Source organism: Lygodium microphyllum, chromosome 13 (assembly GCF_053477565.2).
Source record: "Lygodium microphyllum isolate KBCC chromosome 13, Lygodium_microphyllum_v1.1.10, whole genome shotgun sequence".
In the NCBI taxonomy this organism is placed as follows: Eukaryota; Viridiplantae; Streptophyta; class Polypodiopsida; order Schizaeales; family Lygodiaceae; genus Lygodium; species Lygodium microphyllum.
This window is the reverse complement of record NC_141147.1, coordinates 141,370,148-141,514,326: the sequence shown is the minus strand read 5'-3', so window position 1 is coordinate 141,514,326 and position 144,179 is coordinate 141,370,148. Positions and strand designations below refer to the sequence as shown.

Below are 144,179 nucleotides of genomic sequence, written 5' to 3'. Positions count from 1 at the left end.
AATGGAGTTGTATCCTCCCTGAACTTGGGGCAGGCCAACAACAAATTCCATACTAATGAATTCCCATTTCATTTGGGGAATGTCAAGTGGTTGCAATTTCCCTGGCATTTTGACATGTTCAGCCTTAATGCGTTCACAAGACAAACATTCCGTGACATATTTGAGAATGTCATCTTTGAGCCTATCCCAATAATAGCTCTTCTTGACCGCATTAAGGGTCTTGGCATAGCCAGGATGTCTTGAGAAATGGGAGTCATGGGCTTCCCAAAGTATCTTCTACTTGAGTGACTGGCTTGCTGGTATACATAATCTTGTCCTATAGTAGACAAGTCCACTATTGATAGAGAATTCTTGATACTTTGTTTGTAGCTTCGGGTCTTGATCCTTGATGGGGATCTCCCTTAGCAATTTCTGATTGGTTGGGCCATGGCATGCCTCTTCTCTAGCTAGCTCAAGAATTGGGTTGTTTGGCATGGATACCTTTGTGGCTAGAGATCTTGCTATTGATGGATCTTGCAAAATCGGAGAATTTAGAAATGCCTTGCGACTGAGTGCATCGGCAACTACATTCTCCTTTCTAGACCAGTATTTGATTTCAAAATCATATTCTTCCAGCACTTCAATCCATCGACGTTGCCTCATATTGAGTTCATTCTGGGTGAAAATCCATTTAAGACTCTTGTGGTCCGTCACTAGGGTAAATTTGTTACCCAGCAAGTAGTGTCTCCAAAGTTTGAGAGCATGGATGACAGCCAACAATTCAAGATCGTGGGTGGCATAGTTCCTTTCATGGCTCTTCAGTTTCCTTGAAGAGTATGCTACGGGATGACCTTCTTGCATGAGCACACATCCTAAGGCAAGTGCGCTAGCATCAGTTATCACTTCAAACTTCTTACTAAGATCCGGAAGTTTCAGGATGGGTGTTGATACCAAGCTTTGCTTTAGTTTTTCAAAGCTGGATTGTTCAGCAGGTAACCATACAATTCATACTTGCTTCTTTAGTAGATCAGTCAGAGGTGCTACAATCAAAGCATAGTTTTTGATAAAGACCCTATACCATCCTGTCAATCCAAGAAAACTACGTATTTCTTTGACAGAATTTGGTGTTGGCCACTCCAAAACGTCTCTGACCTTGGTCGGATCTACTGAAATTCCTTCCGCTGATACAATGAATCCCAGATATTCAATCTGTCACTTGAAAAATGCACACTTCTTCTTCTTGGCATAAAGCTTGTGTGCCCTCATTGTCTCAAGGACAATGCGAAGCTGGGGTTCATGATCTTCTTCCTGCTTGGAGTAGACTAGGGTATCGTCAAAGAAGACGAGTACGAAGTCATCAAGATAGGGCCTAAAGATATCGTGCATTAGCCTGTTGAAGGTAGCAGGAGCATTTGTCAGCCCGAATGACATGACTAGGAATTCAAAGTGTCCATACCTTGTGCTGAATGCCGTCTTCGGGATATCTTCTTCCTTGATTCTTATCTAATAATATCCAGACCTGAGATCTATCTTAGAGAAGATCTTCGCACCTTGAAGACAGTCAAGAAGTTCATCTATTCTTGGAATGGGGTATTTGTTTTTAATGGTCGATTGATTCAACCCTCTGTAGTCAATGCATAGCCGAAGCGTTCCATCTTTCTTCTTCTAGAGCTGCCCATGGTGAACTGCTAGGACGAATGTAGCCTTGGTCTAACAGTTGCTTGAGTTGCTCCTTCAGCTCAATCACTTCCAGGATGGACATCCTATATGGTCTCTTTGTGATTGATGCAACTCCTGGCACTAGCTTGATTTCGTGATCGACTTCCCTTTGAGGAGGAAGCTCTATGAGCTCTTCATAAAATACATCTGCGTACTCCTTTAACCATGAAGGTTCCTCCCTAGACTCCTGATTCTGATCTAGCTTATTTAGTTTAATCAGATAGATAGGTAGCCCCTTTCTAACTCCTTTTATTATCCATGTTGCTTTGGCCAGTTTAATTTTTGGCTTACCAGCCTCTCCTTGAGTTGTAACTAGCTCCCCTTCAGAATTTTGAAAGGAGACTTGGCCCTTTCCACAATGAATGTGGGCGTCATTGGGTATTAGCCAATCCATTCCGAGCAAACATTCATGGACACCTAGGTTCATTATCCTGAATTTGACCGAAGTCGACTTTCCACCCAGTAGGAATTTCACCTTAGCAGTTTGCCTGGTACAAGAAACCTCACGACCATTTGCTAATTCCACAAGTAAGGTAGGTGCATCTTTTGTGGCTATTCCTAATCTTTTTACACATGCTGGTGAAATGAAGGAATGTGTACTACCACAATCAATCAAGGTTTTGAAGCTTTTACCTTGATAATCCGATGGAGTCTGAATCACCGAGAATTGGTGATTCGGGCCTTTCTTGTGAAGAGCAACGTGAACTATTGCCCTCTCAATGTCAGCTTCCATGCTTGGATCTTCTTCATCACCCAGCTCCTTATTGGCAACACTGGAGGTTTTCCCTTTGGCCCTGACGGTGGCTACTTGGCCATGGGCAGCTCCTTGGAATGGCCCTTAACGTTGCCCTCTACTAAGCTTGGGATATTGCCTTTTAAAGTGGACAGGCTTGTTGCAATGGAAGCAATGGAGATTGGGCCATTACCTTGGGTAGAAACGAAGTTGTTAGTAGCATTCGCCCTAGCTTTCTTCCTTTGTCCGTGGTTTTGGCCCTACGCTCTCTTAGTCTAAGATCTAAACATTCCCTTGTTCTGATCCTTGTAAGACCAAGTCCTGTTATTCCTTGGCTTGGATTGCACCTCCTGTATTATCAGAGCAGCTCGAATGAGCGCATCTTGAAGGTCCGTTGGGCGCATTGATTCCAAGCGGGTGTTTATGGGTGGGTTTAATCCGGCACAAAACTTTGACACCTGTTGCGTCATATCCATTTGTGGCACGTACTTTAAGAGAGAGACAAACTTTGAATAGTATGCATCCAGGGATAGTCCAAGTTGCTTTAATTCATAGAATTCGTTCATCTTCTGCGTGTGGTAGGCAAGTGGCAGATATCTCCCTCGCACAGCTCTTTTAAGCTTCTCCCAAGTAACTGACCCTTCCAAGATCCCTTGGTCTCTGCATCATTGCTTCCACCAAAGTCTTGCTTCACTCGTAAGCTTCAGTTTGGCGAGCATCACTTGGTTAGCGGATGCAGTACCTGCTGCTTCGAAATAATCCTCCATGGATTCGATCCAGACTTCGGCGTCAGTTTGGACGATCCTTTCCTTACCATCGAATTCAGGTGGCTTGATTTGTTTGACAAGAAACTTCTTCTCTTGAATTACAGCTGTACTTGGTGTAGAGGTCGAACTAGAAATCTACACTTGAGGTTGTGCCTGGGCATTAAGATTCTTTACGTTAAAAACTTGACGTTACTCACATTACATTACATGCCCAGTTCAGCTTTTAGCCAAGTGACCTAATCACTTAACTCCTTTACCAACACTTACAGCCATGACAGATAGTGATAAAAAGTCTATTTCATTCATATGGGCATAGCCCTTTCGAGTACATTTATTTTGGGAAGATAGAACAAGCTAATTGGCACATTAGTTTGAGGAAAATAAGATTGTGTTACATTCAGCTACTACAGAAACTGAGTAATAATATGGAGTGGGGTCATGGATTCTCATGAATCGATAGGTCATAGGAAGCTTGGGGTATCCCTTCCTTTGATACCCATTCTTCTCATAACGTCCCAACACCTTGATTCTGTCGACAGGGATTATTCGAGTCACTTACTCGTACACATACTTGTTCTGCTTGACCTTTCGACTGCCGACATGTAGGGTTGCGTTTGCGTGAGCCTTGACAAAGATGAACAGCTTCACGATCTTTAAGTCCTCCATCCACTTGATTCTCTTCAAGTTGGTCCGAAGGTACGCAAGTCGGTGGGCAGCTATATAATAAATTACTAATTCTCATGTCCATCTCCATTCCACGTACAGGGGTGAAGGATTGTAGATGCGGTCTAGGATATTCATCATACCTAGCCTCCATCGATAATCCGAAGCACGCATTGCAGTCATAAATATAACCTGGAACACCAAGAATTTGTTCCATGCTTCGCGATTCTGCATGCTAACATCCATAAGTAAGTAACGAAATGTTCTTAACGGCAACATTGCTCTACTTCCCCTCATTAAGTTCCCTTGTAAATATTAGATTTTGTTGGTTCGCTCTGATACCAACTGTAACGTGTCCCCCTGTCCACTTGTAGCACACGTCTTAGCAACCCATCCGGAAGAGAGTCTAGAAAGCGCCGCTCGACACTCCCAAGGAATGTCACGGGGTTTGCGATTTGGGTCTTTCCGAGTCTGCCGAAACGAAAGCATTCCGGTCATTCCCACTTAGAACCGACCTGAATCAGGGTTTCCCTAATGGTCAAGTTCATGGGAGCTAACTAGCATCGAGCCCCAGATGAACTACTTTGTGTAGAAACGAGAGGGTCGAAGTGGATTTATACTGCACTTGTTTCAAGGAGAATGGAAAACAAGAGGGATGCGAAGCTCAACCTCTCTACCTGTAAGGCATAGTCACATTCCGTTCCCCTAAAACAGCATAAATCGGGACTCTAGCTCTCTAGATTCTAAGTCATTGTTACCTCCCTGTCAATTCCTTTGAGAAAAGTTCCCGGCCAACCGAGGCCACCCTTCTGTAGGACATACCCAAGGTCACATCCACCGCACTTTCCTCGGGTTGCTTTAGTTATCTAATTACCTACCACATTTAGTTTGACAAGCAAAAACAGCTTCTTTAATTAACCAATTAATCACTGGTTCCTTCACGTAACTTAGGCACTAACATAGAAAAACAATATCAAGCAAGTTCCTTTTCAAAATTTGATCTTTATTTATCACTCTTTGGAATACATCATATAATCCGCCCGAAGGCTATTCCAGCAATCCTCAGGGATCGCTATTCCAAGTTCCGCCCGTTGACTAGTATGCAGGCCTCGAGATCCCATCTTGAGTCACGTCGGTCTCTTGTGCAGGATCTAGAGGCAAGGGATTTATGGCCAGAGCCTCCCCTTGCACCCAAGTGTCCTCGTGCTCCAAGTAGCACCCACGGAGAGACCTCTCGTAGTGGTTCGGTCCAAGTACCCGGCGCGGCTAACAACCCCCTTGGATAGGGTCAGGCAGACTATCAGAGGTAACTGATACTACCTCTCCCTCCAGGCTTTCAACCTAAAGCATTAGTTATTTTTCCGGCATTAGTTCCTTGATCAAAGAAGTACAAACAATGCTTCTAAGTGTACAAACACAAGCACTCCAGTGGTCGTTTATATGGCCAAATACTAAGGTGTGATTCCTTCTCCCCAAAAGCTTCCAACATTCGATCCTGGATCAATTTCGACATGGCAAGATCCCAAGGGTTTCGTAAGCTGAGTTGCTTGTTTGCCCTCTTTTCTTGGGTTAGGGTTTATACCCTATTAACCCAAATTGTCACTACTTTAGGTTTCCATACATTATGGTCAATAAATCCTAGACAACCCCATTGTCCTCACTTGATTGGTCAATTGCTTGCTAGGCAATTCATAATTACCCTAACTTGGCAAATCAGCCCCAAGGAAGGGTGATGTAGCAGGATGACTACTCATCCTCTAGAAAATTAGACTTGTACTTAGAACTCGCCAACCTTGTTCTAAGGAGTGGCAATACTATTTTGTGATTTAGACACAAAACCATGCGATGTTGCAACTTGTTGCACGAGATAGGTGTCAGCACCTAACTTGTGGGATTATTTTCCTCATCACACGGTATTCCTTGGTCAAGAATACCTTTGATCAAGATAAGGGCTCGGGAGTCCTCTTGACCCAACCCAACCCTAACCCTACTAGGCCGATAACGTCTTGGACCTAGGGTTCCTAATTTCCTTGCGGAAGTCTAGCATTTGGTCATCCAATCACTAGGGTGAGAACCCTAGATCACTCTTGCACGGCCGATCTAACAACCCTAACATTTTTGAGAATGTGGGTAGGATCTTTGGGATTGAAAATATTAGGTTGGCATCCTAAGTGCGATACTAGGCAGAATTTTTAACGTAACTTAACCCTACCTAGCACTTTGAGGTGATCGTCATATGCAATCTAATCGTACCTTTATGATTTTCATGTAAGCTACTCAACTATATGCGGATTACTTGGTTGATCCAACCAGCCCGCGAGTAAAGATGATCTTCACTTTAAAGATGCAAATACTTTCTTCTAAATTAGCAAGTACTTTCCCCTAAAAGATATAAGTAACTGCAAGATGTATGCGATGAATCATTCCATGCAAATATGCGATTTCAAGACCATAGACCTTTTCCTTCTATGCAGCTATAAGATCTACAATGATCTTTCTTTGCCTTGCCCTATACGGTATTAGTTGACATTCAGAACTACTTCTTATAAGTCCCACGTATATGCATCAAATTCAAGGCTTTAGTCTTTTAATGAAAATGCATCCTTTCCCAATTTCAAACTTTGATAAAAGAGCTTCTATGCATGGATGCATCATACTTGAGATGCCAATGAATACATGGTTGATTTAATCCTTCTTCTACCGCTTATCGCAACCTAAATTGTAACTAACGTTGCATGCGAATTGCATAATATCAAGTTCAAAAATCTTTTCCTTTAGGAGATGCACAATTATACATCATACGTTTAGAATTTGCAGCTACCCTTGGCCATGGAAGTGCAAGCAATTGCAAATACACGACATGCAACTAACTTGTAGATTGAATGAGTAAATAAATTTCCCAATGTATTTAAACTTGCCTACGAGAACTAAACACATGCTTTATGCATCCTTTTCATGCGGGACTATTATCGGAACCTGGGCATTAAGAATCGGGGTGTTGTCCACTCACGTACTCGGGGTGGAAGCTCCCGTGTGTGCTCCTCTCGCCTTTTGCTTAGGAGCCATTGGCACAGTGGACTTGGACTCCGCGAACTTTCCTTGCCCTTTTTCCAATTTCCAAAACTGCCTACTAGGCCGAGATTTCTCCCCTGCGCAGGAATTGGCCTTACAAGACACGGTTTTTAAAAACCAGGGAAGGCACGGGTGAACAAGGCTTATGGAAGCCTTAATGGAAGCTTCCAATAGAAGCTTCCAAGCTTCTGAAGTACAGGGAAATGATGTGGAGGTGGGGAGATGATTGGGAGGATGATGACGATGCTGAAGATGATGATGATGATGATGGTAATGATGATGAAGATGATGGTGATGATGAACGGCAGGGGCGAAAAGTTGATTTATGTTGCACAAATTATGAAAATGATTCTACTTATGAAGATAATTGTTATTATTAATAAGGTATTACATACTAGTTCATGGAAGAAAGACTTCGAAAACCCCCCCAAGACTAGCTTATTAAAACTATGCTTGTAGTATATAACAACAAAAAGAACTAGCCTAGTGGATAGTCACTTGGCAGTTAAGTGCACTTGGGTGACGACATTGCTGGGATGGGTGACCTCCTAGGAAGATTTTCCTACAAGCTAGTGGGAGCTTCTCGCGCGCAACCAACAGCGCAAACGAAGCCTTTATAGCCCGTTGCCAAGTATGCCAAGGTCTATGCCTTGGTCGCCACCTTAGTCGCTCCCTTGGAGTGACACCTGCCATGTGTAGATTCATCAATTTTTATCTTTGCACTACAAAAATGGAGCCCCTTCATGACATCATCAATGACGTCATAAAAAAATGCTTTTAAAAAACGTTCTCTCTTGTCATCAATGACATCATCAAAAAATGCCAAAAAAGCAAGCGTTCACTCTTCTATCCCCCCCTCCTCCCCCCTCCCCTCCCCCCTCGCCCCCCTTGCAAAACTATAAATTGTGGGCTTGGGGATGACAAGGGGAGAGCGACAAGAGCAATCATGATGGGACGAGACACTGATCGAGAAGGAGGAGACTTTGCTCCTCGAGACAAAGAGGCATCAACCCAAGGAAGAGGATATGCTGAAGGTCTCTCATCCTCTTCTACTTTGATCTGAGAAGAGAAGACATTGAAGAACTCTATCCTATTCTATCATACCTCTACTCTCATCTCTATTCTATCATGGCCCCAAAGAAAAAGAATTCAGAAACGAAAATCACAAATAATCCTACTAACGTGGAAGCAACACTTGGAGTTGCAAGCACGGGAGTCACAAATGGAGTCACGGGCGCGGACAATGCTGCTTTACTAACCGTGATACCAGAGGTTTAAAAAAAAATAGTTCTATTCAAGTTCAATAGAAATAAGATAAGTCTCTTGTGAAATGCTGACTTAAGGTCAAGAAACTTGGTTACAAGAATTGGGAAGTTAGAGACTCAAATTCTAGATACCCCTAGTTAAATTCCAAGGGGAAGGGTTCATTAGTTGAAACTCAAGTGTCGATTGCTACCAGATTAAGCCTCACTTGAACTTGAAAGTTGCATGATTGATTGAAGTCATAACTGCTTGAAGACATCAATCTTGTTTGTGAATTTTCTAGATTAGATCTTGATTGAATTAAATATTGGAACATATAAAATTCGAGGAGCCCTATGCCTCCCCTAAGGATAGGTGCTGAATCCCCATACCAAGAGGGGATGTTTTTACCGCCACGGAAGCATGGACCGGCTCCGATGGCAAGAGGTCTCCCAGCAGGGATCGTATTAAGTAGGAGGTGGATAGGGTGCCAGGGGGGCTCTGGCTAGTAAATCCCTTTTTGCACCTAGGAACTACTTGGTCCCCTATATGACCCAAGTTTTACTTGGGACACCTATAAACGCTAGCTATAGGTGGATTTGATCTTGGTGACATGTAAATGTGCCAGATGAGGCAGCATGTGAAATTGTAATTTTTTTCTTATATGGGTAGGAGAACACACATTATAGAATATAATCAATGATTTGTTTTATTCTGATTGTATGTCCATGAGTAAATTGCATAAACAAACAACTCTGCATAAAAGGATATTAATTAATTATTCTATTTTTATATGTTTCACGTAATGTGGTAGGTAATTAGATAACTAAGAACTTCCATAGAGGGAAGCAGGTGGATGGATTCCCGACGAATTCAGTCCTATGGCAGGGTGGTCTCGGTTAGTAGAGAGGTTTCCCCAAAAACAAACGTTAGGAAGAAACGTGAGCTGTTTCCCTCTATGGAAGTTCTTAGTTATCTAATTACCTACCACATTACGTGAAACATATAAAAATAGAATAATTAATTAATATCCTTTTATGCAGAGTTGTTTGTTTATGCAATTTACTCATGGACATACAATCAGAATAAAACAAATCATTGATTATATTCTATAATGTGTGTTCTCCTACCCATATAAGAAAAAAATTACAATTTCACATGCTGCCTCATCTGGCACATTTACATGTCACCAAGATCAAATCCACCTATAGCTAGCGTTTATAGGTGTCCCAAGTAAAACTTGGGTCATATAGGGGACCAAGTAGTTCCTAGGTGCAAAAAGGGATTTACTAGCCAGAGCCCCCCTGGCACCCTATCCACCTCCTACTTAATACGATCCCTGCTGGGAGACCTCTTGCCATCGGAGCCGGTCCATGCTTCCGTGGCGGTAAAAACATCCCCTCTTGGTATGGGGATTCAGCACCTATCCTTAGGGGAGGCATAGGGCTCCTCGAATTTTATATGTTCCAATATTTAATTCAATCAAGATCTAATCTAGAAAATTCACAAACAAGATTGATGTCTTCAAGCAGTTATGACTTCAATCAATCATGCAACTTTCAAGTTCAAGTGAGGCTTAATCTGGTAGCAATCGACACTTGAGTTTCAACTAATGAACCCTTCCCCTTGGAATTTAACTAGGGGTATCTAGAATTTGAGTCTCTAACTTCCCAATTCTTGTAACCAAGTTTCTTGACCTTAAGTCAGCATTTCACAAGAGACTTATCTTATTTCTATTGAACTTGAATAGAACTATTTTTTTTTAAACCTCTGGTATCACGGTTAGTAAAGCAGCATTGTCCGCGCCCGTGACTCCATTTGTGACTCCCGTGCTTGCAACTCCAAGTGTTGCTTCCACGTTAGTAGGATTATTTGTGATTTTCGTTTCTGAATTCTTTTTCTTTGGGGCCATGATAGAATAGAGATGAGAGTAGAGGTATGATAGAATAGGATAGAGTTCTTCAATGTCTTCTCTTCTCAGATCAAAGTAGAAGAGGATGAGAGACCTTCAGCATATCCTCTTCCTTGGGTTGATGCCTCTTTGTCTCGAGGAGCAAAGTCTCCTCCTTCTCGATCAGTGTCTCGTCCCATCATGATTGCTCTTGTCGCTCTCCCCTTGTCATCCCCAAGCCCACAATTTATAGTTTTGCAAGGGGGGCGAGGGGGGAGGGGAGGGGGGAGGAGGGGGGGATAGAAGAGTGAACGCTTGCTTTTTTGGCATTTTTTGATGATGTCATTGATGACAAGAGAGAACGTTTTTTAAAAGCATTTTTTTATGACGTCATTGATGATGTCATGAAGGGGCTCCATTTTTGTAGTGCAAAGATAAAAATTGATGAATCTACACATGGCAGGTGTCACTCCAAGGGAGCGACTAAGGTGGCGACCAAGGCATAGACCTTGGCATACTTGGCAACGGGCTATAAAGGCTTCGTTTGCGCTGTTGGTTGCGCGCGAGAAGCTCCCACTAGCTTGTAGGAAAATCTTCCTAGGAGGTCACCCATCCCAGCAATGTCGTCACCCAAGTGCACTTAACTGCCAAGTGACTATCCACTAGGCTAGTTCTTTTTGTTGTTATATACTACAAGCATAGTTTTAATAAGCTAGTCTTGGGGGGGTTTTCGAAGTCTTTCTTCCATGAACTAGTATGTAATACCTTATTAATAATAACAATTATCTTCATAAGTAGAATCATTTTCATAATTTGTGCAACATAAATCAACTTTTCTTTGGAATGTATATGTATATATAAAATAAACTAAGTAATGGGGACATTACACATTTCTTTTGACCCTAGTGGGACATATTTACCTCTTGCTACCACTACTCTTTATTCGATTTCTATGGATGCTTGGGCAAATTCAAAAAGCCCTAATACACTTTGTATGAAGGGAATCATTCATGGAAAGGATGTGTTTATCCTGAGAGACAGTGGCAATACACACAATTTTATGAATTAGTTAGTTGTGGATAGGTTACACTGTTTTCCCACTAATTTATAACAAACCATAAGAGTACAAGTAGCTAATGGAGAAGAGTAAATCAACACTCAAATGTGTCCACACGTTCCTAGGTAGTTAGTTAAAAACTACGAAGTACAGGTGAACCTAATTGCTTTGAAAATGGGACCCATTAATATTGTACTTGGTTGTGATTGTTAATGACTTTAGGGAAGATTACTATGGATTTCTCATAGTTGTACATGGAATTTTCCATTGTGGGTAACCTATCCATCTACAATAAGGAATCCCAAGTAAATTTCATTTTCAGCTTATCACCATTAAACAACTCAAGATGGATATACAAGGACTCACAAATTTTTGTATTGCACTTGAATAAAGAGGTAGAAGATCAATCCAAGAATTCAACTGAGCATTTCACTTTAAAAGCTCTACTTGAGGAGTACAATGACTTATTTGATGTACCTAATTTATTACTTCCTAAGAGAGCAGTGAATCACCCTATTGATTAGAGCCTCATTCAAAGCCGATCAACAAGCCACCCTACACAAGTTGTCAAAATGCAAGCGTGAAGAAGTAGCCAAGCAAATCAAGGAGCTTTTAAAGATGGGATTTATTGAGCTTAGTTCTTCACCTTATGTATCTCTAGTCTTGTTGGTGAAGAAGAAAGATGGATCTTTCAGGATGTGTATTGACTACAGGGATCTCAACGAGCTCAAAGTAAAGAACAAGTATCTAATACCTATAGTTGATGATTTGCTTGATGAGCTTAAGGGGGCTAGATTATTTACCAAGATTGATTCAAGGTTTAGATATCATTAGATTCATATGTGAGAGGGTGATGAAGTGAAGACTGCCTTTAGGACTAATTGTGGGCTATACCATTTCCTAGTATGCCATTTGGGCTTACTAATGCTCTAGCTACCTCCCAGAGTCTAATGAATAAGATTTTGTAGCATTTCCTCTTTTAATTTGTCCTAGTCTTCTTTGATGACATATAGATTTATAGCAAGACTCTATATAGCCATTTACCCCATGTATGAGGAGGGTTTTTGATGTGTTAAGACATCACAAACTCTTTGCTAAGGAGAAGAAATGCTCTTTAATGTAGATTAAAGTGGAGTACTTGGGTCATATTGTTGGCTAACACTTACCACCACTACTTTCCTTTGAGGATTTCTTGGTCTATCATCATTCTATTGTAGATTCATTAAGCATTATGTGGTTCTTTTGGATGATGAGCTTAGCCATGTACTTTAGAAATTATGGCAAGATCTTATGGAGGAAAACTGCCATTATCACCTTAAAAATGGCCTCATTTGGCTTAATGGAAAGATTCTTATTCCCTCTACAGACCTATGATAAAATTAGCAAGAGTTTTCACTGGAAAGGATTATGGAAAGATGTTAAGGATTATGTTATGAAATGTATCCCTTGTCAGCAGAATAAGGATAGTACCTATAGGCCAAGTGGTTTGTTACATCCATTGCCTATTCTAGAAGGTAAGTGGACACATATGACCATGGACTTCATTATTGATCTACCTATTACCAAAAAGGGTTGGAATAGCATTTTTGTGGTAGAGGATAAACTCACTAAGGCATCCTATTTCACTTCTATTAAGACTTAGTTGTCTACTTCACAAGTGGCTCGTCAATTCATGAAGTAGATCTTTAGATTACATGGATTATTGCATGCGATTGTACATGATAGGGATACCAAGTTCATGAGTAAATATTGGCAAGCAGTGTTCAACTCCATGGGAACTAAATTGGCTCCTTTTACAATCTATCATTTGCAAACTAATGGTCAAACAAAAAGGGTTAATAAGTTGTTGGAGACTTACCTTCACCATTTCTGTGATGATGTAGAGCATGCGTGGGATTCATGGTCACATTTGGCTGAGTTTAGCTATAATAACTCCACTCATGCTAGCATTAAAGTTTTACCCTTTGAGGCTATGTATGGCTACAAGATACCCTTATCCACAATTATTTTCAGTGAGGCAACTAACCCTCATGGAAAGGAGAAATCGATGAATCTTTGAAAAGATCAAGATTAGATGAAGGTGTATGTTAATGAGATGACCTTTGAAGTTTCAGGAAGGAGAGTTAGTTATCAAAAAAGTACCCAAGTCTCGATATTCTACTCTAAAGATGGCTCTAGCAGCAAACTTGCTCATAGGTTCTATGGGCCCTACAAGAACTTGAAGCATATTGGAGCCTTGGCATATCGGTTCGAACTTCCCTCTTCCACTAAGATTCATAATGTCTTCCATGTTAGTCCGCTCAAAACCTTTTATGGTACTCAAATGGAAATAAATGATGAGCTTCCTCCTATGGATGAAGGACTTATTCAATACATTCCTGAGGAGGTCATAGGTTAGCATGAAAAGAAGCTTTGTTCCTGCTCCATCATTGAGTATTTGATTAAGTGGAAGGCTTTACTACTTGAGGAAACTTTTTGGAGGCCATATTCCATCTTGGACGAGTTTCCCTACTTATAGGATGCATTGGCAGAGACCATAGTCACAGAGGAGTCAATTGCACTCTAAATAGGGTTCTAGACAGTAGTTTGTTTTAGAACAGATTTTACTCTGCCTAACTTTTAGATTTTAGACATCTACATAGGATCAAAGTACTCTTTAGTAGCTACTTTTGGATATGTGGTATGCTCTATTTGGATACTTCTATTAGAATTTATGGCAGTTTGCTTCTACAAGTCTTGTTTTATACAACACACTGTCTACTCTTTAGAGAGGTTATTTCTTGAAGATTTGAAGGCTCCAATTCTTTTTTAAGACATCATGATTATGTATATGAAAGATACTTTCCTGAATGTCTTCATTTCAACAACTAACTCTTCCCTATTTGATTTTCATCACATCTTTTGTATAGTTGAAATCACAGTAGTACTTTGTTTCATCCATCCTTCTTTGCCATTCTAACTTTGTTTTTACGAGCAAAAACCTTTGGGCAGGGATGGATTGTAAGAGGCTCGGAATATATGTGTTAGTGAGAGAGAGTTATTAATAATACCTTGTCATATTGACATAGATATAAAAGGTGTGAGACATGTAATTTTTGCATCTTTGATCATAATACAATTGTTGTCTCTCATCTCACCTATTCATACTCGGCTTTCATGCCTTCTTTCACTTCTTTTCTATCTTTCTAGTCTTTCTCTCTCCTTGTCACTCTTTCTCTCTTCTTTTCTCTCTCTTTTGCTTTTCCTTCTCTCACCTCTCAGTTCTCTCCTTGACAATTATGAATTATCAAATATATAAAATGTGACTCAAAAAACCTTAAGGCAAGAAAATTCAAAAACATGTACTCAGGTGTACCTTAAATAGAATGAAAGAGAATATATGGGACCTAAGTTCTCATTCTAATGAAAGTTAGCAAATTTTAGGAAATACTCAATGCCTTCGTGGATTAGGAAAAACTTTCATTTATCAATAAGAGCTCCAACTTTTTAGATAATTAAAGTAAATTATCTAAAGTTTAAACAACAAATAAATATCTATGATTAAAAAATAAGTGCCTAGTCAAGCTTGTATGATTTGAAGTAGGTTAAATGCTATTATTAAGATTACTATCATGGCTAGATGACTTTTTGTGCTTGAGTAGCCCATCTTTTTTGTACTTGATTAGCATTCAATAGATCATCCAACTCTAAGCAATGTAAGTTATTGGTGGGGATTTGGTTCATTAGTTTGTTTTGTTTGGTCATTTAAGTCATTAGTGGTGTTTTTAAACTTATTCATTATACACCTCATGTTGATTTAGATTTCAATAGCATAGAACATATCATGGAGATATGAAGGGAGGCTGGTTGCTTTGTTGCATATGCACAAATGGGGCTAGTAGGTTTTTTATTATAGCTTACATTTACATTTTTTATGGTTTGTATTATGGAAGTTTTCCTTGGGTAATTTGTTTGCTATATTAGAGTGGTCATTCCTTTTTTAATAATTGTTACTACTTTTATAGGCTATGTATTTTCTTGAGGTTAAATGAGTTTTTGGGGAGCTATTGTAATTACTAGCTTAGCAAGTGCCATATTTGTGATAGGAGATATTATAGTTACTTAGCTATGGGATGGGTTTTCTGTAGATAATGCTACTTTGAATTTTTTTTAAGTTATTATCACCTATTACCTTTTATAATTGCAAATGCTAGTATTATTTATTTGGTTGCATGTATGAATACAGATCTAACAATCTATTGGGTCTAAAGAATTACTCCCGTGCATGAATTGATTATTTTCAAATGTCTTTAATACTAATTAAACTGGAAGAGTTGTTCACTTCATTCAATGGGGAGGGATGTGTTCATAGCATATTCAACTAAACAAGTGCTTTTTTCACCTACTACTAAACCCATGCTTTCTCCCATAAATTGAAAGTCCATAACATTGAGTGCAATGGGTGTTCTATTCAAATATCCCATACTTGTTTGGATAGCACCAATGTTAAACCTTTTTTTTCATGCAAACTTGTGATATGGTCCTTGTGGGAATCCTCATCAAACAAAGCCAAAACATCTTTTGTAGTCATGTTCTCATCCATTGGAATCCAAGTTTCACTATCAAACAATCAAGGATTTGGTGCTTTTTGTACTTGTCATGGATAAATGATGGCCACATTGTTCACAAATACCCCTATTTTGTTTCAAAATTTTAACATGGAGCATATTCCCATAGTTTTCACACTAGGTCCATATTGCTTTCTTTATACCAATATTCATGCTTCCATCTCTTTCCCTCTCACTTAAAATATAACCTTTGGTAGCTTTTTCAAAGAAGCTCTAGTTAATCTTCCAATTTCTTTTTTATCTCCTTATCATTTTTTATAACCCAATGATTTGGGGAAAAAAAATATTTGATTGAATTCAATCTTATGAATGAAGTGAAGAAAAAGTTGAGGATTTGTTCATGATAGAAAAGTCCAAATCATTGTTTTCTTGAAACGAATACCAAATCAATGTTAGGTCCAATTCAAAAAGTGAAATCATGAATTGATGATTCTTCTCAAGCCATCATATGTTAAAAAGTTGTGAGTATCCATCCAACTATCGAAAAGGAAAGTTTTGAAAATAAGAAACAATGGAGATGATTATTTCTTTTTATTATAGACCAATTGCTCTCAAAAGATTAGTATTGTTTCTTCATAGGAATCAAAGGGAGGGATTTGAACCCTGATATTAATGGATTGAAATGATCATGCAATTTATTCTGCTAAGTAAGAAATCCTAGTGAAAACTCACGGCACATAAAGAATATTAGGAAATAGATTGTTTCCCGATACTCTTTATCCTTTTCTTGGGACTGATCTAACAAAAGTAAGGTTTGTGGATGTTTATATGATGTATCAATTGTTTCAAGTTTAAATTTGATTTCTTTCCACATTTCACAAGTAATTCCCAATTCAAAACTCCATTTTGTAGCTTCGTGAATAATTTCATTACCTTCACGAATAAAATCACATCCTTCATTGTGTAAGCAAAATAATGCATGGATCTCCTTTCTTGTACTTTGTAGATACTTTGGGGAAACCTTGTGGCTTTTTTGACTCTTGATTTTTGACTCATTATCCATTATGACATATTTAAGGCGTTTGCATCTGAGATGGATTAAGAAATTTTCCTTAGCCTTGCAAGACTTGGTGGACAGTGGAATTTCAGGATTTTCGTCACCAGTTCCATTCATCTCTGAGTCAGTATTTTCCATTGACAAATCCTCAAAGGCATTGCCCTTTTCATTATCAACATCCCATTCATTGGTAATCTAGTACCTCTAAGTGCTCCAACCATTTCAACTCTAATCTAAGTTTGACAACGCCTGCATTAATAAGCAAACCTTTTGTCTATGAGTGCTTGGGAATTGTCGAGATTTGATCTATCATTAGGTGTTGAAATTAATAATCAGCAAAGTCAATCCCAGTGTTGTCTTTGCTTTCATCATCCATGGGTTTTTTCTCCTCGCGCTCACTTTCTTCCTCGATATCTACACCTTACTCTTACAATAGGGAGATGAAGAGGTCATTATGATGGTCAAATAGGACTAAATAGAGGATCATTCATTGCCAATCAGAACTACTGAGCAACTCCTCGAAGATTGAGAGGTTGGTTTCATTTTTGCCATGGAAACATGATTACCATTAGCTCAATAACTTGCAAAAATCAAACATATTCATAGGGATAGGATAGCCCTTGGTAGAGATTTGTGGCACTAAGTAAGGTGCTATCATAAAGAGAGGAACCAAGACACAATCTAATTGAGGACTAATTATTTAAACAATGGGTTCTCATGCTCCTCATTGGCTTAAGAATTCATAAGCTTCTTGATATTGTGGTTCCTTTGTGAATAGCAATTTTAGAGTGGCGAGTATACACATCCAATCTTGTTCATCCTCAATGCATGGGATGTACCTAGTGATAGGCTGTTGGTAGTTAGCATGGAATGTACCTAGTGACAGGTTATTGGGCTAGGAGGGTAGTTAGTATGTCCCTGTAGGATACTAAAAGTTGCATCAAGATCGATTGGAGAGCTTCTCCAAGTCTCCATGTTGACTCATATAGCATTTTTTCCATTCTCTGTGAAGACTAGACTAGTGTTCTCGTCCTCAACAAGTTGTGCATTGCACATCCAAGGACTTCCAAGCAACATATCATAATATACCCTTTTCATCACGTCAAAGTTAACCAAAAATTATATCTTGACTATTTTTATTGGCTAATATTTCAACATACCTTGTAGGTGGACTTTTAATCCATCAATAATAGTCCAATTATAATAAATGGGTTTATTAGGTGGGTTTTCCCATGCATAAAGCATTTTTTTCATTAACTATGCTAACTCCAGTTTGCTGCCATATAGATGATTCTTGTTCTGATAGAGTCTTCAAGATCTTTCATCGAGAGGTTGGCATGGGACTTCGCCCCAAAAGGTGTTGGCCCACCCTCAAGGCTCCCAAATTAGGTGTGATTGAGAGGCTGGGTTGTGGATAACATATTGATAGTGTAGGATCAGCTCCATCCATCCAATTCTTGAATGCATGCTATATTGCAGGGATTCCTTTCATTAGAACTCCAAGTGGAATTGAGATGCTTGTGGATACAAGGGTCCAAATGATGCTAGGTTCTATCTCTTAAAATTGAAATTTTAATGCCCTGCATTGTTTAGAATCGTAAGCCCTTACTTGTGCACATGTTGGCGTAGGTAGAGTAGTTCAATGGTAGAGTCACGAAGGTTCAAAGGTTGAGTAGGTAGAGCAATTCAATGGTAGAGTCACCAAGGTTCAAAGGTTGTGCAGGCAATGGTAGAGTAACCAATGTTCGGAAGTTTAGGTAAAGACACATGTAAAGCATGAGAGAGGCTAGGGAGACTGATGGTCTCCAAATTTGTCTTGACCACAGTAATTCTTTCTACATTTCTTTAACGCATTCCTTAACCTTATCTATTGTGGTCGATTGCTATATAGGATTGGCATATCCCCTACTTTTGTTGTAGCTACCTTCTTAGTTTGGGTGTTGTTGTTGTGCTCTCTCCACTTGAGACACGAATTATGCCCGGTGGAGTAGTTAAGCCTTCACTTTTCAACTTGAGATCAATACACTTTCATCTTTTCTTAGCATTCTTCTTGCCTATTATTGACCCATAAAGAGATGATACTAAGCGTTAGTCAAAAAATCGAGGCTTGTGCTGTACTTGAAGCTACTAATTTCAAAAATCCATAGTAATATACACAAATCAATAACACGGTTATTTGTGTTCCTAATGTATAAAGTGGAGTTACATTATCATTGGACCTACAAAAGATTGAGGTGAACTCATGTGAGATTTCCATATTGTCACAAACTTTTCTCCTAACCCTAACATCTTAACAATGCTTACAAAACACTTGCAAGTGAAGAATGATAATCCTAAACTTCATCCCATTCCACTTGCCACTAAAGGAGAAGAAAATGAAGTAGAACATGAGGAAGGTGATGTTATTAATAGGGGAGAATGGTCGTAACACTTACCATGGCCTCTACCACCCATGTGCAACTCTCTAACATGTGCTTTTGGTACTAGACAAAAAGGATTTTCATGAGCTAAGCCTTAGGTACATAAGTAGAGAGAGTGTTATGAGGTAGGAGGTCATGAGACAAGGAGCCCCTTTGCACCATGTGCAAGCCTAAAGGAAGTAGCTTAAATGCTCATGGAAAAATGCCATCTATATTATAGGATACCTCTTATTAATTTGTCAATGTTGTGAGACAACATAGGTTATGACTGCAATGACATGGTACTATGTGAAATTGTGGAAGATTTTGGTAAAGTTGAGGAGGAATATAAGAATCTAGGAGGTGAGGAGAGCATCCTACTTCACACAAGATTTGGGTCCCCAACCTCCATGTCCTCATCTAGACTATTTTATATGGAATGGGCTCAACTAGAACTTTGACATAGATCCCTTTTCCTTAGAGCTAAAGTGATTGAATGATGAGCGAGGTGGCTCCCATAACTTTCTCTCATGAGTTAGCAAGTTATCCCTTAAAAGGGAAAGGGCACCATAATGCAAGATGAATCCACACCAAAGCTTCAATAACATATTGTAGCTCATAATGTTGAGATTACAAGTTGCACGAGATGTAATTGAGAAAGTGAGTATAGAGTAGCTACAAGCATGATAGCAAATGGGCATTTGAAATCCTTTGTCAAATTTGAAATCTTTCGTAAATTTTAAGCGTGTCCTTGAATTTGAACATCTCCATTGAATTCAATAATCAATCAAGTTTGAAAGGTTAAATTTGATACATTTATGTTTTTGGAAAGTTCAAATCCCTTGAGATCTTTTGAAAACTTGTAGAAATGTGGTATATTGATAATGAAGCTAAGATGAGTCTTAAGTGATGAGTTTTAATGAAAGCTCTAGTTTTCAAGTTGAGGCTCAATTCAAAGATTGACCATAGCAAGAGTTGCTTTTCTTCAAGTTGTGCTAGTATGTTAATGTGTTCTATGTAAATTTCAAAAGCACATTTCCATTTAGAGGTTTCCCTTTGATATTATTCCAAAAAAGCTTGAACTCTCTCAAGATTATTGCAACCTTGACATTTTCAATATACCATCTAGGCATTTCAAAATCTCAATTCTTCTCTCATCATGTTTGTCCTTAAAGATGTTTTACCCAAATAGCTCGTCTTGTACATAACTATAAGGTGCACCACTACCCTGTAGATGTGATGTAACACTTCAAAATAGGCTCAACATCAACACTTCCTAGCCCTCTTAATACATGGCCCACTTGTCTTGTTTTGAATTGGACCCAAGAACTTTACACTCTCAACACTCTAAACTTTTTAAGTTTATACAATTGGATTGTGGAAGTTCACGAGTTGTCATGGTTAAATTCAAGTCAATCTTCTAAGTCTCATTTCATTAATGTTCTCTAAAATTTCTCCATTTTTTGGTTACTAGCTTTGTCATAAACAAAATCACTCTATTACATGTATGCCTAAGTGCTTTCTAGAAAAGTGAAATTAGACATGAGAAAGAAAGAAGCCTCTATTTCACAAAGTGTTGAGAAATAACTTGCTAGGAGTGTAGGAGGATTTGGCAAAGGAAAAGAGAAGGCCATATAAGAACTCCCAATGGTTGGTCCAAGAGATTTTCAAATGTTCATAACCACTCTTTAGACCATGCATGCTAAGATCAATGAATTGGAAAAGGGTAAGCTAATGAAGGATGATACAATTGCTTCTTGTAAAGCAAAGCAATAATTTGCCAAGTCTACCACTCTTTCCGAGGAACATATAAGAAGAATGTCAAAAAATCTTATAGTTTTAGTAAATTAGAGCACTTGTGTGAGGAGTTGAAGCAAGACAAGGAACATGCAATTCAAGACAAGCTAGAGATGAAGAGGAAGTACAAGGAGGAGAGCACTACCGGATCAAGAATACTTGAGACAATCCATTGTTCTACAAGATTTGGTTGAAGAAAACAATAAATAGATGAATGAGATGAGGAAAAAGCTACAAGAAGTTGAAGTTATACAAACATAGGATGACTCTGCTTATGCCTAGATTGCAGATCTTGTAGTGTGGTTAGAGAAAGAAAGAGCTAGGGCAGCAGCTCTCACAAGAGAGTTATCAAAAACCTATTAAACTTAAGCACAAATGAAGATAGCCTTCATGGGGTTACAAGACATGATCAAAATGAATCTAACTAATGTAGTTAATGAGATGGAGGAAAGAGTTAATGGAGCTTATAAGAAAATGTTGCAACAAACAATCACTGACTTGACACGTTTTCTTCATAATAAGGAAATCCCATTCAAGCTTCATGTGGTGACCTATAAACATGCATTTTCACTACAACAAGAGCTCTACCAACATGTTGTATGCATGCTAGCATATATTCCAAGGGCACAAAGGATGTAGAGGAACTTAAAGCTCAATCGGGCCTTTCTACAAGTACCTTGGCTAAATTTGACCATGGTAGGGAACTCACATCGTTGCTCTCTTACCCAACCAGAGTCCAAATGATTTATCACTTGTGTGGCATTACCTATAGTGACCTAAGTGACATGCAGCCTCATCACTACTAAAGCATATATTGCAGTGGAGTCTCATAGCACCTATTTTGATTGCACGGACCCTTTAGATTTTGACGAGTCTCAGGAGGAAGTTGAGGCAGAGTCACATAAGCTACCACGAGTAACAACTAATGTGGCACTTGATGCCCATGAGTGCTATGAGAGAATGTTGCAAGTCCTTCAAGTTTCTACCAGAAAGTGCTAGAGTATCCAATTGACTTGCAAGAATAAAAGCACAAAGTGAAAATCTAGATGAGTCCATTAAGAAGTACCATGAGTATCATAAGAAGGAAGAGACTATGATCTTTTACTTCAATGTCTATCAAGAAACCAAATTTAGCAATCCATTGCCACTCAACATAGTACAAAAGCTTATCAAAGTGGGAAAGAAAATAGTCAGGAAATGGTTGAGAGACAAGATAGATTAGCTTTTAAGGTTACTTGCAAGATTCCCAAGATGAAGAACCGAATAGAGAATCTCAGTAAAACAAATCATAGGAGGTGTGGAAGCTCTAGCTAGAACGGAGATATCCTATCCTTGAAGCACATGAACTTGCATATTTTTCCTTTTGCTACTCAAACTAGAGGGATATGTGCTTTATTACCCATATCCAAGAAGGCATGGAAGCAACTATGATGTCGAGTAGCATATATAGCTTTCCCAAAGTTCCTAATGTCAATAGTTCATAGGAAAACAAAAATTCTCTTCTAGTTATGGGATTTGCAACCATCCTTCAACACTTTTCTTAAATGGCTCACAAACTGTGTAGATCCTACATTTATAATTACTTGTAATTGTCTCCACCTAATAATTAAGCTCTTATCAACAACCACCAACTCCCTATGAAGATGCCCTAGCGCCTATGTTCTTTGATATCAACACAAGGATTGATCATATTGCTATGGAAAGCCTTTCATCTACAAGCTCTACAGTTTCCATCCTTTTGTGTAGCCTTGCTAAAGGATATGGTGGATAGTGGATTTTCACAATGCACACATCAATTCTATCTGGAGTCACCCATTCAATTCCAAAAATTACTCAAGCCCTATCTTCTCAGTAAAGGGTATATTTCATGCACCTTACAGCCACTATTTGGGAGTGAATCACTTGTATTATTCAAGATTTTACCCCCAAAAAGAGAGAGAGAGAGAGCCAAAGCTCCATGCTTAGTTAGGTATACTCACATTTCACAGCACCACCCAGGGACCCTCAAGTTAGGTGGAAGCTAAATACATCGAATGGCTTCCATCAAGTGGCTTTGTCTTTAACCCCCTAGCCCTTCCCTCACACTATGATCTTAGGGTGCATCAAAGGCAAAACATTCAAGGCTTTCTTGCACAACTTATCACCTTGACCTTTGCACCACACAATAGCTCTTCACCAACTAGGTCCTCAAGTATGGAACAACACTTCAAAATTTATTCAAGTTTGCAACCCATCTCCCCATTTCACTTACATAGGTAAACATCATTGCACAAGTCAACTAGACACACCCCTTAGGAAGAGCACAAGTTATCTTGTAGGATTTTTGCGAAAGGCCATCTAAAGACCCATCAACATTGGTGGCCTCTGCATCCTCATCACTCAATGATCCCTTCTTTGGCAATGTCATCAAGGATCCTTCATGCAGCTATCATCTTCCCATCATTGAGGGCCACATCTTTTTGGACACCATCTATTGCATCAGCATCAACATAATCTTCTTTAGTAACCATTCTCCATTAGCACAATAGGGTACATCACTCTCATTAACTATAGTTCTTCACCAACAATATTCATTTCTCTCCATCAAGACTATTTCTCTATCAATTGTTCCTAGCATTCCAAGTCTACCTTTGCACTCATGGACTCACACTCATCTAGAGGGAATATAATGTTATCGGTATTTTGAGAAGGCCAAAAGCAAAGAAGATTGAAAGTGATAATGGCACAGGTGCTTTAATTATTTTGGTGAATCTTTTGTTTAAATTGGAGCTTTTTTGTATTCTTAGTAGATTGAAAGTGATCGAAGTACAAGTGCTAGATTTATTTTTTGTGGATACTTTATTTTGAAGCTTTGTGTGTTATTGGGCACTTGTATTATTCATTATAGTTCATGGACATCACACTATCATGGCTATATTATTTTGTGAGAGCCAAACTTGCTCCTATAAATATTATATTATCTCCCATAGTTGTATTTGTCATACTTGCAACTATTATATAGGTTACACATGGATTTTTAATTAATATAGCCTAGGCTAGGTCTAATTAGATTAAGGTCAAAGCATGCTTTAAGGAATGATTGGCCTAGATCCCATTAAGTGAGTAGGATGCCCAAAAGAGATTGCAAACCTTAAACGAGTGCAAACCCTAAAATGAAATTAGATGCCATCCTAGAGAGGGGACCTAACCATAACCTTGATTTTAGTCTATAAAAGGGTGGGAAGTCTCAGTTGTATTTATCCTTTAATGCATCCATGCAACAAAAGCTCTATCAATGTAACTATTGAGCATCCATTTACTTCTTATATTCTATCATCTTGTCTCCCTTGTTGAGAGTGAGGGGGAGAGAGAGTAAGATGTGTGTTTGAGTGATGGACTAAGAGATAGTAAAGCTCTACATCTTCTTCTTCTTCCCATCCATGGTAATGGGGTTGAGTTTGAGGTTGCTTGTGAGATTGTGAGATTGTGAGAGAGTGAGAGATCTAGTGAGATGAAGCTCTTCTCCATCTTCTTTCTCTCCTTCTTTTTCTCCATTTTCTTCTCTCACTCTTGGCATACTTGGTGGTAGATGCGAAGGAGAAATGGCACCATATCATGTTTCTTGGGTCATGGAAGCATCTTAGAGCCGTTAAGCTTTTGGACTACAATGAAAGAAGGGAAGTTGGTGACTTCACTGCACCTCAAAGTTAGTCTTGTATTCTTACTTTCTTGGATTGGAGAGAAAGATGCATGGTTAGTTAGAGTGGAGAGTTGAGAAGACAAGGTGAGAGATTGTTTCCAAAGGAAGTTTCAGCTTCTGAAACAATAGAAGTCTATCCAATGTCTTTACTATTGTGCATTTAGCCCAATAGCAATGCCTTTAATAGAAAGTGATAGCTAATGAAATAATAATACAAACATTTATAGGGGAAAGAATCTTTATTTCTAGAATCACTTTCATTCCCAACTTTGTGTTTTCTATTAACCATAAAATAGATGCAGATTCTTATTCGACTAACATTTTCTATGATGATTAACAAGTCAAAGGTTGAGATTATCCTATTGTGGGCTCTTATTTAAAAGAGTGGTATCTACTCATTGCCAATTATAAGTTGTTTATTTTACAAGACTAAATTCTCCATGCAATGTGGTATCCACTTGATTGAACCTAATCTAAAGTAGTGCCACTGTGATAACATACCCATAGCCTAGGCCTAGTACAAGTTGTAAGACATAGGTACTTCATAATATTATAAGGATATCTATATAAACATCATGCATCCAATGTTTAATGAGATCAAACATGTTTTTTATACTCAATGTTTCTATAGCCACTTGATTGAACCTAATCTAAAGTAGTGTCACTCTAACAACATACCCATAGCCTAGACCTAGTACAAGTTGTAAGACTTAGGTACTTTGTAATCTTATATTCAGTCTAAATAGCACATATAGTGCTATACAAATGTCAAATCAAGTTTGTTTTTCTCATCACCATGTTATATAAACTATATATGTGTGCATACATTTACATTGCAATTACCTTTGGTTGCAAGTGCAAGAAAGAGGGAAGGAAAAGACGAACACATCATTCCCCATGTCAATACAAGAACAAACTACAAAAAGGGAGTGAGCCTAGAGTAGAAGCACAAAGGGAAGCAAGAGCTATGGCGGAAGGAGCGAGAGAGAGAGAGAGAGAGAGAGAGAGAGAGAGAGAGAGAGAGAGAGAGAGAGAGAGAGAGAGAGAGAGAGAGAGAGGAGAGAGAGAGAGAGAGAGAGAGAGAGAGGATGTGGGAACTCCAACAGTCACAATGTGTGATTGGTCTTCCCTTTATTCAAATGTCAGTGAAAGAATAAAGAATGAAGTGACAATGATGGGCACGTGCCTCCTATAGAATGCAGGTGTGCGGGTACTAGTAGTGTAGTAATACATGGATGGCTAGGCATAAGTGCTTTTACCCTCCACCACTTAAAAGCGAATGTGTCCCTAGTGAGGAGAGAACAAGAAAAAAAGTGACCAACTACAAATGTAGATAAGTACAACAAGATGAGAAAATATATCATCTCATCCATCGACTTCCTAAGGAAGGCAAAACGTTCCACTAAGAGACTTTTTGTAGAAAAATCTACAGGATTTTGGTCAATTAAGATATTCACAAGGTCAATAAACTTGTCCTCAATGACCTCTCTTATGAAGTGATAATGCATCTTAGTGTGTTTTGTCTTCACATGGAAGATCGGATTCTTGGCTAACTGGATAACACTCATAGCATCTGAATGTAGTGTAGGGACCACATCAGTAATACCAAGGTTTGCTACCAAATAGCCTAAGCAAAGAGCCTCCTTGCAAGCCTTGGTGGTTGTAACATACTCAACCTCAATGTGGTACAAAGAGTTGAATATTTATGTACCCTAGATATCCAAGAAATAGCACCTCCAGTAAAGATGAAGACATAGCTAGAGGCGAACTTCCTACTATCTACGTGTCCTACATAATCAAAGTCCATGTAACCCATGACTCTTGTATCCTGGCCACCATAACATATGCACATAGCTCTTTTTCTCTTCAAGTACCTCATGATACCCTTGATCTGCCAAGTGTATCCATATAACGCACCACCACAACTCCCACTGCAAATGCTATGTCAAGAGGAGTGGCTATCATAGCATACATTTAGCTCTCCACCATAGTGGGGATGCATAAGGGATCTTGACCATATTAGCCTTTTTCTCATCAAACTAAGGACAATTGGCATTCACATGAGAAGGTAGAGGATAGCAAATACACCATCCTGCATATGCAACTACTCAAAGACTTTCTAGATATACTCCTTTTGCGTGGTGACAGATAAAGGATCCCCTTAGAGCGATTGCACATGATGCACATCCCAAGATAATGTGAGGCCTATCCCATGTCTCTCATCTCAAATCTCTTCTTGAGCTAAGTTTTCAAGGCATCCAACTCATCATGAACACTCCCAACAATAAGCATATCATCCACATAGAGTATCAAAATCACAAGGCTACCATCACAAGCCTTTTTTGTGTATAAACATGAATCTATAGCACTATGGCCTAATCCCAATGAATACATAAAAGCATCAAACTTGTGGTACCATTCCCTAGGTGCCTGCTTAAGGCCATAAAGACTCTTTGTCAACTTGCACACTAGGAGTTTCCTGCCTTTTTATTCAAAGCCGTTAGGCTACTGCATAGAGATCTCATAATCTAAGTCCCCATGTAAAATAGTTGTCTTTACATCCATCTGATAAAGGTCCACAGATCTAGTTGAGCAACCAATGCTAGTATCAAGCATAGGGTCATCATTTTTACTATAAGAGAAAAGACTTCATTGAAGTCAATACCATATTCCTACTTGAAATCCTTAGCTACCAATCTAGCCTTATAAGTGGGCTTGGATGTCTAGGAATACTTTTCAGCTTGTATACCTACTTGCATGGCAATGCCTTCTTGCCACTAGGCAAAGGAACCAAATCCCATGTATGGTTAGTAGTCTCTAAGGAGTCAACCTCTGATTGCATAGCCCTGTCCCATGAGTGACTATCATCTCTATGCAAAGCCTCATCATAAGAGAGATGCTCACCTATATCTATCAGCATAACATAATCCATGGAGGGTGTAAAGTGCTTAGGCTAACTAGCCCTAGTAAAGCATCTCAAAATAGGCTAATTCTACACAATAATTGGGGCCTATGGAGCATCGACTGGTGCAAGCCATCTAGTCGGTTATATAGGAGCAAAAGGCTCCTCCTGGAAGATCACCCTCATACCTTAACCACCTACTCAGGTTGCTTATGCATCTTTTCCTCATGGAAAATGACATCGTGGCTCTGGATAACCTTGCCAGCTTGTAGATCCCATAGGTGATAGCCCATCTCACCCCTACATCCCTATAAACTAAGAAAGATATATTTCACGCACTTAGGATCCAACTTATTGTGCTTTTCCTTGGGAATATGGCAAAAGGCCTTACAACTAAAAATGCACAAATGAACATATGATGAAGGTTTTCCAATCCATATCTCCTCTACAATGTGGTAATCAATAGCAATGCAAGGGGACCAATTAATCAAGTGTACGGTAGTAGTAACTACCTCAACCCAAAAGTGTTGTGGTAAGATTTCTTGGCTAAGCATACTATGGATATCTCTCCTAAATAATCATATTCATGCATTTGGCAATACCATTCAAGGGAGGGGTGTAAGGGGCAATCAACAGATGCTTAATACCCCGCTCGTCACAAAACTATTCAAAAGCTTTCGAGACATACTCACCCCCATCACTAGATCTTAGGCATTTCAACCTAACCCAGACTAGTTCTCAACAAAAGCAATCCAATGTCTAAAGGTAGACAAGACATCAAATTTTTGTTGAATAGGATAAGCCCAGATGATGTTGCCCAAACGTTATATGAGTAATCATCAATGAATGTGACAAAGTACTTCACACCACCTAGTGACTAATAGGGCATGGGACCACATACATCCAAATGAACAAGAGCCAAAGGCTCATCCATGTGCTTCATGCCAGACTTTTTATGTATACTATATGTCTGTCTACCATATAAATGATGATCACAAGACTCAAAACACTTATAGTCTAGAAGCAGAAGATATGGCTAGTAAGTATTTTCATTCCTTTCAAAGATATGTGCCCAAGGTGACGATGCCAAAGAAATATATGTGGAACTGCAACCACATCCAAAACATGGTCAATTAACCCAGATATAAGCAAAGGATAGAGGGTACTAAACTTAGCACCACGTGGAATTATAAGATTCCCACGAGTAATATTACATGAGGAATCACCAAAAGAGACAACATAACTTGAATCATCCAAGGTACCAGTAGAGATAAGGCTTTTCATGAGAGCTAGTACATTATGTACATCATGAAGAATGAGCATGCTATTTGAACGAAAATGCAACTAACTAAACAACCACCAATACCAACTATCTCCAATGTCAGGTCATTATCCAAATGGACAAGTCCAATCATACTACGATAGGAGTGAAACCACTCTCTATGAGGGGTCATATGAAAGAAAGCCCCTAAATCTATCAACCAATAGTGATTATATCCTAACAAAACATCAATCAGCTGTAAACATCCAAAGAAGAAGCTGCCAAGATAGGATCATCGGATACATCAGGTTGCACCACATTAACCTCCTCAGATCTTGACATAGGACTTGCTAGGCACAATGTTGTAATCATCATTATTGTCCTACATTTTAGCCTTTTTTCGTTTTCTATGTGCTTGTCTTCGCACATTTTATGGCACTATGGCTAAATATGACCTATTTTTTCGTAACAATGATAGATAAGATTGAACTTATGGCCATGAGACTTATTGGGAGCCATGTGTCCTAGACTAAGACATATTAGAATCTCTACCATGACCATTTTCATCTTGTCAATCTCTCACAGTCAATGCATTTGACATACAAGAAGTATCCACATTCTTTTTATTTACCTCTTTTGTCAAGAGAGCACTCTCAACATCTTGCAATTTCAACCTATCATTAGCATTGAAGGGGAGCTACAAGCTCTACCCCGAGACCTACGGACCTCTTATTGCTTCAAGCGTTTCAAGCCGAGCGGCCATGGCTACCTCTCACATAGCCGACGCGCCATGCCTACCTTACGAGTGTAGTGAGCTTACCTTGATGCTCGATCGAGTACCCTCCTCTCTCTTGCACACTAGTAGCTCCACGATCCTTGTGGCAAGCTCAAGCAACCTCAATCCCTCTCCCATGAGCTCCATCCTCCATAGCCACGCGCGAGACAAGGGAAGAGAAGAGAAGAGAAGAGAAGAAGATGGAGAGAGGAGATGGAGAGCTTCTTCTCCACGATCCCTCACTCTCACACACTCACTCCCTCACCCTCTCACACTCCCTCACTCCCTTTCTCAAGCACAAGCAAGAATGCAAGAAACAAGAGAAGAAGAAGAAGAAGCTTTAGCCACACACAAGAATGAGCTTCTCATTCACTTTTGAACTTTATATACATGCCCTCCCTTCTTTGGGCAGCCATCCCCTTTTTTACATGGCCGGCCATTGGCCTAAGCCCATTTCTCATTCCCCACCATTCTAATTTATCATATTCCCAACTAATGCATACAATTTGCACAGGAGTGAGCCTGGCACTCTTTTACAAGGATTCGGGAGCGCTTCCACATTTAATGGTGCGCTTTTTACTCTTTTGCTTTCTCAGGGCGACACTGAGACTTTCTGGGGGTCGTGCTCGAACATTTAAATTTTTCAGGGTCTGGGTATCGGTCAAGGCACATTTTCCTTCTTTTATGCTGCGCCTTTTTTGCTATTTCCTTTTTTCCATTTTCCTGCTCCTCTGCTCCATTTTCCCGCTCCTCTATGTTGAGGTAAACACGGTAAACATTACCCCCTCCTAGCCAAGTACCAGTCCCATGGTACTGCGGTGGGAAGTAGTGGGATAGTTGGGTCTACTGCTAAGCGGAACTGGTGGGTACATGACACTGATTCAAAGGTGAGGGTGTGAATGAGAGGTGATGGAGTTTAATGACAATGACCAGGAGAGAGTCCGGTGTGCTTTAGGCTTCATGAAGATGCTCGGTATTTATCACACAGTTGTGGCTTCCGTTCTGCGACGGCTGATAGGGGTTCCAGTTGGCTGGTGAAAAATATGTAGCCGGTCATCCCTTGAGCATCAGAAACGCTTGATCAATAACCAATCCCTTAGGAGGATGGTGTTGGAGGGATTTATCTTGGAGAAGCCCCCCCGAACTCTGCCTTGACAAAGATATGCTTTGTCTTCACATTGAAGATCTGTGTCTTTGATTTGAAGATCTTTGTCTTTTATTTGAAGATCTTTGTCTGTGATTTCAAAATCTTCAGTGCTGCGTTGAAGATCTTCAACCTTGCATTGAAAATCTTCAGGGTTGTGGAATCAATAAGCGATCCGTAGATCTTGAGGCATTAGGCATGCATCTCCTGAAACAGCAACAATGGTGTCATGTTCGACACATGGAAAAAGTTTTGGTCATTAAAGGATGCCGTGGATGATCTTCTTTAGCTAAGTAGCTAGTTCTTGAAACATGAACATAACCTGCAAGAAAAGTTATGCACTCCCTAAGGGGTGTGTCTGCCTCACCGTATAGTGCATGGTGCCCGTGGCAGTGGAACTAAGAGATGGGTCTAACCTTGGGCAAGCCCTTGGTAATGTCCCACACTTGAGGACCCAGTTCATGTGTCGTTGGAGGTGTGGTGCAAATCTTAGGGTGACAGGTCTGAAAGTCCTGCCCTTGATGTGCCCTAAGTGTGAAGTGGGGAAGGGGCTAGGGAGAACCCTAGATGCAGTGATTGTGGTGCACACAAGGGGAAGGGAAGTTGCAAGCTCATCATGTGAAGTCTTCTCTCTCTTATCTTTGCTTGGTAGTAGATTCATCCCTTGGCTTTGCTATTCTTTGTTGTTGTCTCTTCTTTTCAGTTCACCTTTTTCTTTTGTTGCCTTGTAACTTTTTTTTTATAAAGAGGTTATGCATAGATGCATGTGATACAAGGGCATGATGGGAGTTTAATCCTCATCATCCGAATGGCGGGTAGGGGATAGTGGAGGGTGAGGGGCTTTGTTAAGGAATCTGCAGCTCAACATGTAGCCCTTGAGATTGAGGCGGGTCTTGAGAGTGGTGGTGGAAAGGAAAGGGTGGTTGCACTGTGTGAATTTACTATCACTCATATCCTCAAGCAGTGCAATACAGAAGGATGGCAAAAGAGTAGCGCGCATCATGAGGCGAGTCATGGTGCTGCTATCTATGGCATTGGGGTCGAAGTAAAGGGGTGGAAGGTGGCGTTCTTGAGGTGCAGGCTCTTGGTAGATTAGGACCCTAATTAGTCTAAGATAATTACAGGTTGTTATGAAGGCGGGGTCAGGACAGGATGTGAACTCACTAAGGAATCTATCTATGGAACTGTACAAATTAGGGAGGGTAAATACAAGGGCATCTTTATAGGAGAAGCTATTGGCGTTATAGATGATAGGGAAGTCAAACCTACCACGGATGGATGGATTAAAATCCACGCCTACCCTTCGAGGATATGGCATGAATGTGGGGTCGTTTCTCTCAGAAGGAAGGGTGTTACAAAACATCATCCAAGCGTCAAGGTTGACATCAAAAATGTGTCTTCTCCAGGTGGGTTGGCAATTGTAGCCCTCCACCAATCTAGGCACCTAGAAGACTTTATCATGCCAAAATTCGCGGTCCTCGGTTCCCCAAGCAGTTGGATTGGCCTCTCGCTCCACTAGCCACTTGTCCTTGAGCCTTGCACCCATAGCGATTCCATCGTTTACAACTTCAATGGGCATTACTCTATTTAGTTTGGTGGGAAGCTCGAAGCTCAAGTCGAAGGGGTTGCGGGCACATTCTTGCTGTTCCCAGATAATTAGCTTTGCATGGAATCCAACGGGAAGGTTCTCAGGGCGCGGTGGGAGAGGAGCAAGTTGCCTTGGGACAGGTCGAATGTTCAACTTTTTCCTTGCCTTCTCCACCATTTCTCTTCTGCGCTTAGCCAGGGTTTCTTTCTTTTCAACGAATGTGTCAGTGGGTTGCACTTCATCTTGTCATGGAGGAGAGGGTGGTGGGACGTAGTCCTCCTCCTGAGGTCCCAGATCAAACTCTGGTCCACCTCCTTCTGCTTGCACTTCTTCTTGCACTTTCTCTTCTATGAAACCAAGTTCGTCAATTTCTTACACCGTCAGGCCTACCTGTGTAAGGTATTTTATTTGCTCCTCAGGCTCTGCGGGTGGGCCTCCTAGTTGCAATGGTATGTGCAGGCCTGCTATTAGGGCTCTACGTACAATGGCTAGCTTCTTCTACATAGCTGATCATTGGCTTTGTTTTCTTCTGTTTTGGTGGAGTGAAGCAGCGTGTTGAGGAAAGTGTGCTGCTGGGCCATCATAGAGAGCTAGGCAGCCTCTGCCTGATTTTCAGCCAACACTCTATCTCCTTTTGCTTTGGCCAATCGGCGTGCCAGGTCTCGTACCCTTCTTTCATTGTGGTCAGCCCATTCCTTCGCTCTCTTCTCCATATCTTCCAGGCTCTCCCCCTGATGGAGGGTCATAGCCATGAGTCGTTGCTCTTGGTCTTCGAGCTCGCGGTGTAGGCGAGACTGCTCCTGGTCTCCATTGGCAATCTGTGCACTGAGCTGATCCAGCTTCACCTGCATTCTTTGCACCTGCACTTCTCTTAGCTTTTCTAGCTCTGTAGTCTCCTGTTTGATCTTCTCAAGCTGGTTTTGTGCCTCCTGGTTGACTGCAATGAGCTGGTCATTCTTGCGCCACAAGTGAGCAGTGGTCTCCCTCTCTCCATTGAGGCGATCCATTAGGATTTTTCTTCTTCCCTCCCAGGCAACATCATGTTTCTTTAGGGTTTTTGCTTCTTCTGCATCTCTATTGCTTGCTTCCTCCTTTAGCACAGCAATCTCCTTTTGGTACTCTGCTATGTGTTTAGTTTTCTCCAGCTGGAGAGTGGCTCTTGATTCTCGCTCTGTTGCCAACTCTTCCATGGCAGTTCTCTTTCCTTCGTTGGCCTTTTCTAGCTACGAGAGCAGCTCTTTAACGTACTCATCGTACTGGCCTGCTGGAGGTGGGGGATGAGACATGGTGGCGGCGGTGGTAGTAGCTTCTATTTTCTGTCTTTTAAGCTCTGGGCTTGGCTCCACATCAACCGCCGTGGCTGCCCTCTTCACTCCTGACACTGGGGTGGCTACGCCAGCTTCTCTTGCTAACTCCCTTTCCACCAGGAACTGCAGCCATGTGACCATATTGCTCTCATCGACCTTTGGCGAAGGGGATGGTTATTACAGAAGCAGCAGGGCTAGTTGGCACAAAACTGGTAGGGACAGGCGTGATGGCCTCCTTGCCCTTGCTCTCTGCGGACCGGTGGCGAGATGGGATCTGGAACATTCAGGCTCGTGTCTAGGTTCTCATCCTCCTGGGGCGGGGTTTGCTTTCTTTGTTGTTGATGTTGTTCCACACATAGGCGAGTTGCAAGTTCTATATCTTCTTGTTTCTTCTTCCTCAAGGCTTCTTTCTTCTCCTCAGCCCTTCTTTTCTTCTCCTCTTCTGCCTCCTCTTCCATGCTCTGTGCATCCTCTTTTTCTTTCCTTTTCCTCTCTATTTCTTGGGCTCTTGACACTCTTTGCGCTTTTTGCAGTTCTTCTTTCTCTTTCTTCCTCCTTTCTTCTTCCCTTTGCTATTGGAAGCGCTTAGTGCACTGCTATCTTTGTTGCTACTCTGGCGCTGTTCTTCTTGCTTTTCTTCTTCATCACTACTCTCATCAGTTTCTGTTTCCTCGTCAGAGCCAGAGGATTCTTCGTTGTGTGGTGAGGGTGGCGGTCTCTCCTGCTCCTCCTATGCTGCTCCTGCCTCCTTTACTGCTTCTTCAATTAGGGTGATTAGTACACCTCCATATCCAATGAATGATGCTTTGGAGACGGCCTTCTTCCTGTCTTTTGCTGCTGGGGATTCACCTCCAGCAGGTTGGCTTCCCAGATCAAGTGCTACAGCAACCTTCTCAATTGTGTGTCTTACATAATCATTCCAGTCGATCTCTTCTGGTGCATTGGCCGCGAGGCTTTCAAGCACAGGCACATTTATTCTACCCATATAGGCAATGTATCGATGGCTGGAGAAGAGGGTGTGCATAACTTTAGCACGCATGCAGATTTTGTCATCAGGGATGTCCTGGATATTGACTCCGTCGTTGGACCGCACCTGGCCTCTGTCCATTTTTAGCATGGCAAAGACATCCCTTTTTGGTCTCGGCCCTTGATTCCAGGCCCAGTGCCTTTTCTACTAGTTCCTTGCTTAAGGGTACCCTGACTTGCCTGGCAGCATCCCCCCTTCCCACCGTCACCGTGGCACTCTTAGAGGCAGAGTCGAAAGTTCATAAGAACTCAACACACCTTGCATGATCCACATTTTGCTCCCCCTTCTCCACATACTTGGTCATATTGCACTTTTCTATGACTTGCTTAACTACTTCCTCCATTTCCACGACCCTGAATAGGTTGTGGACAGTTCGGAAATTCAGCCATCTGTAAGCTTGAATTTTCAGATCCAGCATATATTTTTACTTTTCTTCTTCCGTGAAGGGAAGCTTATGAGTGCGATCTTGATGAGCCATCTTGGGTTCCTGCCCAGCAAAAATACTTTTCATTAATCACAAGTGGAAAAGGAAAACATGGCTAAATGAAACTAAGCATGAAAAATACGCAAAACAAGAATGCAAAGAACTTGAAAATTTTTGCTAACTAATTTTTATTTTTTTAATTTTATTTTTATCACTGAGTTCAACCTTTCAACAATTATTTATGCCTTCTTAGCCTTATTCCTCCCCCTCGAAAAGATGAAAATCCTTCCTAGGATTGAACAAAGTGGTGAGGATATCAAAGGTGATTGTGATGGGGTGTTCCGGCCAACAGCCACTCATAAAATGCAGAGTTGTACTCAAGTTGAGTGTGACGATCGAGTTCACAGGGTTGTACAGAAACTTGGGATATATAGGTCAAGACATCGTGAAAAATATCTTCAGTATTAAGGCGGCTTGCAATGTGCAGTTCTTCTTCCGTAAGGAATTGGTCAATGTAAGGATGGGCTAGGACCTGGTCATCTAAGTGTTGGTTTTGAGTAATGGCCGAAACTCTAAATGAAAGAGGTGCCACATAAGTAGGATCGTACTCAATGGTCTTGATTGCCCTCCTTTGTTCAGCATTTGTCATGATACGACAACCTTTCTTTTCCCATTGGGTCCGCAAAGTGAACCACTGCTGTAAGAACGAGGAAGTTGAGCTTGCAAGTTGCGTGAGCTCATGTAATTCTTGTTCAGGAGCAGAACGAGGAGGCTTACAGTATGACGTGATTAGTCGCTTGAGAACAACTTGCTCCTTTGAGATTTCTTCATTTGCTATTAGTTTAGCAGCAATCTTGGGAAATTTGACGGTCATAAACTCATATTCCTCCCAAGTGCATGGTAATGCACGAACATCGGAAGCAAGTGGTTCATCAAGAAGATCTAGGTCCAACCGCTCATAACTCCTAGCAAATGTGGTGAATGTGTGGTCTAACACCTTAATGCAGGTCACAAGGTCATCTCCCAAAGTTTCAGCAAGGTCTTTAGCCAAGGAAAGGAAAGATCGTACCGCATAGGAAGGCCTAAGACCTGCTAGTGGTGATGGTGCAATTGAGTTGGACAGCAGTGACTCCATTGTTGGTGTCACGGGTGTGGCTTTGCACTCCAAAGCACTTTGAAGTGCTGTAGGAAGCTCTGGTGGCATGGAAGTTGTGCTGGGTTCTGAGTGCACAGTCACGGAAGTATTCAACTCTTTTGAGTGAGGTAAGCTTGAGGCTTTTAGTGATTGCTTTGGTTGATAAATTAGCTGGGACTTATTAGTCATAGCCGGCAATGGTTTGCTAACTATGGCCCGGGTGCTATGTTTGCAAGCCTCTCTCACTGCAGTGACGTTGCTTGGAGATGAGCCTTTAGACTTGCCATTCTTAGGCACCCAAATCCAGGGGTTGTCTTCATAGTAGCCTTGCGCTCGCAAGAGATCTTTGGGGATCCATCGTGGTGTGGTTGTGTGCCTACGTTGATAGCGTCCAAATTGCCTCTTAGGCCGTGATTGACTGATTGTTTTGGCGTTTAGAAGCATGTTTGGGTGGTCTACCAGGAGGTGGTCTTTGCCCCTTTGGCACCCATATAAGCTTAGACTCCTTGGCCTTGTGAGCACTCTTGGTGGGTTTGGGTCTAGGGTCTAGAGCTTGGCGTGAGACCTTAGTGTCCTTCTGTGTAGACTTGAGCGTAAGTGCGGTCGTACTGATTTCTACCGGTGGCTTCACAATGTTGAAAGGGTCAGAACAGCCCTTGCTTTCCTCTTCAATCTCCTTGTCGTCAGTAAACTAAAGCCCAATTGTATAACAAATTCAGATTGTGGACTTTGGTCCATTTCCATTCTGGCTTAGTCAACAGATCACGTAGAGGCTTTAGGTTGGCAGCCAAGTTTCCCTTCAGTGTGTCTGTCAGATACTCTACGATTTCCTAAAGCTCTAGCTTATTGCTGGGGATATGGAACGAGACAGGTTTCCTTGGGTTGAGTGAGCTTCCTGCCATCATGCAAAGTGGCACAGTTGGCTCCTCTATTGGCATGGTTGCGGCTCTAGCAGCCTGCCGATATAGTTCTTCCTCATCTGAGAATGGTAGGTCAATGGTTGCCAAGACGTGCATCCAATCCTGCTCATCCTCAGGGCAGGGAATATATTTAGTGAGTGATCCATAGGGTTTGGTCGTTTGAGTATCGCCTTTTAGCATGGCTGAGATGGCATTTAGGTCAACGGGGGTTGTTTTCCAAGTGTCCATCTCTACCCTTACTGTTTTAGTTCTGCTCCCTAGGAAGTTCAAACCATTCCCCCAATCTTCAATGACTCGAGCGTTTCTCGTCCAAGGTCGGCCTAGCAGTATGTCGTAGTCCACTCCCTTCATGACAATGAAGTTCACGAAAAACTGCACACCTGCAATCTTTACTGGCCAGTTCTTTAAGACTCTGAATGACCTTACCTTCATTCCATTTGCTAATGTGACATTGAACCTGGCAGTCTCTACAGGAGGGTTTCCCCATGCCTCTAAAACTGCATGGCTCAGTACGCTAACACCGGTGCATGTGTCTACAATTCCTTTCCGCGTCATATCTCCTAAGGCTAGAATAGGTAGGACTACATGCATTTCAGTGCCTTCCCAGAAAGCATTGATGTGCAATGACTTAGGAGTTGAGTGTAGAGTTAGACTTGGGATTTGCGTAACTGCATCGTGATCTTGCTGATCAGCACCCGTAAGTCCTGTGTGTCCCTCCACCAAATCTTTTAACTCCTACCATAAAAAAGGATTCTGCCTAAGCAAGTCTTCTATGCTTAGAGTTACTGTGGTGGACAGCAAGGTTGCAAGGAGATTGCTGGTCTCTTGTCTTCCCCTAAGGCAGCACTCCTGGGCCATGCATTCTGTCTGCCCTGGTAAGTCCCCCTTTGGCCTTGCTGCTGAGTTGCCCCGTGTGGCAAGGATACACTTTTAGTTTGTGGTTTTGTGGGTGAGACTGGTGTGCTCACGCTGGAAAAATCGTCCATTGGATCTTCTAGTATGGGTTCAGCATCCTTGAGGTGCTCTGGGTATCCTTGACCCACTCCTTGACTTTGGCTATAGCTTCGAGTTGCCGTTTGGGATGGGGATATTCCCCTACCTTGGCACTCCCTAGCTCAGCTGTCTTCGAGGCTGAGGTCTCCGCCTCTACATCCGTGACTTTCTTTCCTGTCACTAACGTCGTGGCTTCCTCGGTTTTAAGGGTTATCTTCGCGTCTGTTCTCTTTTTCCTTCTCCTTCGGCTTTTCTTTCCTATTGAGGCTGCGTCAAGGTTACTTGGTCCAAGCAAGGAGATACCTGCCTGCCTTGTTTGAGCTCGCATCATAACCTGTAGTGGGATAGGTGTGTCCTCACTATCAAAGGTTTCCACTCCAAACAGCCCCAGAGGTACTGACGGTACGTTGGCAGAGCTAGCTGATGGTTTCCACCTAGGACAATCAGGAAACAGGTGAGTGATCCCACATTCTGTGCATCGGAGATCTGCTTTGTCCTTGTTAGCCTGTTCCTTCTCTTGGCAACGTGATGAAATGTGGCCTAGATGACCGTAGGTCCAGCATGTGATCGGATCTTGGCTTGGCCCTCCAAAGCCTCTGCCTCTTCCTCTACCTAATGCCATCACCGGCACCGACCGATAGTCCATCAGGACTGGGTTGCCCTCCTCGTCATAGGATATGTACGGGTTGACATATGTCTCCTCTTCACTAGGCTCTTCCACATAGTGAACTGGAGCATCGCTCAGTGGGTGGGTTACAAAAGGCCCTAGTGGTCTTGGTATACCTGTTGGGTTCATCTCTAACCTAGGTACAACAGGTCTTGAGTCATTTGGTGCAGGGAGTGCCAATTGGACTCCCCTCCCAAAGAAATTGGGTGGTCTATTACCTAAGTACGGAGGATTGTACTGTTGTGCGTATGGGAATCTCCTCAGCATCCTGCAATGCAATGCATCATGCCCGAATCTACCACAATTTGAGCATGGCCTAGATCTAGGATCTTGGCATTCAGCTAGGAGGTGATTGCCGCCACAGTATATACACTATACATGCGATCGCGTAGGTTTCCTTATCAGTTCCTGCAACCGTGCAATCTCCATTCTCATCTCCGCCATCTCCTGGTCTTGGTCCATACTCTTTCCCTTTTCTTGCACACTAGTGGTTGCTTTTTCTCTCGAAATAGTTGATCTCTCTGGATCCCTCTGATTTGCACTTTCTCGGCTGGTAGTCCTCATGCTTCGTTCCCTAAGCTAATCATCTACACGTATTGCCTCTTCAAAAACTCTAGCTAGCACATCTCATTGCAAGGTAGAGTTACTGGCCAAAGCCTTGTAGAGCTCCTCACTCCGAATTCCGTTCATGAATACTGTAGACACTGCCCTCTCAGTAGGTCGTTCATTGGCAGGGATCCTTTTGAAGAGGCTACGCACATGAGTGACGTAGTCCCTAACGTCTTCCTTCTCCCTTTGGCTGATATTCATCAACCGGACGATGAGGTTGTCAGAATACCCTACCTCCGAGAATCTCTTGATGAAGAGGCCCTTGAGGCGAGCAAAGTTTGTATGTTCTGCGTCATCAAGGCTAGAATACCAAACTCTCCCCTTATCGCCTAAGCACAGGCCAAAAGCTTGAGAGCGTTGCGCAAGGTCAGTAAGACCGTTTGCTTCGCATACTTGCTCGAACTGCTCCATGAAGCTATATGGGTCATTGCTAGGCTCATACTTCGCTAGCTGTTTTGCTACGATAGGGATTCTAGCCTGCCCTTTAGCCCCTTACGTAACTCCCAATCCCGAGAGTAGTGCGGTTTCTAGGGCTGTAGTACTCTGCTCAATGGACGTATTGTCCATGAGTTGCTTGGCTACAAGTTTGCTCAATGTCATGTCAGCCTCTACTACCCGCTCCCTCTCTTCATTCGGTCCAGATTTGGCTGCCCCAGCTAGGTCTAGCACCCTTCTAGCCTCATACATATCTACGTCTTGCTGTAGCTTTCTAGCCCTTTGCTCGTAGTTGTAGGCAATTATGCCTTCTAGCGCTCTCCTGATTGTTCTTCTCTCTTCTTCCAGGCTTGCTACCACTTCTTCTACAGGTCTGCCCTGGATCATGGTCCTAGTAAGTAAATCGTAGTCATGGACTAGTTCCTGTACTGAGACTGGGAATTCTCCTAGGTCTAGCCGGTCCTCGGTCGCCTCTTGATCCTGACATTGTTTCTGCCTCCAATTCCACAAGGTGTCGATCAGTTCGAGTAGTTCTGGCAGCGCCCGATCCTCTATGTTGTCGTCTTCTAGATCCTCACGTCCACTTAACGTCCTCCTGGGTCCTAACCCTGTTTGTCTGCTAAGTCTTGGGGTTCACTCCTATTGGTGGGTTCCTTGAATGATTATGTTCGAGTATATTCCTTGTTATTACAACCAATCCTCAAATTATGTACATTCAGTGTGGTGTCTGTGCATTCGGTGCAAAATCAAGCCTTCTGCTCTTTTAGTGCACAACCAATGTGGCCTATTGTGTGTGCGGGATTACGGCACTCAAGTGCGATGCCAATGCTACCTTCAGCTCTTGGCCACTGAGTATGAGGTCAGCACACGGATGTCTGGTTAGAATCTGGGTCTCTATTGCATCTCTCAAGTATGTGGGGGTCTGATGTCTGGTCTGCTGTTGCAACTAGGCTGCGACAACACACTCTGCTAGGTATCCTAGCCACACGGCCAAGTTTTCTATGATTTTCTCGCACATACAGGGTCGCACTAGTGTCGGCAATGCGGGTCTGGGCTTAAATTATTAAAATAATGTCAAAAATGCATTCGATCAAAATTGGCCCGAATGGCAGGGTCCGAATCCCAGAATCGACATCCGAACCGCCGAAGTCCGAATGTCTCGTTCGGCCAGCCAAAGGTTGAATGGCCGAGTCTGAGGGCCGAAGCCCGGATGGCCAAGTCCGAGGGCCGAACTCGAGTTGGGCCGAATGGCCGGGTTCGGGCGTGCCGATTCGACCGTCCGAACACCGAATGGCCGAATCCCGAATTCAGAGAGGTCGAACCGCCGAAGCCCGAATGATAAGGTTCGAATGGCTAGATGGCCCGAAGGCCAAACTCTGAAGCCCGAAGGCCTTTGTTTGGGGAGCCGAAGCCCGAAGCCCGAACGGCATGTGGCTGAATGCCCGAAGGCCGAACGCCAAACCCTAGGTCCAAACGCGTCGAGGTCGGTGCACTTTCGACAATGAAAATGGTGACGAATCTAGTGTTATGTTGATGATTAGCTATTCTAGGCTGTTAAATACACACAAGGGCATGTCGGGGAAGAGATTTGTATACCTATAGCACCCTGGAAGTGTGATCGAAGGGCGTCCGCTCCTCTCCTGTGCCTATAGCTCTCTCACTCTCTCTTGCTCTCTCTCAACTAAGTTAGAATGCAAATGAGCTCTTCTCCCCTTACCCCAGCCTTACATAGCATTGCCCAACCACTCTCTAACCTTAGAGCCTTTCCCCGTTGCGATTTCCCCCTTAAAAAAACACGATTTTTTCCTTCTTTTTCTTATTGCAACCAGATTTACAACAGCAAAAACCCTACCATTACAGTTTCGAATCTTAATCCTATCCTACCTAATGCTAACAAAAAATCGCAAAACCAAGCATGGGTTGTATTTACATACTCAAGCACTCATCAAAAAACTCAAAATACTTACTTGTTCCAACAATTAAACCTCCTAAATCTCCTATCTATCTCAAGCACCATTTCGGACAAAGGCCCTACTCCTATGCTCGATTTGATGCGCGCGGCGCTCAAGTCTCGATTCCGTCGGTCCCGGCAACGGAACCAAAATGAAGGGGAGCTACAAGCTCTACCCCGAGACCTACGAACCGCTTATTGCTTCAAGCGTTTCAAGCCGAGCGGCCATGGCTACCTCTCACATAGCCGACGCGCCATGCCTACCTTACGAGTGTAGTGAGCTTACCTTGATGCTCGATCGAGTATCCTCCTCTCTCTTGCACACCGGTAGCTCCATGATCCTTGTGGCAAGCTCAAGCAACCTCAATCCCTCTCCCATGAGCTCCATCCTCCATAGTCACGCGCGAGACAAGGGAAGAGAAGAGAAGAGACGAAGATGGAGAGAGGAGATGGAGAGCTTCTTCTCCACGATCCCTCACTCTCACACACTCACTCCCTCACCCTCTCACACTCCCTCACTCCCTTTCTCAAGCATAAGCAAGAAGGAAAGAAACAAGAGAAGAAGAAGAAGAAGCTTTAGCCACACACAAGAATGAGCTTCTCATTCACTTTTGAACTTTATATACATGCCCTCCCTTCTTTGGGCAGTCATCCCCTTTTTTACATGGCCGACCATTGGCCTAAGCCCATTTCTCATTTCCCACCATTCTAATTTATCCTATTCCCAACTAATGCATACAATTTGCACAGGAGTGAGCCTGGCATTCTTTTACAAGGATTCGGGAGTGCTTCCACATTTAATGGTGCGCTTTTTACTCTTTTGCTTTCTCGGGGCGACACTGAGACTTTCTGGGGGTCGTACCCAAACATTTAAATTTTTCAGGGTCTGGGTATCGGTCAAGGCGCCTTTTCCTTCTTTTATCCTGCGCCTTTTTTGCTATTTTCTTTTTTCCATTTTCCCGCTCCTCTGCTCCATTTTCTCACTCCTCTGTGCTGTGATAAACATGGTAAATAAGCACATAGAGCCATATGGAAAGTATCCCATGACTCAGATAGAGTACCAAGCAGAAAAGGAGGATGCAAAGTATCCTTGAACTCAATCTTCTATGAAGCTAAATGGTTGATGATGGAGTGAAACTCATTCAAGTGTGCAAACATAGAAGTCCAATCCTTGATGCAAAGGTCCATCGACTATTTTAGCCAATACATTTGAGATGCAGGACTTTGCTTGTCATAGAGATTCTTAATCTGCGTCCAAATCTCATATGTAGCTTGATTTCCAGTTACAACATTGTAGTGAACATGCTTAGAGAGTGATAAAATGATTGTGGACTTGCATAGCTCATCCAATTCATCCTAGTCCTCAATATCTGGGTCTTCCAATAGCTGTAATTGGTCCCATCTAGTTTCTCAATATTGAAGATAGCACTATCGCAAAAACCGCTATCCATAATGAGACCAAGCAAGTACAAAGAATGGCAAGATGGGATGCCATAATACCCTGCAATCACCCCCAAAATCACTTCTAAATCAAGCAAGAGATAGGAGATACTACCAAAGTAATGAGCTATCCACAAAGTGTAGGTAAAAGACTATCAAGTCTAGGTGATTGCCCTCAAAGAGAATGCATAAACTAAAATGACATGCTACTGTAATAAACTATATACTTGCAACAAGCATAGATGTCATGCATAGGGTAGGTCTCAAGAATAAATGAAGAGAATTGCCTAATACATAACCCACTAAGTAAAAGCTCAATACATAACCCAGAAGTATATAAATACCACTAATGATACCTTGACAAACATAAGTACCAGGTCCAAGCTAAGAGATCAAATCATCCCACGATAGGGTAACTGCATTCAATAAATATCAAGAGAGCATGTACATGTTGTTACAATGAGTCCCATTGTCTCACTGTAATAAGCTCAAGCTCAATTATATAAACCAAATGCTATGTATTACATCCAAGTGTCAGTGTGACCCAATACATAAAGTCGAGTAGCTCCCATTGAAACAAAAGTCAAATGCCAAATGAGCAAGCAAAGCTCAAAACATCATGTGAATGACATCTGAGTATCCAAGATACATGAAGCATAAGCCAAGAGCATAAAACACAATAGATTCTTCAAGCCCATGACTATATAAGACACTAAAGTAACCAAGGCATGTAACCACATCTAATATCAATGTAAGAGAGCTCAAATCTCAACTCAAAAACATGAGATAGTATATCAAAGAATACACATAACAATCAAAGTAGTTGTACATCCTCTAAGTATCCCATAAAGCATCCAATGAGCATTATGCATAAGCTTTTCACTAATAGATGCTTATTGCCTTATTATTAGAGCACTAAAATGATAGTAAAATCTAAGCTATTTCAAGCTCAAGTCAATCCCAAAATCATAACCATAGCATCCGAGTACCACAATAGTATCCCTAAAGCATCAAACATGTATTATGATATTTGTTGTTTGATGTGCAAACCAGAACAATTATATTTTATGTGAAACAAATAATAGAAAACTACAAAGAATCAACTCTATGAGTGCTTAGATCTATAGATCTTGTCGTGCTCTTCATTTTTAGCTATAGAATACCTAAATCCAATACTGTATGCAAAAGTTATGGCCAAAATATGACAATGTTGTCAAGTTGCCATAACTATCCATGACTTCTACAACATGCTTTGTATCCACTCAAAAATGGATAAAATGGTTGCTCCTCATCTCATTAAGCACTCAAAAAGGCTCAACTAAGACTTGGGAAGCTCTCAACAAGTGTGGAGCAAGCTGGAACAAGCCAAAAGATGAAAAGACTCGATACATATCTCGAGAGAAAGAAATAATGGCTACCCTAAAACCTTGAGTCGAAGCCTTCAATCCAGCCTAAAGATAAGGATGAAGAAGCTCCTTGAATGGCTCGATCTAATATCAATTGAAGGGAGTAAGCCCAAGAAGTGGAAGCACACGAGCGAAAGCAAGAGCTATGGTGGAAGAGAGAGAGAGAGAGAGAGATGTTGGGATAAAGGGCAGTACCCGTGTCCACCTGTAAAAGGACTAAATTGTACATAGTACATATACCTATCTAAAATAATTATTGAGGCACACTCTTCAGTACCACAAATTGTGTGTCTCTATCTCTTTTCTCTCTCAACCTACATCTCTACACAGAAGCTCCATTGCAGCTAACTCAACAAACTGTTATCAGAGCTTGGTTCAAGCAATCGAGAGCTTGGCATTTCTTCAGGTGCAAGAGCTTGAGGTTGAAGAAGAGTTCACTGTGAAGAGTCAGCAAACTAGTATTAGATATTGGTTCATGCAATCGAGAGCTTGGAATTTCTTCAGGTTCAGGAGCTTGAAGTTGAAGAAGAGTCCACTGTAAAGAGTCTCTAGGCACGACAACAAGGTTTGAAGCTTCCCTCTTCATTTGAGCTTATTGGTGGCAGCCATCATTGGCCACATAGGAACCCTCCCCATCATCTCCAACACTTGGACCAACATTCCAATCTCTTCAGGGCTGAAGGCACCATCAACGTGGGTATGCAGATCTAGTTTTCAGCATGCTCAGGACCTACATCAAGTGCTCCTCTTCATTTGGCATTATGGTTGTGCTCCGGACTTTGCATCTAATGCTTAGCATTGAGCATTGAAGTGTAGTATTACACTTGGGACTGATATACATTTAGCTTCAGGTCTGAAATACACAATATTCATATCCATAATAAAATGGGCAAAAACTATTTCTTGAGTGAATAATGCTTATGATTCACTTGTGTGATGACTATCTGATGCCCATTTGGTGCTACGTGACTTGGAGATGTTATGTCCATGATTAGAGATCATTCTAGGGTGATTAGAGTCATCATTTTTCTTGGTTTTGATAGAGATTTGGATGCTGAAATAACAGGGTTGAATGACATTTTGACTACATATGTATTATGTCTTGCTTCTAGACTTGGTCTCGAGCATTCTAAATCATGTATTCATGCTTATGGTTGATGTCACATGCTTGGATTTTATTCTGGAATGCATTTGAGCAGTGATTAAAGCTCAACCGTTAGGAAATTTGATATGTTTCTATGCATGAACATCATGGTGATGTTTTGAGCAGCTTTGCATGATCTTTAGAGCTCAATCTCAGTTAGTCTGAGAGGTTATTTCAATTCTAAATTTTCAAGGCAAATTTTTCATGAATGTGAGGACTGCACTTTTGAATTGTAGGACAACCACCTATATTGTCAGGAATTTCAGGACTGCACTCTATTTTTTGTCAAGAAATTGGTATGTTTACTGTCATTGAATGCTTTTGAGGCATTTTGGGGAATGAAATGATGTATGTTTTTGCTACTAAATAATTGGGGATATTCCTAACATACTACTGAGTGGATTTTGGAGCTTCCATTGCTTGGCATTAGCTATCATTTACTATCATACAATTATTTGGCTGTGAATCATGGCTAGCAGCAATGATAATTATCTTATGCATATCAAGAATCTTGAAAGAGCACACAACTTTGTAGTTTGGAAAAAGCAGTGCTATACCATCTTTTGTAGAAGAAGTAACCAAAGCCGATTAAAGTAAAGGGAACAAAGCCAGCTGATGTAGAGTAGGACAACTGGGATGAGCTGAATGAGCTTGCATGCTCAACCATTGAGCTAATGATTTCTGATGCCTTATAGTTTAACATTGAAGGGTTGGATTCAACTTATGATATTTGGAAGTGACTAGAAGAAAGCCCAGAAGAGTGCTACAAGCAAAGTCTACTAGCTAAAGAAACTCATGGATTTGCGTATGAAAGAGGGTGCTGTAATGTCTACTCAACTTAGTGAGTTTAACTCCATTTTCAGCCAGCTTGCCGCTTTGAAGTACAATATTGATTATGAGTTCAAAGCTACATTCTCACTTTGCACTCTACCAGAGAGTTGGGATACCTTCAGGACTGCTATGAGCAATTCTAATGCTATGCTTTTGTATGCTGATGTAGAAAGTGCTCTACTCATGGAAGAAATGAATCGGTAGAACAATGCATCTAGTAAGCCTTCTAGTGCTTTGCATACTAGAGGCAGATCACAATAGAAAGGAAAATCTGATAGCAAGGGATGTAGTAAATCACATAATAAGGATGTTGAATGCCATCACTGTGGCAAGAAGGGTCACTTCAAATGTGACTGCTATAAATGGAAGAAAGAGAAAGGGAAGGGCAAGAAGACGGATGACAACAAGGAAGAGAAGAAAGAGAGTTAGTCTGCTAAGAAGAGCAATGTAAAGATCAAAGAGGTGAATGTAGTTAGCCATGAGAGCGACAGTGGGAATGATGTAATCTTTGTCGCTTCATGTTTCAGTGCACATGCTTTGATAGCCGATACGGATGATGACATGCACGCTTGGATTTTGGATTCAAGTGCCTCTTTTCATGTCACCCCTCACCATGAGTGGTTTACAAACTATATAGGAGTTCGACATGGTGTTGTCCATCTTGGGGACAATTATGCATGTCACATTGCAGGCATTGGCAATGTGCAACTATAGTTTCAGCATGGATCTGTCTTCACTCTTCAAAATGTAAGGCATATACCTTAGCTCAAGAAAAGCTTGATTAGTACGGGACAGCTAGATGATGATGGATTTCATACCACCTTTGGCGATGGAAAATGGAAGATCTACACAGGCTCTAGGTTTATTGCCAGAGGCTCAAAGAGCAATACTTTGTATCCTCTCCATGTATTTAGTGTGTGTGACCATATTGTTGCCGTGACTGAGCAACCAAGTGTTTCCTTGTGGCATGGCCGATTGGGATGCATGAGTCAAACACGAATGAAAGTACTTTCTTGTTTAGGTTACTTGCCTTGTCTTCATTATGTTGATTCTAAGCAATGTGATCATTGTGTTTATGGTAAGCATGCACAAACATCTCATAAAAAGTCTCTTTCATTGAAATCTTTGCCTCTAGAGTTAGTACATTCCAATATATGTCAGATGCCAAGGTTATCTCTAGGAGGAAATAAATACTTTGTCGCATTTTTCAATGATGCTACATGGAAGGTATGGGCTTACCCTATTCATAGCAAGGACGAAGTGCTTGACAAATTTAAAAATTTCTTGGCATTGGTAGAGAATTGGACTAATAAGACACTTAAGTGTCTTTTCTCTAACAACGGTGGGGAGTATGTGTCCAAAACCTTTCAGGCATTTTGTGATAGCAAGGGGATAAAGAGAGAGTTCACTGCCCCTCATAATCCACCCCAAAATGGAGTTGTAGAGCACATGAATCAGACCATATAGAATAAGGTACGTACGATGTTTTCTCATGCTGCATTACCCCATGGCTTTTGGGCAGATACTGTTATGACAGCCATTCATCTAATAAATAGGTCACCAAATAGGTATTTGGGGGAGAGAGTCCCTCAGGAAGAGTGGTTGGGCAAGCCACCTTCTTATGCTCATTTACAAGTGTTTGGCTATGAGGCTTTTGTGCACATACGGAAAGAAGAACGCAGCAAATTGGAACCAAAGTCTTGTAAATGCATATTCCTAGCATACGGTGACAAGGGTGAGATGGGGAATAGACTTTGGGATCCCGAGAAAAGAAAGATAGTATGTATCAATGACATCATCTTCTGTGAAAATCACATGCATAAGCAACCTGAGAAGAATGAGGAAGTCAAAAGGGTTGTTTTCAGGGAGGATGTACCTTTTAGACAGCCATTTTGTGCCTAGTGGATAGCAACATATACTTGCTGTAAATACTCATGGAAATGCAAGAAATGGTGTTGGAAATGACCAGCAAGGTATTGCCCATGATACACCATAGTTTCAGCTTGAAAACATGCAGTTAGAACAACCTGAATTGTCAGGACAACATGCTCGAATTTTAGGATAGCAACCTATACATGTAGAATTACATGCCCATATTTCAAGACAACAACCTATAAATGCATATTTGCAGGCCCAAAAGCTAGCAAATGCAGAACCTTCCCTACGTAGGTCAACTCGACCTTCAAGGTAGCCAAATAGGTTTATTCTTGGTATGTAGTATGCCACAAATTATGTCATGGTTACTGGCTGTGGTGAGCCATCATGCTTCAAGGAAGCAATGTGTAGCTAACTAAAGGGCAGAAAAATCTTCCATGCAAGTGGGTTTACAAGATGAAGGTCACTTTTGGTTCTTCACCAAAGTACAAAGCACAGTTAGTTGCAAAGGGATACAAGCAGGAACGTGGAATTGACTTTGACAATATCTTCTCTCCCGTAGTCAAGATGACTACTCTAAGAACCATTTTGGGCTTGGTTGCAATTGAAGATATGGAGCTCATACAGATGGATGTAAATACTGCATTCTTACATGGTGATCTGCATGAGGACATATATAAGCAACAGCCTGAAGGTTTTGTTACTAAAGGCAAAGAGACAATGGTTTATAAGCTGAAACGAAGTTTGTATGGGCTGAAATAGGCATTGAGGGAATGGTATCATACATTTGATACTTTCATGCAGTCTTAGGGCTTTCAAAGAAGTCAAGTTGATCACTACTTGTACACCAAGAAGGCAACAAATGGCAACCTGACTATCTTGATTCTGTATATTGATGACATACTGATTGCTAGCAAGGATACTCATGCCTTGGATTCATTGAAGCAAAGTCTTCATGGTAGCTTTAACATGAAGAATCTTGGTGATGCCAATCACATTCTTGGGATGCGAATACTCAAATATAGATCAAAGGGGTTACTCTATCTATCTCAGTAAGAGTATGTATCCAAGACTTTGCAGCATTTCAATATGGAGGGGGGGAAGAAATCGGAGTTCCATTGCCTCCATATGTGAAACTCAATGTAGAGGACAACCCTACATCTGATGATGAGAAGGCTAAAATGACCAAGATTCCGTATGCATCAGCTGTTGGCAGTTTGATGCATGCTATGGTTGCTACACATCTACACATTGCCTTTGCAGTGGGAGTGGTTAGCAAGTACATGGCAAACCCTGGGAAGAAGCATTGGGAAGCAGTGCAAAGTATTATGAGATACCTCAAGGGCACAAAGGATTTGTGCATTTGCTTTGGTAAGCAGAAGACATCTGTGGTTAGCTTTACAAATGCAGACTATGCTAGACATGCAGACTATAGGAAGTCCACTACAAGGTATCGATTTACCTTCATAAGGAGATATGTGTCTTGGATATCTAGGCTACAAAAGTGTGTTGCATTGTCTACTATGGAGGCAGAGTATGTGGATGCCACACTGAGGCATGCAAAGAGGCCTTATGGCTGTCACGTTTGGTTGCTGAGCTTTGGATTACTGAGGTTCATGTCCTCCACTGTGATAGTCAGAGTGCTATCATGGTAGCACAGAACCCTATCTTTCATACAAAGACAAAACACATGCATGTGAAATATCATTTCATCAAAGAGGTACTTGACAACAAGAGCATTGAGCTGGTCAAGGTGCACACTGGTGATAACCCTGCCGACCTTCTCACAAAAGGTCTTCCAATAGAGAGGTTTGACCATTGTCAGTAGATGATGGGTATTGGATAGGTATAGTCTCTTCAGCTTTGTACATACTTAGACTTAGCTTATTCTTTTCCTCTACATTTGGGCATGTTGCCTTTAGGGGGGAGGTTGTTGGGATAAAGGGAAATGCCCGTGTCCTCTCGTAAGGTCCAGATTATACATAGTACATATACCTATCTAAAGTCATTATTGAGGTACACTCTTCAGTACCACAAATCGTGTGTCTCTATCTCTTCTCTCTCTCAACCTGCATCCCTACATAAAAGCTCCATTGTAGCTAACTCAACGAGAGAGAGAGAGAGAGAGAGAGAGAGAGAGAGAGAGAGAGAGAGAGAGAGAGAGAGAGAGAGAGAGAGAGAGAGAGATGATTTGGAACAACAATCATGTCTCATTATTATAATTTATGTTTTCTTGATTCATTTTGCAAATAAATTCCCTGGTAGACACATTAAATAAGTGCATTTAAGGTTTAATGTCCCTTATTTATATTATAGCCTTCCATTTGTGGTGCATTTCAACTTAAGGTAAGTGACAACTCAATGTTGTTTGAATTTAGACAATTTGATAGAATGTACAAATATATACATATAACATTCTTCTTTGTTTGCGTTAGCAAGGAACATCATTGCCATTACAATCATATGAAAAGCTCAAATAAGACTTAGAAGTGTTACTACAAGGGAAGAAAAGTTATGCAAAGCTATTGTGAAGCAACTTAGCATTCATTGTCATGCATGAGAAGTGCTAGTTATAGCTATTTATTAAGAAGTCATGCAATATAGATCACAATATCCTTCTTACATAAGGGTTCACCCATTGGTATTTTCAAGATGGACATGTCATGAACCACTTGGTGGGGAACGAAGTGAAAGGGAGGTAAAAGAAAATGAATATAAGGGGTCAAGAGAAGACTTTTTGGGACCTTAGTCTGGTTACACATTGAGTGACATATGCCCATCCTTGGCAAAAGTTTGGCCATGTACTTTTTGAAAGTGGGCACCCATGTCGATGAAAACATCTTTTATTAAAAACCAAAAAAAAAAGTTTTTAAATTGGCTACATATGCAAAATATCTAGCCTTGACCATCACTTTGTAAAGTGGGTGGGGGAGACTCCTCATCCAAAAGTAGGGTGAAGTTTACTAGTTTAGCATGTACACAACAAGTCATGTCCTCTCTACTATGTAAAGGAGAGTGAATGCATAATCCCTAAATAAACACTTTGATTGGTTAACACCTTGCAAAGTGGATGTCTATCACTTGGTGTATAACAAGCCTTAAGATGAGGCAAGTTTAGGGACATGTGCAACTTTGGATGTCTTTGGGTCAAATTTTTCCATTGATGACTCGTAGAAAAATCTCCACTCTAGCGGCTAGAAATCTAACCTTTTGGATTGATTCATCAATGCTTCATGCTTTTTAGGTCCTCTTTGATCAAGAAGATGTAGTTAACCACCATTGTTGCACTCCCATTTAATGCTAAAGGGAGCTCCCTCTAGAGGCACAATGCATTTCGCTATTGGGGGTTTTCTTTATACACTTACTACTTTCTTTGTATTTATCATTAATCAATGTTGACTTGATAATTTAATCATCTTTTTTTAATGATATTATCATTATTATGTCATTCTCTCTTCCCTACATTCTTATTTGTCTGTCTTTGCATAGATTTGATGCCACTCCTTTCTTCTACACTTCTCCATGCTATCAAGACTCAATGATGACATAGTTCTTCAACACTTTGCCTCCATCAAATGCTACAAGTTGAATGTTTGATGGCTAACACTCCTCTTGGGTCATGTGGCTAGACTAAGAAGAAGGAGGAGGTGTTGTTGCATCCTTGACGCAATTTAAAAAAGAAATAGAAATTACACTTAATAATTATCATATAGATATATTTTTCTAGTTGCATTTTATATATCAACATTTTATAGCAATGGTGGTTCTAACAGCAAGCCATAGTTTGAATATGGATTGCTTTGTATGGCATTGGCCATTTGTCCTCTCTTCACTATGGTCACCTTTGCCTCCAACACCTCATTCTCTACATGGCACATGAAATAACAAAAACATCTCTAAGTGATGGGTTCGATAGAGTTGCTTTATGATACTAAGATCTAAAGATGTATATGATTGATTTAGACCAAAATATTCAATTGTATGTAAGATGTATTTTGCTTAAATTCATAGTTCTTGTTTAGGTATTGTGCAAGCTATTCCTAGTTTGTAAAATTTGTGAAAATCATTATGCTTCTTTAAAAGATCACTCACCATGATGTAGCACTTATAGTTTTAGACAAGATAAACAATAATTAAAATGAAGATACAAGCATGTCCATTGCACTAGCTATAACATCAGTGCACAAGTGACACATATTGTCAAAAGAAACTATTGAATGCATTGATTAACTATTACTAATTTTGAAAATGGTTTAATTGCAGTGAAGTTAATAATTGCATGGATTGGGGTGGCTTACTTATGATTTTGTGTTTAATCTTTAGGATAAACTTCTCAAAAAATCGTAGCTTGCTTCAAAATGTAACTTGTTAAGAAGCTTCTTTTGTGGTTTTCATTTTGTATCTTAGTGAGCCATGTGAATCTATGGTTTGTAACTTGCTACCATTGTGCATGCAAGATTAGGTTTACTAGCATCACTTCCTTAGTTCATTATGGATTATGACATCAATGAGTTTGGGAGCTTTTCATTTGATGAACATAACTCCATGGGAGACCTTGATTTTCACCCCTCCACTATCTTATTGTATGTCATTGGTTCTCAATCCGAATTTTGAGGGCTCCAAGCTCATGCCCTCCTCTCAACTCAAGGAGGTACTACCCCTTGCAAATGTCTCCACCTCATCCAACACTCAAGAGCTAACTTTAACATCCACCCTTGCCTTTGTGACATGTGATGGAAGTGCCTCACTAGATGAACCATTTGCAATAACTACCAATCCTTTTGTGCTATTGGCCCCCATGGGTAGGGGCAAGGGAAATGGCAAGAGAGCCATTGAGCAAAATCCTATGTTCCCATTTATAGGTCCAAGTTGAAGGAGGGGGAGATACTTGTTTTATGTAAGTGCACGTGTAAGAAGAAATTTAATATGATCCATGAAGTCTCTAGCATAAAAACAATGTTGATAGGATTATTGGCAAATGATAGCCTCCATGTGTTAGGCCCAAAATGTTTGTAAACCAAGTGCTCTATGACATGACAAGTGGGAGAAGCTACAAGTGCTTTAAAAACAAAATCAAGGACTATGAGCCATGTGATGTGAATTTGGCAAATTGAGATCCTTTCAAATGCAAACTTTGGAGCAATTTGTGGCTCACAAGCTTGGACCCAATCACTTTTCCAAAGGCATATACAACAAAATGATAGTACTATACATGGGTGAGCTCCACAAATCCAAACTCCTTACAATCTATTTAGGCAACACAAATATGTATGTGTTAGCCTCTTTTGTGCCATATATATGCTTGGTTTATGAACATATAGTATCCTTACAAAGCAAATACTAATGTGTCATTCACTTGTAGGTCTTCAAAGGGAGGTACTCAATGCAATAATTGCACCCATTATTAAAAATTAAGAGAGGCCTTGCAAATGATGCCTCTTCCTCTATATGGTGAGACACAAAGCTAGGGGCTTCACTCTCTCATCCTGCAAGGTAGTTGACACCATGAAACAACTTGTCACCGTATTTGATGCATGGGAAAAGGAGAGAAAGAGCAATTCCATAGAAATGGAGGATTGTAGAATGAGGGAGTTCTTAGTTCAAGCTCACATGGATGTAATGGAGGAAGCAAGGACACTAGCTATAAGGGAGAACAATTTGGAGCTATGTGGCTCTTTTCCTGACATCGTTTCATCCATTTGCACCATTTGTTGTGGTGATGAGGTCGATTGAGGCTATCTCTACTTCTAGGACCCCTTGCTTCCAAAATGCATTGAAGCTCCTCATAGGACTTCTTGGGCACATGTGCCCTAGACCATAAGACGATGTTGCATTGGTGTATGTTTTCTTTAGGGTTTAGGGCTTGTGCTAATAATTAGAGGCTTCTCTGTGGTTTGGCTTTGAGCATTAGGAATCCTTTAGCTTTTAGCATGGTTTTATGAGTTCATAAAACCATGGTTTTGTCATTTGTTGGATTTAGTTTTATGTATACAATTGGGTTTATTACAATTGGATGTATAGGTGTGCATAACATAGGGAAAGCACTTAGATGGCTAATTAGATTATGGTGTTTAGGGTCAATGGTATTGAAGAGCTTGTGTTTGTTGGAGAATCAACACCATGCAATTTGGAATATGTCTCCAAGCCTCAATGAAGGGCTATAGCTACCTTCATATCCATGGGATTGAGACATTTGGGCAAAGTGTTTAGCCTTGTGGAATGGGTGGTTGTTGAAGTTGATGACAAAGAAAGTTGCATAGAAAATGGTAAAGACATCGATGAATTTTAATGTTGGCCTTATACATGAGGTTGGTGCAAAAACTCCTAATAGCAGAAGGCTTGCACATGCCAATGCTGCACAACACATCTTTTAAGGTGGATAGGAGAAGAAAAAGACAACATTTCTCCCTAGTTTCATTAGCCACCGTGGTAGTTAAGGAAATGTGTGAGGAAGGCCACTATGAATCTATGCTAGGGTATTCGAGGGACTTAGGAAGAAGAAGGACGAGACATCATTCATGTCCTCTTCCTCTATAAATTATCACACTAGACGGTCCATGAGATGGCTAAAATAGGTTAGGGTGGGGGATTTGACCAAGACACGATCGATATCACGACCGGACACCCTTGCATTTGAAAGGCTTACTCTTGAGCCTTGTCTGAATTTGCCCTAACTAGTAAGGTGGAGGTGGTCGCTAGTGGGTGGATGGGCCTCAGGACTATCTCCCACGGGGTCTTTATGACCCCAAAAAGATGGGATCAAAGATGGAAAATGCACCTGAAGAAAAGACAAAATCTCATCCGCTCATTTTTCAGCAAGTAAACCCATAAAGTGCAGTAATCTCAATCCAATAAGTAAACCCAGCACGTCGGAAAAGAGCAGATTTTCGGGAGTTACGCCGTGATTTCGGGGATAGTAAACCAATCAAGCTAGTAAACCTGACTAGCTGGTGACCTCGGGCTTTGTGGAACGGCCACATTTAAAATTTCATGGGCTCACATTGCCATTGAATGGTGTTGGCGGCGGCTGGGGCGTCCCTCTCAAAATCATAGATTCAAACCTTGACCAAAAATAAACCCAAAAAATAAAATAAACAATGCTTGCGAAGTGTGCAAAATTCGATCGAGGACTGTGGGCGCCCTTTTTGCTCTCGGTATAACTAGTAAAAATACCCTGCAGGCAAGGCGTGCTAAGGGAACGACTCGTGTTAAGATACAAGACCCGTACTACAACAACACATTTGCGTGAGAAGTGAAAATCTTCGCATTTCTCCAATGATGGCCTCTGCATCAAGGTGCATTTCACTCTATCTCTTTCGCTCATGCTCATCATATATGTATTGTGATATTGTGATAACATATTGGTGATGTGTGCTTGTTTAGTCAATAGCAATGGATTCTAGAGAGTGATGTTGAGATCGGTGATGATGATACCAATGACGAAACATTGAGCAAGGAGGATGAGATGCATGATACTTATGTTGAAGAGAATGATACAACACCACAAGAAAGTGGTAGCTTTGGGCCAAATGCACTAAATTTTACCTCGTCAAAGTACATCTCGTTTGACCAAAAGAGCTACATGTTGATGATATGCATACTCAATTTGTGTACTTGCAAGGTTCGGCAAATATGCAGGCTTTGAGTGAGGAAATAAAAGTTCCCATCAAGGTATAAGCCTTTGTGACTAGCATCTCAGTGTAATGTCTTGTGTTTTCCACAACCTTTTAAAGTTGTTAAATTCATATAGTTCTTGTTGACTTGATTTCATGTGTATGGTATTGAGGCCAACATAACAAGATTTTACAAGCAGGCCATTGATTACATCCAGGTTTCAGGATGAAATTCCACTGCCCTTGACATTACTGCACTTGTTCCCTATTGCTAGTTTGTCCTTGGACATCTTGTTGTAAAATGGAGCCGATTCTTTGTAATAAAGAGTTTTGGCAATGGAATCATGAAGTTAAAATGTTTGAGCTAAATTTGCTCTAGCTTCCATGGGAAACAATTTGATTAGCAAATTTTCCCTAAATGAGAGCTACTGTTACTTTCAATCTAAGTAACCTGTTATTTGTAGAACTAGAAATCATATGTTGATCGTAACCTGCTTTTGAGAATGCAATTGATTGAACCATTTTACAAACTTTTTCTCATTGTTTGGAGGTTTGCGCCTTTGCATATAATCTTATTCTAAGACTCCACGATGATACTTAATTTTTTTTTGGACAAGATTGTACAACCTAGGTCGATATTTGAAAAAGCTACATTAGATAGTAGGTTTCTTATTAAGGGCTGCTTTTCAAGGCCTGCACTAGCTTGAATAGCAATGTGCTATGCAACCTCAATTCTCTTGAAATTTCAAATTGTTTGCTCAAGTGAAGAACTAAAATGGTGCAAATGACCTACGTAAGGCTATGTGACTCCAATTTAGGTGCAAGTCTCAAGATTCTGGGTAAACCATTGCTGGGGATAATTGTGAACGTGCCTACTATGATTGCTGAGTTGAGTTGATGTATTAGAAGGTCATATCCGCATCTAGGAGGGGCAGGCTTTCTAGTGCCTTGGGAAGAGATTGACTTTGAAGTGGGTGTGCTTGTGCAAAGAGTATGAATTTGGTCCATATTGTGTAATTGAAGGGAAAATGCAAGTTATAGGTGATTTGATGGCATGTGGTTTGCCAATAGCTAGTAGTCTCGCCATGGGTCATGAAAAAAGTCAATTTCTTTGCTTACATGCAACATTGGGTTCTCTTGATTAATAGGACTTGAGTGGATTATGCACATATATTATTGAGGAATAATCAAGGAGTTGTGCTGCAAGTTGCTTGGTGATAAGGCCACATGAGTTCTAGGTGATCTTGATGGCACAGTCGTCTCTTTGTATGCACTACAAAGAACCAAGTTTGTATTGGAGTACTTGTTACATCATTTTTCTTATTTCATGTACTAAGAATTTCTGCCATATTGGAGCATGCATTTTGCTCACCACTCAGAATACACTAACTCTTGTCCGCTTTAGAAGTTCATCAAAGAGTGATGGCATAAAGTGCATTGGAAAGGTATGTATTAGGAATGTGAGAGTGAAACATAGTATTATTAGTAGAACATGAGAAGCACAGCCTTGGCTTTTATATGAGAGAGAGAGAGAGAGAGAGAGAGAGAGAGAGAGAGAGAGAGAGAGAGAGAGAGAGAGAGAGAGAGAGAGAGAGAGAGAGAGAGAGAGAGAGAGAGAGAGAGAGTGTGTGTGTGTGTGTGTGTGTGCACGTGGGCACGCATGCATGCGCGTGCTTGCACCTGTGATATTGATGTCCTCTAAGATGCTTCGGAGGTTCACAAGCTAGAACAACAAACTCAAGATCTATACATAGTCCACTTTGGAATGCCAATGGCATGAATACACATGAATTATTAAGATTACAAGAGTTACTATACAGGCTCTTTAAACTCTTCTATGAATGTTCGAAGTCATACAAGTTAAAAACCAAACAAAAGCAAATATTAGAGAATCAAGGTTTCAAGCGAGTAACATCCTGGCACATACAAGTTAAAAACCAAACAAAAGCCAATATTAGAGAATCAAGGTTTCAAGTGAGTGACATCGTGGCACATCACCAAACAAGGGAATAACCAAGTTTGGAGATATAGAAGATATTAGACACTTAATGATATATTATAATATTAATAGTACATGTGAAAAATATATTCCCTACAAAACAAGAGAACTAGCCAATAGAATTCATGATTCTGGCCATGTCTCTACTGTCCAGTTTTCCTATTGAACATGAGATGCTAAGATACAATTTTACTTTGGAAAAGACACATTGTGATCCAACTTTGGCATTACTGCCTTCAAGCTCTCTCTTAACCTTGGCCTCGTAGATGAGTTGGAGGGTGAAAAAGCTTGCAATTTGGTGGCCAAAAGATGTGGGTTTGCCACCAAGTTACCAAGCCCAAAAACATCAAACTATCTTGGTTGTTGCCTTAGATCCCAAGCCTTTACAAGATGTCTTGCCAGGTGGTTTTGGCAATATAGCCATCCTGTAAGGCATGCCTGAGAGTGTCCTCTTCACCACAAAAGCAGGACCCATGCCTCTACTCTTGAGTTTACTCCCAATGATGAGAGATGCCAACACCACTTTCCATGCTAGCACTTTATCCTTCAATGGCAGCTTCAAAGACCATTTTCCTCTCATGATTTCATTGAATTGCCTTTTTGAAATTTTGACTTGTCATGCTTTATTTTCTCTGTCAACCTCAGGAGAGGAAGGAGTTAACACGGATTTGATGAGCTTTTTGCTCAGCTTGTATTGCATGATGTTGGTGGTTGAAATAGATTGTTGATTGCATCTTGCCTCTAATGGATTTAACACCTAACTCGAGCTCTTTTTTTAGGCTTTCCACAACCATGGGCACCAAGTATCTGTTCTTGTGAGATTTGTTCCATAGGAATTTGCTGATCAAGGAATCCCAAGTTTATTTGTGTAGTGGAGCTCCACGCAACTAGAGACAAATAGAAATTTAGTGTAGGATAGACAAAAAGCTTGAGTATCTTAAGCCTAGCATGAAGAGGCCATGACTTGGAAGACCAACAATTGAGTTTTTTCCTTACCTTCTCAAGTGTCCAGCTTGCACGTTCTGATTCCATAAAACCCAGTCCTACTAGAAAGCCAAAATATATAAAAGTATTGCCCTTGGTAACTATCTTTACTTTCCATCCTCTCAAACAGCAGTCTTCTGTCACACTTGTTTAGATTTCTTTGGTCTACTTTCAATATCATCAACAAATTGTCGGTGAAACCTTGCCCAATAATATATTTATCATGATACTTGAGCCCTTGAAGTTGACCTTTTTCCACACAAGTCAATAAGAAAAAATAGAGGATGTGTGGCCAATGCAAACAATAAGGGGCTGAGAGGGCATCCTTGGTAGACCCCCCTCTTGATAGTCAGAAGGGTCAAGCAAAGAACCATTTAGAGAGATATGGGCTTCAACTTAGTCTCCTAAGAGGAATGGCAAGTGTGCAATTCTCCTACCAAAACCCATCCTGATCATGACCTCTTCTATATACCTCCTTGAGACTTTGTCAAAGGCCTTTTCTAGATCTATCAATAAGAAGACAACTTGTTGTTTGTAGGTGGCAGCCCCTTTTGTGGCCACAATGATATTTAACACATTGTTTAACATGGATCTTCCCTTAATGAGCCCATATTGTCACTAATGAATAGTTCTTTGGAGGATGGGCATTAGCCCATGGCCGTGAACACTTTATAGGAAAATTGTATCCATTGTCTCTTCCTCAGACTTGATTCATTATAGCCATGGATATTCACAATGCATGTAGTACTGTCTTCCCATTTAATGGAGATTTGCAATAGTCGGCATCCTGTGAGCTGAACTTGAGCACATGGGACTTGTCTCTTCTTGCAATAACTATAACACCTAAATCATGCCATTACAATTTGGAGATTGATTCATGCGATCTATAGTACATTCAAATCCCTTGTCATGCTGGCTTCCATATTGCCCTAATCCTTAAACCATGAGTTGGGGACACTCTCTGGTTTTCCTATTTTGTCGGAGATAGTCTATGGTGAGAACCAATGCTCTCGCATGATGCTATGGATATTAGAATCCTCATACCTAGAAAGCATCTAGAATTTAGCGTCCATACCTAGGTATTCCCTCTCAAGTTGGTCCAATGGAATTTTATTGATGTTAGCAAATCCATTTGCTTTGTTGTAGCTTGCTTTAGGAATCACTGCTCCATTCTAGAAGTTGCAAATTTGTGGTGGCCTTGGCCAATTGCTCTTAGGGATGACGAGCTCCTGTTTGCCTTTTCCTCTAGAGCTCTTGACCACTTGCCAGACTTCTTGAGTATCATTGCCTTTGCTAGTTTGGGGAAGTTTCCCATTTGATTTTCTTCTGGGTCTTGCTACCTTTGCCCATGAGGGCTTTGCAATGCTAGAAGGTTGTTCTTCATCCTGGCGGTTGTGCGAATTCCTTGAAGTTTTGACCCCAAAGTCCACAGCTATGGTAGGAGCCTGCGAACTTGATCCACGAGGGTTTGAAATCAACGTATTCTAGTTGCTTGAGATTGGTATTCCATAATAGGGAGAAACGATTCCTGAATGGACTGGCGAGGGGGGCAAATGTATAGTTGCTTCCCAAGACCCTTGGCAATGCAGCTTCCTTCTCGGCAAATATAGCTTCGAAGAAACCATTGTCCCTGTAATGGATCTGATCCATCGATCCTTCATTCTTAAGTGTTGCATTAAACCACGTTGCAACCTTCATCGCCTTGGGGGATCTTCCACTTCTCGAGCAAATGTGTTGTTGTAGTATGGGTCTTGCATTTTAACAGGAGTCGTTCCCTCGGCACACCTTGCTCGCAAGGTATTTTTATTGGTTATATCGAGAGCAAAAAGGGCGCCCACAGTCCTTGATCAAATTTGCACACATCGCAAGCAGGGTTTATTTTATTTTTTGGGTTTACTACAAAAGCTGGGTTTACTTTTGGTCAAGGTCTGCATCTATGATTTTGAGAGGGACATCCCAACTACCGCCAACACCATTCAATGGCAATGTGGGCCCACGAAATTTTAAATGCAACCGTTCCACAAAGCTCGAGGTCACTGGCTAGTGGGTTTACTATCCCCAAAATTGCGCAACTCTCGAAAATCTGCTTTTTTGTGACATGCTGGGTTTTTACTTATTGGGTTGAGATTACTGAACTTTATGGGGTTGGGTTTACATGCTGAAAAATAAATGCCCTAGATTCCGTCTTTTTTTCACATCGTCCACGGTTGATCCCATCTCTTTGGGGTCATAAAGACCCCGTGAGGGATAGTCTTGAGGGTGGATGCCACTGGATGGGCGCGAGATGTCAGTTGGGAACTTGGGAAAGGGTTGACTTTGGATCACCCGCTGGGCCGCGATTCGAAGCACCTTTTGGACACTCGAATTCGTGTCTCGCTTCCAATGCGCTCTTCCAATGGGAAGCTGCCACTCATCGGCGTATTCACAACGCACATAAAAAGGAAGAAACTTCGCTTCTGCGAGACCACCACCATCACCAACAACCACCACCAACAACGACACAAACATCACAGCCGGAAGCAGAAGAGAGAATAAGCAGAGACGCGGAACTCTGCGCAGAAAGAGAGGCTCGTTTTTCCACTTGGTTAAGAGCCGAGAGGGAGTCACGAAAACAGGAACCAGACAGACACGAAGGGTGAGGCTTCGGCTTTGCTTGTACTTCTATTAGACTTCGAATAAGAGGAATGAAACCATCCAGGACGGGGAAAACGGGATCGCAAGAGAGACGTCTCTAGCAGGACAGAGAAACTCCCTTTTTCCATTAAGCTAAGAGTTGGAGGACGCAGGAACACAGGAATTGTAGAGACACACAGATTGAGATGCTTCCGCTTTGCTTCTATTATATCCAGTTCCTTATCGATAAGAAGAGCGAAATCTTCGTCTGCAACAGCTGCTAGTCCTATCGATAAGAGGAACAGCTTTATACCTTCACAGGTGATTCAACATCTTTCTGATCTGTCATTTCAGCACCTCTGTGTGACCCTATAACTGCCGAATCATTCTGTTTGTTACTACGACGGAGGCAGTGTCTTTTGTCCTCTTAAAGGACTTCTCTTACCCTATAACTGCCGACTCATTCTGTTTGTTACTATGACGGAGGCAGTGTCTTTTGTCCTCTTAAAGGACTTCTCTTATTGGTGCAAGTGTGAAACTGTGTGCAGACCATGCGGGGGAAATTCCTTTTTGTGAACTGCCACGAGGCATATCCTTCTTAGCTTTACGATTTTTGTAATTTAAAGAATAGCATTAAATGTTTGCACCTTGGAAAGTCTGTGTAATCAGGACTGTGTACTGGGAAAAGTTCATGATGAAAGCTATGTTCAGTTAATATACTTCAATGCACCTGTTCATGGCGGGGCAGTTCACTTGAGTTCCAATGGATTCGAAGTTTTTATTAGGCTTTTAGATCATAGAATGGGCTTTAAATGGTGTGGTCATACTGGTGATTACTGGAGTGCTATTCTATCAGTGGTATTCTATTAGAGGCATCACATTCAGAGGACATATCATCATCTATGTATTGCCCATTGATCAAACTTTATGCAAGTTGTGTGTGCATGTGTGCTTTTTAAGAAAAAGAATTTCACCAAAAGAAAAAGAAAAAGAGGGGAAGAGAGAGATTGTTTGGACATGATCGATATGCTCGTTGTCATGTCGCTATGCGCACATCGTGTGAAAAAATTTAGAGTATGGCTTTCTTATTGATTTAGAGAGCCAATGCCATTTTAGACATTAGTGTTAGTGTCTATGGTTCAAAAATATTAGATTTTTGGATAAGTTTTAGCCAATTTTTGATATTTTAGATATTATTTCTTGTAAAAATCCATGAAATTGTAGACAACTTTTAGACTATGATAACATGTAATTGGCGAAATCGTGCGACACGCGATTGCTATTTTCAGGCAATGAACAACACTTCAAAGTGAGAGATAAAGAAGGAGTGATCTGGCTGAATTTTGGTCAAATGTCCTGCTATTTTATCCCATTTTCGGAGCCAATGGAAGCATTAGATTGGCGATCTGAGTAGCATAGAGGAATGTATTATTTTATACACGTTTTATCTATTAGAGTTTTATCTTCTCTCTCAAACTCCATACATTATTCTCTCTCAAACCCTTGTGATTGACTGTGAAGTACCTCTTGAATCTTCAAACATTCTCTCTAATCTACTTATCTCTTGAAGACACATCTCCATCTATCTTGTCTAGTTTTCTTGCCAAACCCCTGTGATGATCTTCAACCTTACGCGTTGCGACATTGGTGAATCCGACGTAAAGGTCGGTGTAAGAGAACTCCAAGATGGGGAATTCTTCAGGAGATACTCTACAATACTTGGTGCGCATATTGCTGCAGACTCAGCAACAACAAATCCAAATGTTATAACAACAACAACAACAAAGGTAAGACAAAGAGAAGATTGATTCCATAGCTATCAAGGCCCTAGAGGAAGTTGGGAGGGAATTAAAACATTTTGATGGTCAAAATGTCTCTGTTTTCATTCGCTTGTATATTGAGAGAACGCTCTTCTTTGGTGTACCACAACATGCATGGAGTTACTATTTTACCAGATTAGCCAAGCATGGTTTTCAAGGAAGAATCCATGGTATTTTTCAGCAAGATACGAATTGGACTACATTCAAAAAAGCCCTACGCAAAGAATTCTTCTTAGAAGACTCTGACTTAATGATGAAGAAAAGTTTCATCGATTGGGTTGAGAAACCCAACAAAGGTTTAGCTGCAACAAATTTATACCGTGAGTTTGAAAGTAAATTTGGACAACTTAATGCTGAAGACCAACATGTTAGAGATCATAGCCTGTCCGGACTGCACAGTCCAGTCGGACTGTACAGTCGGATTGCCACGTGGCAGTCCGACTGACTGCAGTCCAGTCGGCTGCATTTAATGCAACCGACCTGCCTGATTTTTTTGCCCAAATTCTGGCTATTTATAGTTGAGGTTTTCAGCAGTCTCCCGCACTTCTCTGCTCTCAGATTACAGACTAGTGGCATGCGCAGATTCCGTCTCTGTTCGCAGATTTCAGACAGGAGACAGTGCAGACTGCAGCGGACTTTGAGGTGAACAGCAGGTTGCATCGTCGAGGTGGAGACACGCAGTCCAGCGCACTGCGCCCACGTACATATTTGCATATCTTTGTATACAGCACACTTTATATAGCAGATCTTCATATTCCATTGTCTCTTTCTCCCTCTTTCTCTCTCTTCTCTCTTTGCGTTCTCTCTCTCTTAGTCTTATGCTTCCGCACCGCTGCACTCTGATATGGTATCAGAGCAGTGTTAGAGGGCTGACTGAGCGCAGAACCAACCTGAAGAGGAGTTTCTATCGCGACACAAGGTTGCGTTTTCAGCGTTTGAGGGTACGCAGAAGGGCTGCACCTCGGAACAAGGCTGAAGCGAGCGTGGACGCGCAGGAAAGGAGTTCAGGTGGTGGATTTGTTGCTGTTTACTACTGGTTGACGAGGAGGAAGTTTGAGTTTTCAGCTTTCAAGTGCATGTTTTGCTTTTTCATTGCCTCCGGCGGATGAAGAAGTTTCAGGACGCGGAAGAGCCTTAGCAGGCTGAGTTTTCACAGTCAGAGGGGGCTGCTTTTGTGTTTGTGAAGGCATTACAGGTGAAGATGTCTACAGAGATTGACTTGGAGTTCCAGACGATTATGGACCGGAAGGTGCCTGTCTTACCGGCTCTTCCCGCAGATCAGAAGCTCGATGGCGACAACTACTGCATCTGGCACGTCATGATGTTGGCCATCCTTGAGTCCTATGATTTGGCGGAGCTTGTACAGGAGATCAACCGGCCCTCGGTAAGAGATGAGTCCAAACTCTCTTTCGATGCTCGTGCGGAGTTGGCCAAGGCTCAGTCTCACTGGGACAAACTAAATGCCAGGATTCGTTCCTTTCTTTTTCTGTCTTGTACTACAGCCGTGATAGCTCACATCGAGCACTTGACGGTGGCTCGGGAGATATGGCTGGAGCTTGATCAGATGTACAACCGGATGACCCTTATGAAGCGGGTTTCTTTGGAGGTTCAGATGCGGACCTTGTCCGTAAACAAGTCTTATTCGTTGCGGGAATATATCAACAAGCTTAGACAGCTTCAGAATGCGGGGAAGCCGATTTCCTCCGAAGACATGGCGATCACACTATTGTCCCAGTTGCCGCCACGATTCGGTACTTTCTACTCCGTCCCTATTGCTTTGGGACGAGAGTCTACTCTTCGTTGGGAAGAGTCGGTTCCTATGGTCTTGGACCAAGAGGAACGGCTAAAGGGACAGAATGCTTCCAAGTCGGAGGCACTGACAGGTCAAGCCTCTCAGAAAAAGGGGAAGGACCAAAAGAAAAAGAAGGGGGATAACAAGTCAAAGAAGGACAAGGACAAGGACAAAGAATCCACATGTCATATTTGTGGAAAGACTGGCCATTGGAAGAAGGATTGCCCTGACAAAGACAAGAAGGACACCAACAAGAAGGACACGAAGGATTCTGGAACGGTGGCTGCACCGTCATCAGTTGCATTTCTTTATCTAGCTGTCATTGAGGACTCTTCACCGAATGCTTCTGATGCTGCGATGACGGCTCCCCAGGCTCGAGAGTGGATCGTTGACAGTGGTGCCCCCCGGCACATGACTCCTTCATCAGATGGTGTTGCTCAGTTGCGACCCTCGCGTAGGCAGATTCTCATTGGAGATAGCTCTTCAGTGTCTATTGCAGGACGGGGTAAGATGCAGCTTATTCCAGATGGACGTGGTGGTACCCATACCTCAGAGGTCTTGCATGTACCAGGTTTAGGGTATCATCTCCTGTCAGTTCATAAGATTTGCTCCCTTGGACTTTTGGTGGAGTTTGACAGTAACTCGGTGCGAGTCCTTGATCGTGGGTCAAGGAAGGTTCTATCATCCGGATATGAGGAGAACGGCATCTATAAATTGAAGTCTTTCACCGCCCTCTCTACTCTTCTTCTTACCTCTCAGACACAGTCAGAGTTATGGCATGCTCGGTTTGGTCACCTCAACTACGATTATCTTCGGAGGGCGTCACGTGGACAGCTTGTTCGAGGGTTGCCGGATATAGTGGTGAGCCAGCAGCCATGTGTCTCCTACATTCATGGGAAGCAGCATAGGGATGCCATTTCCCACACAGCTTCGCGGCGGTCTACTTCACCGATGGAGCTTGTATCTACGGATCTATGTGGCCCTATGAGGAACGAGTCCTTGTGTGGAAGCTCGTACTTCATACTGATCGTAGATGATTACAGCAGGATGACATGGGCCTATCTCTTGGCATTGAAGTCAGAAGCTTTCTCCCACTTCAAGGATTGGCTTCTCTTTGAGGAGAACCGATCAGGCCGGAGATTGAAGACCTTGCGATCCGACAAGGGTGGTGAATTTGTTTCTAATGAGTTTGCTCGTTTTTGTGCAGATAACGGTATTCACCAGGAGTTTGCTAATACCAACACTCCTCAAGAAAATGGCATTCTTGAATGGAAAAACCGCAGTGTGATCGAGATGGCGCGCACCATGATGGAGCACCGACAGACCTCTCAGGTTCTATGGGCCGAGGCTGTGGCTACTGCAGTCCACATCCTTAATCGATCCCCCACTTCGGCCATTGATGGGATGACACCTTTTGAGGCTTACTTTGGGACTAAGCCCGATGTTTCTTACTTTAGGGTCTTTGGGTGTGATGCCTATGTTCACATTCTCAAGGCTCACCGTGATAAATTTGAAGCAGCTTCCCAAAGACAGGTATTTGTTGGCTACAGCTCCCAGTCCCAAGGCTATCGATTGTATGATTCTGTCAAGCGGGATGTGTACACTAGTCAAGATGTGCGGTTTGTGGAGGTTCTGGCCATTTCAGCGGGTGAGGAGCATCCCGTTCTTGGAGATCCAGGGGAGAGTTGGGCTCTTGCTACAGTTCCTTTGGAGCCCGTGCCTTTTGATTATGATTCTGTTTCTGACACAGAGTCTACTGTTCCACCGGTCACCCCTGAGGAGTTACCACCGGTGGATATTCCAGAGTCTTCAGCTGATGGAGAGAGACGAGGGGAGGTTTGGCCTCCTCCTCGATGGGCCCGTGACACACTCCGTGATACAAGGATCGAGGGGGTTCCTGAGGAGTGGGAACCGCAGGATAGTCTGCGGCGGTCATGGAGGCACCAGGCACATTCTATGGAGCTTGTTTGCTCTAACTATTGTTTGATGACCCGTGTTATGCAGGATCGAGAGCCCACCTCCGTGAAGGAGGCTTTACAGTCCGCACCATGGAAGAAAGCTATGGAAGCCGAGTTGGAGGCTATTGGAGGAATGGCACTTGGTCACTCGTGCCACGCCCCCCGAATAAGAAGGTGATTGGCGTCAAATGGGTCTTCAAGACCAAGTACCTTAGCGATGGTTCTTTGGACAAGCACAAGGCTCGCCTTGTTGCTAAAGGTTTTGCATAGCGCCCAGGGATTGATTGTCATGATACTTTTGCCCCCACTGCTCGTATGGCGACTATTCGAGCTATTCTTGCGTTGGCTAGCCATAGGAGATGGCCTGTCTACCAGTTGGATGTGAAGTCGACCTTCCTCAATGGTGATTTGAAGGAGGAGATCTATGTCGAGCAGCCTCCTGGCTTTGGATCTTCAGATGGGCAAGTCTACAGGTTGAAGAAGGCCTTGTATGGCCTCAAGCAGGCTCCGCGTGCATGGAACGAGAAGATTGATACGTTCCTTCAGTCACAATTGGGATATCGGCGTTCTAAGGCCGATCCGCAGCTTTATGTTCACACTTCCGAGGATGGTTGTGTGCTTTTTGTGTTGTATGTTGATGATTTGATTGTCATAGGTGATTATGCACAGAAGGTCCAAGAGACGAAGGCAGCTTTACATCGGACGTTCGAGATGACGGACTTGGGTCTACTCCATTTCTTTTTGGGCCATGAGATTTATCAGTCTCCGCGGGGGATCTTCATGTCTCAGCAGAGATATGTACAGGAGCTCTTGGTGTCTTTTGCGATGGAGGATTGTCGGACCCTTTCTACTCCTATGGATCCGAACTGGAAGGCCACTTCCCATTCAGCTTCTCCCATGGCGGATGCTTCCCGCTATCGTCAGTTGATTGGATCCTTGATTTGGCTTCTTAACACTCGTGTTGATCTTTGTTTTGCTATTGGGCTCTTGGCAGGGTTCATGAGTGAACCTCAGACGGTGCATTGGCAGACTACTCAGAGGATACTTCGGTATTTGAGGGGGGCGTTTGATTTAGGGATTCATTATCCCGCAGGGACAGATGGTTCAGATCTTGTACTTGCAGGTTGGAGCGACTCGGATTGGGCCGGTGATGTGGACCATAGGCGGTCTACTACAGGTTACTGTTTTACCTTGGGTGCAGGTGTTATCTCATGGAGTAGCAAGAAGCAGCCCACGGTAGCCCTTTCGTCTACTGAGGTGGAGTATCGGGCCGCGTCTTCCACCACATGTGAGGCTATGTGGCTTCGGAGATTGTTGGAGGAGCTTGGCTGCCCCCAGACTCGTCCTACTTTGCTGCAGTGTGACAATGAGAGTTGCATTGCCTTGGCACGGAATCCTGTTTTTCATGCCCGGACGAAGCACATAGAGATCCAGTACCACTTCATCAGAGGGAAGCTTCTGGATGAGACCATCACTGTGGAGTATTGCAAGACGGAGAACAATCTTGCAGATTTGTTTACGAAGGCACTTCCTTAGGCTCTACTTCGGAGACATTCCAGATCTCTTAGGCTTCTGCCCCGCCCAGGCTCTGAGAGGGGGTGTTAGAGATCATAGCCTGTCCGGACTGCACAGTCCAGTCGGACTGTACAGTCGGACTGCCACGTGGCAGTCCGACTGATTGTAGTCCAGTCAGCTGCATTTAATGCAGCCGACCTGCCTGATTTTTTCACCCAGATTCTGGCTATTTATAGCCGAGGTTTTTAGCAGTCTCCCGCACTTCTCTGCTCGCAGATTACAGACTGGTGGCATGTGTAGATTCCGTCTCTGTTCGCAGATTTCAGACAGGAGACAGTGCAGACTGCAGCAGACTTCGAGGTGAACAGCAGGTTGCATCGTCGAGGTGGAGACACGCAGTCCAGCGCACTACGCCCGTGTACATATCTGCATATCGTTGTATACAGCACACTTTATACAGCAGATCTTCATCTTCCATTGTCTCTCTGTCTTTCTCTCTCTTCTCTCTCTGCGTTCTCTCTCTCTCAGTCCTACGCTTTCGCACCGCTGCACACTGACACAACAAAGTCTGGAAGGTTAGAAGATTGAATTATTTCTCAAGGCTGCAGATCCCATTCTGTAAGAGAAGCTTGCTGATTGCTTAGAAGATGCTACCTCCGAATCAGGAGTCAAGATTGCATGAACAGATGTTACTGATGTAGTTAACATGATTGCTCGAAGAGAGCAGATGCGACTAAGATTGGGCTCTACTTTAATTTCAACAACTCCATTGATGGAGCTTGTTCTACCTTCAAAATCCCCTATTCCTTTGACTAATCAACCAACTCTTTCTTCTTGTGTTCCTTCTAAAAATGATATCATGGATGAACTTATGAAAAGCATGCGTGACTTTCATCTGAATCTTACAGAAATTAGTTCCAAGGTGGAGAAGCTGGATGTCAAATTTGAAGAACGAGGACACTCATCAACTCAAAGACCCATGAGAGAAGGCTTTAAGAGGCGCTATATTTGGTGTGATAGCCAACAACATGACAAGAGGGAGTGTTCTGCCTTCTGTGAGGTTGAAGCACAGAAGCTCATCTTTTGGAAAGACATAAAAATTCATGCAGCTGAAACTGGTCTTTCACTGGAGCTAAATTTTGGCAATGGTGGAATGAATAAAAGATTAGAAGATTTAGCTGTCAAGAATGCTTACGCAGCAATTGATGCAGCTACCTGTGGGTTGCAAATTGAACCAACTAAATCAAATTTGAAAGCATATAAAGCTAATGTGCAATCTAAAGTATGAATGTAGGCACTAGATCAATTGGAACGTGGTAAAGCAGCCAAATAAGATTTGGTTAACGTCAGTCAGTGCATTTGAGGAATAACTGGTTGGAAAGAACCGGTAGATTCTTTTTCCACCTTTGCACATTTGGCTGACGTCAATCATAAAGAAGTTTTGACTGATAAAAAGAGAAGAAGAGAAGATGAATCAGGGCCTTCCTCTTCTGGCCCTCTGAAACGGGTAACTAGAAGAACGCTTGAACAACCAAAGCTTGCTGAAAATATAATCCCAGATCAAGAGATGGAAGATGCGCCACAAATAAAGAAGACCGAAGGATAGAAGAAAGGCAAGCAGCCAGGCTACAAATTGCAGTCTGACATAGAATCTGCAACCGATCTTAAACGAGTCCTAGAAGAATGAATTTTGGGAAGCAAAATTGAATTTGCCTTAGGCGAAATTCTTGGAATTGCCAAACGTGACTTCCATGATGTAATTATTAATGTAATCAAAAGGAAAAGACAATATGTTGGTGATGAAGCTGAAGAAACAGTGCATACTTTTTTGCAAGTTTTTTGAGTTTTTGTGTAAGATGAAGAGAAGTTGACTACACAAGGAATTCATCTTTGAAGCAGTTAAAGAATTAATTGCAGCAATTGAAGTTGAAGATAAAGAAAGCATGGATGCAAAAATTAAAGAAGTGAAAGGTGAAAATGCAATGGTTGGCTGGTCCAAACCAGTTGGGCAGTCCACCTCTCAAAAAGAAGGCCGTCTACAGTATACGCATGAGGAGGAAGAGGCTCGGTTCATTCCAAGCAATCACTACTTCCGTACGCATTGGGCAAGAGCAACAACGGAGACAGTCGTCAAAATTGGAGAAAAAGAAACACCATGTATTGCACTCTTAGACCTTGGCTCGGAAATAAACGTCATGGCAAGGAGTCTCTATAAAAGTGGCGAATGGCCCATAGATGTTGATCCAGGTTGGTAAATGAGAGTTGCAAACAACTCTTTTGGAGAGTTATATGCTGCATGTCCTAATGTGCAAATAACTATTGGAGACAAAAGACAATTTTCACTTTTTTGTTCAAGACTCTTGTAGTTACCCTATCATTCTTGGGCAACCTTACATTTCTGAAGCCCACTTGGAAACAAAAGCTCTTGATGATGGTTATTTCTATGCTCAAATTCAAAGCAAGGATAATGAACGAGCTGTCTAATGTCTTACTGTGTGTGTTAACCATTATCGAAACAGAGATCGATTTGTGATTATCTTGTGTCTTCTAATGCCCGAGAATTCAAGGGTTTTCAGACTGCACTGCTATAAAAGGAGGCTATGGCAGTGCGTTATGTAAAAAGATTGAACCTCCTTATACAACAGAAACTGTCTCTCTAGCAAATCTGTATGTATGTACAACCAATAGTATGGGTTGTTATAAGTCTCTTTCAGCTATAACTAAAGCTGAAAGAAAATATTTATGTCACGTAAAAAGGGAGTTGAAAACTTATGACATGATGGCTGAAAATGAAGATATTTCGGGTTTTTTTTTGGATTGATTACTATTGACACATTGATTGAAATATATACAGCTGCTTATATAAAAAATCAAGTTGAAAATCAGTCCATAGAAGTATGTACATTGGATTTTTACCAAATAACTCAAGAATTTATTGAGCAGGAAGACATTGGTTTACTCAACAAAGCTGAAGCGCAAGTGGAGACAAAATACAAGACAGTGGATAAAAAAGTCAAGCCTGTGTCCACTGCCTCTTGAAAGTGAAGGGTTAGCTGATAGGGCAACAAATCAGCCAAGTCTTCGTGATCCTTCCAACATTGGTTACAAGTTCATATCTGAAAGTATAAAAGAGCTCAAAATAGGTGAAAATTCTTTCCTTTCACCAGCTGAAAAACACTCTTTTATGCAAATGCTAATGAAACATGGAAAAGCTTTTGCATTTCAGCTAAGTGAAATAGGCTGTGTGGATCCAAATATTGTGGCTCCTATGGTTATTTTTACGGTCCCATATGTGCCCTGGAACCTCAAGCCTATTCCTGTTCCAAGGGCGCATTTGCCCAAATTACTGGAACTTCTAAATGAAAAGATCAGAATGAAGATTTTAGAACCTTCTTCATCACCTTACTCAAATCGATGGTTTACCGTATCCAAGAAAAAGGGATATTTATGATTCATCCAAGATCTATAGTCTGTTAATTGTGTCACAATCCAAAATGTTAGTTCGGGCCCAATTGTTGACGAGTTTGCTGAAGCTTTTGTAGGTAGAGTAATTTATTCTATGGGCGATCTATATTCAGGATATGACTAATTTTAGCTTTCATTAGAAAGCCGAGACATTACCACAATGAAGACACCTCTTGGATTGGTCCGCATGTGCATTCTACCACAAGGTGCAACAAACTCTGTAGCCCATATGATGAATGCCATGCACAAAGTCTTAAGGGACTTTATTCCACAACTTACTCTTCTATTTCTTGATGATGTACCTATCAAGGGATGTGAAGTCAATGAAAAGAATGAGGAGCTTGACGAAGACGCAGGACGTTTGTAGTTAACCATATTCATGATTGTGACAGGATTTTGACAAGGCTAGAAGAGGTATATCTTACCCTTTCTGGAGCTAAGTTGATTTTTGGAGTAGAAGTCCTAGTGATCGGACATTTGTGTGGCCTCTACGGATATAAATCTTCACCAATCAAGATAGATGCCATCAGCAGAATGCAAGAAAAATGCACAAATATCTCAGAGGTGAGAAGATTTCTTGGCGCATGTGTATTCTATCTCATATGGATACCACATATTGCTCATGTCATTGAAAATCTTTATCAATTATTAAGAAAATGCCAAAGATTCTCTTGGGGCAAAGAGCATACTCTCATTGTACGCAAACTAAAGAAGTTAATTTCAGTCCCCACTCTCAAAAGGGCTGATTATTGAAATGGTCAACCCATCATCCTTACTATGGATACAAGTCCCATTGGGATAGGATGGGCTGCTGGCCAAGAAGACCTTGAAGATAGCATGTATGCAATTCGTTTTGGAGCAAAGGTTCTCAATGAACGTCAAAGAATGTATGCACAAGTAAAAAGGGAATTGTGGGGAGTTGTAACAGCATTAAAGTGTGATCGTGAATACTTTATAGGTGCTTCCGTAGTGGTAGAAACTGATTGTCTTTCACTTTGGGGCATGATTGCCAACTGCTCTACACCCGACATTGCTATGCTAAGATGGATTGCATATATTAAATCTCTCAACCCCGAATTAAAGCATATTGCAGCAAAGGCGAATCCAGTTGCTGACATGCTATCACGTGCAAGATATGACAATGAAGAAGAGCTTATGGAAGAAGATGAAGCTGAATCTATACTTCCTGAATTTCATTTTATGGTTGCTGAAAGTACCTTTTCAGTTGCTGCATATACAAACCCAAAGCTGAATCTTGCAGGTGAAGCTGATCTTTTTAATGGTATAGCATTAAGTACAGTAAGAATAGGAAAAGGTATTGCTGTAAATCAGCATACAGCAACAAAGATCAAAGATTTATCTATGGAAGAAGGGTGGTCAACTAGAAGTCAACATGCTCATTGCATTGCTTGAGTTCTAGTTCATTTCCTTGAAGAAGATTATGAAGAAGATTGACTGAAGATCGGCCAATATTTGAGCACAATGAAAAAGTAGGAGTCTTGGACTGATGAAGAGTTCAAGCATATTAAGAGGAAAGCTTATGGCTTTTTTCTTAAAGAAGGGCATCTATGGAAGCACGCAAAGAAGAAGAAAGGAGTGCCTGTTCGAGTTTTAGGTAACAAAAGATTGCAACAACAGGTAATGAAGGAATTTTATGAAAGCCTGTGGGCTGGCCATAGAGGCATATGGGGAACCTTTAGTAAAGTCAAAGAAAAATATTGGTAGCAAAACATGTATCGGGATATAGTACATTTTGTTGAAACCTGTTATATGTGTCAGATGTATTCTATGGTCAAGCATTGAGATGGGTTACAACCAACTTATCCTTTGTCTATACATTATAAATGGGTTATTGATCTTATAACTATGCCTACAAGAATATGGAATATGCGATATTTAGTGCTTGCAAGAGAGGATCTAACCAATCAAGTTGAAGGCAAAGCCTTAACAACCAAGACCGCTCAAGTTGTTTGTCGTTTTTTGCTTGAAGAAGTGTTTTGCAAATATGGTTGTGTTGGCAAGGTAACTGCAGATAGAGGAGAATTGGATGCCGATGAGGCACGCAACTTCTTTGCTCAATTGGGTATCAAGCCGGCTTTGACATTAGCCTATAATCCTGAAGGCAATGGAAAGAGTGAGAGAGGACATCAACCTATTCTCAAGGCTTTAGCAAAGTCTTGTAGAGGAAAGATCAAAGAATGGCCTAAAATGCTACCTTTTGCATTATGGGATGACCGGACTACTTATAGTACAGTGACTGGCTATATGCCAGCTGAACTTATGCATAGACAACAACCAATTATGCCAATTGAAGAATCTATTCTCACATGGAGTCTTCTACCTTGGGAGGAAGGCATCAGTAGAGAAGAGTTGTTGACTTTGTGCATATGGCAGCTAGAAAGAAGGCCTGAAGATGTTCAAGCAACTATTGAGAAGCTAAAGACAGCAAGACTAAATAACAAAAGAAGATTTGATAAACTACATCGACTTCGGCCAAGAGTAATTCAACAAAATGACTGGGTGCTTGTCTATGTAGTATGACAGCAGCCTAGACAATCAATACAGTGCTTCTAGGAAGATGGTAAAGCGTTGGTTTGGCCCGTATGTGATAAAGGTCATTCATGACAATTCCACATATTCATTGGCTGAATTGGATGGAATAAGCATGAAGATACCCATAGTTGGAAAACGAATCAAGCTTTTCAAATGAAGAGAAAGTTTAACATATGAGTCAGAAGACTTGGATATAATTCAAGAGCATGAAGACATAGAGGAAGAAGAAGAGGCAGAAGATGAAGACATTGACATGGCAGAAGATACTTCTTCTGACACTGCAAATCCGTAAGACTTTGGCACATGTCAGAGGATGTGCAGGTTAGGAGGGGGTGGATGTTGTGCCGCTACGCGCACATCATGTGAAAAAATCTAGAGTGGCTTTCTTATTGATTTAGAGAGCCAATGCCATTTTAGACATTAGTGTTAGTGTCCATGGTTCAAAAATATTAGATTTTTGAACAAGTTTTTAGTCAAATTTTGATATTTTAGATATTATCTCTTGTAAAAATCCATAAAACTGTAGACAACTTCTAGATTATGATAATATGTAAAAGAAAGCATTTAGCTTTCAACTAATTTGAGAGGATTTTATGTAAAAAGAGAGATTGGCGAAATCGTGCGACGCGCGATTGTTGTTTTCAAGCAGTGAATAGCACTCTAAATTGGGAGATGGAGTGATCTGGCTGAATTCTGGGTAGGTGTCCTGTTATTTTACCCCCCTTTCGGAGCTAATGGAAGCATTAGATTGGCGATTTGAGCAGCATAGAGGAAGGTATTATTTTATACACGTTTTTGTCTATTAGAGTTTTATCTTCTCATTATGCTGAAATAAACTGACAGGCTTCATCTCTGAAATAAACTGACAGGCAGTTGATTGGGTCATTGGTATGGCTCCTTAATACCTGGATTGATTTGTGTTTTCTTGTAGGTTTACTTGCAAGGCGCATGAGTGAACCCAAGTTGGTTTATTGGCAAGTTGCTTTGAGGATTTTGCACTTCTTGAGGGAGACACTTGACCTAGATATTTATTATCTAGCAGGTACACGAGATTCCAGCTTGGTCCTATAGGGTTGGATGGATTCCAATCGGGCTAGAGATGTTGACCACGGGAGGTCAATAACAGGATATTATTTCACTTTGGATGTAGGTGCTATCTTTTAGAGTAGCAAGAAGCAACCCATTGTTGCCCTATTATCTATAGAGGCGAAGTATTGAGCGGTGTCTTCTACCACACACACTGTGGCTTTGGTGATTGTTAAGAGAGCTTGGTTGTCCTTAGACAAGTCCTACGATACTGCGACAATGAGAGTTGCATTTCTTTTCCTTGGACTCCCGTATTCCATGCTAGGTTGAAGCACATTGAGATATAGTATCATTTCATTTTGAAGAAGGTATTGGATGAGACCATTGATGTGGTGTACTACAAGAGGGAGGATAACTTGGTAGATTTGTTTATGAAGGTTCCTTTGACAACACTTCGGATCCTTACGGCTTATGCCCCTTCTAGGATCTGAGCGGGGGTATTTGAGATTTATTCATCCCTTGGATAGGCATTGGCAATTTACTGTTGTTCAAGTAGCACTCTTGGGCATAGTTATGCATTTCTTGTGTATAGATCGCAGTTTTTGCAGTCTTTTGGTGATTTTCAGCAGTGCTAGGCAGTTAACCTGGTCATGCAGTTTGTGTAGATGCCACCTCGCATAGGTGGTATAATGCAACATTTTTTAATACATTATTTATTGCTGCGATTTTTATCTACAGCAGTTAGCCAAATCAAATTGGCCGACCTGATTATTTTATTAGTTTTATTCATGCCTATTTATAGGCTAGCCAGTCTCCGATCATCTCACTTGGTTTTTCAAGTGGAGAGAGAGATTGTCTCATGGAGATACATTTGACGGCCCATGTGCATATATGCCTTCTTCATTTCGGCATTCATTCACTATTATCTCTTTTCTCTCACCTTTTTCTCTCCGTGTTCTTTTTCTTTCAGTCCGGTCATATGCTTATGTATTCACTGCATTAAGAAAATTTGGATGCCCGAAATCAAAATGTTGAAATAGGAGAAATATTTCAAAATGGAAACGTGTTTTGGGATCGTTGTTGTTGTTGTTGTTTTCCCCCCCTTTTTGGTAGGCTTCTTTTTTTTTTTTTGGAGATTTTGAAATAAAAGTTTTATTGTACTTTCTTTGGGGGGTCTGGGCCTTGAACTTTACACACCCATTTTTTTGATTTTTGTCAACATGCAATGTATGGATCTATTTTTCATAAATAAAAACATTGAATGAATAGATCGAAAAGATTTTCATTGAAATAATAAATGCTCCCGAGATTTTCACATGGATTTGATTTGCTTACTATCAAGGTTGTACTCTTGCTAGCAACCAATAGCTACTAAATAGTGAGTGTAATGTCTATGTTTGGCAATGTAGGCATCTAGTTCTATAAAGTCTAAATAGTAGCTTGTATAGTGTACTACAAGTACACACAAATGCACACTCTTACACATACATACACATTTAACTTTACATTTATATTTATATCTATGTATTTATTTGTATTTTTGTTAATATATCTTGAGATTTGGTTTCTCGATTCTCTGTTTTAGATTGAGACCAAGACTTTGTTTTATGATTGTGAAACATTTTTTTAAAACTATGTTTGAAACCAACCTTCCTTCTTGGATAGGGTGGTAAATAACTTGATTTGACATTGATTACAGCAAGTATAAAATTCACATAAATTGAAAATGCACACTTTACCACTTTAATCTTGGACATTGAATTCCCAGTTGGCCCCAAAACTGACGCCTCTTTTAGTATTTTTTTATCTTATTTGCAAATGAAAGGAATATAAGTGAGATCCTATGATCTCCTCCACTAATCCAAGTGCCTCTTGCTATTAAAATTGACTAGCAAGCCTCCAAATCAATTTGCTCATTGGTTTGTTTGGGGATTGGCCTTCATCTTGCTCCTTGAAAGATAAATTCAGCCCTAAATCTAATATTGGTTGGTTGGCCTTTTGAATCTCCCTGAAATTTCTCAATTTCACTTGTTGGAATTCAAGTCCTAGACCCTCAATTTTAAGCACACATCCTAAGGTGGTTGTCAAACCCTAACTTTTGTGGTAAATTAGGCTTTATAGTAGAGATTGGCTGAAATATCTTTCTCTGATGGCTTAAACTACTGAAAAATATTGAGATAACTTGAGAGATGGTTGGGGGATGAGAGAGAATGGTATAGAGAGAGAAATTTCAAAGTTTCATCAGGAGAAATGTTGAAAAATTACTGCTGTCCTGCTCAAACAGCCATGGAAGCTATCATCTACAGCTTAAGATCATAAAAAAGATTGCTGCTACATCGTGTATGCTGTCATTTGCACCAGGACCTTGGGCTGCTGTCACCTACTCTTGAACGGCTCCAAATTGCTGTCACATGTTGTAGGACTAATCCCTGGTGGCTGCAAATCACATTAGCAGCCTCTCCTTGCTCTCTTATAGTCTCCTCCTCTCTCACAATGGCTGAAATAGACTTCCACCAGCCCCTAAAAACGTTTTTCCTGCTTGCATTGGCAAGTTTTGCCAAGTGACAGCCTCGTAATTCCATTTTTCAGCATTATCTAGCTTATTAAATTAATTTTCAAAAGATGCTTCTCGTGATGCTACTTATGTCCATATCGGCGTACGAGTGGCACAAATAAAGGAAGGGCCCATTTATTGCATGAGCCAAGATTGGAAGTGCAATTTTGTCCCAATGTCACACCGGAGAAGAAAAGGGAGCTTCTAGATCGTATGGCTAGACAAGAGGCTCTATTTGCATCGAGGCATGCACGAGTGGCGGTTGATCCAGCTACACTTGCGGCAATGGCAGCAGCAACAAGTAAGTGTGGCATTCACACCACATGGAGTTGCTGGATTGAGTCCATATTCACCATCAGTGCCTTTGTCCTTGACCATTAGAAGCTAGACTACTCTCGAGGGAAGTTGGGACCCAATAAAAAAAGAGGAGACAGATCCAACAGTTACTTGTTTCTTCTACCACGACCATATTGCCTTTCATACAGCCAGGTTTTGAGTCTTGACAAATGGATATGCTCGAATCTTTACTATTTACATTTTTTTTCCTTAAATAATATATTTATTAAATTTATAACTTGGTTATAACTTATATAATATAAACTTATAACTTGTTCTAAAATCATGTCATCATGATAATTATTGTGTTATTATTTTATGTCCCTAGGTCGGAGTACTTTAGAGCCATGTTGAAGGTCGGAGAGTATGGGCCTAACTATGTGCCCCCCCCCCTCTTCTGAGACTTTACGCACTACCTTACTCGATAAGGAAAAGCGTGTTGTGGAGCCAACTGTAGCAAACATAAAGAGAGATTGGAAGAAAAATGGCGTCACACTTATCGCTGATGGGTGGAGTGACACGAGAAAGAGGTATATCCATAGCATTGTAGCTTATTCTCGAGGGGAGATGTATTTTATGTCATCCCATGATGCTTCAGGGACCGGGAAGTCCGCAAATCAGCTTGCAGTAGAGTGGATCTCTTCCATTGAAATTGTTGGGCCACATTTGGTGGTTAGTTTTGTGGCTGATGGTGAGCCTACAAATAAGGCAGCAGGTGCCATTGTTCGGGGAGTATATAAGCAGATCACATTTTCTTATTGCATGGCACATTGCTTGAATAACCTTTTGAAGGATATTGGTGAGTTATCATGGGTCCATCTTGTGATACATGATGCAAATCAAATGGTTACTTTTATTTTAAATCACCAATATCTTCTCTGAGTTAAAAAAAAGGTAAAAAAAGATGTCATTGAAGTATTCAAACACACGGTTTGCCTACAACTTTTTGATGTTGGGACGTCTCAGAGAATATATGGGTGCAGTGAGACAATTGTTTGTTAGTGATGAGTTTAGTACTTTTTCATTGGCAGTCACTCCTGTGGGCATAACATGCAGAGAAAATGCAGAGAGCCATGAATTTTTGGGATAATGTTAAAAAAATTGATGCAATGGTTGTTGTTACGGGGATGTGAAATTTTGAGATGCTTTAATCTTGCTAGTAACATTTGATTAAGTTACTAATCAAATGTGCAAGGTTGTTTAGCACATGTGATGCACATGGTAGTTATTTCATGGGAACGGGCCAAGGACCCTGAGGATGCAGTGGGTGTTAAAGGCAAAAGTTGTGTTAAGTTATGCCAACTGGGTTTTGGTGGTCAGTTGGTGCCAGGTTGGACCCTAGGACAATTGTTTGGCCATTAAGTGTCAGTGGTGACACTAGGGACTAGCATTAATTAATTAATGCTAGTCTAAGGGTCAACAGAGGTTGGAAACCGCTCCAAGTTGCAAATGGCCTAGCCAATTTCATTCCAGATGGGCATGTTTAATTTTGGGCAGGGTCAAAAGGGTTGAAATTAATTTTTAGAATTAATTAATTCTGAAAAATTAATTTAATGACTGAAAATGCATTAGGAAGGCTGCCACTTGGCAAAACTTTCCCATGCAACTAGGGAGAAGGCTGTTGGAGGGTGGTGGAAGCTGAACGGCAGCCATTCGGAGCTTGGTGGAGGGAGAGGAGGTGATCAGATTTGGCTCTGAGAGGCGACGACGACTGATCGCGCGCCGCGACAGAACAGGGGGCAACAGGTTTTCTCTTCCGTCTCAAGAGAGGCGGCAGTAGGAGAGGAGGGCTCGCGAGTTGAGCTGGTGTTTTACCCCCCTTTTGAAGCTGTTGGTGCCATCAGATTTGTCATCAGAGCTACGAATTAGAAGATACATTTCAGCTGATTTTCTCTCTTTTTACAGCGTTCTCTCATCTCCTCTAGTCTATGCCCAAGTATTCTCAGCAATTTTCAGCCATGGGTAGCAGAGTACAGCCAAATTCGGTGGACAGCAAAGAGTTTACTGCTATAAACCCTAAATTACAGCAGTAATTAGGGTTTAGCAGCCACCTTGGTACCCATGCCATCAGTCAAAGGCATTGTACACTAAAATTAGCACCGGAAATTCGTGGAATTGTGAGGATTTCAGATGCCAGCCCATCTATTGTGAATTTGGGGCAGCATTTGACCAGTTGGGGTTCCATTAGAGCAAGTCCTAGGTGAAAATCAAGGGGCAATTTGCCCGAATGCTTTGCTGATTATTGGAACAGCAAGGGGTTTTTGAATCAGGTAAGGAGATTGTGAAATCTTGGCTTGTAATTTATCCATCAGCAATTGAAATTAAAGAAATACCGAAAGGGGCGCCAGTTTTGGGGCCAACAAGGTGTCCATTGCCCAAGTTTATGAAGGTAAAGTGAGCATTTCAGTTTATGTTCATTTGCTAATTGCTGTAATTAAGTGCTTAATTAGGTTAAACCACCCTATCCGAGAAGGAAGGCTGGTTTCATGGTTCCATTGCCGGGACAATCACTCAATCTCTTGTTTTGGTGAGCCCAAGGCACCTGATTACAAGCCAAAGCTTTGTGCTAGTGCTGATTTTTATGCTCAGCTGAGAAATTACAGCAACATGTCGTCATATAGTGAGATGGAATCAAGCAGTGATGATGCCTCTCAGTATGGACATTCTCATGGGAATGAAGGAAATGCAATGCCTAACCTTGGACAAGGCTCTCATGATGGACAACAAGCTGAAAATGTTGCTGTTGGGCAAGATGCAGGGCCTTCAAGCCGTCATGAGATAGATGACCAGCAAAGTGAAGAGGAATTTGATGGACCAGTTCAAGAATCGGATGAGGACAGCAGCAAATCTCTTTGCTAAATTGGCAAAGGATCCTCAGTTAACCCGATTTTTGAATGCTCCGAAGAAGGACAGCAAAGGCAAGAAGAAGAAGTCAACTTCTACACCTTTGGGACAGCAAGATGCAAGGAAGGTAGTGCCAAATCTTTCACTTGAAGCTCCTAAAGAGGCCAATGAAGCTAAACAATTGGTACCTATGGGGCAAGGAATGCAAATGCAAGGCCATTATGGAAGTGCCAATCCAATGGATTTTGGACAGCCGGGCGTGCATGCTATGATAGGGCAACCAGGATACTTTGGTGGTAGCACGATTTTTCATGCAATGGTTGGCCAAGGGCCGCATATGGGAATGCATGGCACAAGTCCCTATGGTATGCAGCAACCAATGCATGGTGTGCAAGGCCCATTGTTTTCGGGTATGGCTGGAAATGTGCAAAACCCTATGTATGGTAGCATTGGTTTGATGCGTGGGGCACAAAGTGGAATGTTTGTTTGGCAATGCATTTGCACCCCGGAATGCTTATGGGGCTCAGGGAATGACTGCTGGTCATGCAAATGCTTCATTTGGGCTTGGTCATGATGTAAATACAGCAAATGCGCCCTTTTTGCAGCAGCCAATGTATGACAACTTGACTCCCAAAGGGGAAGCAAAAGACTATGATGAGGGTGGAAAAGCAGTGAAGTTTGAGTCCTTCAGTGGCGCACAAGATAGGCTGAAAGCTTTGACCTTCATTCAACAGTTTGATGCAGCCTATTCAGGGGAAAATTTCACCGAATCCTCTAAGATTCGAAAGGTAGCCACTTTCTTAAAGGGGAATGCATTGCAGTGATGGTCCACGCTCTTGATGCAAGGTAGAGCATTGTCAACATGGGTACAATTCAAGCAAATGTTTGCCTCGAATTGGTTGACTAGTACCTTTGAGGTGGACATCATGACAGCTTGGAACAAGCTTGATGCTAAGGAATGCAAGAATTTAGAGCAATACAATAAGAAGTTTTGGGATGCATTGCTGCCCGTCGCTTCTTATTGTGCCGTACCCCTTCATGAGCAAGTGGAAAAATATGTATGTGGGCTGCCCAAAGGAATCATGGATTTTTGCATAAAATCCACTGTGTCTAGCATGTCTCAGCTCATAGAGACTGCTGCTACAGCCGATGCTTTGTCGTGTGGAAAGGATTCGGGCTTCCAAGAGAGCGGGGAGAAGCCGAATAAAAAGTTGTTTAAGGCTGAGAAAAGGGGCATATCTGCTAGAGGCCAAAACAGCAAAGAAAGGGCTTGAAAACATTGGCACAATGTAGGGAATTGATGGCTGCCAATAAATGCTTTATTTGTGAACAGGAGGGTCATATTGCAAAGAACTGTCCCAATAGGTAGCAAGTTGCAAAATCAGAAAATCAAGGAGATCCTAAGGGTAAAAGGCCCAAAACATCAGTGGGATTGGTGCCCGATGTTGTTAGTGATCAGCCCAATGTTGATGCTACTGAGTTGTACAGAGCATGGGGCAAAATTAGGGATCAGCATGCATTGATATTTTTTGATAATGGTGTACGAGCCAACTTCATCTCTACTGACATGGCAGCCCGTCTAGGCATCAAAGAGGATGAGATGGGAGCCATGGGGGAAGTTGGAATGGCATGTAAGGGTCATGCAAAACTTGTCACACCACTCATTGGAAAGCTTCGGTTGCACATACAGGGATATGTGGACAACGAAGAGTTTTACATTGCTCCACTTGAGGGTTGTGATGTGTTGCTTGGTATGCCATGGTGCCACCGTATGGATGCAGTGATTGATTCATATGTAAAAGAGATCACTATTCAACATAAAGGAAAGACACTCACACTTGATGTAAAGTTAAAAGGGGAACCTGTCCCTGTTGTATCTGCAGCTGCTATTTCGAAAGTAATGAAAAATCATCTTTCAGCGTATTTAGTTTTTGCTAAGGATAAGGATGATAGTGAGAATGTTGGGAGCTAAATTAGAGAAGGATCGCATGCCATTTCTGAAAATGTATGCTGATTGCTTCTCTTAGTCACTTCCAGGGCAGCTACCACCTGAAAGACCCGAAGATCATGGCATAGACCTTATCCCTGGAAGTAGCCCTCCTAATAAACCACCCTATAGAGTCAAGTGCAGCCCAACAGGAGGAGATTATGAGTCAGGTAAATGAGCTGTTAGAAAAAGGACTGATTCAGCCCAGCTCATTTCCTTTCTGTTCTCCAGTGCTTTTGGTGTAGAAAAAGGATGGTTCATGGCGTATGTGCATTGACTATCGTGCTCTGAACAAGATCACGATAAAGAACCGCTTTCCGATCCCTCGGATCGATGATGTTATGGATAGATTGCAGGGGGCAGCAATATTCAGCCGAATAGATTTGAAAAGTGGGTATCATCAGATATGCATTAGATCGGAGGATGTGCCTAAGACAGCTTTTAGGACATCTTTTGGGTTATATGAATTTCTTGTCATGTCTTTTGGACTTACGAATGCTCCTGCCACTTTTAATCGGCCGCATCTTTCGGCCACATAAAGCATTTGTGGATACTTTCTTTGATGACATGATCGTCTATTCAAAGAATGAGACGGAGCATAGAAAGCACTTGGACATTGTTTTTAATGAGCTATGTAAGCATAGACTGGTTATCAATGACAAGAAGAGTGAATTCTTTTTGCATGAAATCCACTTCTTGGGACATATTGTATCGGCTGATGGTATTCGTATGGACCGTGCTAAGGTTGAAGCAATACGTTCATGGCCAGCTTTAAAGAATGTTCATGAGATCCGTAGCTTCTTGGGTTTATGTTCTTACTATAGGAAGTATGTACGCGGGTTTGCTGAAATTGCATCTCCATTGCATGCTTTGCAAAAGAAAGATATGCCATTTAGATGGACAGTAGTGGAAATTTCAGCATTTGAAAAGTTGAAGGAAAAGATGACTTCAAATCCTGTGCTTGTGTTTCCTGATCTAAGGAAGTCATTTGTGGTTCAGCGTGATGCATGTGGTAACAGCATTGGGGCTGTCCTTATGTAAGATGGCCGAGTTGTGGCTTATGAGAGCCGAATTCTCCACGGTGCAGAGAGGAATTTACAGTTTATGAGAAATAGCTCTTGGCTGTAATTCATGCACTGTCTATGTGGAAACATTATTTGTTGGGGGCTGATTTTACAGTGCAGACAGACCATCAGACTTTGAGGTACTTTCTGACGCAAACAAAGTTGTCAGAGAAGCATATGAGATGGGTAAATTTTCTCTTTATGTTTCATTTTCAGATTGTATACATTGATGGTAAAAAGAATGTTGTGGCTGATGCACTGTCACGTAAGCCACAAATTTCAGCCGTCACTATGGTTTATCACATCGAGTTGGATGCCATGAAAGAGCAATATGCTGCTGATTCGGACTTTGCTAATGTTTATGATCAGCTTTGCAATGGCCAAAGGCATAAGCATTTTATGCTAAGAGATGGATTTTTATTGATGCATGGACGACTGTGTGTCACAAAGCAGTTGAGGCCTAGAGTGATTATTGAGAGTCATGCTCCTCCGTATGCAGGGCACAGAGGTATTGATGCCACAATCAAGGCAGTGGAGCATTTCTTTTATTGGCGAGCTTTGAGACATGATGTAGAGCAGCTTGTTAGGGCATGCATCAGATGTCAAAAGGTAAAGCATGATAGGCAAAAGATGCAGGGCTTGTTGCAGCCCTTGTCTATTCTAGATAGGCCTTGGCAGAGCATTGCTATGGACTTTATCTTTGAGCTTCCTAGGACACCTACAGGGAATGATGGAATATGGACTATTATTTGCAGGTTTAGTAAACAAGCCCATTTCATTCCGGTGAGAAAGAAGATAAAGGCTGATTATATGGCACGATTATTTATGCAGCACATTTTCAAGTATCATGGTATACCTGAGTTGATCATCAGTGATCGAGACCCTCGAATGATCAGTCTATTCTGGAAGGGGTTGTTTGAAAATATGGGTATCATGCTGAAATTCTCATCATCCTTCCATCCGCAGACAGATAGTCAGTCTGAGCAAGCAAATTCCACAGTGTTGGATCTTTTGAGATGCTATTTTCAGACCACAAGACACAGTGGGAGTAGTATTTGCCATTGGTTGAGTTTGCATACAATAATACGGTGCATAGTTCCACTGGCAAGGCTCCATTTGAGGTGGTTGAGGGTGGCAAGAAGGTTCCACCTATTTTGCATACTAAGGATAAGATCTTTGAGGCCGATCGCTTTGTGGAAAGCTTGGATGCAGCCTATGCAAAGATAAAGTATGCACTTTAGAGGTCACAGGACAAGCAAAAGCGGGCAGCTGATGGCCATAGACGTGCTTTGCAGTTTGCAGAGGGCGATTATGTATTGCTGCATTTCAAAAAGGCAAGGCTGAAAAAGATGAAGGGAAGAGAGAGGTTGTATCCGAAGTTAAGCATGAGATACTATGGGCCCTTTCAAGTGTTGGAAAAGGTCAGTGCCACATTGGCGGATACACAATGCCTTTCATGTCAGTTTGTCGAGACCTTTTCATGGTGATGTGCCAGAAGATGTATCTACTGAAATTCAGCCAGAGGTTGAGGAATTGATGAGATTTTGGTACCCGAGCAGATTTTGGCACATAAGGAAAGGAAGGTTAGAGGTAAAGTTTCCAGAAGATATTTGGTGAAGTTTCAAAATTATCCACCAATGGATGCAAAATGGATGGAAGAGGATGACTTAGCAGACCATCCTCAGTTGTTGCAACTTTATCTCGATGCCTTTCAGTTAGAGCCGACTTTGGATCGGGCTTACTCAGGTTTAGCAGAGCGGGCGTCCGGAGCATTCCCTAATGCTCAAGGGGGAGGTAGCACTTTCACTCCACCGGTTTTGGACAACTCTCGTATGTAGTGGATCTCGGATGTATTTAGCATGCATCCAAGGTACTGTGCTGACAGTATGTCTGCCATGAGGTCACTACTCGGTGTACTAGTCACTGTGAGATACATGTATATGAGTATGGTTGTCACCACGGCTCTGAGACTATACTTATGGATGAGTTTTTGGACCAGTTTAACATGAGTTTTTGCCTCAATTTTGAGATCAATTTCTGATTAGTTTCAGCTCAGTTTTTGATTAGTTTGAGAACCGTTTATGATCACTTTGGGATCAGTTTTGCATCAGCTTTTGCATCAGTTTTTGATCAGTTTTTTTAAATTACCATCAGCTTGTGATCAGTTTGGAGTCACATTTGCAGCCATTTGTGATCAGTTCTCATATCAGTCCATGATCGGTTTATGATCAGGTCATGCTCAATTTTTAATGGTTTATAGCTGATTCCATTGACAGCCACATCTAAACGAATGTCATTGAAAGTTTCAGCCATGGTTCATGCTGAGAATATGCTTTATTGTGGTTTTGAAGTCAGAACGGTTGAGAAACATGAGTTATGGATGCATCCAATGGTTTCTAGCAACAATTTTGGACTGTTTTTCAGTTTTCTATTATGTTTTGCTGGTTGGAAATTTTCAATAAGTTTTGCGCATATGCAACGGTTTGACAACAGTGACCAATGTTGTGGTGACTGTCATGCCAAATTGAAATTCCAGTGCAATATACTTTTGCTTTGGCCCAATGCAGTGAAATCGAGGATGATTGCAAGGTTTTCAAGGGGGAGGTCCGTCACGGGGACGTGAAATTTTGAGATGCTTTAATCTTGCTAGTAACATTTGATTAAGTTACTAATCAAATGTGCAAGGTTGTTTAGCACATGTGATGCACATGGCAGCTATTTCATGGGAACGGGCCAAGGACCCCGAGGATGCAGTGGGTGTTAAAGGCAAAAGTTGTGTTAAGTTATGCCAACTGGGTTTTGGTGGTCAGTTGGTGCCAGGTTGGACCCTAGGACAATTGTTTGGCCATTAAGTGTTAGTGGTGACACTAGAGACTAGCATTAATTAATTAATTAATGCTAGTCTAAGGGTCAACAAAGGTTGGGAACCGCTCCAAGTTGCATATGGCCTAGCCAATTTCATTCCAGATGGGCATGTTTAATTTTGGGCAGGGTCAAAAGGGATGAAATTAATTTTTAGAATTAATTAATTCTGAAAAATTAATTTAATGACTGAAAATGCATTAGGAAGGTTACCACTTGGCAAAACTTTCCCATGCAACTAGGGAGAAGGCTGTTGGAGGGTGGTGGAAGCTGAACGGCAGCCATTCGGAGATTGGTGGAGGGAGAGGAGGTAATCAGATTTGGCTCTGAGAGGCGACGACAACTGATCGCGCGCCGTGACAGGACAGGGGGCAGCAGGTTTTCTCTTCCGCCTCAAGAGAGGCGGTGGTAGGAGAGGAGGGCTCGCTAGCTGAGCTGGTGTTTTACCCCCCTTTTGAAGCTGTTGGTGCCATCAGATTTGTCATCAGAGCTACGAATCAGAAGATACATTTCAGCTGATTTTCTCTCTTTCTACAGCATTCTCTCATTTCCTCCAGTCTATGCTCAAGTATTCTCAGCAATTTTCAGCCATGGGTAGTAGAGTACAGCCAAATTTGGTGGACAGTAGAGAGTTTACTGCTGTAAACCCTAAATTACAGCAGTAATTAGGGTTTAGCAGCCACCTTAGGACCCATGCCATTAGTCAAAGGCATTGTACACTGAAATTAGCACCGGAAATTCGTGGAATTGTGATGATTTCAGATGCCAGCCCATCTATTGTGAATTTGGGGCAGCATTTGACCAGTTGGGGTTTCATTAGAGCAAGTCTTGGGTGAAAATCAAGGGGCAATTTGCCCGAATGCTTTGCTGATTATTGGAACAGCAAGGGGCTTTTGAATCAACTAAGGAGATTGCGAAATCTTGGCTTGTAATTTATCCATCAACAATTGAAATTGAAGAAATACCGAAAGGGGCGCTAGTTTTGGGGCCAACAGGGTGTCCACTGTCCAAGTTTATGAAGGTAAAGTGAGCATTTCAGTTTATGTTCATTTGCTAATTGCTGTAATTAAGTGCTTAATCAGATTAAACGACCCTATCCGAGAAGGAAAGATGGGTTTAGTTGTTCCTATTGTACAGTTGTTGAGACTCGTTGATGGTATGTAGCCATGTATTGGCAAAGTGTACGAGGCAATGGATAGGATAATCGAAAAGTTAAAAGATTTAGTGCCTGATGCTAAGCAATATGAGGAGATACATAATTTGTGTATTGAGAGGTGGAATGCCTATAGCTCACCTCTGCATTCAGCTGCATTTGTTTTGGACCCTGAGTTTCAGGGTAAGGATCAAGAAAATGATGCTAAGGTCAATGTCCATTGGAGGCAAATTCTTGAGCGCTTGGTGTCTGATGTTGACACTAGGCACAAAATTAGAGATTAGCTTGCTCTCTATAGGAGAGTAAAAAACTCTTATGGTTGTGGGGATGCTCTACATGACCGATGCAGGGTTGGAGCACCTTTGTGGTGGGAGGATTTTGGATCAGATGGGCCAGAGTTGCAAAAGTTGGCTGTTTGTATCTTAAGTCAAGTAGTGAGCTCCTCTTGCTTGAAGCAATTATGGAGCATCTATAGTCATATTGCTTCAAAGAAGAGGAATCGCCTTGGAGTAGAAAAAGCAAATGATTCGGTCTTTGTTAGTGTCATCTTGAGAATGCTTTGCAAAAGTGTTACGTCACAGGCCGATCCATTTACCCAATGGGAGATGGAGCAGGAGGAGGAGCATACTCGTTTTATGGAGACTATGCATGGTACTCATGATCATGAGGCTAGTACTTCAAGAGCTGCAGATGCACATTTTGCTGGATGATGATGATTGCCTCTAGATTTGGCCTGATTCCTTGCTAGAGTTCATTTTGTATGTTGGTTCTGGGTTTATGGCTGGTTATAGCTTGGTATCCAGCTGCCTGTCTATATGATGTCATGACCTATTGCCACATGGCACAGCTTGTAGATGCTCATTTTGTTGCAGATGATGATAATTTCCTTTAGATTTGGACTAATTCAATGCTAAAGTTCATTTTGTATATTGCTTTATGGCTGATTACAGCCTAGCAGCCAGCTGGCTGTTGCCTACACCCTAGGGCCTACATGATGTCATGAATGATAAAGCTACTTTAGTCTTTCATCTTTTACTACTCAATGTTCACTCTTTTTCTCCTTGAACATTTGTTTTTAGTTCCTATCTTTGAAGTTTGAAGTTTGAACTCTTAAGCTTTCATGTCACATTAACAATGACAAGTCACAGTGGAGTTTGGATGCATGCTCTTTTGTAATACATTGATTGTTAAATTTTATCCATACTATTTGTATTTGTCATTTGCTCATCTCATGTTCGTTATGCGATATGCTAATAAAATTCAATGAAAAATGATGTTTTTAAAGCTCAAATTATTTACAAAGGCGCTTTCTCAGGCTTTACTTCGACAACACTCTAGATCCCTTAGCCTTCTACCGTGTCCAAGATCTAAGAGGGGGTGTTAGAGCTTGATAGTCTCTAGACAGGTAGATGCGGTAGGTACAATAGGTAGTTCGTGTGGTAGTGCAGTAGGTAGTCCACGTGGTAGCTGACTGTCCAATCGGACAAATTTTCTCTCTAGTTAACTGCATTTAATGCGGTCGACATGTATTTTCTGGTGCATTATTTGTGGCCTATTTATTGGCCTTGGTCTTCACATTCTTAGATAGTCGTGCTCTCAGTTTTCAAGCTACAGACTGTGGAGACCGCCCTCCGGGTTCTGGCAAAGTAAGATCTTTGAGGTGGAGACATACACTGACATTCTCTTTGCACTCGTATACATATTTGCATCCTAATACAGCATTCTTCATTGTAGATTCTTTGCGTTTTGCTGTTTCTTTCTCTCTCTTTCTTCTCTCTCTATTCACTCTTTGTCTTGGTGATACGCTTCCGCATTGCTTCACTCAGACAGATCAATCACCAAAGGGCAATAAGTTTAAGAACTTTTGAAAAACCTTAAACTTCTCACACGGTAGAGCCTTGGTGAAAATGTTTGCAACATTTTCCTTTGGGGTAGATACATTAGGTTGATCTCTCCTGCTAATATCTCTCTCTAACATAGTGGTAATGCATCGCAATGTGTTTTGTGCGAGCATGAAACATAGGATTTCATGCTATTGCAATAGCACTTTGACTATTAGAAAGAATGGGTGTAGGACCCTTCAATGGTAAATGTAGATCAATCAAAAATCTGCGCAGCCATACACATTCCACTGCTACCATGAAGGCTGCTCAGTACTCAGCCTCACAAGACAAGGTAACCAATGTAGGCTGTCTCTTGCTTAGCCGTTAAATGCATGAGCGGCCAAGAAAGAAACAATGTCCATTGGTAGATTACATGGTGTTTGCATCATTTGCCCAAACTGAATCACTGTAAGCATGTAAGTCTTCCCTCTCGGGAAATGATAATGCATGTGGTTGAGTACCTTGCAAATATTTGAAGATCTGCTTAACATCTTGCGAATGTATGGTCCGTGGGCTGTGCATATACTTGCTTACTTGAGATATTGCATACTGAATGTCAGGGCGTGTGTTGCAAATATAAATAAGACAGCCAATAGTGTGGCTATAAATTGCAACATGAGACATCTCTTCACCATCATGCATAGACAGCTTGCTAGCTTCATAGGAGTGCGCTTAGGTTTGCAATCTTGCATGTTAAACCTATGTAACAACTTATCCATATAGTGTGATTGTGACATGATGATAGCATATTGATTTTGGGTAAACTGTATCCTCAAATAATAGTGTAGACAGCCCATATCAGACATAGCAAATGCATGTTTGAATTCAGCCTTGAAATCTGGAATTTTTCCTTCTGTAGGTTTAGTGAGCAGCACATCATCGGATATCCACATAAAGAATGATAATCGACAAGTTTTCCCCCTTCATTCTTAAAGGACAGAGTGGGAGCAATTGGACTATTTTTGACCCTTTTGCCGGCCAAATAAACATCAATTTTAGAGCACCATGTACAAGGAGCTTGTTTGAGACCATAGAGAGCTTTATGCAACTTGCATACCATGTGCTCTTTCCCCTTAACCACAAACCTTGGAGGTTGTGTCATGGAGACGTGAAATTTTGAGATGCTTTAATCTTGTCAATAACATTTGATTAAGTTACTAATCAAATGTGCAAGGTTGTTTAGCATATGTGATGCACATGGTAGTTATTGTTAGTAGGATTGTCAGCTTATGTGTGAGTCTGTGTATGCTTGTCAGGGCTAGGCACATCATCATTATTTTAGTGATTTACTCGTGGCATATTATGCTAGTCGTCTAGCATTTAATGCTGGTCGACCAACTGCTGTATTTGGCCTATTTATTGTGAGGCTCCTCCTCCTCCTCCTTAGTCATTGTCATCATTCATCAGGTGGACAGAATTCCTATTGGAGAGAGGAGCCAATTTCAATGCCCATGGAGCCAATGACTCACTATTGTACGTGATTGTCTCGTGTTTGGTATATGGATTCCATTTCCCAAGCACATCTTTGAGTTCTCTCCTTTTGCAATGCTCTTCTGTTTTCTGTTTCTTTTGTCTTGTGTTCAACATTTTATTTCGGCACCTATCTATGCTTCCATTGCCGCACCACTTTTGACATGGTATCAAATTGTAGGATCTAGGTTCCTGCTGCAATTTCTTTATTGATTTCAGGCCTTTCTCTTCATTTACTGATCAGGCAGTTGTTTGTTGCTGTCCATCGTGCAGATTTGCCTCTAATTCTTTTGCGTTTGCTGCATTTACTGCTGCGTCAGCTGACTTCAGCCCTCCCAGGATCTGCATTTTCAGGCTGCAACCCTTTGACAACATCTAGCAGCTCTTATATTGTTATCGTCTACTATTTTTAACCTAGATTTTTTTGTGTTTTCAGCCTCTGACACTTCTGCATCATTGGGCAACATCTTCTGACTGTTTTCTTGCAGATTTTGGTACTTGAAGCATTGTGTTTTTGTGATCAGCTTGTGAATATTGCGTGTGAACTCTCTTATTGTGTAGTCCTTACTGTTTGGTTGGTTGCCTCCTCTCTGTGTCTACCTTCTATCTTCTGTCACGAGGTGGTGATACTTTTTATAGTTGCTTTTCTTATTTACTTATATAAATATTTTATTTTTCTTTTCTTTTATTGATGTTGCTTTTACCCCCAGAGTTCTCTTGGAATAAGCGGGATCTTTGCATGGCCAGAAGAGGCAGCCATTGGGACAAATTGGACTAATGGTTTGTCTGAGTCTTAGGACCAGTTCCATATTGAATGGGCAGTGCAGAATAGAATTCCAATAGTTTGGGACAGTGTGCTTAGCCACTGGAGATGGTGCAGGACAATGAGCGTGGCCAAGATAGAAGATGCACATGTGAGAATGCTCACGGAATAAAAGTCACTGTAACTGAGCCACATTACACTTTTGATGTGGTCGCAATGATAAAAGTTGCACAGAACAACTTGAGGAATGCATGGGTCACCATTCCTAAAATTTAGGGAGTTACTATTTTTGGACCCCAGTATCTGTTCGCGTCATTGTCTTCGTTTTTACACGAGGATTAATTCTCTGGCATGTGCCAAGGTCAAATTTTGCACTGATCATGGAGAATTTTAGACCGGAAGGTGTAAACGGGAAAATTGTTACATGTATGCCATGTGGCACAAATTCCCAAAAGAGAGAGAGAGAGCATAATAAAAAACGTAATAGGCATAAGGGGAGATGGGAGAATGAAGTTTGGAGGAGCTGAGGGCAGATTGCTATAAGAAAACCAGCCATGGAGAGTACTTCTACGTCTTTGACTCAAGCACGGAGGTAGAGCTTGCTCCCTTTGATCACCTCTCTCTGTATTCTCAGAAGAAATGCTTTGCATGATGGATTGATTCCATCGAAGGTACAATTCTATGTTTTCTCTGCTCATGCTGAATAAGAATAATGAACTCTGCTCATGCTGAATGAGAATAGTGAACTCTGCACATGCTCAATCGTAAGAACAGTGAGCTCTGCACATGCTGAATAAGAATAGTGAACTCTGCACATGCTGAATCGTAAGGACAGTGAACTCTGCTCATGCTGAATAAGAACAGTGAACTCTGCACAAGCTGAATCGTAAGGATAGTGAACTCTGCACATGCTGAACAGTAAGAACAGTGCGCTAGACAGTAAGAACAATGAATTCTGCACATGCTGAACAGTAATAAGGGATGTTGATCTGGACATGCTGTACTGTTCCTATGCAGCTGGGATTTACTTAGAAGAGATGAAAACCAATTGTTCACAGGTTATGTATTTTGGAACATTACCATTTTTGTAAATTTCTATCTTTTAATTAATAAAGAAATACCGAGAGGGGCACCGGTCTTCGGGGCCAATTTGGTGTTGAGCGAGGGAGAGAGGTCTCTGTTTATGTGTGTGTATGTAAAGTCTAGGTGTTAATTGAAGGAACTACTGCTTTATGTGAGTCATAGACCGGTTGCATCTTCTCTTCTTATCCTCTCCATATGGCTCCTTTGTGCACTTCTATAGATGATAAGTTACATAGACTTGACTATCTTACATGGAATGATGTGATGAAAACCTAGTTTGTGCAGAAGCGGATTTGCTACATTGTTTGTGGAGCTATTTGTTATCCTCATCGTCCTTTTCCTTTTCTCGAAGATTTTGATGAGGACAACCGTGAGGAAGTTGTGCTTACATGGGATTCGGATGATGTGCGTGCTTATTCTGCTATTCTTTGATGTATTTCTAAAGAGGTTCTATTGGCGGTTATCTCCTAAAGGATATCTCCCAAAATATGGTTGAAGCTTTAGATGTTGTACAAGGTACCTTCCACCATGTATGCAGTGACCCTTTATGGCTGGCTTTAGCAGATTCAGTTTGAGCCTAAGGACACTATTTAGTTATTTTTGCTTCGTGTTACATAGATATGAGAACAGCTTTGATACATGCAGTTTGCCCTTCCAAAGGCACATCTCATAGGGACAATATTGTACAAGCTCCCTTGGAATTTGATGGAGTGATGCTTTGTGGGCGTAAACATCATCTACATCTGTGAGCTTCACACATATGTCCTCGATGCTGCTTAAGCATGAGGCATCTTTGCTTTTATAGGGGAGGCTTTCATCTCATTATGGAGGTTCTAGTGAGACCTTTACAACTTCAGAGAGGGGTGATAGAAAGAAGAATTTGAAGGCTTAGTGTTACCATTGTGGCAAAAAGGGACACTTATGGAAGGATTGCAAGGAGTTAGCAGCCTCACAAAAGAAGAATGAGAACTAGAAGAAGCGGGATGCAGACTCCTCCAATGAGTCATCATTTTCCTCAAATTTTGACTCCGATCCTGTGGCCAAGGAGAAGTCTAGGGCGCGGAAGAGATCCACTCTTTCAAATTGAGGGAAGAGCTCTGTGTCTTCTTCCTCTGCTACTTTCTAGTCCAGTTGATGCGGTCATCCTGTCAGAAGTGGTGCAGCAATGGAAGCGTAAAGAATATGTTGAAATAAATGCTGAAACACAAGACAAAAGAAAGAATGAACACAGTAGACAGATGAGAACTCAGATGTATGCTCGGGAAATGGAATCCATATCGAACACGAGACAGCAGCATACAACGGTGAGTCACTGGCTGCGTGGGCACCTCAGCACCGGCTCCTCTCTCCCAGAAGGATCTCCACTGATGGCTGAAGCACCAAAGACTGTGGAGGAGGAGCCCTATAAATAGCCACAAAAGTGGGGAGCATAAAATGCAAGTCGGCCAGCATTTAATGCTGGTCGGCCAGCAATAAATGCTAAAAGTACATCATAAATGGCCACAAAAATGCGCCATAAAATACTGCATAAAATGCTACATAAAATGCCCAGCCTCTGCACACAGACTCACACCATGAGCTGACTAATATCTGCTAACACCCTCTCTCAGATCATGTGTGATCGGATACAATGAAATAGTACAAGGATGGAGAATCATAAACTACACAACAAACAAACACCAGAAGGACCATGGATGTCCAAGCGGTGAGTGGCCAGCCCACCACCAAGAAGCCTCGGAGAGTATCTGATGTCGATGTCGATCGTACCAACAACACCTGAAAATAGAGAAGACTCATAGCAGCTCTCTGTGTAATGTCACCTATGTCACTCAGGACATACAAAGCCAATCTGCCAAACATGTCTCTGAACATGTGACCATGGAGTTCCCGCCTTTGGCCAAACCACCAAAGTGTCCCCTCATGTGAGCTCCAGACGAAAGCCTCTCACTCTTTGTCAAGAAGAACAGCTCATCATGAACCCAGAAATCAACACCAGTCTCTAGGATTTCACTGCCAGATACCGTCGATGCGTCAGGGACGTCCCTCTCTGGAACCTGTGCACCTGTATCAAAATATAGATGAGGCACTGCAGCCCCACCAACACCCGCTCACACTCCCTCTCTGGCACCGAGGAGTCGTGAGGGATGACATCTTGCCATCATTAGAAAGCAGCTGTGGAAGGGGCCATCAATCCCTTCCCACGATCTGTCGAAGACGATCCCTTCCGCGTCTTGGCCGTGGTCGAGGTTGGAGGATCGGAGTCAGAATCAGAGGCAGATGATGACTCATCGAAGGAGTCCGCATCCCGCTTCGACTTCTTCTCCTTCTTCTTGGACGCCGCTAACTTTATACAATCCTTCCGTAGATGACCTTTCTTCCCACAATGGTAACACTGTGGCTGCGACTTCTTCTTCTTCGAACCCCTCTCTGAAGTTCCAAGAGCCTCACCTGACCCTCCATACTGTGATGGAAGCCGTCCCTGTAGCTTATCTTCACTTGATGTGCACGGAGGGGCCATCTGGAGGAGGTAGAAAAGAAAAGTAGAAGAAAAGAAGGTCGTTGGGAGAGTGAGCACAGCCAAAACGCAACCAAAAACACCAAAAATAGTGAGTTCACATGCAATATAACCCAAAGGCTGACCAAAATAAGCCAAAAGCTGCTGCACAAAGTGAAAAAATCAGGTTAAAACTGCCAAAAACAGCAAAAACGGCCTGAATAATCAGAAAAACAGGCAAAAATAATGCTGTAAACAGCAAAACGCAGGCTGCATACTGAAGAAACAGGGGCTAAAGACTGTTGCCAGCAGTTGGATAAAGAAAACACGGGCAGCAAAGAGTGGAACAGCAGTAAACGCAAATCTGTCCAGAAAAACGCAAAACGCAAAACGCAAATGCTGAAACACTGTCGCCAGCAGCAAATCAGCAGTCGCCAGCAGGAAGGACAGCCGCCTGATCAGCAAGAAGGGTGTAAATCCTGAAAACAGCAAGAAAACACAGAACAAATAGGTTGCAGCCTGAAATCTGATACCATGTCAGAAGTGGTGCAGCAATGGAAGCGTAAAGAATATGCTGAAATAAATGCTGAAACACAAGACAAAAGAAAGAATGAACACAGTAGACAGATGAGAACTCAGATGTATGCTCGGGAAATGGAATCCATATCGAACACGAGACAGCAGCATACAACGGTGAGTCACTGGCTGCGTGGGCACCTCAGCACCGGCTCCTCTCTCCCAGAAGGATCTCCACTGATGGCTGAAGCACCAAAGACTGTGGAGGAGGAGCCCTATAAATAGCCACAAAAGTGGGGAGCATAAAATGCAAGTCGGCCAGCATTTAATGCTGGTCGGCCAGCAATAAATGCTAAAATTACATCATAAATGGCCACAAAAATGCGCCATAAAATACTGCATAAAATGCTACATAAAATGCCTAGCCTCTGCACACAGACTCACACCATGAGCTGACTAATATCTGCTAACACATCCCTCAGGACTCTCGAATGCCACAAAGGAAGTGTGAGAGGGTGGTGAGATGGGGCAATCTAGCCTCATCCATATAGGTATATAGGTGCATAGGTTCCATCCTTGAAGCATCGATTGAAGTTTGGCAGGTTCAAACCTTGTTTAAGCATTTTAAACATCTTGTAGCAAAGCTTGAAGTTGAAATTGGCTCGAAAGTGCAAATACTTTGCATGGATGGGGGGGGGAGAGTGCATGTCTTGTACTTTTGTGATATATTTGCTTGACTATGGCATTATGCATCAAGCCACTGTTAGAATGACACCTTAGCAAAATGGTGTTGTTGAAAGAAAAATTGGACACTTATGGAGATGACTTGTTTTATGTTGAAAAGCAAGGGGTTGCCTCATAAGTTTTGGCTAGAAGGCCTTCAATGTGCCAATCATGTGTTAAATTGTGCACCCACCAAAGCATTGAAGACGATCACACCGTTCGAAGCTTCGCATGGCAATAAATCTATTGAAGCTTGGCATGGCAAGAAATGTATAGTTGACTACCTTCAAGTGGTTGGATGCATAGCCTATGCACAAGTTCCAAAAGAGCTTTGTGGGAACCTTGATGACAAGGTTGTAAAATGCATATTTATTGGCTACAATTTGGAGAGTGAGGGCTATTGCTTGTATGACCCACACGTGAAGAAAGTTTTTGTCAGTATGGATATCATATTTACTGAAAATGTTGTATTTTCACATGATTAGTTTTAGATGCTAGCCACCCATGTCATTGGTGATGCCTTTGAGGATCTTTTGCCACTTTCTTTGGAGTCCATGCTTGTTGTATATGGTAGGACAGACATAATACGGCAAGGTGTTGGTGCACCACATGCTCCCGAACAATAGGGTTTTAATGATGGTTTGCCACATGTAATGGAAGATGCAGTACAACATGAAAGGGGTGCTGCAAATGCAGCCAAAACAGTCTCGAGATGGTTGTTATGTACTCTCGAGGAGAGTAGAATGGATGCTCTCTTGCCTTAACGTACTCGAAGGGCGGCTAGACATGCAACACATGACGCGTCGGGAGGGGGGGGTTGCATTTGACTGAATTTACGGAAGTAGATGGTTGTGATGAGCATGTGTTTATGAGCTCACTATAGGATGATGATGAGCCTACTTCCTTGGACAAAGCTCAATAAGATGTACATTGGATGCAGGCCATGCAAGATGAGTTAGACTCTATTGCCACTAACTCTACATGGGATCTTATGGATTTACCACTTGGTAAGAGCCATTGGCACACAATGGGTTTTTAAGCTCAAACGCAAAGTTGATGGGACAATTGACAAATACAAAGCACGGTTAGTAGCAAAGGGCTATGTGTAGAATAAGGGCATAGACAATGAGGAAACTTTTGCTTCTATATTCTATATGAGTACGGTGAGATGTGTGATTGCTATGGCTGCAAATTATGGATGGAAAGTACATCAGTTGGACATTAAGACAACATTTTTGAGTGGGGATTTGCATGAGGATGTTTGTGTCACAACCTCTAGGGTTTCTTGGTTAAGAGGAAAGAGCACATGGTATGCAAGTTACATAAGGCTCTTTATGGTCTCAAATAGACTCCTTGTGCATGGTACTCTAAAATTGATGCTTATTGGCTAGCAAAGGTTTCAAAAATAGTCCAATTGCTCTCACTCTATACATTAAGAATGAAGGAAGGGATTTGTTGATTATTATTCTTTATGTGGATGACATGTTTGCTCCCTAGATCTACAGAGGAAAAATTGCAGATTTTAAAGTTGAATTGAAGTATGTATTTGCTATGTCAGATATGGGCTGCCTATATTACTATTTGGAGATTCAGTTTTCAAAATCAGCATGGTATCATCATATTATAGCCATAGTATGTAAGCAAGTTGTCACATAGATTTAACATTGTAAGAAGTTGGGAAGAATAAGGATTTAGTGTATAAATAATATTGATGTTATGGCATGTTACACTGACATTGGTATAAAAGGAGAGGACATGTAATATTTTTACATCTTTTGACACATTAATACAATTACTGTCCTTCTCTCCCATCTTGCTCACAACTTTTTAAGGCTTCTATCTCTTTCATGTCTTTCCCTCTCCAATTCTAGTCTTTCTCTCTCCTCGTCACTCTCCTCTCTCTTCCTGCAATCTTTCTCTCTCTTCTGCAGTCTTCTCTCTCCTCTTTCTCTCTCTCTAGTTCACTCTCTGACAAATGGTATTAGAGCATTGGTCTTTGATCTATTTTTCCTTCTATTTTCAGTTGTATTTTCTCCATAAAAAATCAATTTCAGACAATTACTTGACAAGACAATGACTAGTGGAGGGTTGCAGACTATCTACAGTTAGTAAGAGACTACATTTGGAGATCTCCAAGGTTAGATATGCGGCAGGATGCTAAAGTAGGAGGTTGTCATTAAAATTTTATGCAATTTGGAGGTAACTAGGGTAAAGGAGGGTTAACCGGGCTTAGTTTGGGAACAAACTGTGGTTACTTTGAAAAGGAGTTCTCTTTTCCCTTTCTTGGAGTTTCCTGTAGATATAATAGAAGTCTACTATCAAGATGTGTTCATCTCTCTCAAATCCCTGATCTTCTTGGCCAAGCACCATTTGGAATAGTTTCCGTGCTTCAAAATCTACAAGTTGACTACCTATTTGACCAAGATTGACTCAGCAATGGAGCCAGGAACAGCTCCAAAAATTAGGCGCAATTTTCGGGCTGATTCTAGCCTGTTTCCTGCATCAAATGCTTCAGCCCCAACCTCTGGCACTCTCTCTGATCATTGGCAAGTGTAAATCATCAGTGATCCTTGAAGATTGAACTCTACTCATGAACTTTCAGCCTTCTTGTAAACCCTAGATGAACAGTCCAAGCTTCCATTTCTCAAGAATTTCTTGAAGATTCTTCATCAATCCAGTCGTGGGATCAAGGCAGTAAGGATTCTTCAACAAATTGCAAAGATTTTGGAGCTCATATTGAAGGTTTATTTTGGGGCTTTCCTTCAAGAAGCTTGCATCTTTGGTATTCAAGTGTTCAAGCAAGCTCAGGGCATTGATTATTTACGGATTTGATCATATTGGAGCTCATATGGACTGATTTAATGGATATTTCAAGCTTCATGGTGGATTTTGAAGAATTCTTCCATCAATGGGATTGGAGCTGACATCTATTATCCTCTTCAAGCTTAATCAAGGTATTTCTCTTGCTTAATCCCTAAAATCTCTCAATAATCCACTTGCTAATGCTTTTTTACTTGTTGATGAGAGATTATTGATCAATTAATTCTTTGAATTAATCAATAGACCAGAGATTAGTATTATTTCCATTAATCTTATCCTATTCCATTGAATTTCAGTATTGATTCAATCATAATCTTATCATAGGTATCATTTACCAAGTTTGATGTATAACCTTGGCTTGTTTGGTTGAATTCTTTTGCGCAAGCTGAAATATTGTAAAAAGGGTAAGTACTAAAGTAATCAGTGAGTCACTGAATTGCATTGGTAAGACCATTTCCTTATCCAAATTTTCCAGATTTCATTCAATTGCATCTCATGAAAGGGGCTGAATGAATATTTCAGCAATGCATTACATGTTGGTTGATTAGAATAGAATGCCATTGCCATGTTGATATACCCATCGAGGAATGTGAAAGATGCGAGATCTAGAGCATGGCAGAGGCGGAAGCTATAGAGGATGGAAGATGAAGATACTACTCATGTTGACATTGACAAAGAAGACAACTATTACACAAGTGAATTAGGTTTCAAGATTGAGACTTGAACTCATAAACACAATCTTGTGTAGGACTGACAATGACACAGACACTTGACAGAAAGAAACAAGTACTATTGCATTATCATCATATGAAAGTGATAGTCAAGTACATCATTATATAGGATTTCTTGGTAGCACACTACATCACTGTGCCTATGGGATCTGTCTCTCTTCCTAGAATGAACTGCATCTTCCTAGCCTAGTTGTTCCATACAAAGGGGCATACATAGGGTGTGATTGGCAGATTCTCAACACCCCTTCTCAATCACAACGTGAAAGTACAAAGTGTGTAGAGGCTTTAGTGAGAGCAGCACCTGCAAAGTGTGGGCATACCACAAATATGGCAAAACACTAGAGGCTGTCGCAGAAAAGGCTAAGTGTGGGTACCATAAACATGGTGGACATCCAGAGGCTGTAACAAGGGCCTCACAAAGTGTATAGAGGCTGTAGTACAAGGCTACATGAGAAGTTTTTACAAGCTTATGAAAGGAACATTAAGGCAGGTACAATGCTTTTAAAACAGAAAATGAGAGACAAGGACCGATAGGCCCTTGTGGTTTTTTTCAGCATATGCTTTCTCTTTGTCAGCATGGAAAATCTTCTTGTCTTTAATCTTTGGTTCTTCAGCTTTGAATGATGTGGTCTTTTGGTCTTCATGGCAGATCTTCTTCTTGTCCTTCTTCTCTTCTTCATGGTCTTTTTGGTCTACTTCTTCTTTGACTTTGCTTGCAGCTTTAGTCTTTATGTCCATGTCCCCCTCAAGCAAAGATATCATCTTTGAGGCGGTGGAAATGTCTTCAAAATCTTCTGATGGATTCATTGATTGAACTTTGATGTAGACAACTCCATGTCTTTCTACAAGTAAGATAGCCAAGTCTTGCATGCAATGTAAATGGGCAACAATAGTAATGTTACTCTTTATGATAGGTAACCACCCAAGAGACTTCATGCTTGGCATTTCCATGATGGAATCAACTTTAAAATTTCTGAAACTTTCCAGCACAGAGTTGAAATCTAATGTGTTAAAAGACACAACCATTGGCAGTGTGAAAACACACTATGTAGTATCAAAAGATACTATGGTTGAACTTGATGATGATTCTTGATGCTTTGATTTTGTTGATGCTTATTTTCTTGCTGGGAACTTCAGTAACATAGTGGATCAAAGTGGTAGAGGCTTGGGTTGAGTGTCAAGAGAAAGAAAAATGAAGAAAAATGAGTTTGAGAGATTTTGGCTATGGTAGAATTAGGGTTTCTGAGACAGGGGCCTGGTTTTTCTCAAATTGCAGGAGCTATACTTGATGATTTTCAAAACTTTTTTTATGGAAAGATAGCTTACTTCATGGGCTATCAAAGCCCCATAACAATCGATCAGATCGCAGGCAGTACGGCGCGTGCAGAGAGCTCGATCAGAGACAGCATAGATCAGGACAGCGACGACGAATTTTCGCAATGCCAGGGCTGTCGGTTGCCAATGTGCCTCTGTGATGTGCCAGGGAGAAGCGCACGGAGTAGGAGAACAATCCCCTAGAAGGAATCAGGAGCTGAAGTGGCCTGGTTGAGGAGTTATGGAAGCTCCAAGTGAGGTAGGTCCTGTCTGGCTATGGCAGACACAGGGCAGAGATTGAGAATTTTCACAATGCTGAAGCTATGCTTGCCCAAAGTCAGTGTTTGATGTGTCAAGAAGAAGCTCTGGAAGCAGGGGAACACTTTTCCAGAAGGAAGCTCCAGGAGGTTTGACCTGTGGAGTGAGATATAAGAGCTTCAAGCTGACAGGGTGATGCTGGCTATGGCTGCCATGGAAGCTCAAGTGAAAGAGATGAAGTCATAGGCTAGAACTGTGGTGACCAGAGTTGAAGAGAAACTGAGAGAGAGTAGAGAAGAGCTAAGCCATGCTCAGTTGAGCTCTGATACCATGTGAAAGATGCGGGATCTAGAGCATGGTAGAGGCGGAAGCTATGGAGGATGGAAGATGAAGATACTACTCATGTTGACATTGACAAAGAAGACAACTGTTACACAAGTGAATTAGGTTTCAAGATTGAGACTTGAACTCATAAACACAATCTTGTGTAGGACTGACAATGACACAGACACTTGACAGAAAGAGACAAGTACTATTGCATTATCATCATATGAAAGTGATAGCCAAGTACATCATTATATAGGATTTCTTGGTAGCACACTACATCACTGTGCCTATCGGATCTATCTCTCTTCCTAGAATGAACTGCATCTTCCTAGCCTAGTTGTTCCATACAAAGGGACATACATAGGGTGTGATTGGTAGATTCTCAACAGGAAAAATGACACTTGACAGAAAGAGACAAGTACTATTGCATTATCATCATATGAAAGTGATAGCCAAGTACATCATTATACAAAGGGGCATACATAGGGTGTGATTGGTAGATTCTTAACAGGAAAAAGGTGGATGCCAGGGGAGATAGTGGGACAAAAGGAAAGTGACCCTCCCTCACTATCAAAGATCCCGAAGAGGTGCAACCAACCGACCCGAGGGGAACTGTGCCCATCTCCCGGTGATTTGGAGCTCGTGTAGGGAGCTTGTCATGCTGTTTTATCCCTCACACAGGTACAACGAGTGGAGAATTGAAGATTGAAGAGTTTCCAAAGACTCAAGTATCTTCAGGATCTAAACAGGGTAAAATAGAGATTTTACAGGACACCGCAGGGTATTTACAGGTTATTACAAGTACACCTTTCATTACTGAAGTACAGGTGCAGGTACTACAGGGTACCCACAGGTCCTACTCAGCCTTCTACAGGGTTTGATAACCATTTGGGATTATTATTTTACCTTATAGGATCAAAACATGACATTCACAGGTCAAAACAGGGTGCAGGTCTGGACAGTTCAGACTCAAAGATTGAGTTGCAGAAATTTCTGTCCTAAATCTGTTATAGCATGCTATAGCTCATCTCGAAGAGGCCATTCTTGGCTTCAATTTGAACTAAAAAGTTTTGGAATTGGAGTTTCCTAGCTAAAGTTATAGCCGTTTTTCTGACAGGGGATACTGCAGAACTACTATTATAGCAGGGCTTAAGGGTAAAAATAAGGTCCAGGATGATTATGCTCAGCAAATCAGAGATTCCATGTTGGAGAATGTACCTCAAGAGATCCCTGAAGAGCCTCAACAACAAGGGAAAATTAGTGTACTCAATGATACCTTGTGTGTATATGAACAAAGGCATAGAGAACGTCATGAGGCCCTATTATCAAGAATGGAGCAAATGGTTTTGTCTACTGATTAAACGAAGTCTTCCATTGAGAAGTTAGTGGATTCAACAGCTCAAACAAAGGCTTCTATTGACGAGTTGGTGGAATCTAATGCTCAAATTATGGCTCAATTCTCCCAATGGATGCAAATGCAAATGGGATCTAAAGAAGCCAAGGAGAAAGCTTATTCAAACAATGAACCTTCAGTCCCACTTCAGCCATCTAATCGAAATGGACATGGTCATGGAATTATTGGACGAAGAGGCATCCCAAATAGCCAATATGAAGTAGGTGAGATTTTATAAAGACATGATGACTATTTGGGCAGTTTGAATGGAGCCAACTCTCAAGCTTTTAGGCTGAATACTCAACTTTCTAGGGGCCCTCTACCAACGGGAAGATTGCATAGTGGTTCTTAGCCACCTATTGGGAGATTTCCATCTCAATTTGGGGGTTCAATGCATGGCACTCATGATCAGTCTATTTTGGGATAGCAACGATTCCATGAAAGAGAGCTGAAGGACAAGATCATTTTAGCCAAGTTTAATGGTCAGTCATCTTCACCATCTGATTTAGAGGAGTGGACCTCTAAGATGGAATCTTACTTTGACATATTTTTCAAAACTGATGACATGAAGATTCATTTTTTTTCTTTGCATTTGGAGGGATTTACCCATACTTGGTGGAGGTATATAAAAATGAAAAACATACTTATAGAGAATTGGAAAGCTTTCAAGGCAGTTATGGCTGAAGTATTTGTCTTTCCTCTTGAAAAAGAGAAATTGGCACGGAGATGGTATGGTTTGGAACAAAGAGGCCTAAGTGTAAGAGAGTGCACTAACCAGTTTCTTAGTCTAACCATATATGTAGAAAGCATCAGTGACAAGGCTAAGCTCCACAAGTACATGTATAGTTTAGAGCCATCTTGTCAGCTGATGTTATGGCACAAAACCCTGCTTCTCTCTTTAAGGCTATTGAGCTTGCAGAGCGCTATGGAAGGAAATATAAAAGATAATTTTTATTTCAGCCTGGTTTTAGATAGCCAAGGACAGTTTTTAAACATGGACAAGTTGGTAACATTTATGGCAGCAATTATGTGCCAAATGGGAGCTTAAGGGTGTCAACTTATCCACCGTTCAATGCCTCTAGACCTCAAAGTAATTTCAAGACAGCAAACAGTCCTAGAGTTGACTTTAAACAAGGGGACAGCAAGCCTAAGTCCATTTCAGCCAACATGAATCTTAAGTCTATTTCTATGGATCTCTACAAAGAAAGAAAGGAGAAAGGCTTATGTTTCAAGTGTGGGAAAAAGTATACACCTGATCATGCCACAAAGTGTGTATACAAAAATGTCAAACCCAAGCTTCAGAATATGCTAGTCTTTGAGGATCTTGAAGATGATATTGATGAAGCAAATGCAATTGCACTTAATGTCGAAAATGAAGATCTTGAGGAGGAAGTTGGGCAAGAGTATTTCTATGATCTAGCTGACTCTTTTCCTTTTGATCCAGGTGGAAGTGATCCTTTTGATCTAGGTGGGACTTGTCATGAGCCACTTGCTACCACCAGTTGTTCTATCTCTATGGATGCTTGGATAGATTCTAAGAGTCCTAATATACATCCGTATGAAGGGTAATATTCATGGAAAGGTTGTGTTCATTCTGATAGATAGTGGCAGTATCCATAGTTTTGTGAATAAGTCCATTATGGACAAGTTGAATTGTATTCCCACAGATTTACAGCAATCCATTAGAGTTCAAGTGACCAATGGTGAAGAAGAAATCAGCACACAGATATGCCCACAGGTTTCTTTATTGGAAATGGGACGTATAGACATTGTACTCGGTTGTGATTGGTTGATGACATTAGGTAAGATCACTATGGATTTCTCACAGTTGTATATAGAGTTTATTTTCAATGGATAGCTCATCCATTTACAGGGAATTCCTAGTAGATCAGATTTTCAGCTTATCACCATTCAACAACTCAAAAGAGAGTACAAGAGGCGTTCATAAATATTTGTTTTGCATTTGAATAAAGAGATGCAAGATCAACTCAATAATTCAGCAAGCCATCCAGCCTTGACAGCTTTTCTTGAGGAGTATACGGATTTGTTTGGGGTGCCTACTTCATTGCCTCCCAAGAGAGCAGTAGATCACCCTATTGATTTGGAGCCCAACTCAAAGACAATCAATAAGCCACCTTACGGATTGTCCAAGTGTGAGCGAGAGGAAGTAGCCAAGCAAATCAAGGAACTTCTTGAGATGGGATTCATTGAACCAAGTTTTTCACCGTATGCATCTCCAGTTTTATTAGTAAAAAAGAAAGATGGATCTTTCAGAATATGCATTGACTATAGGGATCTTAATAAGATTATAGTGAAGAACATGTATTCAATACCCAAGATTGATGATTTGCTTGATGAGCTTAAGGGGGCTCGATTTTTTACAAAGATTGATTTGAGGTCACGTTATCATCAGATTCGCATGCGAGAGGGTGATGAAGTCAAGACTGCTTTTAGGACTGATCGAGGGCTCTATCATTTCTTAGTGATGCCATTTGGGCTTACAAATACTCCAGCTGTCTTCCAGAGCCTGATGAATAAGATTTTGTAGCCCTTCCTCTTTTAGTTTGTCTTGGTGTTCTTTGATGACATTCTGATTTACAGTAAGACTTTACAGGATCACTTAGTACATATGAGGAGGGTTTTTGATGTATTGAGACATCACAGGCTTTTTGCTAGGAGAAGAAATGTTTTTTCATGCAGACTGAAGTGGAATACCTGGGACATATTGTCAGTGAAAAAGGGATACAGACTGATCCCAAGAAGGTGCAATGTATAAAAGATTGGCCAACACCCACCACTACTACTTCTCTTCGAGGATTCCTTGGTCTATCTTCATTCTATCGTCAATTTATCAAGCATTGTGCGGCTATTGCAGCTCCTTTGAGTGACAGGTTGAAGAAAGAGGCTTTCTTTTGGGATGCTCTTGCAGATAGTAGCTTCAACCAGTTAAAGGGACTCCTTACTTTTGCTCCTATCTTAGTATGCCCGGACTTCTCCAAAGAATTTACTATATAGTGTGATGCCAGTGGCCGTGGCATTGGGGTTGTTTTGTTACAGGAGCATGGAGTGATTGCCTTTGAGAGCCGTAAGCTTACAGATAAAAAAATGACCATGAATGTTTATGACCAGGAGATGTTGGCTATCTTGCATGCAATAAAGAAATGGCACCATTACTTGTATGGCAGCCGATTCAGAGTCCAGAGTGATCACAGGGTTCTTAAGTATTTCCTCACTCACTCCAGTCTTACTCCTAAGCAGCATAGGTGGGTAGCTACACTACATAATTATGATTTTGATATCACTCGTACGAGGAGCAAAGGCAATATAGTGGCTGATTCTCTTTCTCGTATATGGGCTTGCAAAGTTTCAGCAATGACTGAATTACATAGTGATTGGATTGAAGAACTACAAGAGGCTTATCTTTTGGATGAGGTATTCAGCCATATTTTTCAGAAATTATAGTAAGGTCTTATGGAAGAAAACTCACATTATCAGTTTAAAAATGGCCTTATTTGGTTGAAAGGTAAGATTGTAATTCCTTCTACCTCTTCTTTTACATGGAAAATTATGGAGGAACTACATTCTTCACCTTTAGTTGGATATCTTGGATTTTTCAAGATCTATGAAAGGATCAACAAAAGTTTTTATTGGAAAGGGTGTATGCCTTGTCAATAGAATAAGGATATCATCCATAAGCCAGGTAGTTTCTTGTAGCCATTACCCATTCCTACAGGTAAATGGACGCACATTACCATGGACTTTATTACTGGCTTGCCTACTACCAAGAACGGATAGAATAGTATATATGTGGTAGTAGATAGACTCACCAAGGCAGCCCATTTCATTCCAACTAAGACCCAATTTACTACCTCTTAAGTGGCCAATCAGTTTATGGAGCAGATTTTTAGACTACATGGATTACCGCAGGTGATTGTTCATGATAGAGACTCAAAGTTTATGAGTAACTTTTGGTAGGCGGTATTCACATCTATGGGCACTAAATTGGCTCCATCTACGGCCTATCATCCACAAACTGATGGATAGACAGAAAGAGTAAATAAATGGCTAGAGACTTATCTTCGCCATTTCTGCTATGATGTCCAAAATTCGTGGGATTCTTGGTTACACTTGGCTGAGTTTGCCTACAACAACTCTACTCATGCTAGCATTGGAGTTTCGCCCTTTGAGGCTATGTATGGCTACAAGGTGCCCTTACCCACAATCATTTTTAATGAAAGGATTAACTCTCATGGAAAGGAAGTGTTGGAAAGAATGCCAACCCTTCTTCAGCAATGTAAGATGAATCTTAGGAAAGTTCAAGACCAAATGAAGATGTATGCTGATGAGAAGAAGTGGTCTTTAGAGTTCCAAGAAGGAGAGTTGGTCTTACTGAAGGTGCCCAAGTCTAAATACTCTACATTAAAAGATGGATCTAGTAATAAGCTTGCTCACAAGTTTTATGGCCCCTACCGGATCCTAAAGTGCATTGGAGACTTGACATATAGATTAGAGATTTCTTCTTCCACAAAGATTCACAATGTTTTTCATGTTAGTCAGCTTAAGCCTTTCTGTGGTGATCCAGTTGATATAATTGATGAGTTGCCACCTATTGATGAAGAAGGTCTTATTCAGTACATTCCAAAGGCTGTTATAGGTCAGCGTGAGAAGAAGCTTCAATCTTGTTCTATCATGGAATATTTAATCAAATGGAGAGGTTTACCACTTGAGGAAGCGTCTTGGAGGCTTGATTCTATATTGGATGAGTTTCGTTTCTTAAGGGATATATTAGTGGTTGAAGCCTACTAATTATGGAGCTAGTTTTGGTGCGGACAGGGTCAGTATAGCACGCTGTTTTAGAACAGTTTTTATTGTGCCTAATTTTCAGAATTAAGCTATCTACATGGCGTCAAAGTACTCTTCAATAGCTACGTTTTGATATATGGCACGCCTCATTTGGACACTTCTACTAGAAGTTATGGCAGATTTGGTCTAGCAGGGTCTGTTTACACAGCAAGCTGTTTACTTTATTTTGAGATTATCTGTTGAAGATTTTATGGCTCTATATACTTTTGAAGTATTCCAGATCATGTATATAACAGAGGCGTACTCTTGCTCTTCCATTTTAGTCCATATGTCGATCATTTTTCATTCATTTTTTCATTTGTAAAGCTGTAAAAACAGAGTAGTACTCTGTTCTATCCATCCTTTTCTAGTCTTTTAAGTTTGTTTTTGAGGACAGAAACCTTTGGGAAGGGATGGATTGTAAGAAGCTGGGAAGAATAAGGATTTAATGTACAAATAATATTGATGTTATGCCATGTCACACTGACATTGGTATAAAAGGAGAGGACACGTAATTTTTTCACATCTTTTGACACATTAATACAATTACCGTTATTGTCTCCCTCATAGCTTTTATGGCTTCTATCTCTTTCTTGCCTTTCTCTCTCCTCGTCACTCTCCTTCTCTCTCTTCTTGTAGTCTTTCTTTCTCTTCTAGAGTCTTCTCTCTCCTCTTTCTCTCTCTCTAGTCCACTCTCTAACAAACATGTAAGATAGCAAATCTATGTACACTCCTATGGAGCGAATCTTAAAGTTATCTATGCATGATAGTGAGGAGATGTTTGATATTCCAATTTACAACCAAGCTGTTGGTTGTCTCATTTATCTTTGCAACACATACCTTGATATTCAGTGTGCAGTATCTCAAGTGAGTAGTTATATGCATAGCCCATGGACCATATATTGGCAAGTTGTTAAGTAGATCTTCAGATATTTGCAAGGTACTGAGGCATATGCATTATTATTTCCTTGGGGGCAGACTTGCAGTTATAGGATTACAATGATTCAGATTGGGCTGGTGATGTAGACACTAGGCAGTCTACTAGTGGAGATTTTTTTTAAATTTTGGAGCCACGCATGTATTTCTTGGCTAAGTAAGAGACAGTCTACAATGGCTACCTCATCTTGTGAGGTTGAGTGTAGAGCAGTCTTCAAGGCAATAGTGGAATGTGTATGGCTGTGCAGATTGTTGGCTGATCTACATTTACCATTGGAGGGTCCTACACCCATTCTTTTTGATGGTTAAAAGTGCTATTGTAGTAGCATGAAGTCTTATGTTTCATGCTCACATGAAACACATTGAGGTGTGTTGTCATTATGTCAAAGAGAGGTGGTATGCAGGAGAGATCAACTTGATGTATGTATCCACCCAAGAAAATGTTGTAGACATTTTTACCAAGGCACGATCATGTGAGAAGTTTGAGGCTTTTTGAAAGTCCTTAAACTTATTACCCTTTGGTGATGATCATTCTTGTACTTCATCACATTGACACTATAGGGGGCTGTTGGGATTTGAAAATTTTGGGGAGTGTCCATGTAATTGGTGTAGTGTGGACACTTTAATAAGTGCCACTTTAGTGTGTGTACACCTAATGCCTTGACATTACAAGTAGTGACACTAGGGACTAGGACTAGAGTTAGTTAGCTCAACTCTAGTCATTTGGCGGAGGGCTGGTTAGGTCAAACCCTTGACCTAACTTAGGTTGTACCTTCACTCCTCTTTCAGTTCAGCAAGTAGACTCTACTCTCTTGCTCCTATCATTGTCTCAGTTCTCTTAGCTCCATAGCTGCTTCATTTTTCTCACAAAGATTCAAGTGAGGGACCAACCAACATTCAAATTTGGGGCAAATTTCATTTCCCAATGAGTAAGGGAGGGCCAATTGCTTGAGCAAATCAAGGGGCAAATCAATTTGAAGACTTGCCAGTCATTGTTGACAGCAAGGAGCTTTTGGATTGTGAAGCGGATTGAAGGAATCCCATTGTATCCCATTGTATTCGAATTCAATGGCAATTAAAGATAAAGTAATATCAAAAGGGGCGCTAGTGTTTGGACCAACAAGGCATCCACTGTCTAGGATTGGTTGGTAAATGTTTGTGTTTCAGCCATAGTTGCATTCGTACTACGTACGGACTAGATCGTTCCATACGGTTTGTACCGTACGGTACAGTATATGTCCGTAAAATTTCGTACCAAAAAACAGGCTAGTACGGTACAGTACATGTCTGTAAAATTTCGTACCAAAAAACAGGCTATTTTTGGCCTATGAAGACGAGACCACAGAATATCTTCTGACTCCTAAGCCTTATGTTTATTATTATAATTTCAACTCTCTCTCTCTCTCTCTCTCTCTCTCTCTCTCTCTCTCAACTTTCAAGATGAGTATGCAGTTCCAAGAGCATCCATCTCTCCCGCCCCCTTTCTTGCCCAAAAAAAAAAAAACCCAACTGCCAAGCCTCTCTCTCTCTCTCTCTCTTTCACACACACACACACACAAAAGAATGAAGAACTTGTTTGTCCATCCACTCTAAACTTTGCTTTGTTCTCTAATGTATTACATATACACTCCCATTTGTCTTCTAATAGCACATTGCGCATGTTGTGCATGAGGTTTTACCTTGTTACCCTCATGTATTCATCCTATTAACTCAAGTGACATTGCTATTTTAGCTCTAAACATGTGTTCTATTATCTATAATCTAGAATAACCAAGTTTTTTTTTTTTTCGGTACTAATATCATACTGTACGTTATAAAATCATAAGGTACCAATTAGTATTGTATTTTATTGTACCATACTATACTGTACCTTTTGTACTTGACAACCCTGGTTTCAGCATTTCATTATTTATTGCTTGCTGTAATTAAGTTGTAATCGGGTTATTACCACCCCTCCATGGAAGGAAGGCTGGTTTCAATATGCATGTGTGATCAGCAGGACTCTAGCTTATGAGGAGTTCTTCTATACAACCGGTACATATTTGTCTACAGAAATCTGCTTTTATTTTCAATTCTCATAGGCCCTTAACATCTACAAATATTGATTCTCAGTTTGAGGTTTATGTGCCGGTGCGAACATGGTAATTGGAGCTAGTTACTTAGGCATAGCTTTCATTCTGCTACTCTGTGGTGCTCTATCATGGCCAAAAAAACCCTTTGAGAACTAGTGGCAATATTCCTGATGTCTTTCACTAGTCATTGTCCAAAACCATGCCAACATAGGTCTAAGTTTGATGCATTTACATTGTTTAGGCTAGTTAATTGAGTAATGTCAGATTAACAAGAAATAACCAACTTTGTGGCTGGTTTATTCCTTGAGCTAGGATTGTGCATTCAACTCTCTGTTTTAAGGCATTGCTTGCTGCATCTAGAAGAACTGTATTCTGTCTCTATACGAAGGCTGTCTTTGCTTTAATTTTCAGGGGTTGGTTGCTGATGTTCCTTTTCCAATTGAATGCACATTCTTTTTAATTTTCTGCAGGCATGATCAAGGAGAATGGTTAAGCTTCAGTGGTTTTCAGATGATTTCTGTCTAAAAGCATGACAGTTGCAACGATAAGATCAGTACAAGAATTCTTCTACACACCAATGCAAGCTGTCTATAGTGGATCAGTGGATGCAGAAAGCCTGTTTTTTATTGAAGAAGGCAAACCAGTTTATGCATCAAATATGTGCAATACCACAGATTATTCTGATAACACTGTTCCAGATGGATCTGGTCAGGCAACACACAAGGTGAAGCTTACGAAGATAGAAGATTCGACTTCAGATTATTCATCGACAGGTATGAATGCCGTGAGTGATACTTTCAGGCAGGGTGCAAGTTCCATTGAACCGCTTGGTTCAGTGTGTGCAGAGAGCATAAGTAAAGAATGCTTATCAAGTTCAAGTCAAGAAACTCATTATGGTCTGGATAAAGGCTCCTCGTTACTTGGTAGAAATAATGCAGGGGTCCGATTAGTTCACTCTCAAGCATATGATGGTTGTAAGTTGGCTGGGAATCTAAATAACTCAGAAACAGAACAACATAAGCTTATTCATCATTTACAGGGAACAACATCAGCTAATGAGATCCATCAGTATGATGATGTAGATGCTCGGAGTTTATTAAGTACTGAAACTAGAAGTAAGATAACTGAGAATAATAATGTAGTTGTGCAAATTGATGACTCTGTTGAAGGCAGGAAAGAAACCGATAATGATGCTGTGCTTTCAGAAAGCTCAAACATACAAGTGCCAGTATCTAGGGTGACAGATGGAATGCAATATGACTTATTAAACACAGCCTTTATAGAGGCATGTGATGACAGATGTCTCATCAATACAAACAATGGTAGGCTGGTTGAAGACAGAGAAGATGTTTCTGCAACTGAGCTACATATGAGCAAACTTGAGGATGGTTGTAGTGATTGTAGATGCTCATACTCTTACCTTCATGCAAATACGTCCAAAGTGGACACAGGCTATTCACAAGATCAAGGAATTTCTAGTAGTGAAAGGCCTGATTCTAATCAATCTTCTGCACAGTTGTCTGTTCCAAGTGCTATTCAGTGTGATCCGGCAGCTCACCCTCAAGAAAACATCTTGTATAGCATGGAAGAGGAGAGGGAGTGCTTATTGATACAGCAGGAAAAGGGTGTCACTGAAGCAAAAACAATCATTCATGTATCCGAAGGAGAGATTCCAGCTGGAAGGAAGTCTTTCAATAAAGTGGACCAACAGGCCCCATTAGAGGACTTATGTAGCGAGTCCGAGCAAGCGAGTGCGGAAACAACTCTTGCTGTTAGTGATTTTTCAATAGGGTCTGGTTTAAAGGGAGATCCCTCATTCAAGCTTTCAAAGTTATTCACTGATTCCAAGGAAGTTAACAGCAAGGTGAAAAATGAAGAGCAGGATTTCTCAGGTTCAAGCAAAGAATTAGGTCTTCCTCCAAAAAGTAAACATTTGCATGCATCCCCTCGAAGTTTAGGTGCCTTGCTATCATCAGGAAATGCACAACCATCAAATGAAGGTCAAACCCAGTGTGCTGCACAAGTTCAGACAAAGGATACTGAGGTCAATTCTACATACTCAGAGCTTGTGCCATCAGTTGGAAGCCTTGTTCATGGGGATAATAATGCCCAACAGGACTCTTACAATTTTCCTGAGAAATGGTATGAACATGAAGAACATGATGACTTCACATCAGCCACCTTTTCTGGTCCGATTGCCTTCTCTGGATCAATATCATATTCGGGAGTTATAGCATATTCTGGACCTATTCCTCACTCTGGAAGTATATCTCACCGCTCAGACAGCAGCACCAGCACACGGTCATTTGCATTTCCAATGTAAAGTAGCTACATCAACTTTAATCCACATCTGTTTTCATGTTTGTTGTGTGCTTATCACAAAGAGTTGATGTCAATTCATAACTGCTGCCCTCTCTTGCAGTTTGGCTTCTGATTGGAATAGTAGCCCAGTCAAAATGGCACAACCTGACTCCAGGTATTTTCGACGGAGAAGGCGATGGAACTCCTGTTTTTGCTGCAAGCGGCCTTCAACATTGTTTGACTGAATCTATATGCATTACGTATCTAGTCAGTAGACTGCAACAGTGTGTACTAGTTTATGTGAATGAACCATCTAAAATGTTGTACCTATATTTTAACATGAGTGCTGCTCCTATGCATAGAAGCAGCTTCATGTTGTGGGTGTATTTGATTCTTGTATGCTGCAATCTCTCTCTCTTTTCACCGCTGAGCTAGATAAAGGCCTTAGGAAGCTGTTATTCCCAGCACCTACTCATTTTTTAATTGATACTTAACCCTGATGTTCATTATGCAAATTTGAGTCTTGTTTTACTGCAGAATCAAGTAGAGTTTTGCGCAAGTACTGACGATGTGACATAGCATTGCAGAAGTGATGTTAAGTTGAGAATGATGGTTTGCATGTATTGAAAAGGAGTTTCAACAGTGGGTTGAGCCGAACTATGAAAAGGAGTTTCAAAAGTTGGGTTGAGCTAGTGCATGATCACTGCTTCTCCACTTGTTAGCTCTTTCTTGTATTGACAGAAGGAAGAGATCATGGTTTTGGTACACTTAAGTTTTAACATTCAATGATGATGCAATGTTTGGTTGTGCTAGTTTGGGTTTCCAGTTTGTCCCTTTTTATGCAGGATAATTTATGGGCATCGACATGCAATCATTGCTCATGACTGCAACCTACTATAGGAGCTGCAGTCAGTAAATTTTCTACAAGGTGAAGATGAGGCATACATACATCTTGAAAACTTAAGAAGTGTTCAAGACATTGGCAATAATAATTGATTAGCTTAATGATTAATGAAACTTTGATTGTACACTTGTTTAGAGTTCAGGCTGGGGGCGTGGGAGGAAATTAACTCCACATTTAGACAGGTGTAGAATGTCAAGGCAACCCGTTTTAATTTGAAGGGCTGAAATACAACATCAATGTCTTTGTAAGAAATTGGGAAGGGTGTACCGATATTTTTCTCATGTTTGACCCTCGTTATGCAAGATGAAATCTTAGTTGAAGGGTGCTGCAACCATCAAATATTGGTCCTGCAGGCTGTAGCGGTAACAATGAAGTTTTTCCATGACTTACATAACGTGTCCCTAGAACGCACAAGAGGAAGTAGAACTATATTTTCATGCTTTGTACAAGATTTTATGCACATGGGAGCAGCCAGAGGTGCAAAGCTTTGTTTTGTGATGTTCGCAGCTTGGAGGTCAAGGCTTACCTTTTGTATACATGGTCTCCACAATTGGAAGATAGCCATAATGATGCTTTTGGACTGGTTTGATGCTGCCCTCCAAGCTTGAATTGTGGACCACAATTTTCATGTATAGTTTTGTTTTTGGAGAAGATTTGAATTTCGAAAGATGACTGAAGGGTATAACCAATGTTTTATACTCAGCATCCATGTATACACCCAGATGCATGACCGTGATCACAAAATTGGTAGGTCTCTTATTTAAGAGTGCTAAAGTTCAATGAGTATGGATTAGTTATTTCCAAGATACTGCAATGGTTTTTGTATTAAGGAGATGTGTCGAAACTCATTTGGAGGTAAATGAATATATATGAATATTCAGCTAAACCAAAGGAAAGGTAAAGGCGACAAGAAAGATGTACTTGGGCAAAAGAGAACTACTTTGAGACGTGCAAAATTTATGGACTCTATAGGGTGGAATAATTTTGGGTTAGGAGAGGTGAATGCATGTCGTTGAGAAAGAGCAAAATATTTGTTTGAGCTTCAGCAGTCATTGTTGATAAATATATTATTTTCTCAATTGAAATTTGAATTTGTGTTCATTGATGATGAATGTATTACTTTCTCAATTGAAGTTTGAATTTTTCAGCATTAATTGTATTATGCTATTGGTGGTGACAAGAAGGTATCATCAACAATCATTTTGCAAAAGTTTTGGTAAATGAGTTGAAGGACAAGATGATAAGATGGGAAGTTCTTCAAGGCCTTATGGATGGAAATAAATGGTCATAACAGAAGCTCGCAAGATATTCAATACTGATACGCTGAATAGAAAGGTCATAGGGTTGTTTTATGGGTTCCTAAAAATTAAAGGATAAAGCCAACAATGATACCAATCCATGTAGAAGGCAGCTTCAATAATTCAAAGAAGAAGCTTGAGTATGAAAACTTGGAGAATATAGAACAAATGAAAAGAAACTTGATGGTTGGGCGTAGTAGCATGTTTGTTAGCATTGTTTATTGGTGATAGATGATCGTTGAAATGCCAGGTCCAAAGATTGTATTGATTGATTCATTGAAGCATGTCCTTTGAAGATTTTTATATTTTGCACTAGTCATTAATTGATTTGTAAAATACTAGATTGAAAGACCATAGGATTTGCATCAAACTTATCCAAATGGCACACAAGGTGGGATACACATAATAATCGTTTGGAGATGGTGTTTTCATACACATTTAGATGCCCTTAATGGATTGAGAAGAAGGTGTTGTTCCCATTAAGGTGGTGTTGATTGTTCCTTATGGAATATTGACTACAAGTATGGCGGATGAGTTGCTCCTTTAAAGAGTGCATCTTTAGTAATTTAGCTGTTGAGTTTGGCCACGAAAGAAAGAGTAGCCAATGACTATGCTTTGGGCCATGCTCAAATGCATTGCATGCTTTTTGTATGGTTGATTTTCTCTTCCAACGAGGCTTCCATCACAGCTCTTTGCTCTTGGTTTTTCTGTCACTTTCTCCGTAATGTTTCTTTGTGGGGTTGGTGGTCTTGTGGTGACTTGGATCTTAAACACTTTCGTTACGAAGACTTGTGTCGTCCTGCATCCACTTGACGCTTCATGAGAGTATATGCAAATCACATGTATCAATTATGATGAATAGATGCAACGCAAGAAGATATTACTTCATCTAAATTCTATGGTGTTGAGTTGCAATGCATCTCATCGGTGCTTGTTAAAGACATGCCATGTAGTAGTAGTAAGGGAGGTTTGTGCAGTTGAGGGGAGCTTGCCCCTTTAACCTCTTAAGAACAAAAAGTTATGGTAAGATGGCCTTTGTTAAGTAGCTTATACAACATAGGGGCTATTCTATTTGTATGAGGCAGGGTGAGTTCGGGTGGTCGGGCGACTAGGGCTGTGGCGGTGAGGGGCTCCCATCAGGTCGGGCAGGGAAGATATCGGTCGGGACCCGAATGGTGTAGTCCTTGGCCGCAGCTGTTTCAAGAATGCTTTTGAATAATTCATCAAATTCTCGCTTGTTTCTAGCTGCCTTCTCCTCTTTCGAGCACTCTGTGCCTGAGCGTCTGGTGAGGGCTTGCATGGGTGGTGTTGCTACACCCCAGGTGCTCCCTTGAGCCTTCGTCCTCTTGGATTGGGGAGTTTTTGACTTGCGTCTTGGGCAATGTCTCTTGGGGCCTCTTTTCGGCGCGTACATCTTTAGAGTAGGCATGTAGCATTTTGGTGGAGGCACTAGTGCCTTATGCTCCCTTCGACGATGGAGAGCTTCCTTGCAGGCCATTGCACTATGTGCTCCATGACGGCTATTGGTGGGGAACCTGAAAAATGTGAACCAAGGGTTAGGTCTTAAGGCAGGACAGAATTATTCGCATAACAAGGATTAAATAGTGGATTATCAAGCGCATATGACGAGGGGTGCAGTGGGGCATGCAGTGTTTGTTGTAGAGAAACGATCTCTGTGATGATGTTCATTCTGCCTGGACTGCGGGGTGTATACCAGCCAGTAGCTTTACTCTTAAGTGCGCTTTGCTCTTAAGTTTTTATACGTAGTTCAACTCTTCATTATGTTTTTCCTGATCACCTTACCCCCTCCCCCTCGTGGAAAGATGAAAATCCTTTCTAGGATTGAATAGGATGAGGCAAAGGAGTTAAAACACATCGTGGTGTGTTTAATTTGACAACAGCCCACTGGTAGAAATTTGGGTTGTATTCCAATTAGGCATAACGGTCAAGTTCATGCGGTCTAATGGATGCTTGTGTGATATACATTAGGACATCGTGTAGCACATCGCCAAATTTGAGGCGACTAACAACATGTAGCTCTTCTTCTGTAAGGACTTGGTCGATGCAAGGATGGGCCAATAAATGGTCGTCAGGCAGTTTGTTATGCAGGATGGCCATAACCCTAAAAGAAGTAGGAGCTACGTACGTGGGGTCATATTCCGCAGCCTTGATTATGCATCTCTCCTCGGCATTCGTCATAATTTGGCAACCTTTTCACTCCCATTGGATGCGTAAGGAGTACCATTGCTATAAGAATGAAGAGGTAGAGTCTGCAAGACTCAGGAGCTCTTCAAGCTCTTGGATTGGTGTAGAGTCGGCATGCTTTCGGTATGAGGTCAACATCTTGCTGATGATTGCTTGCTCCTTTGAGACTTCACCGGTAGTGATAAGCTCAGCTGTAACCTTGGGGAATTTGATGATCATGAGCTCGTACTCTTTCCAGGTGCATGGTAAAGCACGGACTTCAGAAGCAAGTGGCTCATCAAGAAGGCCAAGGTCTAGCCGCTCATAGCTTTGGGCGAAGGTTGTGAATGTGCTGTCCAGCATTTTAATGCAAGTAACCAAGTTATCACTTGAATTGGCAACAAGGTTCTTGGCCATAGCAAGAAATGAGCATCGCTCATATGAAGGCCTAAGACTTGTTGGTGGGCTGCAGTGGAATAGAACTAGATGGATGCATTAGCGATGATGTTCCGCTAGATTGTTCCTTGGGATGAGCATCTGCCACTTGGAAGGTTAGTTGTGTGCCTTGCAGCTTGGAAGACGTCAACCTTCATCGTGAGCTGCTTTGAGCATGCAAGAGTCGGTTGCATTAGATGATTGTGGGATATCTAGTTGCTGTGTAAGTTGATGGGTTTGTGAGATCTCGAGAGACATAGTGGGCTCAGGTTGTTGCACGAGGCTGATTGGTTGATGAAAGGTGAGAAGGATCGAAGCTTGCACGCGAGAGCTATGGTGGGAGAGCAAGAGCAAGAAAGAGAGAGACAAAAAATGGAAACTCCAATAGTCACAATGTGTGACCGGGCCTTCCTTTATTCAAATTGTCACTAAAAGAATAAAGAATAAAGTGGCGGTGATGGGCGCCCGCCACCTATAGTATGCAGTGGCGGTGACTGTCAGTGTAGTAATACACGGTAGCTAGGCTGCCCTAGTGAGGAGTGAAAAGAAAAAAGAAAAAAGACAGTACAACATATACACATGTACAACAGGATGAGGAAAGACATCATCTCATCCCACGTCCATCAACCTCTTGAGGAAGACAAAGCGCTCTATAGAGAGGCTTTTCTTGAGCAAATCTGCAAGATTTTGGTCAGTCGAGATCTTGACAAGGTCAACAGACTTGTCCTCAACGACCCCACGTATGAAGTGATACCTCAGCTCAATGTGTTTTGTCTTTGCATGGAAGACCGGATTCTTGACTAACTGAATAGTACTCATAGAATCCGAATGCAGTGTAGGGATAGCATCAATACCAAGGTTAGCAACCAAACCACCCAACCAAATGGCCTCCTTGCAAGCCTCAGTGGGGCTGCAACATACTCGGCCTCTATAGTAGAAAGGGCTGTGCATTTCTACACCCTGGACATCCAAGAAACAACACCTCTAGCATAGGTGAATACATAGCCGGAAGTGGACTTCCTACTATCTGCATGTCCTGCATAATCAGAGTCAGTGTACCCCACGACTCCTGTATCTTGGCTGCTATAGCATATGCACATATTTGCAGTGACCTTCAAGTACCTCATGATACCCTTCACGACATCCCAATGCTTCTTGACAGGTGTAGCCATATAGCGTGCCACAACACCAACTACAAAGGAAATATCTGGAGGAGTGGCTATTATGGCATACATAAGACTGCCCACTACGGATACATAGGGAATCTTGGCCATCTCGGCCCTTTGGTTATCTGTCTGTGGATAATCAGCCTGTGATACCTTGACATAAGAAGGCAGTGGACAGCCAATAGGCTTTACGTCTTGCATATGGAAGTGCTCAAGGACTTTACGAATGTACTCCCTCTGTGACAAGTAGAGGAGTCCCTGATGCCTGTTGCGTCTAATGTGCATACCTAGTATGTGAGAGGCCTGTCCTAGATCTTTCATCTCAAAGCTCTTCTTCAGCTGAGCCTTAAGAGCATCTAACTCATCATGAGCTTTCCCTGCTACTATCAGCATATCATCCACATAGAGTACCAAAATCAATAAAGAACCATTATGGGATTTCTTCGTGTAAAAGACACGTATCCATAGCACTCCTACTATAGGCCTGTGACTGCATAAAGGCATCAAACTTATGATACCACTTCGTAGGTGCCTGCTTCAAGCCATAAAGATTTTTCTTCAATTTGCATACTAGGTGCTCCCTGCCAGGTTCTGCAAAGCCCTTAGACTGCTCCATATAAATCTCATCATGCAAGTCCCCATGTAAGAAAGTCATCTTGACATCCATCTGGTATAAATCCAAGTCAAGCTGAGCAACCAAAGCCAAGACTAAGTGCAGGGTGGTCGTCTTAACCACAGGAGAAAAGACCTAATCAAAGTCCACACCATGCTCCTGCTTAAAACCCTTTGCTACCAGTCTAGCCTTGTATGCCAGCTTGGGGTGTCCAGGGGTACTTTTCAGCTTGTACAACCACTTGCATGGCAAAGATTTCTTGCCCTTAGGCAAGGAAACCAAATCCCAAGTCTCATTCTTATGCAAGGAGTCTATCTCAGACTGCATAACCCTCTCCTAGGAGTGATTGTCACCCCTGCACATAGCCTCATCATAAGTGAAAGGCTCTCCTGCATCTGTAACCAAGACATAATGCATCAAGGGCTGAAATCTATCAGGTGGACGTCTGTCTCTAGCAGACCGTCTCACGGCAGGCTCTGCTGCCTGCCCAACTGCCTGTCCAACACTCTGACCATGAGCATCTGCTACAGCTGTAGGCTGTCCAACTAGCTGTGCGAGAGCTCTCGGCTCCTCCTGAAATATGACCTTGCGGATCTCAACAACTCTCTCAGGCTACCTATGCATCTTGTCTTCATGGAAGACTACATCATGACTGCGGATGACTTTTGGCGCATGCAGATCCTAGAGACGGTAACCCATCTCTCCTGCATCCCCATAACCAAGGAAAATGCATTTGACACTCTTAAGATCCAGCTTACTTCTCTTGTCCCTGGGCACATGGCAAAATGCCTCACATCCAAAGATACGGAAATGCGCATAAGAGGGAGGTTTTCCAGTCCATACCTCCTCTGCAACCTAGAAATCCAAACCACTAGAAGGTGATCTGTTTATGATATGCACAACTGTACTAATTGCCTCAGCCCAAAAGCTTTATGGTAGGCCGACATGGCTAAGCATACTGCGTACACGTTCATGGATGGTTCTATTCATCCGCTCAGCCAAACCATTCTGGGGGGAGGGGTGTAGGGGGCAGCCAATTGATGCTTAATATCCCTCTCATCACATAACTACTCAAAAGCACGTGAGACATACTCACCCCCATTATCTCTCCTTAAGCATTTTAGCCTATACTCAAACTGGTTCTCAACCAATGCAAGCCATATCTAAAACACAGCCAATACATCGGATTTCAGCTTAATGGGATAAGCCCAAACTTTCCGTGAAAGATCATCCATGAAAGTAACAAAATACTTTGCACCACCCATAGACTGACAAGTCATGGGCCCACAGACATCTGAATGTACCCATGCCAATGGCTCACTCATGCGTGGTCTATCACAGATATCTGAATGTACCAATGCCAAGGGCTCAGTCATCCGAATGTACCAATGCCAAGGGCTCACTCATGCGTGGTCTACCAGACTTCTTATGCGTAGACCTAGTCTGCTTGCTATAAAGACAATGCTCACATGAATCAAAACATGCATGCATAATCAAGGGGTGGTAAGTACTGCAAACCAAAAAGCATTTTCATTCCCTTCAAAGACATATGGCCCAAATGGGCATGCCAAAGAGATACATGTGGGATAGAACCCACAGACAAAACATGATCAAGGGAAGAAGCGGATACAATCAAGGGGATAGAGGCTGCCAGCCTTGGCACCTCTTGCAATCACAAGTCTGCCATGAGTGATCTTCCACGCAGAGTCTCCAAAAGATACATGATAACCAGCGTTATCAAGCTATCTAGCTGACATGAGACTTCGTGTCAAAGTAGGTACATGACGTACATCCTGCATAACAAAATTGCTGCCAGAAGGAAACTGTAGGCTAACATCACCAACGCCCACAATATCAAGAGACGTGTCATCACCCAAGCGTACCGAACCCAAAACAGTACGGTATGAATGAAACCACTCTCGGCAAGGTGTCACATGAAAGGACGCACCTGAGTCCAAGAGCCAACACTGTGCATACATAGAGTGTATCTCTGTCATCTGCGAAGCACTAGAAGAAGCTACAAGGATATAATCATCATCAACATCCTTAGGCTACATAACATTGATCTCCAATTTTAACACTGGACTTTGCAGGCACTATGCGGCGATTAAGGCTTTCTATCTCATCTCTAACATCAGCACTCAACTTCACATTTTGCTCCAATGGTACTGAAAGAGGTTTACATGCTGTCATACCATACTTGGATAACATATCCAAGCCATATTGCCTTTGGGACAACCATATACCATCATCACATTTGATCACCTCAATACCAAGAAAGTATCTCAGCTCACCCAAATCTTTTATCTCAAACTTCTTCTTCAAGAAGTTCTTAACTTCAGCAATCCCATTGTCACTATCACATGTAATAATCAAGTCATCCATATAGATGACTATGATGACCAACCCTGCATCTCCCTTTCTCACATAAAGTGAGTGATCAACATCAGAAATACAAAATCCAATATTGACAAGATACTCTCCAATCTTGTCAGACCATACTCTAGGTGCTTGCTTCAGCCCATAGAGCGCCTTCTTTAACCTACACACATATGTGGGATGCTCTAAATCCTCATAACCTATTGGCAGCTCCATATACACCTCTTCTTGCAATTCACCATACAAGAAGGCATTCTTAACGTCCATTTGCTGCAACCTCCAACCTTTGGCTATTGCCAAGGCAATCAGACACCTAACAATTGCCATCCTAACAAGCGGACTGAATGTCTCTTCATAATCTATGCCATATGTTTGAGCATAGCCTTTTGCAACCAGCCTAACTTTATACATACTAATTGAACCATCTGCATTATGCTTGAGTTTATAAACCCACTTACAGCCAATAGCTTTCTTACCCTTAGGTAAGGGTACCAAATCCCAAGTCTTATTGGCTTCTAATGTAGCCATCTCCTCATCCATTGCTGCATCCCAATGAGCATGACCAATAACATCCTCAAAACAAGTGGGCTCAACATCCTCAACTATTTTCACCATATAAGCATAATGGTGAGCTGCATAACTTTCAAAACCAAATCTTTTAACAGGGTATCTAACCTTGCTAAATCTACATACCACTGGATCACTCAATGGAGCCTTTACATTACTATGAGCTCTCTATACACCTAGTATCCTGATTGAAGGAATACCAAGCTTATCATCCAAACTCTCTGAACCACTAGAATCTCCGTCAAATCCCAAATGACTGGTAGATGCATCATTACCATCCAACACTTTCTTCTTTCCTTTGTCCTTCCCTACAGCACTTATAGATCCACCTAAAGATGTGGGGCTACTTCTTAGTCTCCCAAACCAAGGACTCACTGTAGGTGTAGTACCAGATGATGTTTCTGGTCCACTAAGACTCCGTGATTCTTGTTGATCTTTCTTCAGATAGTTGTCCTGATCATTATCATCATCCAAAACATCACCAACAGGTGTATACTAACTTCCCATATCATCAAAGATAACATCCCTGCTCACTCTAAACTCACCTTTGACAGGGTTATAACAGCGACACCCTTTCTTCTCTAAAGAGTATCCAATAAAAATACATTTTTCTACCTTTGGATCAAGCTTTTTTTTGTAGCTCATCTGGCACATGAACGTATGCAACACAGCCAAATACCTTCAAGTGCAATACATCAGGCTTCTTGCCAGTAAATCATTCTTCAGGAGTCATCCCATGAACTGAAGCTGTGGGAGTTCTGTTCATAATGTAGACATAGCAGTATGGACAGACTTAGACAAAAAATGTTTGGGCATATTCTTTTCAGCCATTAATGCCTGTGCAACTTCTGCAATATGCCTGTTTTTTCTTTCTGCAACATCATTTGTTGTGGGGTATACCTGCAAGTAAATTGCCTATTTATCCCACGAGTCCTCAAGAAGCCATTGAAATCATTAGAGAGGTACTCTCCCCCTCCATCTGATCTCAAGCACTTTACTTTTAAGCCTATTTCTGTTTCAACAGCTGCCTTAAAAGATTTAAAGTGCTCAAACACATCACTTTTTCCCTTCATAAAGTATACCTATAACTTCCTTGAACAGTCATTAATAAATGTGACAAAATATTTGCTGCCACCAAGAGATACATTCTGTGTAGGACCCCAAACATATGTATGCACTACATCAAGTATTTTTCTACTCACTTCTCTGTCATGAGTGAAGGGTTGTCTTGCATGCTTACCAAACTGGCATGCTTCACAGACTTTATGCAATTCTACAACTCTAAATGAAGGCAACCTTGTAACCAATCCTCTGGACTTCATTAATTTCAGTCTTTGCACATTTGCGTGTCCAATATGTTTATGCCATATTTTAATATCTGCAACTACTCCTTTTCCTTTAGCATACATAGCAGCATCCATTGCAGGAATTCCAATATTTAAAGTGAACATTCGACCAACTCTACTTCCTTTTGCGACCAACCTGCACTTATCATTAAAGTCTTCTACAAAACAACCTTTTGCATTGAATCGGACCTGCAACCCCTGCTCTACCATTTGGCCAAACAAATACTAGATTCTTTGTAATTGATGGCACGTATAATACATTTGTCAGACTCTTTGTCTCATCATCATACAAGGACAAGGGAACCTTTCCAATGTGTGAAATTTGGCAGCATGAATCATCACCCGTCTGCACATAACCTGGGTTTTGTAAGTCCTGCATCTCTCCAAATCATTCAACATGACTGGTCATATGATTAGATATACCTGAATCGACATACCATACATCATTATGTGACCCCTTTCTTGTAACTGCATTCATCATATGCTGCATAACAAACAAACGATCATTTTTGTCTTCATTCTATCGTGAAGATGATGCATAGTTTCCTTGCTGCAATTAACCACTGCAAATATCATCCTTCTTAAGATAGCAATGGGCTACAATATGACCTATTTTACCACAATAATGGCAAACAATAGTAGAATTTCCAGAACCTATGTTCTGCCATCCACCTCTTCCTCTAGTGCTCCCCTTGCCTCTAAAGTTTCCCGGGCCTCCTGAAACCTACATTTCGCCAAACTGTTGATTGAACCTATATTGCTGGTTATTGTCAACATGTCCCATACCATGGCCTCTCGAAGTAAATGTACCATGTTCCCTTCCTAAACTTGAGTAAAATGCTTGGACCTATTCACCATTTCTTTCAAATGAGTCACCCTATATATTGATCTCTTTAGTAATCATGAGAGAGACTAACTCATCAAAATCTGAAAATAGCTTCTGTACATATACTGAAGTAACAAATGATTTTCATGCCTTCTCATTATTAAGGCCAATCAAAGTGGATGAAACCAAATCGTCATCATCAAGTATTACATCAATCATTGCTAAAGCATCTGCAATGCTCCTCAACTTCAACACATACTCATTGACATGCATTTTCCCTTTCTTCAAGGCATTCAACTCTTGCTTGAGTTGAATCTTTCGTGCCTTCGTATTTACTGAAAACATGCTCTCAAAAATTGTCCAAGCTGCATGTGAAGTTTTTGCATTTTTGATATGTCCTGGCATAGTATTATCAATGACTGCAGATAGCCAGTATATCACCTTTTTATCTTTTGCATTCCACTCTTTCCATACTCTTAATTCATTTGCAGTTGGAGGGATACCCAGCTTTGGCTCCTTTTCTTCACCTGAGACAAACTCGTAAAGGCCATTTTCAATGAGGAAGTTTGTCACACGAAACTTCCATGAAGGGTAGTTGTTCTTGTCAAGCTTCTCAATAATGGGATTTCTACTATTGTCTACCATTATCACAAGCAAGGATACAATAGAGCAAGCTAGTCTTCTGCAATTTTTCACAACACGTATATAGCACTACACCAAGCAACCTTTTTCACTGATTGCTCAATAGTACATGTAATCTGCAACCTGTTTGCAGATAACCCTCATGTTTGCTTCCTGCAAACACATAAAAAATTACAGATTCGCAATCTGTAACCTGCGCATCCACTTTCGGTCAATACAACCGAAATCACAGTGTACCTTGAAACTGTTGTCCGCAACCTTGCGGCTCTAAAACGGGGCCTGAAACGGCCTTAGATGCCTAAAATAATTGCGAAAAAGCCCTAAAACGCTAATCTACAGAATATACAGTGCTGCTTGCACACCAAATCTCACAGCAATCTGAGATTTTTACTTGACCCTACTTCCGGTGCCTCCATAGGCACTATCCAAGAGAGAGAGTGGAAGAATGGGAGAGCTTCTTACCCATTGCTTGCTTGCTCAAACCTTGCTTCTTCTCCTTCACTTCAGCCTTCGAAATTAGCCTCTCTCAGTGGCGTGGCTCTGATACCATGTCAAGAATCGTGTGGTGGAGGGACTTGCTTGAGCTGCTGTGCCAAACACACACTGTATATATAAGAGGAAGCTTACTAAAGAACACAAGAAGAGAGATGGAGGCTAAAACGTTTTCTTGCTGGTTTTTTCTTCTTCTTCCACACACTATACAATGTACACAAAGTATAGATAAGATACAACATAAAGGAAAGTGGCCTACTAAGTCAAACAATGCATAACTGACTACACTAATCGACTGGCACTATGTCTTTGCTAGCTGTAGGTAGGTGTAACAAACTAAATATAATAAGTGATAAGTCAATAGCCACGTGAGTATCATAATGACCACCAACATGCTAAGTGTAGACGTGCGGATCCATCTAGCCAAGTGGTCCATAATCAATGTTCGCACGTGTTGAGATTACCATCTCAACATATTGGAGGGCTCAAACATGAGCCAAAGAGGCCTTGGAACAAGCCTCTAGTAGCCCACAACCAATGGCAAAGAGATATGAAGATTGGAAGCTTCAATGGTGGTTGCCTCGTTTACCTAGACATGTGGATTGAAATAAATATCTGAAATAATGAAGCAACACCTCAATGTCAATGCCCTGATGGTGCCTTAATAGGCCGGGAAGAAGCTCGGGAAGCCGAGGAATGACGGGAGCTCAAGAGAATGAGCTATGGCTGCCGGGAAGGAGACCCAATGTGAGTGGGGAGTTGATGGGAAGCTGAGAATGCCACGAGCCAAGCTCAAGAGTTGGGAAGCCGAGCTCTGATACTAGTTGAAAGGTGAGAAGGATTGAAGCTTGCACGTGAGAGTTATGGCATGAGAGCAAGAGCAAGAAAGAGAGAGACAATAAATGGGAACTCTAACAGTTACAATGTGTGACCAGGACTTCCTTTATTCAAATTGTCACTAAAAGAATAAAGAATAAAGTGATGGTGGCGGGTGCCCGCCACCTATAGTGTGCAATGGCGGTGACTGTCAGTGTAGTAATACATGGGCGGCTAGACGGAGGCCCCTTTACCCCCAACAGTTGAGTCTCTAGAGACTTTGCCCTGGCATCAATAGTGGCTGGTTTAGAGCTAGCAGGTTGCGGCTTTGGCCGATAGATGGGCTTAGGTTTTGGGACATTGGCCTTTGTGGTTGTCATAGATTTGATAGCTTGGGTCTTAGGTATGGCTGGTTGTTTAGTGAACACGTTGCTTGAAGTAGGTGTCGCCGCAAGCTGTGTAAGGGGTTTGTTCTTAAGGACTGATGTCTTGGGCACCCAGATCTAGCTGTTGCCCTCATAGTATCCTTGAGCACGTAATAGGGTAATAGGGACCCATCACGGATTAAGGGTGCATTTACGGCTTTGGCATCTAGGCTGCTTTCTAGGCTTTGCATGAGAATTCCTAGGTCTGCACGGCCGCGTTTGCTTATTGTGGGATGGTTTTCCTTGATGTTTAGGTACCCATTGAAATGTAGGTTGCTTAACCTTAGGAGTGGGTTTGGTGGGGTGGTGTTTTGTGGGCTAAGTGGGGTGTGACACATCACGACCCCACTTCTTAGCCTTAGGCATGGTCTTCTCTATTGGTGGAGTGGCGGTCTTGGAGGGACCTGCATTGCCCTTGTTGAAAGTTGTCATGACTACACATTTCCTATGGCGAGATGGATACGCTACAGGTCGTAATCAATGTAACAATGGTTTTGTTTTTTGAAAGTGCACCCTAGCAGCGAAGCCTTGCTTGCCTTCTTCGTGTTGGGCAACACACAGAAGATGATTGGCAAACTTTCAGACTCAATAGAGATGACGACTTTGCACTTCCCAAGGAGTGCATAGGATTCGCCCCCAAATGGGCTAAGTTTAGCGTTAGTTGGTTGCAATTGGGGTTGACCAATGAGGGTCCAATGAGCATGGGTTAGGATATTGACGTCAGTTCCCTCATCAATCAAAGCATCAAAAGAATGTGTCTTTTGGGTTGTGGCCGTGATCATAAATAAGCTGGAGCAATAGCTTCCTTATCATCCTCTATCTTGGTGGTGGTTGCGACACAGACATTGACAGTGGCCTCTATCATAGGGGGCTAATGTAAAGGATGTGTGGAAGGGTAGTACTTCTTCATGCGACTGCCATTGAAAAAGCCTATGCCCTCACCTTCTAGTGTTTCAAGTTCAACATTGCCCGTTCTACTGATGGCAAGCACTCTAAAAGGTACAAGGCTAGCCTCCTCATCCTTGGTCAGGTCGTTTGCTATGAATACAGATTGAGGCTTCTCACCTTCCCCTACCAGATTGACTTCCTTAACCTTGGCGGGTCCTTGAATAGGCTCGCTGGTCTGGCCCTTCCTCTTTTCTCCTAGCAGTAGGACCACCACTCTGTCACCCTTTTTGAACTTAGTGAACAGTTTGGGTAGCACCTGCGGTTTCTTCTGTCATTTTGCGTTTGACTCTTTTGTTCGTTTTTTTCTTTTCTTCTTTAGCCGATTGCGCCTTAGGTGGACTGCCAAGTCCCCCTTGGTGCATTTGGTTTTGGATGGCATGGGTATTTCAGGGTCGCTCTCTGGACTGACTTCAAACTCCAAGTTGAACTCACAACCCTCACTGGAGGAAGGATTCTCCCCGGGTGGTCATAGTTCAGTAGGTGCATTTGTCCTAAACACAGGTCCCACTGGTGGTTGGGCAATTCTAGCCTGCTCATAATCCACTGCCCCTATGCATTCCAACCAAGAGCGATCGCAATCCAACCTCATAACTCCTTTCTTGATCTCATATGCATCCCTTTCTCAGGGCTTGGAGTTTGCTCTTATCCGCTCTATCACCCTTCCATCAGTATCGTACTCCACGGTATCCATTTCCTCCTTGCTCTCCTCACTGATGGATTTCCTCATATTCATTGTCAGAACCATCACTCCCTGACTGCTCGTCGTCTCTTGGGTTGTCCTTCTAAATTTTTTCTCATCGGTGACTAGAGCCCAATTGTATAAGCAAGTTCAGGTCGTGAACTTTGGTCCACTTCCACTTGTGCTCACCTAGGAGGTCTCTGAGGGGCAAGAGATTAGCAGAAGGATTACCTTCCAATCTACATGTCAAATACTCTAGGGTCTCTTGGAGTTCTAGTTTATTATTTGGGACATTGAAAGTGACAGGTTTGGGCCGACCACACGCACTCCTTGCCATCATGTATAGTGGTATTGAGTGTTCCTTATCTAGCATGTACATGGCTTGTGCGGCTTGCTTATACTCCTCCTCATTGTCTAAGAATGGGAGATTGATGGTTGCAAGGACATGCATCCAATCTTGCTCATCCTCAGGGCAAGGGATATACTTGGTTAGCGGCCCATACGATGTGGTTAGTTGCGTGTCACCCCTCAATGTGGCTGAGATGGTATCTAGATCAACATGTGTTTTCTTCCAGGTATCCATCTCCACCCTTACTGATTCCTTCCAATTCCCTAAGAAGATTAGACCGTTGCCCCAGTCCTCGATGACTCATGCATTCCTCATCCAGGGTCAGCCTAGCAAGATGTCATAGTCCACTCCCTTCATAACAATGAACTGTACAGAGAACTCGACACCTGCAATCTTCACTGGCCAATTCTTTAAAACTCTGAACGGCCTTACCTTCATTCCATTTTCTAGTGTGACATTAAACCTAGCAGTCTTGATAGGAGGGTTTCCCCAAGCCTGCAAGACTGTGTAGCTCAAGACACTAACCCCTACGCCTGTGCCTATGGATTCCTTTCCGTATCATGTCTCCTAGGGTCAGGGTAGGTAGCACAGCGTGCATCTCGGTGCCCTCCCAAAAAGCATTTACATGCAAAGATTTAGGCATTGAGTGCAGCGTCAAGCTCGGTATCTGTGTGGCTGCATCATGCTCATGCAGGTTAGCAGTCTCTCCTCCATTCCCACACCCCTAGGCCATTGTCCTTGGGTGTTTTGCTGGCTCGCGGCTCCTAAGCTTCTCCTGGGTGGTGCTACCCGTGGCCTAGGTGCATCTCTTGACCTTGGTCGAGAGGGTGAGACTGGGGTGCTCACACTAGAGACGTCCTTAGTTCCATCTTTTATGATGGCCTCAACATCCTTTAGGTTCACTTGGGATTCCTTTATCCACTCATTGACCTTTTCAATTGCTTCTAATTAGTGCTTCGGGAGGGGATACTCCCCTACCTTAGCACTCCCTTTGTCCATTGTTTTTACAGCGATGGTTTCAGCCTCAACATGAGTTACCTTCCTGCCACTCACTAGCGTCGTCTCCTTGTCAGTTTTGAGAGTGATCTTAGCATTGATTTTCTTCTTTCTCTGCCTACGACTCTTCTTTCCTATTGAGGCAACGTTTAGGTTGCTAGGCCTAGGCAGTGATATGCTGACTTGTTGCATTTATGCATGTGTCATGACATGCAGTGGGATGGGTATATCCTTACTGTCGAATGTCTCAACACCAAACATCCCCAAATGTATTGATGGTGCATTTTCTGAGCTCGAGGATGGCTTTTGTCTAGGGCATTCCCTAAAGAGATGGGCGATGCTGCACTTGGCACACCTGAGATCAATTTTCTCCCTATTAGCCTACTCTTTTTCTGGGCATCGTATCGATATGTGACCAGGGTGACCACAAGTCCAGCACATGACTAGGTCTTGGATTGGCCCTATAAAACCTCTGCCTCTTCCCCTTCCTAATGCCATCACCGACACTAGTCGATAGTCCATGAGGACCGGATTACCCTCTTCATCATACGAGATGTAAGGGTTCACATATGACTCCTCGTCATTGGGCTCTTCCACGTAGTGGATGGGAGTGTCACTCGGTGGATGTGTCACGAAGGGTCCAGGTGGTCTCGGTATGCCCGTGGGATTGATCTCTAATCTAGGAACGACCGATTTTGCATCATTAGGTGCTGGAAGGGCCAATGGGGCTCCTCTTCTGAAGAAGTTAGGCGACCTATTCCTGTAGTATGGTGAGTTGCACTGCTGTGCATAAGGAAACGTTCTGCCATGGTGATAAGGGAAGGACGTGGTACACCAACCTAGACACACTAGAGCAAATAAACTCACCATACTACAGGAATAGGCCATGGTGGTCCGATTCCCAAAATTGAACCGTTCCCAAAATTGGACTGTTCGATTTTTGCGTGGTTTGATTGTCCCCGTCGGATTTTTTGATTGGACCGGGTGGTTTGATCCTAGTCTTGGTCTGGTTTGACTGTCTAAAAATGGGTCCTACTGCCATGTGGTAGGGTTTGACTGGCAGAGTTGGACTGTCCGATTGTGTAGTTGGTCCGATAGGACCGAGTGGTTCGAGTCTAAGGTGGTGCGCCCGATCTGGACCACAGGTGGTCCGACTAGTAGAGTCAGACGGTCCGAGTGTTGGGACTCGGACACCTGCAACCTGGTCCAATTGCGTTTGCCGCGGCGCAGTTGCGAGGACACGAGCGACAAATGCTACGCATGGGGGTCCTGGTACAAGCTCCAACTTTCCAGATTAAATAAGCACAACTCAGAGAAGGTCGAGGAATACCTGGAATGGTTGGGCGACAGCAAAATGACCGGATCAAACCCCTTCTGTACCTGCACTCACACACACTCTCTCAAGCTCTCTCTCTCTCTCGATGTCTGACTGCAAAATGAGGCCTCCCCTGACCTTTTGAGCCTCTTATTGCCCTGCTCAAATATCCTTCAACCTTATGGTTGTCCCTCTTGCACCCATCTACTCAAGATTTAGATTTTATGCCCCTTTCTCCCAGTGTTTACAACAGCAAAAAACCCTTTTGTTTTTCCTATTTCCTTGGTCCTAATCCTATCCAAGAGCAACAAAAATAAAAAACAGTTGGTTGAGGTTGATTTACTTACTTGCCTACTCAACAACAAACCAAAATACTTGTTCCGAAGATTAAACCACCTAAATCTTCTATCTATCTCAAGCACCGATTTGGGATGAAAACCCTGCCTCTCTGCTTGATTCGAAGCGGGCGGCGCTCAAGGCTCGATTCCATCGGTCTCGGCAATGGAACCAAAATGAAGGGAGCTACAAGCTCAACCCCCGAGACCTATAGACCGCTTATTGGTCAAGCCTTTCAAGTCGAGCGGCCATGGCTACCTCTCCCATAGCTGACGCGCCCTCCCTACCTTTGGGGTGTAGTGAGCTTACCTTGATGCCCGATCGAGTACCCTCCTCTCCTGTGCATGTCGGTAGCTCCACAATCCTTGAGGCAAGCTCAAGCAACCTCAATCCCTCTCCAACAAGCTCCATCCTCTATAGCCGCGCGAGACAAGAGAAGAGTAGAGAAGAGAAGAAGATGAAGAGAGGAGATGGGGAGCTTCTTCTCCTTGATCCCTCACTCTCACACACTCACACACTCACACACTCACTCCTTCACACTCACTCACTCCCTCTCTCAAGCATAAGCAAGAAGGCAAGAAGAAGAGAAGAAGAAGAAGATTTTTGCCACACACAAGAATGAGCTTCTCATTCACTTTTCAACTTTATATACAAAACCCTAAATCCCTTTTGGGCGGTCATCCCCTTATTCCCTTTTTTACATGGCCGGTCATTGCCTAGGCCCTTTGTCCCATTGTTCTTCTATCTTCCTAGCTTCCTTCCTACCGCCCAACCACCTTTACAAATTGCATGGGTGAGAGCCCGACACTCTTAAAATAAATCATGGTGCGCCTTGCACTTTTTTACAAAAGTATAGACTCATGCTTTTTCTTTGCACCTTTTTCTTTGATTTAGGAATTTTCTGCACTTCTTGTGTTTCTAGATTCTTCTTGGTGCGCCTTTGTCTTCTGTTTCACTTTTTCCTTGGCCTTGTTTTCTGCTTTAGATTTTCCAGATTTTCCACCTTGTTGTTTGAGGGTTAATAATCATGTTGTTCAGACAATCATTGAGCACTATGCGAGCTACCCTTGAATTGGCACCTACCTCATCTACCATGAACCCTCGAAAATTAGCTTTTGGTTGGCCACACTTCTCCATCATTTCATTCAACTTTGATAAGAATAAGAGTTATATGTTTGTATATTTTTTCTTCATCTTGCATATTTCCACAATCATCAACTCTTATACATTATAAAAGATAATCTCAAATTGAAGGTCAAGGAACAATATATTCTTTACATTCATGTTGTGGTGACAAAATAAGATGAAAGAATCTACCCTGGGTCATATACATGTGTTGCCATGGTGTTCCAATCATTGATACGACGCACATGGTTGAATAATATTCAACTATTATGTAGGTCCTTGGTGAACTGAAGGATTCAAGATGAAGCTTCCTCTATGATTCAATGGAGATGTAGTAGGTTGAGAGAGAGAAGAGAGCAGACATAGCATGTGTGGGCACAATGACTTGTACCTCTTTAGGTTTTTTAGATAGATATATCAAATAGAGTACAATACCCATAAAGGGTATATTCATACCCATATAGGGTGCAAGCATGATGGCCCTTTAACCTCCCACCGAAAGGAAACATACCTGAAGATAGAATAAAGATTCAGGTAAGTCTAAGTATGTACAAAGATGAAAACACCTATACCTATCCGACTCCCATCATCTTGTGGAATGAGCAAACCGCTCTATTGGAAGATCCTTCATGAGAAGGTTTGCAAAGTTATCATCTATATGTACCTTAACATGCTCAACGCTCTTACTATCAAGTACCTCCCTGATAGAATGATACTTCACATGTATGTGCTTTGTCTTTGCATGAAAGATAGGATTTCATGCTAGCATGATAGCACTCTGACCATCACAATGGAGGAAATGAACCTCTTTAATGCCAAGCTCCCCCACTAGATATGAAAGCCATAAAGCCTCATTTCATGCCTCAATGTGGTAGCCATGTACTCTGCCTCTGTAGAAGACAGTGCAACATACTTGTGTAGCCTGGATATCCAAGAGATTGATCCCCTTGTGAAGGTAAATACATACCCTGAAGTAGACTTCTTTAAGTTAGAATGACCATCATAGTCTTTATCCATAAAGCCAATGATAGATCCCTTCTTCTTACCAAAGCAGATGCACAAATCCTTTTTTCCCTTAAGGTATCTCATGATACCCTTCATTGCTTTCCAATGTTTTTTTCCAAGATCTTCCACGTATATTCTAACCATTCCCACCGCAAATACTATGTTAAGATGTGTAGTAATCATAACATAGATCAAGCTACCAACAACTAAAGCATATAGAATCTTGGCCATTTCAGCCATTTCATAATCACATGTAGGGATGTCCTTTGCATCGAGTTTCACATATGGAGGCAATGGTATACCAATAGCTTTTCCCCCTCCATATTGAAGCATTGCAAAATCTCGGAGACATACTTTTTTTGTGACAGATAGAGAAGACCCTTGGATTTGTCCTTGACTATACACATCCCAAGAATATGATTTGCCTCACCAAGATCCTTTACGTCAAAACTATTGTGTAAGATTTGTTTTAAGGTGTCTGAAGCATGAACTTTCTTGCTTGCAATTATTAGCATGTCATCCACATACAAAACTAAGAGAATAAGGCTGCCATCTGCTACCTTCTTGGTGTACAAGTAGTGATCCACTTGACTCCTGTTGAATCCTTGAGACTGCATGAATGTATTAAACTTATGATACCATTCTTGCAGTGCCTGTTTAAGTCCATACAAACTCCTATTGAGTTTACATACTATCATTTCTTTTCCCTTAGCAACAAAACCCTTGGGTTGCTACATATAGATGTCCTCATATAGATAACTATGTAAGAAATCAATCTTTACATCCATCTGTATGCATTTCATATCCTCAGAGATGTAAGCAAGTCCAAGACGGTCCGCAAAGTAGTCACTTTGACTATACGAGAGAAGATTTCATTACAATCAATTCCATGTTTTTGCTTGTATCCCTTTGCAATAAATCTTGCTTTGTACTTTGGCAAGGAACCAAAAGTGACTTTCATCTCATAAACCCATTTGCATAGTAGTACTTTCTGCCCTTCAGGCAAATGCACCGAATCCCAAGTGCCATTCTTCTCTAGAGATTCAATCTTTGTTAACATAACCTTATGTCATTTCTTGCTCTATTTTCCCATTGCTTCCTTGAAGCATGATGGCTCGCCACAGTCTGTCACCATGACATAGCCATCAACATACTGAGCAATAGGAACAAACCTATCCAGTTGTCTTGAAGTTCGGGTCAACTTATGGACCAAAGGTGCAAGGTTTGCAGGTTGTTGGTCTTGTGTACATATGCATTTATAGCTTGTTGTCTAGAAATTTCAGCATATTGTCCTGTCAGTTTTTTTCGGCTATCCTAACTACATGTTTTCTTGTTGAGACTATGGTATATCATGGGCAACTCCTTGCAGATAAATTTCAACACATTCCCTACATTTTCAGAGTCATTTATACAACTCCTTGTAGATATTTAGATAACAATGTTATTAAAAATGTGTGATAATTTTCATTGATTGTTACAATAGTGAGCATGTTTTGTATATAAGACCAAAGATTTTCAAGTACATACATGTCAATTACATACAACAAGAACAAGAAGGGCACAATAAGGAGGGGTTAGAGGAGGGGGTAGAGAGTGTGGAAGTAGAGAATGAGAAGCCCTCAATACCTAAGGCAACTAAATCATCAAAAAGGGCAAAAGACCTCCACCTCTCATCATTGGAGATTGTCAACTCTATGCTCAATGCCTTGCTTCAAGGCTTCTTGAGGAGGCTCTTAGTGGTTGATTAGAGCTCTAAAAGCTCTCTTTTGAAGTAGTAGCACCCTGCAAGCCAATAGTACAACATCATGTTGTTAGTGCTTGTTTTGCAAGTCCTTCTTCCTCATCTTTTGATAGCCATACACAAGTTGTAGTTGCTCCTTTTTGGCTTTGGAAACCCATTGGCATTGGTATGGGACATTGGCTTCACTCCTGACATTGACATCAAGTCTTGGCATTGGTGTTTAGAGTCCTTCAATTTGTAGACAATGGTTGTAATACATATGCAACCCCATATTTTGAATTGAGATTGATCAATGATTATGCCTATTGGATGCCAACACATGCTTATATGATGCAAACACATTGGGAGATGATATGCCTTGGATCTAATGTGCTTTTGGCTTGATTTGAGCAAGGGTTTCACTTAGTTTACATCAAAATTTGGTTGCTATAATAGTAGGGTTGAATGCACTTGTATCTATTACTTGTTGGGCCATCTCTCGAGTGGTGCTAGTAATGCAATGTACATGTACACCATGAATGCCAATCATTTAGAGGTGACTTTGGGGATGTTTTGAGCTTGATTTAGAGCTTGGAAACATTGTCTTGGCTATGAAAATTGCAGGTAGCAAGTATCATACATGTAAGAGATTTTGGTTGGGTTGTATGTTTCGTGAAGCTCTCTTAGTACTGACATAATAGCATTTGCTTGAGCAGTGATTGCACATGCTTTGTGCCTCATATTTGGGATGAAACAAATCAATTTATTAAGTAGGAACATGGAGTTGACTTTGATGAAATCTTTTCTCATGTAATCAAAATGACTACTCTGTGGACCATCTTGGGCTTGGTTGCATATGAGGATATGGAACTCATGCATATGGATATAAAGACTATGTTCTTACATGGTGATCTAGATAAGGACATCTATATGTAACAACCAGAGGGTTTTGTAGCAAAGGGGAAAGAGAACATGGTATGTAAACTCGAAAGGAGTTGTATGGGCTAAAATAGGTAACTCGAGAGTGGTATCACAAGTTTGATACATTCACACAGTCTCAAGGCTACAATAGGAGTTAAGTGGATCACTACTTGCAGATGGAGCCTGATTCTCTTGGTTTTGTATGTGGATGACATGTTGATTGTAGGGAGGGATGTTCATGCCTTGGACACCCTGAAGAAAAACCTACATAGCCATTTTGACATGAAGAATCTTGGTGAGGCAAATCATATTCTTGGGATACAGATACTCAAGGATAGGCCAAAGGGTCTTCTCTATCTATCATATCAAGAGTATGTATCCAAGATTTTGCAGCATTTCAATATGGAGGGAGGGGAAGCAATTGGTGTTCCATTGACTCCATATGTGAAACTCAGTGCAAAGGACAACCCTACATATTTGATGATAAAAAGATTGAAATGGCCAAGATTCTATATGCTTCGGTTATTGGCAGCTTGATGTATGCTATGGTTGCTACATGTCCTAACATTGCATTTACAGTGGGCGTGGTTAGCAACGGGCATAAAGGATTGGTATATTTTCTTTGGGAAGTAGAAGGCATCTATGGTTGGCTTTATAGATGCAAAGTATGCTGGCCATTCAAACTTTAGGAAGTCTAGTTCAGGGTATGTATTCACCTTCACAAGAGGAGCAGTGTCGTGGATATCTAGCCTATAGAAGTGTGTTGCATTGTCTACTACACAGAGGTAGAGTATGTGGCTACCATTGAGGCATGCAAGGAGGCTTTATGGCTCTCACGTCTAGTGGGAGAGCTTGGCATTATAGAGGTTCCTATTCTCCATTGTGATAGTCAATCATGTTAGCACAGAAACTTGTCTTTCATGCAAAGATAAAACACATACAAGTGAAGTATCATTTCATCATAGAGGTAGTACTTGACAACAAGAGCATTGAGCTTTTCAAGGCACATATAGATGATAACCCTGTAGACCTTCTCACGAAGAGTATTCTTGTAGAGCAAGTTGCTCATTACCACTAGTTGATGGGAGTTGGATGGGCATATGTTGTCAACTTTGTACATACGTAGACTTAGTTAATTCTTTCATTACCTTAAAGCACGTTGCCTTTAGGTGGGATGTTGTTGGGAATAAAGGGCCATCATGTCCTTACAAGACATTGTACTATATACCTATTTGAAAAATGAATGAGTGGTACACATTAAAGTACCAAAAAAAAAGATTGGGTCTGTGTCTCTCTCTCAACCTACATCTCCATTGACACACCTTTGATGCTCCATCAAAGATTAGTCTTCAATAGGTTCTAAAAAGCAACAATTATTATTGTGGAGATTCAAAATAAGCTTTCAAATCTAGGTTTCCCTATGACACATTTTGGGAAATAATAGCAATGATTCTTATATGGAAGTAACAATTGAAGTGATTCCTAATAACTATAGGCTTGACGATGGTTTTCTTTTATGGCATTGCATTGCATATCTAATTGATTTTCCAAATTCAATTTCCATAGTATATTCAAGCAAGTAAGATAGTTACACTGGCTATTTTATTAATAAAATATCTTACATTAGAGTTGCAAGCCTTCAATAAAATGTTAAATTGCACTCAAGCAAGAGTATGTGTAGACTTCTCCCCCTAATATCGTGAAATGTTAAGAAACCTTCAATTACCAATGCAACTCAGGTTGATTACTAGGGCGTAAGGCTCTAGATAGCCTCTATGTACATAGCCAATACCTCAAGTCAACGGGCCAAACAATGGCTCATTCTTAAAGATCACTTGCAAACAAATCCTGCCCTAATTGTTGGACATTGGAATATGACCTGCATCCCTTTAGACCACTCGCATGGGTTGAGATGCATGCTCCAAGAAGAAATCGGGGCATGGGAGATGTTGGAACTCAATTGCAAACTGAGGGATGCGTTGCTATCCTAGCACTGCATACAATTAACATACCGTACACATGGCATAATCGACATGTGGGTGACAGTTTGGCGAGCGAGTTAGCTTGACCCATTCTACGCTACCTAGGGAGCTTGGTGGATGTGTGGGAAATAACCTACCATACACTTACGAAAATTTCTTCTTCAAACTACTTGCCTATCCTAACTACCTGTTGTGTTTTTGTTATAGGAAAGACACAAGGAGGCCCACCTCCATTTCATCTCAACACTTCGTTCCTAATGAGCAAGCTATTTCTGGAAGAGATGGAATATGCATGGCCCCAAGCAAGAGACTCTGACCTTACGCCAAAGTTCAGATGGTAAAAATAATTAGATGTTGTTGTCATCAAGGTGGCTAAACAACATGAGAGGAGAATGGCAACCAAGAGGAGAAAGGAACGGGAAGCTCCTGCTAGGATCCGAGAACAACTACTCTCTGTCATCACGAATTCTCCTCAAGATCCCATTGCTCAAACACTATTGAAGGAAATAGAGCAGTTCATGAAGGCTCAAGAACAATATGCAATCCAAACGGCTAAGGTGCTCCTAAGGGGACAATGGGAGTGGTTTCAGGATGCTCCCAACTCATTTTTTCTCAACTCCCTTAGGTCGAAGCATGTAAAGGAAACAATTATTACTATCGAGGATGAGAGGGGAAACTTGTCAAGAATCGCATGGTGGGGGGACTTGCTTGAGCCGTTGCGTCAAACACACACAATATACACAAGAGGAAGCTCACTCAAGAACACAAGAAGAGAGATGGAGGCCAAAACGTTTTTTTGGTGATTTCTTCTTCTTCATTCACACACAATACAATGTACCCAAAGTACATATAAGATACAACATAAAGGAAAGTGCCTACTTAGTCAAACAGTGCGTAACAGACTATACTAATCGATTGGCGCTAGGTGGGTGTAACAAACTAAATACAATAAGTGATAAGTCAATGGCCATGTGAGTATCATAATGACCACCAACATGCTAAGTGTAGACGTGTGGACCCATCCAGCTAGGCAGTCCATCATCAATGTTCGCACGTGTTGAGCACAACTCCAAGTAAGCTTCAGAACTTTGGAAGCTTCTTTGCACCCAATGCTTTGTGAAAATGTTAGCAATTTGATCTTGTATGCTGACATATACCAAGTCAATCTCTCTTGCAAGTACCTTCTCTCTTACAAAGTGGTAGTGCACCTCAATGTGTTTTGTCCTAGCATGGAATATTGGATTCCTAGCTAGCTGTATGCTACTCATGTTTTCACAATGAATGACAAATGGACCATCTCTATGCACATCCAAATCATCTAATGACTTATGCAGCCATACCACCTAACATGCTGCCATAGCAGCACCTCTATACTTAGCCTCTGTACTCGATAAAGCAACTATAGGTTGCTTTTTATTGCTCCATGTAACTGTTGCACTACCAAGGGAAAACATGAATCCACTAGTAGATCTTCTATCTGACATGCTACCAGCCCAATCTGCATCTGTGTATCCAAAGACATGTACATCCTTACCTAGCTCATAAAAAAGTCCATAATGTAAAGTGGTCTTCACATACCTCAATATACGTCTAATTGCATCCAAACGAGGCTTTCTAGGCATTTTCATAAACTGACTACAAGGCCAACAACATAGCTCAAGTATGGCCTTATGATAGTCATGTAAATCAAACTCCCTACTATCCTCTTGAACATAGTAGGGTCTTCTATCTCATCCCCAACGTCAGCACTCAACTTCACATTTTGCTGCAATGGTATTGAAAGAGGCTTACATGTTGTCATACCATACTTGGATAACATATCCAAGCCATACTGCCTTTAGGATAGCCATATACCATCATCACATTTGATCACCTCAATACCAAGAAAGTATCTCAGCTCACCCAAATCCTTCATCTCAAACTTCTTCTTCAAGAAGTCCTTAACTTTAGCAATCCCATTGTCACTATCACCTGTAGTAATCAAGTCATCCACATAAATGACTATAATGACCAAACCTACATCTCCCCTTCTCACATAAAGTGAGTAATTAGCATTGAAAATACAAAATCCAATATTGATAAGATACTCTCCAATCTTGTCAGGCCATGCTCTAGGTGCTTGTTTCAACCCATATAGAGCACCTTCTTTAACTTTCACACATGTGTGGGATGCTCTAAATCCTCATAGCTTGTTGGTTGTTCCATATACAATTTTTCTTGCAATTCACCATAGAAGGCATTATTAACATCCATTTGCTGCAAACTCCAACCTTTGGTTACTACCAAGGCAATCATGCATCTAACAGTTGCCATCCTAGCAACTGGACCGAATGTCTCTTCGTAATCTATGCCATATGTTTGAGCATAGACTTTTGCAACAAACCTAGCCTTATACCTGCTAACGGAACCATTTACATTATGCTTGACTTTGTAAACCCACTTACAACCAATAGCTTCCTTACCCTTAGGCAAGGGTACCAAATCCCAAGTCTTATTGGCTTCTAATGCAGTCATCTTCTCATCCATTGCTACATCCCAATGAGCATGACCAACAACATTCTCAAAACAAGTGGGCTCAACATCCTCAACTAGTTTCACCATATAAGCATAATGGTGAGCTGCATAACCTTTAAAATATTTTAATAGGGCATCTGACCTTGCTAAACCTATGTACCACTGGATCACACAATGTAGCCTTTACATTACTATGAGCTCTCTGTACACCTGGTGTCTTGGCTGAAAGAATACCAAGTTCATCATTCGGATTCTTTGAACCACTAGAATCTCCATCGGATCCCAAATGACTAGTAGATACATCATTACCATCCAACACTTTCTTCTTTCCTTTGTCTTTGCCTACATCACTTATAGATCCACCTGAAGATGTGGGGCTACTCCTTAGTCTCCCAGACCAAGGTCTCACTGTAGGTGTATTACCAGATGATGTTTCTGGTCCACTAATACTCTGTGATCCTTGCTTTTCTTTTTGTACATAGCTATCATGATCATTATCATCATCTAACACATCACTAGCTGGTGCATATCAACTGCTCATCTCATAAAAAATAACATCTCTACTCACTCTAAACTCACCTATGATAGGGTTAGAACAAAGATACCCTTTCTGCTCTAAAGAATATCCAATAAAAACATGTTTTTTAGCCTTTGGATCAAGCTTCTTTTGTAGCTCATCTGGCACATGTACATATGCAACACAACCAAATACCTTCAAGTGTGATACATCAGGTTTCTTGCCAGTAAAGCATTTTTTCAAGAGTAATCCCATGAACTGCAATTGTGGAAGTTCTATTCATAATATAGACAGCGGTATGGACAACTTCAAACCAAAAATGTTTTGGCATATCTTTTTTAGCCATTAATGCTCGTGCGACTTCTGCAATATGACTATTTTTTCTTTTTGTAACCCCATTTTGCTGTGGGGTATACCTGCAAGTAAATTACCTCTTTATCCCATGAGTCCTTAAGAAGCCACTAAACTCATTAGAGAGGTACTCTCCACCTCCATTTAATCTCAGGCACTTTACTTTTAAGCTTATTTCTATTTTAATAGTTGCCTTAAAAGATTTGAAGTGCTCAAACACATCATGATCTCTTTTCCTTCATGAAATATACCCATGGCTTCCTTGAACAGTCATCAATAAATGTGACAAAGTATTTGTTGCCACCAAGAGATACATTTTGCGTAGGCCCCCAAACATTTGTATGCACTACATCAAGTATTTTTCTGCTCACTTCTCTGTCATGCGTGAAGGGTTGTCTTGCCTGCTTACCAAACTGGCATGCTTCACAGACTTTATGCAATTTTGCAACTCTAAAAGAAGGCAACCTTGTAACCAATCCTTTGGACTGCATTAATTTCAGCCTTTGCACATTTGCATGTCCAATACGTTTATGCCATATTTCAATATATGCAACCACTCCTTTTCCTTTAGCATACATAGCAGCATCCATTGTAGAAATTCCAACATCTAAAGTGAACATGCGGCCAACTCTACTTCCTTTTGTGATCAACCTGCACTTATCATTAAAATCTTCTACAAAACAACCTTTTGCATTGAATCGGACATGCAACCCCTTCTCTACCATTTGGCCAATAGACACTAGATTCTTTGTGATGGATGGCACATGTAATACATCTGTTAGACTCTTTGTCTGGCCATCATGCAAGGACAAGGGAACCTTTCCAATG

At 41.5% G+C, this 144,179-nt stretch overlaps 1 protein-coding gene across 1 annotated transcript; it reads left to right on the top strand.

Moving 5' to 3' along the window:
* The first annotated feature begins 61,322 nt into the window (after window positions 1-61,322).
* On the top strand, window positions 61,323-115,580 carry LOC148027285 (uncharacterized). The gene is made up of 3 exons (XM_087691863.1): window positions 61,323-61,966; window positions 112,670-114,518; window positions 114,622-115,580. Exons 2-3 carry the CDS (start codon window positions 112,729-112,731, stop codon window positions 114,743-114,745), a joined length of 1,914 nt encoding a protein of 637 aa, XP_087547989.1. The 5' UTR covers window positions 61,323-61,966; window positions 112,670-112,728; the 3' UTR covers window positions 114,746-115,580.
* Window positions 115,581-144,179: the final 28,599 nt, after the last annotated feature.

What these genes read in the sequence shown, in the direction of transcription:
- LOC148027285 (XM_087691863.1), top strand. Translation starts at nt 112,729, where the DNA reads ATGACAGTTGCAACGATAAGATCAGTACAAGAATTCTTCTACACACCA. An exon ending in CGGTCATTTGCATTTCCAAT is followed by an intron (nt 114,519 to 114,621) that starts GTAAAGTAGCTA and finishes CCTCTCTTGCAG; the next exon opens with TTTGGCTTCTGATTGGAATA.